The sequence below is a fragment of the Barbus barbus genome (genome assembly GCF_936440315.1).
Source record: "Barbus barbus genome assembly, chromosome: 18".
Taxonomy (NCBI): domain Eukaryota; kingdom Metazoa; phylum Chordata; class Actinopteri; order Cypriniformes; family Cyprinidae; genus Barbus; species Barbus barbus.
Window position 1 is genome coordinate 6,268,112 of NC_136746.1, and position 144,179 is coordinate 6,412,290.

At 39.7% G+C, this 144,179-nt stretch overlaps 1 protein-coding gene across 5 annotated transcripts; it reads right to left on the reverse strand.

The window, feature by feature from the left end:
• Positions 1-30,726: 30,726 nt before the first annotated feature.
• meis1b (Meis homeobox 1 b) lies at positions 30,727-100,185 on the reverse strand. Of its 5 annotated transcripts, none has more exons than XM_079439355.1 (13): positions 99,522-100,185; positions 97,972-98,192; positions 96,715-96,856; positions 96,456-96,506; positions 95,993-96,043; positions 94,922-95,068; positions 87,143-87,254; positions 70,755-70,900; positions 49,730-49,806; positions 37,067-37,125; positions 36,084-36,173; positions 35,470-35,563; positions 30,727-32,016 (listed from the first exon to the last, which is right to left on the reverse strand). In XM_079439355.1, exons 1-12 carry the CDS (start codon positions 99,531-99,533, stop codon positions 35,505-35,507), a joined length of 1,167 nt encoding a protein of 388 aa, XP_079295481.1. In that variant the 5' UTR covers positions 99,534-100,185; the 3' UTR covers positions 30,727-32,016; positions 35,470-35,504. The 5 variants fall into 5 exon arrangements, with proteins under 5 accessions (XP_079295481.1, XP_079295483.1, XP_079295482.1 ...); XM_079439356.1 differs by having other exon boundaries at positions 30,752-32,016; positions 36,084-36,169; positions 37,063-37,125; positions 99,522-100,166; XM_079439357.1 differs by lacking the exon at positions 37,067-37,125 and having other exon boundaries at positions 30,740-32,016; positions 99,522-100,166.
• Between the last annotated feature and the right edge of the window lie 43,994 nt (positions 100,186-144,179).

Consider the following 144,179-nt stretch of genomic DNA (forward strand, 5'->3'; position numbering starts at 1 on the left):
CTATAGATACGTCTGCTGTCAGGATGGATGCGTGAGGGTGGCGCGTGCCGTGGAAAGGAGTGTGTGGAGGCCTCGCTGAAGCGTCTCTGTCATTTCTGGAACGCGTCCCGAGGAGACAGATTCGTGGCGGGTAGCTGTGCGGTAATTGGAGATTTCTGGTGATTAAAATTCTTTTTTTTTGCATTCTCTCGCATCTGCATAGCCACAGGAGAGCCCCGGAGCTGTGCGTCTGTGGGTTTGGGACATGTCTGAGGAATGGGTCACTTACTCACCCCCTCCCGTCTTTTATCTTCCTCTCGAACGAGTGGAGCAAGACCAGACTTGCTGTTTCATCTGAGGGCGGATAGGGGTCAGAGGTCACTTGTAATGGCTTGTAATGGCAGAACTGTAAGAGAGCACCGGGTGCCGATCCACTTCACTACACTCCCTGTTCTTTATGCCCGCTGCCCTTCTCACACAAATGACCTGGGCTGGGCCTGCGCTCGCTAAAGGAGAGTGTGTTGGTTTGTGCCTCTGAGTGAAATATAGGAAGCTCAGATATGTCAGGTGATGATCAAAGCTTGATGTCTTCTTGTTTGTTTCCAGCTGTTCTCCACATTTGTGATGATACTTTAGAAATAGATTATAAAACTCGTCAAGCTTTTAAATATTTCTATAGTTTAATATTGGAATTAGTGATAGGCCAAAGAAGGTTTTAGGTACAGATATCTAGAGGGTGGGCTAGCCAGTGGTCAATGCAACAATATAATGCTGATATGGTAACACTTTAGATTAGGGTTCACTACTAACTAGATTTATCCCTCAATGAACTCTTAACTACTGCTACTGCTAGTTAAGGTAGTTGTAGTTGTGTTTTGTTATCATGCAGAATAAGGCATTAATATGTGCTTTATAACTACTAATATGCTAGTAATATTCATGCTAATAAGCAAGTAGTTAATAGTGACTAGTGTTCCCTAATCTAAATGTTACCACTGATACAGTACATGTGTTGTTATGACTGTTCAAAACTTTGGGGTCGATAATATTTTTGAACGTTTTTGAAAGAAATCTCTTAAATTCAGTGTTAACGGAGGCTGCATTTATTTGATAAAAAAAATACAGTAGAAACAGTTATATTCTAAAATATTATTACACTTTTAAGTAGCTGTTTTATTGTATTAGTATTAACTGTTTTAATAAATATTAAAATGTAATTTATTCCTGTGATGCATAGCATAGCATAGCAATTTTCAGCATCATTACTCCAGTCTTCAGTGTCACATTATCCTTCAAAAATCATTCTGATATGATGATTTCCTGGTTTTGGTAGTATAAGAAACTAATTCTTCTGCATACAAATTCAGAGTAAACCGCATGTGATATACAGTATATCACCAGTATAGACTTTGAAAAACTACTTAGAAAATTATTCAATTATTAAAAATTATTTAATTTAATTAACCACACTTTACACTGTGATTAATCATTGCTCAATCCACTAAAAATATTTGAAAAGAGAAGGTTAATAAATGATTATTATTTAAACAATAATTTATTTAAATTATTAATTTCAATTATTTAATTATTAAAATGTATTAATTAGCAGCTTAGGCAGAATCTGAAAATGACACTACAAAATAATCATAGAAGTGTGATTTAATGTGTCATCCCAACTGAAAATGTTAAATCTCATCAAATGTATTTGTAGAGAGCTTTTCACAATGGACTTTTTCATAGCAGCTTTAGAGAAAATCATGATGTTAATGATTAGAATGTCTTAATATCTTCCTGTCTTTATAGCAGATTAGAGATAAATGTCAGATAAATGCAAATCCAAGTTTGTTAGAGATTCTTGTCAGTGCATCATCCTATAGCCAGCATTTCTGTATTATTCTTGATTTTTTTTGAGGATGATGTTGGCATGTCTAATTTGGCAAGCTTCTGATGAATGCATTTATGCCAAAGTATTATAATGTTAGATTGGACTTCACCAACAAAAGATAAAGCATTTGAAATGACCATGCATGATTAAATGATTATTGCATTTTATTATTATTTGTATTTAGGATTGTTTTTACCTGCTATTCAACTAACATCTACTAAGCAACATGCTATTGTATAATTGCTGCAATTATATGGATGTCCTGACCAAATCAAACTATCCAAGCAACAATTAATGTCAGAAACAGCATAATAGCCTCTACTGCCCCAGCTCTATGTAACGCACCAGATTCCTTTCATCCTACTGAACACTTAAACACAACCCTGCATAAGTAGAGTATGTTTAGTGCTCTCAGCGTCACGTCTGTAAGAGTACACAATCATGCGTCCTGCTAACGATCTGCGCTTGGCTTTCATCACGACATCCATCATGGCTTCATACAGTCAGTAGCAGTGTGTGTGCGGATGTGTGGCTTGTCGTGGTGCAGCGCTGTGGTGAGTTGTGACCGTTGCTGCCTCTTTCCTCTGTGGCTCGGCGTCAGGAAGCAGCTCTTCATCACAAGGCTAAGGAGAAGAAGATGACTAGAACGCCAGCCGTGAGAAATGTGCTCAGCTCTTCTTCACAGAAACAAACGTAATGCTGTAGGTTGATATTAGAGGCCAAATTCAACATTTAAGCACAGGCTCATGTAACTGGAAATATATGCATCAGCCTTTTAAAAAAGTGCATTGATAATATCAGACGCTAATACTATGGACCTTTAATAATCACTAACATACATTCATATGTTACGCATTTTGAAATATTAGCTGTAGTGAAGTCATCAAAACACACATGGATGTATAATAATTCTTTAATAAGCAAAATGTTTAAGACGTCAAAACAATCTATTTATCTACTGAAATAAAATAAAATTAAATAAACTTGAATGAATGAATGACTGAATGAATGAGGGTATTTTTTTTAAACCTGGTTATATGGTAATCATTTGTTAACTTAGCTGTAAAATGCTGCTTACTCTAGACATTCTCTCAGCTAACTAGCTAACTAACTAATTAACTGACTGACTGATTGACTCACTAAATAAATAAATAAGCAAGTTTTGTAAAGAAATTACTTAGCAATGATTACACTTAATGAATTATTAATTAATATGTTTTATTTAATTATTAACTAATATAAATTATTATTTAAATACTATTATTTATAAAAAAAAAAAAAAAAAACACTCTGGACATTCTCTCAACCAACTACCTAACTGATCAGCTAACTAGCTAACTAACTAACTAACTAACTAACCTTTGTAATGAAATTACAATTGCCAACAAATTACAAAATTAAATTACAAAATATAAATTACAATTACAAATCAGTGATACATTTAATAGATTATTCATTAATAAATCAAATTATTAATTACAATGATAAATTGTTAATATTATTTATTAAAAAAAAAACATGGTAATATGGTAAACGTCTGTTAGTGTGACTTAGCTGTAAAATACTCTCGAAATGATCTGCGATGCTTTTAAACGGTAGCTTTTACATTGCATCTAGTCTTAATAACCAATTATATATAAATAAATTAACAAAAAAAATGATTTTTATCAATTTCATAAAAAACTAATGCATAGGAATGATATTTAATAGATTATTAATACCCCCAAAACATGGTAATATGGTAAATGTTTAGTTAGTGTAACCTAGCTGTAAAATATTTTTTATTGAATGAGAATAAAATGCATTGGGCCATTCAGCAGAGGACCGCTCTTCCCAGCATGTTAGGGATGGCAGTGGTGTGTTGATCCCAGGGGAGGCGGGTGTGTTTGGGGGAGTGAGCGCAGTGTTATGGGATTGAGTTCAGCTCTGGCGCAGGAGGTGTGCTGGAAAGAAAGCCGATCCACATGATGCTGTTTTATTTTCCTGCGCAGACAATGGCTGTGGCCCGGGATGCGCATACCTGCTGTCTCGCTGATGGGAGTAGACATGACCTCCGAATGTGACACCAGAGCCTGCTGGAAAAGGGAAATTTAAATCTGCAATTACACCAGTCAAATCCAGTCAAATATGCAATTTCGGTAAAGAACACCAAAACATAAAGATCCTTTTACTAATCTCCTGATGATGGATAAATGAGTCTAGTGACCAATCATGTGTATCAACTATGTCTATTATCATCCACTTAAGCATGTTAATTATGTATTAATACATAAAGTTGCACAAGTTAAACAAACCATTTATTCACATCATTTATTCATATAGTGCTTGCTAATCCAAGCATTACTATTTTGCATTATTATACTTTTATTGGTAACACTTTACAGTAAGGTCTCGTTTGTTAACATTAGTTTATGCATTATGTAAAATAAACTCAGAAATATATCCCCAAGTCTTTTATTAATACAGGTTACTGCTACAAATATAGTTATGTATTGGTTATTCATGTTAGTTTACAACACATTAACTAATGTTAACAGATACAACGTTTGATCCAAAAACATAATAGTAAATGTTGAAATTAAACACTGACTTAAAATGTATTATTCATTGTTAACTCATTTAGTTAAATAACGTTAACAAATAAAACCTTAATGTAAAAATGTAATGCTACCCTTTTATTGTTAGGGATCTGAACAAACAACTAACCCTAAAACCCTAAATATTAATTCACTACAGACATGAATTAAATATCCAATCATAAATAATGTCAGAAATGTGGTGATACATTTTTAAGTGATCAGACTCATGAGTTTCAGCTTGCGGATTATAAAACTGGTGACAAACTTTTTAACATGCAAAGCAATTGAAACATATGAAAAAATAAATATTAATTGCGATTCATTATGCAAATAGATGTACGGAAAAACACAAATATGCAAATATTATGCTGATTATTATAATTAATACAATTTTGAATGCTGGACATTCTAGCAGTCAGTGGGAGATTTTCAAACTGTATTTGTTTGTTTGTTTGGCTATTTATTTGATCAGTTTAAATGTAAAAAAAAAATAGATAGAAAACATGATTTTAAAGTTTGAATTCAAAGCAGGAGAATTCATAGCCTTTAAGGCACTAACGTAACACCAGTGTAGTTGTGCATGTGGTTAGAAGATAAAATAATAAACTTACAGTGTACAATACACTATGTATTTTAACTTGCACTTGCAAGTAACTTAGCAACCATCCAGGACACCCTAGCAACCACATAAAAGTGCACGCACACGCACACACACACACACACACAAAATGCAAACCTAAAAAACCTTAGCAACTGCATACCACATTTGTTATGGAAATGTAGACAAGTGTATTCATTTTATTCTGCCATCTTAAACCTGTAATACAACATATAATGTATAGTTATTTGATGTTCTATCAATTATATCAGTGTTGAAAATGTATGAGGAGCACTGTAACAACTCTCATTATAGGCAGTCGGCTAAAAAGGACAGCAGTCTCTCCATAAGGTGATTCAAACTTCAGTTCCAGGTTCAAGGTCTTCTAATGTGCTTGAATTAAAGCAATTACTTCTAGACAGTTCCTCTCTCTCTCTCTTCCGGCACTCATCGCTCAATACAAAGTGGTGACCTTGCTAACTGTGTGAATACAATGAATTCTAATGAGCACATTACAGACATCACAGCCTTAAAAATATGTGTGTTTAAAGATGCACCTCTTAATCTATAAATGACTGCTGTATCGAACTTTATGCCGTGGAGTCAATATTTACTTAAGCGTGTATTTTGGTAAACAGTAATTACTTTCCTCCATCATTTCAAGCATTAGTTTGGGCCGCTGATTGGTCTGAAACGGTATGTTGTGTGAAAACATTGAGGTAGAAATGTCATGACAGGAAGGCTGTAGGGGGCAGCAGGGGCTTTGTCTCATACACAACAACAACAGCAGCTCTCCGAGAGTGTTTCACATCAGGTCAGCCTTGGAGAAATCACAGATGCATCGTGGCAGTGAGTGAGATAAGGCAGCGATGTGCCAGGAGATTTTATTTTATTTTATTTTATTTTATTTTATTTTATTTTATTTTATTTTATTTTATTTTATTTTATTTTATTTTATTTTATTTTATTTTATTTATTTATTTATTTATTTATTTATTTATTTTTTTCAAGAAGCAAACACCCATATACAGATGAAGTACTCATGAAACAGAATATACATAGCCTATGATCTATTTATTTGTTTTATGTGTGCATTTATTTATTTGTTTGATGTTAATTGATTTTTATCATTTTAGTCACTCATTTGTTTATTTTTGTGACTATTAGTTTACTTTATAAAATTAATGTAGTAATAATAATAATAATATCAAATTTTAAAAAAGATATATATGCAATATATATATGTGCTTTCTAGTTTAAATTAATATTTTATTGATGCTTATTAATACTTAATTTATATTTAAAAAATTTTGTGTGCCAGAGTAACATTAAAGTGCCTTGAGATTTTGTGCATTGTGCAAGAGACAAAGAAAGCCCAGGCACCAGGTGGTTTTGTTGCACGGTGAATCCAAACAAATGGTAAATAAGAGAAGGAAAACAAAAGAAAATCAATTAACGTTACACACTGCCCAACACGTGCGTTCACAACTTAGAGGGGAAAAAATTAAAATGGAAAAACAAAACAATTGTGTTTCAAAGAACAAACAAATTAACCAGACAATAGTCAAGGAGAATCACATTTGTTTTGTGAGATTTGTATTTCTGTGATGATAAATTATTTTAAATAGAATATGAAATAATGGCTTGCAATCAAACTGGATCTGTCACAGCATGTCTTCGGTGCACAAGGATGCCAAATTCCCCTCTGAGCAGTAAAAATCATGACAAAAGGCGTTTCCATTTATTCACTTTTGTATATGTGCCCTTGAGAAAACACACATTAATTTAAGACACTGGGAGTTTTACAAATAAAATAAATATATTCCCTCCAAAAAAAGATAAAATCCTTCCTGGAAGCACCTCAGAAATTCATTACAGTTGGCAAAATGCTTGTTAACTCCTTATAGACTGATGGTAACACTTTAGTTTAGGGATAAATTCTTACTATTAACATGTTGCTTATTAACATTGCTAGCATATTGGCTGTGTATTAGTACTTATAAAGCACATATTATTGCCTTATTCTGCATGACCGTGTTTTAGATCCCTGAATGCACTTAAAAACTATCTTACTAACTATTAATAAGCAATTTATTTATTATTCATTATTACAAAATTTTGCCTTCAAAGACAGATTTGTCATATTACTTTTTGAAATCATGCAGCATGTCATTTATGAATGAAGAAACGTATGTCCTGCTAGGCTGCAGGAACAGATAAGTAACTTGTACTGTTAACACAGTTCGTGTCATGTTTGTGGGTTTGGGGCGGCTTGTGGTACAGTACATTAGATGTGTGTGTTCGTGTGTGTGTGTGTGTGTGCACACGCTGTAATGGCCATGTGTAAGAGACGGCAGGCACTGCACAGAGGGATTTATGGGTTCAGGTCTCTGCCTGTATATTTACAGTCTCACGACCTGAGCAGATCCACAGTTCAAGAGCAGGGCTCTAGTCCTCCGTATACACAAACAATCCAAAAGCAGCGTATAAACCTTTTTGCCTACAAATGCTATTCATATAAACAAGCCTCCATGCTAATTTTCCAAGCACTGGGTCTATTTGTCATCATTAGAAAGGTCTGAATAATAATATTGCTCAGTTATGTTCGTTCCAGTGATTTGATAAGATAATGCTTGCCATAATGGCTATAAAGTATATAGGCTTTCTAAAATGCCAATATACTAACAGCTGTAGTATATCTTTATTGTGTGTTCGAGGGCAATATTCTTGCAGCAGGATAGACCAAAGAAACATTGATCCACATGCACACAAATGGACATTAAATATAAATAGATTTGCATTTATTGAAGTAAACACAACTACTTGCAAAGCAAAAATGAAAATTATAAATAAAGTGTATTTTTTTTTTTAAAGAATTTTTAGTAACATTCAAAGTAATGGATAAATATATGCAAAAAGAAAAGGTAATATTGAATCATTATGCAAACTGATGTACGAAAGAATACCAATATGCAAATATTATTATAATATCATTGTGCTTAATACAAATTTGAATGCTGGACATTCAATCAGTCAGGTGGAGATGATCAAACTGTATTTATGTATTTATTTGTTTATTTGTTTGATAAATTGAAATAGATAGAAAACGTGAGTTTGAAAAAATTTACAAAATAATGTCTGATTGAAAAACAAGAGAATTAATCACATTTAAAGCACTATCATAATAACAGAAAATACATGATGTGGTTTAAAATTAAAATGATAAACTTAATGTATACTATAGGCTACACTAGATAAATTAGCATATGCATACCTTCCCATATTTCAGATATGCAACATACCTGTTGAAAATAGAAACTTTATTTATATATTATATGATAGTATAATTGTGATATTATACTATCATATAATATCACAATTATATATATATATATATATATATATATATATATAGATATATATATAATCACAATTATATTATCATATAATATGGAAATAAAGTTATATATTATATAAAAATAAATTATAGCCTGACAGTTTGGAACAAATCTCAAAAGTATATAAAAGCAATATAAAGGCAAAAAAATAAAATGCATCTCTGAAACCCTGAAGAGACGTGGTGACCACTGATACTGAGCAGGGATATAGAGTCTGTCTGACAGCCGCTCTCCATAATCCCCTAATACACACAAACTCTGAAAGCAGGCACACAGGGAGATCCAGCTTACATCTCTATTTCTTTCATACGTTTACTCAGACACACACATCCAGAGAGTGATGGATTGCCGCTATGCTAACAGCATTAGCTGTCGTGCTGAGGGCAGACGGGCGGCTGAGTTTTTCAGCGCGAGCTGCGTCTGGTGAAGCCTGCAGACTCGGACCCAACAGTTAAGATTAAATAACACAACAGATGCATGTTTATTTATCTAGCCCCCAGGCCTGCTCGACTGGTGAGTGAATCAACACCAGGGCCATTTCCATGTGAGCAAATGGCGCATGTCATGGGTGGAGCAAACATGAATATGGCTGAGAGGGTTTTTTAATCAAGAGACAATGCTTGTTTTTTTAACCCCCCCTCCCATTGTGCTGGAGCCTACTGCCTTTACATCTGAAAGTCTGAAAGTGACCATTTTTACTCTTAGCGTGTTGGGTTTAGTTTACCTCAGAAGCTAGCTAAATATCATAGAATTTCCTTTTGGGGGCATTCTTAATTTGCATAGTGATTCAGATATTAAATAAATAGTAAATAAGGTTACTTTATTACAGTGTAATTACAATGTAATTACTATATTGTTATATACACAACAAAAAAAATTGTTGAATCAACTTAAAATAATTTGTTTGAAATGTTTGAAATGTTAAGTTGTACTAAGTGACAGCTTAGATATTTGTGTTGTCTAAACTTAAAAATTTAAGGTAGCCGGGTAACAAATTATTTTAAATTGAAACCACTTTTTTTTTTTTTATATATAGTGTAGTTTGTCCCCAGAGGTGAGCTAAATATGACTAAATTTAATTAGAATATTGATTCAAAAATGGAACAATTGAATGAATGAAAAAATAAATAAATAAACAAGGTTTACAGTGTAATTACAATGTAGCTACAGTGTACTTACTATATGGTTAAGGTTGGGTTTGGTTTAGTTGCTTATAATTATGCTAAATGTATTGTTATTAGCCTACTATAATGAGTGCTTTAACGTATAGCTGTGCCATGTTAAAATAAAGCAAATTATATATATTTCAAATATATATAAAAAAACATATATTTGAAAATATATGTGTGGGTCAGATTTTTCCCACAATGGAGGACCAAATGTCCCCATAAGGATAGTAAAATCTGAAATCAACTTCAGACAACTGTCCCAATGAGAAAAGCAGCTTAATAAACACATTTAAAAAAAATATCTTAACAAAAATTGTAAAATGCAAAAAAGTTTAGAGGGTAGAACATATATTTAGCTCAGTGTAAAACAATAGAAGTCTGTGGTATGTCCTTATTTAGATAAGTAAATGTGTGTGTGTGTGTGTGTGTGTGTGTGTGTGTGTGTGTGTGCACCTGGTATTTATCACGTCCTGGGGACCAAATGTCCCCACAAGGATAGTAATACCAGTAAATCTGAATCTTGTGGGGACATTTTTTGGTCCCCATGAGGAAACAAGCTTATAAATCATACAGCATAAAGTTTTTTGAAAATCTAAAAATGCAGCATGTTTCCTGTGAGGGCTAAGTTTAGGTGTAGGGTTGGTGTAGGGCAATAGCACATACAGATTGTACAGTATAAAAACCATTACGCCTATGGGATGTCCCCATAAAACATGGAAACCCAACATGTGTGTGTGTGTGTGTGTGTGTGTGTGTGAAAGTCTCTTTCACGCCACTAATCATGCCGTCGTATTCATGGCTTTCCTTTTCTTCCCACCTCTCTTCATGCCAGTAGAGCTCCAACTGTGGCCACTCACTGCAGCTTTTCACTTTGCAGACAAAAAGAGGCGACACGGCGCGGCCACGAATAATGCGGTCAAAAAATTCACTGAGAGGAATTGCTGTGTTTTATGAGCCATTAAAATTTTATTCATCCCTCCACTGAAGCAGGTTTTGGCCAGGGGTCGTCATGCTTTAAATAAACTCAAGTCGCTCCAGCACTTCACCCCGTATCAGCATTTACCCATGCCTTCAGACTCAATGGATTGTTTATTAGTGGTGTTTACTAAGGCAAGCATCAATATTTCTCCTACTCAGGGTTATGGTTATGAACAAACCCTTAACGCTAAGAAATATACTTTGCTGTGTAATTTGTCCCAACCCATATGAATGATGCCTCAAATTATGTGTGCTGTTACTTTTCCAAGCAATCAGACTTAGAATATTTGACAGTTTTTGAAAAAGCAGAGCAACAGTAAAATCCAATTATTTGGCGGATTGAAGGACTGTGTGCTTTTTTTGGTCACAAACCTTCCAAAAAAGACACCCAAAAGCCAGTGCTGTCCAGTCAGATAGGTATCCCGTTCGGTGCTCGGCTTGCATGTTGTGCTGCTGACCCTCCCCTCAACTTTGACTCTTGACCCGCAGAGGTATCTATCATGACAGGCGGCTACTTAACACAAAACGGTGCCCGCTTCCAAGGGAGAGTAGAAAACAAGGCACAAACAGACACAGTGGATTCCTTTATACCAGCCCTCAGCTTTTGTTTTGGACTGACGAACGTGTTGCCTTTTCCCCCTCCCTTCTGCTTTCTTCCCCTCTCCTTTTTCTTTTCTTTTCATTCTTTCTTTTTTTTTTTTTTTCCTCCTGCGCCTAGCAGTGTTCTCGTTCCGCAGCAGGTAGTGGCTGGGAGCAGCAGGATTCTGGGAGATTGTAAGAAAACGCCTTAATGAGCTGAAGGCCTCCTCGGCTGGAAACAAATGTATGCAAATGAGATGCACAACCCAAAAAGGATGGTGGTCCAAGAAGAGAAGACGAACTGCAGCTGACTGAGAGAGGAGTGAGTCCCCCCTCCCTCCCCAAACCAGCACCAGGATGAGCTCTACTATCTCTCTCATCTGAGAACTGGTAACAAAAGCACATTTTCTCATCCTCCACTGTAGGCAAGGCTCTTACCGGCTTTTGTTCAATTACACCCTGTGGAATTGTGCTTATCTAGTTCAGTTAATCAGAAGTCAGGGTGAAGTTGGATCTTGATTCCTCTAGATATATTCAATCAGATGTAGTTGGAATAATTAGAAATGTCAGGAGTATTCTTGTGGATAGAAATGCTGGCAGAAATATGATTGTGTTTTGCTGTATGTAATCTGCAAAGCTTTGGCACATTAATTTTCTACATTTAATTCTGAGGCATGGTGAAATTGTTACATATCTTATTTTTATTAGCTGACAAAAATGTGATGTTACAGTTGTGGCTATTATAAATAATTAAAGATGTGTTTTTCTCCTTTTTGTATACTTGATTACTTATTTCCATATTTTTATCTTTACATTTATAATGAATGCAATAAATTGTATTAATGCAATGTGCGTGTTTTATTTGCTTACGTTTAAGAAAATTAAAGCAGTGTCGTTTAATAACAAACTTAATATTGATTTCCCCTTCCTTTCTAAATAAGAGCTTTAATTTCTCTTCTAATTGAATTTGTGGAGAGTCATCAACAGTTTTCTGAAGCGTGTCGTCTTCTCGTTTTGATTCTCTGCCTCTTTTAGTTTTCTGGGCAGTGAGCAGAATTAAACCTTTTAACTAATATAATATTTGCATTTCCATGCGTATTTTTTTCGTTAAACATAATTTTATTATTTCACTGATTTATTCAACTTTTTGGAATCAGGTGAACTATATCGTTTTCTTAATACAAATGTTCGTTTAATAAATTCAGGCTGAGGGCAGATTTAAACAAAAAAAATCGAATTATTTAACATTAATATCTCGAAAAGCGAGAGTATGCTTTACGTCTTGACATGTGACAATACAGGTGACAATCATGCCAAAGCCTATTACAGTATATATTGTAATATATTTAGGCTATATAAAATATGTTTTTATATGATTATTATATTTATTAAAGATTTGACCCATCTTTAAATAGAATAGAATAGAATAGAATAGAATAGAATAGAATAGAATAGAATAGAATAGAATAGAATAGAATGCTAAATTTACAGAGACAATATTTAGTAAAATGCATGGCGAAATACGGATGACCATATTTTGGATACAGCATTCCAGCCTGGAGAATTGTGTCATTTGAAAGTGTGTTTGTTTTCAACAAAGTCGATGGTCATCGCGACCGCTACCATTATTTCTCGTTAAGCATCTGTCTTCTTTGACTGCTGCTAAAAGACAGAAATCTAATGCGTCGAGTGAAGGATTCGTGAGCTGTTGTCCACAGAAGAGCTGCGCGCGCGACAGAAAAACAGAAATCATTAGAGCAGAATCTGATTCCCACGTGCCCGCGGGTATAGACACAGAACGAGAGGAAAAATGCAGCCCTTTAGTGAGAAAATGAGAGGCACCTGATGATGGCGAGTTTGACATGTGTTAATTGCTCAACAGCTCTCCTCATTAGGGATTTCGGAATTGTTGAAGTGCTGCAGGCGGAGAGCTGATGTCTGTCCGCGTCAAACGCGCTGCCAATACACGCTATTGTAGCAATCACAGTGTTTTACAGCACCGACTATTTTTCTAAATTGTTTTTTTTTTTTTTTTTTTTTTTTAAAGCTCAATATCACTAAACATCAGAACAGATACATGCTCTACCCTTAGGAACATTAACCATGCTTTTATTGAAGTAAAAGTGTGGCAACCATGTTTTTTTTTTTTTTGGTGTATTGATTACCGTTTGTATAACCACAGTTTTACTATAAATACCATGGTTAAACTATGGTTAGTGTAGCAAATCCATGGTTAATTTGTGGTTAGCATGGTTTAACTATTTGTAAAACCATGGTTAATTTATGTAAGGGTAATGGCTTAATATGGTAAATAATGCTAAAATACGTGATTATATTAATACTATCTATCTATCTATCTATCTATCTATCTATCTATCTATCTATCTATCTATCTATCTATCTATCTATCTATCTATCTATCTATCTATCTATCTATCTATCTATCTATCTATCTATCTATCTATCTATCTATTTTTATTGTGCAGTAATGTTGTACAGTACACCTTGTGCACTGGTTTAATGTGTAATTTTTCTAATGGCCGAATTCCTGTTTCTTGTTATCAAGTATGTTTCCAGTGCCTGGCTTTCATTTGGCCCGCAACAATGAAACGTGTCATGTATTGGGATCCATTCCTCTGGTAAATTACTTGTTACCTGCTGGCATTTATTTATGTGGCTGTGAATTATAAAGCTTTGTTATTGCTCTGCCTTGGGTGAATTGTTTATGACACCAGTAATCGGAGTAATTGTTATTGTTGAAATGACCTGTCAGCTGGCCCTTGCAGCAGAGCTTGTCCTACTGACAGATAGTGACAGCAGAGAGGACTCCTGGACCCGCACCTCTGATGAGTTCTCCGCTGATAATAAGGAGCACTGGGCCCCTGATAATTCGCCTGTCAATGCTGCCTGCACATCCCAGATCCTCAGCCAAATTGTTGTCATTCATTTTGACAAAGACAGCAAAAAGAGAGAGAGAGAGGCAGAGAGAGATTACGAAAATAAATTAATTTGTTCACACTTCCCCCATCTCTCCAACCTGACTCGTAAATTGCACTTGTCTGCTTGTCTCGAGCTGAACGTCTGCTTCACCTGCGAATGCTTTTTGGAGCATATCTGAGCATTCATGAGGCCTTGTCAGGCTGATTTAAAATCTCTGTCGGCGCAAACTTTCAAAAAATATTGGCCGCAGTGGCAGAAATAACACCAGGGCGGAGTGATTTTACCACAGTGCAGGCAGTAGGCTTTGACCAGAGTCAGATTTCCTTTCTACCCAGAAGCTCTTACTCTAGACATATGGCATTAGCAGGTCAGCCTGACTGTGCTGGCGGGCAGATCGACCTCAGAGAGGCTGAAAATCATAATCAGTGTCATCGCAGTCCGAGTGGTGCTTACAGGAGACCTATCAGTCTGTGTCATATCAGCCTTTCTCTGTGTTAAAACAAATCTGGATTGTTTAGGTGTTAAATTCAGTTTTCCGTTCAGTTTAAGGAGCATGTCACCGAGCTTAAGTGGGAACTGATAGTTTGACGTAGCCTAACATGTCTGCGTCTTGCATTTCTGTTTTTCCTGCAGCCAAAGCTCGCACTCATCAATAGTGGATAAAATCACAAGCCATGTGATCCATCACGTTTAATTAGGCCTCTGAGTTCCCAATAATAATCTCTACTGCTTCCTGAACCTATGAAAATCAAGGAAATGTTATTTATTTAATCATTTATGTTGTGTCACTTCATTTGCTTTGAGATTCCCTAGAACCTTGCATTTTTTTAACAATTGCTCTTAAAAGTCTCGTACAATCTGGTGCAATGCACTTATTGGGTACATACATGTTTTTACATTGTACTTATATTTTAAAAAATACCTATATGTAATTACACCTGTAATTAATTTCTGTAATTACATTTATAATTACACTGTTGACCTATCCCTTACACCTTAACCCACCCTTATACCACCAAACCTGTCCCTAACCTTACCCGTATCCCACCTCAATAGCAGCAATAGTGTTTTGCAATACAATATGAGCACAATAAATACATTGTACTTCTATTTTGTTGCAAATACATAGTAGTTAAGGCCACTTAATATAAAGTGTGATCCCCATTTTTTACAATATGGTTCACCTCAAAGAAAGGAATATTCCACAAAATCTGAAATGGAAGATTGTGATTAATATTATTCACAGCATGGCTGTGTGGAATTAGTTCTGCAGAGATGAAATGATGATTTGGCATGAATAAGGCTCAAATGGCAGGTGATGACAGAGGCTTGATTGCGGCGATTTCATTTATTTGGGAATTCTAGACAGAGTGATGTCGGTGCATGAAATAGCTTTCGTATCCCCTTTTTATTTTTATGATTATTGAACTAAGATTTTCATGAACTAAGAATGCCATTACAACACGCCCATACTCAAAATAATCGTAAACACGGCACAGATTGCTCTTTTTCACTGCGGATCAACACACACACAGTCCCCTCCTACAAATATGCTTTTTTAAGCTTTCATTTTTTATCCAAATGATACCATTAGCAATCCATTCATTTATCAAGGATGCAAAAATTAGGTTTTAAACAATGCCATTAATTATCGTTTCCAAATGCAGCACACACAGCAAAGTTGATTATGGTGATTTGAATATAACACAAGCCCACACAGATGGGGAGACTTTCGGAAAGAAAAGCCTATTTGAATAGGTTAGCAGACATTAATGGCAATAATGATTTATCCGTCCGGTCTGGCTTTTAATGATATTGTTATTCCACAGAGTTATGATGCACACATCCAGCAAATAAACTCTCCTATATTATATGATCTCTATAGTCTGCGTAATGATTTGTAAAATGGTCATAGTTTTTACACCATATACATATTTTTTAAGATAAATAAAAAAACTGAAATTCCTGATAGTATTCATATTCTTTAATTCAGTGAGGTACTAATTTCTTGAATTTCAAGCAAAAAAAAAAAAAAGATACAGTTGTTCATAAAATCGTTATTTGTCATTCGGGTATAAAGGTGCTGAATGATCATTTTCCATAAAGTCCATTCAGTGTGTTTATGAACTTTTTATTGATCCATATAAGAGGTATTCCTTCATTGGGAGAATCTGAGGAACATGTTGAGTGCTGGATTGCGGTCGTCCATGTCCACATCTGTTTTTTATTAATAACACTATTTTTACAGAGAAGCCTCTTCAAGAGAAAAGGCAGAGCTGCGTAGGTGAGTTTCATTGTCTGATGAGGCGTGGGGTCTCCACAGGGTCAGACACACCATGACACCTCCACCATCTACCCCACCTCCATCCCATCACACACACATGCACATTACCTCCCTCTACCGTCCCAGCAATACGCTATTGCATTGTGAGATATAAACACTGGCATGCTTTAATGCAGTGTTTATTCCTCTAATCCATCTCCACTGACGTTTTCTGTGGGAAGAACAGAGGCTGCTTAACCTCTGAGTTCGCTGATCGCTGTTTAATCAGTGTGATATGGAAGTGAAGGTTGTTTTGGTGAGAGTTGGCCAGATGCTGTCAATGAGTTTTTGCTTAGGGCAATATTTGGGTTATGATTTGGTGAGACTACTTAAATGGCCACTGCCACGGTTTGTGTTGCTTAATATATTTTCTTAGGTTTTCTTGAATAATAAAAACTTAAAAGGAACAGCATTCATTAAAAATTTTAATATTTTCTAACTATATAAGCATTTACTTTCATGGTTTATCAATGTAACATCAATTTAATCCTTGCTGAATAAAAGTTTTAATTTCTTGAAAAAGAAAAGAAAAATATGCACCCAAATGTTTGAATGGTAGTGTATTTTAAAGTCTATTAAAATAGAAAACCACTATTTTTAATTGCAGTAATATTTCACAATTGTATTGTTTTTTTCTGTATTTTGATCAAATAAATGCAGCCTTGATGAGAAGAAATTTCTTTAAAAAAATTAAAAATCTTACTTTTCCCAAACTTTTTATTTCTACCTAATTAAACCTATTTATAGTTGCTAATGTATTTAGGTTGATTCTGTGATATTGGATAATATTTCTGACTTGAATATATCTAGTTCATTTAGACTTTATCATCAGTGCAGGTCAAAATGGTGCATTAATAAGATTTGAAACTTGAGAATTGGTTCTTGTGGCCGTTAGATATGAATAAGATTTGATTGTCAGTAAATAATAAGCTAAATTGTGTCTGTTGACAAAGACAGAGGGTGAGTAAATGGTGACATTTTCATTTTTGGGTGAACTATTCTTTTAACCACCGTCATTAGTTTGATGGTGAGAGGCAGAATGAGGGCGAGGAAGACTGCTGGCATGCTTCGTGTGGGAGCAGGTGCCAGAAGAGAGGCTAATAAACACCAGCTACAAGCTGGATACTCACTCCAAATAATGTCTTTTGGCCATGGCTGGGCTATTGATGTAACAATCTTGTGTTTCAGTAATGACGCCCATGTTGGGCATCAGTTACGGATCTCTCTGCTGTTGGCATGGTCTTTCAGTCGTTCTGCGTCGATCTCACTTTGTTGTCGTTTTGGCTCTTGCCATTTCTTCCTCGTTCTCACCTTGCCGTCTTTCTCTCTTTCTGCTATCTCGCTGTCTCGCCTCTTTGCCCTGGATGCGATACAGGCCAGTTGGGACTTAATCAGAACCAGATGGACACGGTGTCGAAATTGTCCAAAAAGGTCTGAGAACGTGGGGAGCTGTCAGGCCTGTGGAGAGAGTGGAATTCTTCAGTAATAAAACGTGGATTTATCACCTCTCTACCACAGTCATAGCCCTTTCTGTTAAAAGCCGATAGAGAGAGGGAGGCCACTGTCCATTATTCTCACAAAACTCCTGTGCGGCTCCTCAGCAAGGCCCAAACTAGCAGCCTTCAGAGAAGGAGCATTAACCGAGAGCTTTCGCGTCCCCTACTGAGTCAAATGAACCTGCTAAAATAGCCGCTTTTCACAATAGGCTGTGTAATTGAAACCAGAATGTGGAGGATTTGATAAATTGCTTGACCCTGTAGGAATGTTAGAGCCGTAAATTTTTAGTGCATTTTGGCTATGTGTTTGGGTAAATGCATGTCTGTTCATGTGTCTTTCGGCGTGTGAGTGCGTCTGTGTTTTTATTATTTTTAATAATAATGGCTTTTCACTGTCGTTTTAGTGAGGGCAAGCACACACACACACACACACACACACACACACACACACACACACCGAAACCATTGTGGGCCTTAAAGCACCTTTCCATTCTAAGATCAAATGGTCCATAAATCTTCAGAACTATATGGAGTTCCTTCATGTACTTGCTGGTTTACATTAAAGATCGAAAAATCCTTAAACCATCCAATGCATTTTGCTGCATCAAAAGATTTAGGGGAACATTCATGCAAAATGAAAATTGCATTGTTCATATTAAAGGTATGAGATATAAAAGTAAAATAAATACAGTTTTCTTTATCATAAAACAATTATTAGGAATTTGAGGAATTCTAAGTGACAAAATAGAATGCTGAGGTAAAAGAAAATGGGCATTTGTGAACAAAAGGTAAGTTAAGAAGGTAAATGAAGAAAAATTAAAATGAATTAATGATCTTTTAAAAAATCAGATATATGCATGACAAGATATATATATGGTAACACTTTAGAATAGGGAACACTTATTCACTATTAACTATGACTTTTCCATCAATAAATCCCTAATTTGCTGCTTATTAATAGTTAGTAAAGTAGTTGTTAAATTTAGGTATTGGGTAGGATTAGGGATGTAGAATAAGACATTAATATGTGCTTAATTATTACTAATAAATGGCTAATATTCTAGTAATATGCATGCTAATAATCAACTAGTTTAGAAACCCTAAAATAAAGTGTTACCATATATATATATATGTGTGTGTGTGTGTGTGTGTGTGTGTGTGTGTGTGTGATTTTAAAAAGATCCTAAATTTATTCTTATTTTTCTTAATTTACCTTTATACTATATATAGGTCATGCTTCCTCCAAGCCGACCAATCCCGTTCAAGCACTGTGAGGTCAGCGCAGTGTAAACACAGCACACGGCACGATTTATGGCGTTTGCTGCGGCTACAACCAGAGGTCTGTATATTTTCACATCATAATTGCTTTTTGCAGCTTTTCAATCACTGAGAACTCTTTTTGTTTTGTCTCTCACTCTATTCTAAGGACTGAACCATACACAACGGCCCAGGGGTATTTTCACCTCATTCTTAATTCTTAATTTCACCTCACGTCTTAATTTATGCCATGTCTTTCTTTCAAGTCAAGTGAATTGTGCAGCCCTGTTAAAAGGAGCGTATCACACTTGAGAATTCGTACAGCGGGGTTTCTCACTTGTTGACAGTAGTTACCTGTGCCCTGGCAGACCCTTGGCCCTAGGATAAAATGGCTTCTATCATGGGCCAGACACATAAATATTTCCCTTTCTATTTTCCAAAATAGCTTTTAATTTAACAAGTTTTATGGCTCTAATATTAAGTGCATGTGTTTTACAAGACACCGTGTCCTCTCAGTCACCCCTAGGTTTTCGGTTGCCTTTTTACCTTATGGAGAAGAGAGAAAGGGGGGGGGGGGATGTTTGACTGGGCCTCTAGCAGACACTCCCCCCTACTCCCCTTGGCCTGGGCCTCTCCTTCTGAGGGACGGCCATGTAGAGAGTCTGCATGGGATTAGGGGACGGGCAACTCCCTCTGTCCGCACTAGTGTGTTCTGGCCCGCTGACCTCTCCCTTGGGGTTCCGAAAGTCCAAAAAACCTCTCAATCACTGAAGGTCCTGCACAATCGGGATTCCATGTGTAGAGAGCACTTTAGCAACAGAATGGGATCTCAAAATTGCAATAAATAAGATGTCTCTTGATTTTAGCTATGTTTTTAAAATAGTTCCTGGTTATGGATTTATTACTGGGGGCACAACATTTTGAATGAAGGGTGGTGGGGGATTTCCATGTGCTTGTTTGTGTGTGTGTGTGGAGAAAAAGGACCTGAATACTTTATCTATCCCCTCTAGGGACAAATTGATGTCAAGTTGTTCTCTCTGTCAGGATTAAGTGTCTGTTTGCTTTTTGCTCACGTGCAGTTCAATGACAAAAAAAGCTCTTTTGAGTAAAAGCATCTCAACCTCATTGCTGTTATATAAAAACGATGGAAACAACTACTTCACCCAGTTATGAACATAATGAAAGCCTGTCATCGTGTACTCATCCTCTCAGTGCTCCAGTCCTGTACAATTCCCTGTTTCTTCCTGGGAACACAAAAGGAGAAACTTTAAAGAGTTGTATTGTCGCTCTTTTCCATGAATGGTCAAAGGATGCAAAAGCACAGTGAAAAGTATTATAAAACGGTCAGGATGATTAATGCGCTGTAAGTCTTCTTGAGCCATGCAAAAGGATTATATGAATTAAATAAACTGTAATAAATTTAATAATTAGTGACGTCTATTAATAAATCCTATTGTTTGATCCAGGTTACAAAACCAGTCTGAATGATTTATTCATGAGTCAGTTTGAGTTGGTTCTCACAGTCTCACAACGCAAAGCAAAATGTTACAAACAGATAACAAAGACTACAACAAAGGACAATGGTTGTAAATAAATAAACACATAAATACAAAATAAAAATAATTAATAAATTATGCAGTTTACTATATAATTAATATCAGTTTATATATAACAATAAGCTGCAAATGCATTATGAGATGGGGTTAATTTTAAATTGATCAGCCTTACTCCATATACTTTGCTTACATTAAATATTATGATATTGATATTACATGATAATCATCTCTCTTGATATAGAAACCAGTGACCCTGCTCATGCTGTGACCTTGCAAGTAAACAGTGCTAAAAAGTGTTAGCAGCAACTATTTATTAGAAAGCTTCAGAACTGCATTTACTGCAAGGTTCAGCATATCTTGCACTTAGTAAGATATTCATTGCTTTTGTTAATGGTTTCTTTAGTTTTTGTGTTCAAATTAATCTCTCATTTCCTAATATATTAATACATTCCTTTGAATTTCTGCATTTAACAAAAATATTTTTTAATAATTGCAATATTCATATTTTATAAATATAGTGTCTGCTGATCATGCACCTAATTTAAGTGAGCTTGCAATGAGATTTTCACCATGCTTCAATTTCAATAAAGCATTTGATCATTAATATTGATTTTATTTTAAATCAAAAATAAGACTCTTGGCATAAGTGAGGAACGGATAGATGCATTCATGAGAACATAAAAACCTACAACCTCTATAAGATATGAATCTACATCAACAGTGGGCAAACGAAGAATAAACATGAGAGGTTTTCTTCACGGAAAACAAACACGCTCTCACACACACATCTCCAGCGTGCTTTCTTTTTTTTTTCCCAGCTCCTGAAATTCAGCATGTCATAAATCTACCCTTCTGAATACGCCTGGCATTTTTTAAGGTTGCTGTGTCCATAATACCATATAACATAAGCACACTGCAGTTGATTGGTAGACATAAACATTGACTGCGGCCCGGACACAGTTTAGCACCCTGCTACAATTCATCGGTAAACTGAACTGCTGCTGTAAGTGAAAAATCAAGGTCTGTTGTCCCAAGAGTGGACATGGACTACACCATCACAACAAGAGAAGGGGAGAGAGACAGCAAGGGAGACATTTCAATGCAAATGTTTATATTATTAGGTTCTTTTCTACATATTTTTGCCTAAGGTTACAATGCATCAGTCTAGTTACATTTCTTAAAATGTTTCTAAGCCTGTATTTTCCATAATGTGGATTGTGCAATGGAAAAGAAAACCTACACCACAAAGACTATGAGCACTGGCATGAAATGCTCATGATATCATAATGTGGTAAACTTAAACTGTAAAAAAAATATTGGTATCCTTTTACCATGTATAGGAAATTAGCACAACTCACAGGTGAAACTGATGAAGACGAATTATAACACAGTCAGGGAAGAGAAAGCCATTTTTAATACAACGTCAGAGCACCACATAAATCTAGAACAAAGATGTACCATTTTAAAATAAAATAAAACATGACTCAGGCTGATGGATGTTGTTTTTAATGTAAAATCCAGTCAAAAACACCTGGCGGCATTAGACCGGTTTGCCTGTCCTTCTAACCCCTAAGCCAACACCCTTCACTTCAAATAATGCTTTTATCCCAAATCTGCGGAGGTGCAACTCAGGTTACTCATTTAAAGTGCTTATTATTTATCTTCGTGTTGTGTTTTACCCATTGACATCCCATTTAGTGTCGCTGACCCTGCTTATACAAACTCTAATAAATTCAAAAATGTTATAGCGTGTAACACTAACATTCTTAGTTGCATCTCGGGCTAATCCATCACAAAGCCTAACAATAGCCTGTCTCGACTGTGGCACGGCGCACTAAAAGCTTTTATGCTAAATGTGTAGCTTTGTCCAAAGTAAAGTGTGAGGGGTGGGGGCAAAGGGTCCCTTATCAGATGGATTTGTTTCCTATACATCTAAGTGGACAGAGATTTATCTTGGAGATAAACAGGAACGGAGGTGGCACATCTTCGAATCAGCTCAAATATTTGGGCGTTCTGTTTCTAGCTCTCTCACACATCAGTGAATTTGTCTCTTACTCACACTTCAGCTAATCCTTCATTGGGCTTTCAACGTATTGCCACAGGTAGACATTAAATGACTGTGGAATCATGGGAAATAATACTACGACAGAGAATTACAGGGTGTTTATTCTTTTCAAATGCATAAATATGGCTTTTTTAGGAAAATCAATCAATATAGAAATATTAAATGAGTGAATTAGAAACATGTAACCTAAAGAGCCATTGAAATTGTTCTTCTGCCCAAAACTGGACAAGCAGAGCAGAACAACATATAGTGGCCATGTCATCCATTTTTCACGTTCTCCTCTGTTTTTCAGTTTAAAGGGCTAGAAGAGGCTTTTCCACTTCTTTCAATGTTTAGTTTAGGGTAAGTAGCCGATGGGCTTCCCGCTGTTAACTGAAAACTTGCACAGCAGAGTGGGTACATTCGCTCTAACTGAATCTCTTGTGCAGAGGCAGTCAGCCAGTCTGATAGAGTACATTGCTCTTTATAAACTGTCTATGGACCATAAACTACACAGCAGAAAGCATTGCTTTGGGTTGTGCGAGTTCAGGATTTAGACCTCTTACTGTAACCGGGTCACATTCTTCACATAAAACAGGTTATTTCAAGTACTCCAGAATATTCGTATTCATTGTTTTTTTTCCCCCAGCTGTTCCCAGTTGTGTGTGATGATTCCAGTATTTTGGCATCAAGACACCATGGCAGCTAAGTTAGTAATCCAGCCAAGCGCCCATCCTTGTGTTGCCTGAATGGGTGCGCCTTAAAATGCTTGTGTAAAATAAACAGTCCTACTGGTATAAACATGTGGCCTGTCACATGGTCTAACGCCAGATTCACAGTCAGACAAAATATGCGTCCTGTACCCATAAGCTTACAGTGAGAGACGACTGAAAAGAAAAGAAAACAATAAATGGATAAATATAAAGGTTTTCAAATGGCTGTATGAACCAGCCAGCAGGATAATCTATTCTGATGCTACTGCAATCTGTGTATAATGAGGTCTGTCAATCATGCTAAAAAGCTCTGCTATAAAGATAATAACAACTTGAAAAGGTTCTAACAAGATTGTTGCATGCTAATGATTTGAAGCTGCACAAAGAAATATAAACGTTCATATTTATGATTGTTTTATACGAGTCTCGTGTTGAAATTGGTCTATTTCACCCTTGAGGAATTTGCATTCTCTCTAAATAATAGTTTCCCCGCGCTTGCACGGTGTTTACAAGTTATAAAGTGTGAAAATGGCTCCCGTTGATTAAAAAAAAAAAAAACAGCTGCATACCAAAACTTATAATTAGATTTACTTAATGAACATTGCGAATGCATTTATGATACCATCCTGTGGATTTGCGCGTGCTTTTTCACTGCAACAATAACAAAGTAGCCTATTTGTGTCTGATTCACGCACTATACGACTTCAGGGTGGCAAAGTGAAAACACGCAACTCCGAAAAACTGACAAGGTGAGAGAGCTTCTTGCTGGCATTTGTAACCCGCCACGGATGTGTGGCTGATAATTATGCGCGCTGTACGGAACAGATACACTCTGGGTGTTACTTTGAAATCGCTACCGGATTTAATTCATCATTAGGAAATGGTTGTCTTAAAACGGAGCTTGATGTGTGAATAAACAACTGTTTCATTTACAGCATTACTAGAGAATCAGCCCAGAGCACAAAGACGCCATGTGCACAGAGGAAAAGCAGATCAATGCGTCAAGACGAGCTAAACGCCTGCTAGGACAAATGCATGTCATTTATATACACATACAATGTTTTTTTTTTTTTTTTTTTTTCTTTTTTTATTAATACATTTTTTTGTTGTCATGTGACAAGAAAAAAACAAAAAACAAAACAGGAATTAAATAAAACGTTAATAATAAATTTCATTATTGGTAAACATTTGAACAACTTCAGATTCATGTACATTCCCAAATCTGAATCTAATCATGATCTATTTATACTGTACACATTTTCTGATAATCACAGCTTAATTCTGTTTTTATGTTTGTGGTTTGTGATAAAAATGATTATTATTAATGAAAATGTTGCACATTATTATTATTTTCACACATTTTGATAATTAAATCCGCCGATATTTGAATACACCGATTAATTCTTTAGTTTTTACCATAATGCAGGGTAAAAGCTATTATAATAGGCTACTGTAATGCAGAACTGTATTATTGAATGGTTCTTTTTGATGATTTGATGTTTTTTTTGCCATTCTTGGCTCGTTGTCCATCAGATTCTTGCAGCAAAACTGGCACATCAAAAAGAAACGTTCTTATAGACCGAATTACAGCCTCCGAAAATAAATAAATGAGGAGGCCACTGGCCTTGGGTCAGAGGTTTATCACTCTTCTGCTATGCGAGTGGAATTTGTGACTCTCTGCCTTGTCTCAACTTGCAGCTCACATATTTACCTAAAGCAGTCGTGACCTTTTCACCTTCGGTTCCCAGTCATGTGACACACAGGGATTTTCTACTGTATCAAAAGTTTCTCTTTAGACTTAAGAAGTCTTTGGTTTTATACATAGCCTACTGATAATGGACTTAATAATAAGAATTTTGTTTTCGTTAGGTCTACATGATTTATTTTTCTACATGTATTGCTTTGCATAAAGCAATTGCATATTAACACTCTTTAAATAATTATTTCCAATTTTGCCATTGTGATTAATTTCCTCACGAAGGGCATCTGCATATTGCGATGAAACCCAAAATTATTACTAATCAAATAATATCAGATATAAAATAAAATAATTTTCAAACGCATTTATTATATAGAAAGTTGATGGAATGCATTGATTTAAAATAGAGTTTTTTTAAGTGTTTTTTTTTTTTTTCCGTAGGAGCCTGTGCTACTTTCAACACTATATAAGTTTCTGTTTTAGGCTAGCTGAATTATTAATGCATGCAATTAATCACCTTTAATTATCCTATGTGAAGTCTATGTCTATTTTTGTTCATTTATAATCGAAAAAAAAAACACAAAAAACACGTTGCTGTTTGTAAAATACTGTATTACTTCCATGATCGTGCAAAAGTTCTCATAACTTGCTAGTTTTGCTCTTTGAATGTGTGTTGCGTTAATCTTTCGCCCCTAACAGCAGATGCATCGTCCTTCACTGTCTCACCGGGATCAAAGCGACGAGAGAACATAAGTGGTTATTGTAAGCGAAACATAATACCTCATAACATAAAAGAGAGCGGAGAAATGATGCTGCTGAGTGCGTTTTGGCATTCATCGGGACTGTTGGGCAGGTGGGGGTCGGTGAGCTCTCATTAAAGCCTAACACAAAACGGCTTGGATCGGATCTCACCAGGTGAAGATGGGAGCCGGGCTGGCGCACCTTTCACTGACACCCGAGGCTACTTTACCGGCTCTTGTCCTTCGTAAAGCCGCCGCTGTGCTGACCTTGATAGTGATCGAGGGAGAAAGTGAGAGAGAGGTTCAGAGATACTACGCGGTTCTGTTGCACGATGTCCGAACTTCAACATATCAGCGGTCCTTCTACTTTGCCTATAAATACTTTTGCCATCTAAACAGTCAAATTAGTAGCATATACCGCATTTTATATTAATTAATTAATAATAATAATAATAATAATAATAGCCTAATATCTGTGTAAATAAACAATAAACACATAACGTAGCCTAATAACTCCTAGAGACACACACTGTTCCAGCAGAAGCATTATTGTATTTGCAGAAACAGACTAACACGCACGTCTTGTGGGATATCTGCATTCATATCTGACGACAGCAGCTCTTCTGTGCCATAACAGAGCTCAAGTTATGCATCAGTAAATAAATAAATAAATATATCGATCGTATATTTTCAGTGCTGTTGCCGCAATTCAAAACACTTAAAGCATAATGACAGTAGCTTAAAATGATTGAATGCATAGCCTATTTAATTTGTATTTATTAATTTTGACAAGGCATTTGGTGTTTACTGACTTTTTATTTAAAATTACAAATTGGATTTTCTGTTAAAATATTAGTTTATTTATTTATTTACTAATTCAATGCTTTGTTGTCTTTATAGAGATACGATAATTCATTCTAATTTATCTTAATGCGTTGCTGCATCAGTGGGAAAGCTCGTGGTGTCCGTCCTTCACGGAAAAGGGCGCATTTGTTTAATTCGTGGGCTTACCAACCTCCCTCTGAAAGCTGAAACACGATATTATTACTTAATTTGCGTGCTTCGTTTTGGACTCAACTTCTTAAAGCCACCAAGAGCATTTTGTTTAAAAAAAAAAAGTCACTTTGTGTTTCTAAATATTCTTCGGGTCTGTTCAAGCACAAACATTGAGTAAATATTATTGTCTTAAGGCCTCATAAACAGTCTATTCCAAACCTTATAACTTAATTTTATTTTGTGCTGTTTTGCAAGCGATATGTCTTTTAAACATGTTAGAATTTAGTCGAATTATGTGACTTAATTCTTCAATATTTTATGCTGTTTGCTTCCACGAGATTACACAAAAAACACGTTATTTCTCTTTACCTCACCACACTCATACACAAACATATAGCATGTATTATATATATGTGTGTGGGTTAGGCCTGTATATTATATTGTTTAATTGTGAAGTGCAAAGCTGTATAATAAGCGCTTTCTGAATTGAACGGACAATAAAGCAATCCTGCATCCTCTGACCCCCGAATGCAGCCCGCTTTCATTGATCACCCCCTTATGAGATAATGCAATTACAAACATCAATAAGGAGCTGCGAGGGGAATCATTACGTGGTGACAGTGATAGATGATAGTGCAGAAAATAGCGCGTTTCTCTCCAACAATCCTGGAGCCCAGGGGCTTTCAGGGGTGGGCGAAGTCACCAAGGAAACAGATGACATCCAAAATGGCCCTGCAGTTTTGGACGCTCCATCTCTTCACTCCAGACTTCTCTCTAGTAGTCCACCAGCTGCCACATAACATTATTCTATGTAGTAACACGCTTGCGACCTTAGTGAAACACAATTGCACTTTTATACAGTCATATTCGGCATCGGTTTCTCACAATTCCGTCTATTTATTGCTCTTTCAATTTGATATAAATCGACCTGGCTGTTTATATTCATTTATTTAGGCTATGTTTTATTTGTTTTTAGGTTGTCCTGGTGCGATTGCCGAAATGTGCATTCATGTCTTCTGAGTTATTCAAAACAAAGAAGAAAAAAAAAAAAAAAAAAGACAAAGCGAAAAAAAAAGTGAAATAGGCTATTTACTTTACATATAAGCTGTAAAAAATTAAATGAATGTGAAATATTGTAGTTGAAATAGTGCTTAGGTTATTAAACCACTTTAATTCTTGTGCAGTTCCACTGTAAAATAATGATTCCAGGCAGCTAACTTCAGCTGTTTATATTCTAGAGCACCTTCCACTCAAATCATATTGTCTACAGTGTCTGTTCTGACATATTTGTAAGTGTACAGTGGTTTTAATATTTTTGTTGTATACAATAAGTGCATTGTGGGAGTATGTAAATGTAATGAAACTGTGTTTTGTTTTTGCAGTATTAAAATAAAATATTAGCCTATTAAAGTAAAATAAAATAAATGACAAATCAATCACTGACACACACACACACACACTTCACGGAGTGGACATAACCCTCTAAAATATGACCAGTGGATGGAGAGTGGACCACTGCTACTGCCGCGGCGTGCTGCGAAGACACATGACCCTTTGTGAAAGTTTTCAACTTGAAGCAAAACGACTTGAATACAGAGTACAGATGACAGAAACATGCAACAGCACAGCCCATGCTGCTCTTTATGGGAGGCAGAAAGTCCTGTTTGGGCACCTCAGTGCTTATGGAACAAATTTCTTTCAGTCATTACTCACAGAGTTCAGTATGTGGTCAAAGCCAGATAAAAGCTTTCTGCTTTAACAACAGATGGAAAAGGCGTCGTCCTTATATGTCTTTTACTGCAGATAAATGAAGAAAATCAATAATCATGATCATTTGCAAAAGTCACGAAACGCTCATTAGGAAACTTACCTACTCAGGGAACTAACAGAAGAACTAACGATCTTTCTAAACTAATGTTGTGCATGTAGGCATGCTTCCTGATATCTTTATTAAATTACATAGATTTGATAAAAGGGTTAGCTGTGCATTGGCAGTAGCTATAAAAAAAAAATCAGGCAATGCTTTATTACACGTAGCCTATTATTGTTAAACATTACAAATAGTTAATTACAACAGCAACAAACAATGGGTTCTTCAAAAAAAAAAAAAAAATAGCCTAAATAAATACGATGTAGGTTATATAGCCTATTGTTCATTAACATTAGCAGCTGATAACATGAACACAGTACCTATAAAGCATGACAAAAAACATTTTATGCCATTGTTATTATTATTAGGCTACATACAATTATATATTTAAAAAATATGCATTTTAGTAGGCTACTTTACTATTTCAGTCCATAATAAATATCTGCTTAAATTTGAAGATATAAAATATACATGCCCCTTAAAGACAGTTTCCCAGATCCCCTAAAGATGGCAGTCAAACATGGGATTTATCTCCAGTGTCTCCAGAGCACCGAATGGCGAACAGTTGAGGAATTCAAATCTGAGCTGAAACGCGTTGCTTGAGAGCGAAACATTCAGAAGAGAAGGTAATAAAAATACAATGGCGATAGAAAACCGAGGGACGGGTTTGAGAATGGAAACGTATTGATTTATTATGGGAGTGTAGTTTAACCTGGCATCACCCATGATTTAGTAATAAACTGGGTAAGTTTTTCCAGCATTCCCACAAGAATATACCACGTTTCCCTGTCGTGGTCGTGTCGAATCCATCGTAAACATACATTTCGATTAGTTGTGTCTGATTTAGCCGGTAGCTTGGAAACAGTCGTCGTCTGGATAATGCCGTCTCTTGACGAAGCCATTGAGTGAGTGAAATAAGGCGTGAGGGGGAACTAATCTTCCCATTTAAGTGTTTGTGGCAATTTTATCTAAATGAATTTTAATGCTAAACGGAGGACAATTCTTCCTTTATCCGTCCCTCCACCTCATCTAGCCCCCCCCGTTTGAGCCTCCTTCGAACAGGCCGCACATTTGTTGCACATTAGCAAATGTACGGGAGAAAGTTGAATATGCAGCATTTAGACAAACATTTCAATCTGCTTGCTACATGTTTTTCTCTCTATATATGATATATGCTGTCCTTTTCTTATAGTTGGACTCACCTTGTGCATTTAGAGCCTCACTGTTTTCTTGTAGGCCTAACTCACATTGCGTTATTACAGGCTAATTAATTAGCAACAAACAATTTGTAATTACATGCAACTTATAAAATAATAACTTCCTGTTTATTTGTGTTATTCAGAAATTTAATTATTTAATTACTCTGTGGACACTGCTGAAAGGTGTGACCCAAGAATAGGTCTAGTTTATAAATGCCTCTAAAAATCTGTAAATGGCTTATAGACTCCTAACATTTGATTTAAACACTTACGTAAGATCTAGGTTTATATCTCAAGTTTGAACACCTCAGTTAATAATTTGGAGAATTAGATCGGGGGGTTAATTTTGGATTCATTACTAAGGGTGGCATGTAATGCATGTTTTCAAAATTGACAAGAAAAAAGCTGCAAATCAAAGTAAAGTGAACATTGGCTAATGCATAATAGAACCATTTAGATTTTTTGAAGATATTAAAGAAATGTTAGTTGTCTAATGTTGGATAATGATTTAAATATTAGGTTAATTAAAATGTGTTAATGAGAAACAGAGTACCACACTGTTATTTGGTATCTGAAAACATTGTGAAATTAAGTTACCCAAAATATTTAAAGGATTTGTAGTATTTTGTGAGTGACAGCCATACAAAACCTAAATGTTTGGGTCAGTAAACAGCCTCATATAATGAACCAGTCCTATGAAAACCAAACCAGGCCTGGAAACCACAAATATGAAAAATAGTTCCCCCTCTTTTTACACAAAATTTATTCATTTACAATGTATACATAAACTCTTCAAAATTCAAACAAGTGATAGCAACACGTTAAACCAATATCCCCAAAACAGGTTTGCCTAATCAAAACATATGAATCCCAAATCCCATTTATAACTTATATGTTGAACGTTTGATGGGTTGGCTTTACACACACACACTCACATACACACACACACACACACATACACACACACACACACACACACACACACACTCACTCACACATGCTTGTTCTTCACATTCTCTTCTCACACATCAGTATAGGTAAGTGAAAATAATTTGATTTGGGGGCAGTTCTATTATGATGTAAAAATGGAGAAATGCAAAATGGAGATGTGGCTCAGACAGGTGGAGAGCACTCAGTTTCTTCTTAAGGCCATGATGGGTCATGGGAAATCCGCCCTCCCACAGGACAAAAAAATGGCCTGGCAAACATGTATTCAATGAATTATTGATTTATTCACATATATTTTTGTCTCGTTTAAACGCAAAGTGATTTATGGGCCAAAAGTCTATGGAGATGGCACACACATAGTGTGGAAAGAAAAAAAGTTCACATCCTTTTTTAAAAAAATCTATTAGAAACAACATAATATGCAGAACAATACGATAGCATTTACAATACTTTTTTCCCAGTTCTTATGAAAGTCCAATGCAATTTTACAACAGTATACAGTATGTCCTCATCCCTCCCCTTTAGAGGCAGATATAGTAATAAATTCAATCTTTCTTTCTCTCTCGCTCTCTCTCTTTTTGTGTCTAAGCAAAGGGCACCTCCTTTTAAAGTGTCCCATAGTTTACAGAAATCGGGCTTTTTTTTCTTGGTCCGAATCTATAGCCAAGATGCAAGCTCCTCAGTCTCTGTAGCAAGTATGTAATCGGTGCTTGGCAAGCCCCAGAAAAACCAATCGCAGCTCCTCGTCTATCCGTAGCAGTCATTTAAAGAATCCGTTTTAGTAAATTACTGGGCATGGATGTCCATGAATTGTCCTCCCATGGTAGGGTCTCCTGGATTGAACATAGGGGGGCTAGAGGCTGACATGGGCATGGCAGGGTGAGGTGGTCCTCCGTGCATTAACATCGCTGGGTGGTGGGGGTGTCCAGGGATGTAGGAACGCATGGGAGGGCCGTGCCGCAACTGAGCAGGGTGGTGGGGCATCTGGGAGGCGCCGTAACCTGGTTGCCCCATAGCCATACCCGCCGGGCCACTGTGTGACAGGTAATCCCCTGGCATGCCTTGTAGTCCTAAGGAAGAAGAAGAAGAAGAAAAAAAGAAGATTAAAGCCATTATCGATTATGCATTTGGAATAGTCAGACATAACACTATGTATAGTATATTTTGGAAGGTCATTAAACCAATCGTTTCCTTTACAAGGAAGGTTTGACTACAATCACAGCACCAGAAAGCATATGAGTCATGTGGTTGTAAGGGAAGCCTTTGAGAGAGGACTGTCCTCTGTAATGAATGGGAAGAGAGTAGAAGAGGAATCCGTGTAGTGGGAGAGGGTGGCTCTCTAGGGACTAACTTACAGGCCTGAACATAGCACTTTACTGCTGCTTGCACCAGGGATCTGTACTCAGTGTCGTATCCATCAGGTCTGGAATCTGCCACAGTCATACCCGACTAGTCAACCGGAAGGTTGTCCTTCACTAAGGTTCACTGAGGTTGTCCTTCACCTCTAGGCTTAATTTGCTAATATTATATTAATCTCATAGAACAATGCTGTGATTAAAGCTCCCCACTGGATAACTGTGACTATGATGTGCTTATATTCTAAAAGGCATTAACTTTATTATTATGTTTTTTACATGATGATTTTTACAACAATAATTTGTCATCGATAAATCTTCTCTCTCTTAGCATTTTAAAAAATGCTAGTAAAGGTTGTACTTTTGAAATTATATAAATGAAAGTCTAACACTAAATGGCACATAGGTGGAAATGAACTGCTGTGTGTCCACGAGCCAAGTGTTTATGCCAGAGGAAACCTCAACAATGACAAATGAGGTAAAATAAGCCATGCTTTTATTCTACATTCTCCCCTCACTTATCTCACTTTAAACACAATGAGCAAAGGTCTGTGGCTCACTCTGAGAGCCCCTCAGAGAAACGCCACTATTGTGCTTAAATTAAAGACGAAAGGTGAAAATTTACAAAGGCCGTCACTTGAGAGGCCTCACCTGGGTGCATGCACGTGCCACGACCAGAAAGGCCACTAACCCTGTGACAGCGGCAATTCAAAGCAACAAATCAACCTCAAGTAAAAAAAACAAACAAACAAAAAAAAGCTCTTTTGTTATTGCCCCGGTTGTAGGACTTTAGGTTTCTGCTTCAGAATGGCATATATAATGGTTGGTGTTTTGCACTAGCACTGAAGCGGTAATCTGTATGCCCCTGCAATTATTTACCACTAAAGGACTGACCCGAGCTTTTGAGGGGTCATCAGCTGTATTTGATTTCAATCCTTGAACACGTTGTTTGGTGAGGAAGGAAAACATCCAGTCTATCAGAAAAGCAATGCTTGGATGTGAAAAGGGCAGACGTTGCAAATGTGTTTTTTCACTTAATAAGTAAATCAATACATTGAGTTCCTTGACTGTCTATTTTCTGAGGTGCCATGGGACCGAATCAACAGGGGATGTTTGACATGGACAATACAGAAGATAAATCCCTGAAGACCCTTTCCCCCCTTAAAAGTAAAAGTTCAGAGCAGAAAAATGGGTACCTTGACCCTGCAAAAGGTTAACAAACTTCTGCTTCATGAATGGGAGGAATGAAATTTCAGACAAAGGAGTCTCCAGCAGAGCTTCCAGCTCACCAAAGCATACCAGCTGCGTTCAAGTATGGACGGGGAGGGCGACATTTTTGTCCATATGCCCATAATTAATGCTCTCTGCGCTCACTATTGTCTTGAAATTAAAATGAAAAGATTTTGGCCACTCTTGGCTAATTTTGTTGAAGAAACACAAAGAACAGTACGAGGGGAAATGGTCATAAAACAGTCGTTCCCTCGCTTATCAAAGACTCACCCTCTTCTGCTTGAGTAGCTAGGCTTTATCCACGCTGACAGGTGTATTGTTTCGGAGAGCTATAAGCTCTATAATCGTCATGGGCAGAAAGCATAACGCTTTGCTAAGTAGGTTTAATTGGCTTTGGTTTTAAGTAATGTTGCAGTGTGACTGCTTGGAACACCTTAATTTCAGGTCTTGGGACTTCCCAGCAAATAACTGCTTAATCTCGCCTTGAGGAGAATTCCTCAACTAATGAAAATTGCTTATAAAATATAATGAAGCCTTGGTCTCTTAATCAAATAAGATAAAGTTTTTTGTAATAACCTATTAATTTAATTGGTCGCGAAGTATAAAACACATCACTTGCATTTAATTGACCTAGAAACTATAGTAACAATATTTAAATTAGACAAGCTAGGAAATTTCAGCGATGAAGCCATAAAGACCAGGCATTCTTTACCATGGCGACATATTTCTGTCACACTCTGCCTCCTTTTCTTTCCTCATTTCCCCCTCTTGCTCACTCTCTTTTCCCCCTCAACCCATCTCATCTAAGATTCCACACGCGGCCCAATTACAGAATTCGGCAAGCAAATTGAGGCTGTTTAAAGCAGGTTTCTCTCGTCTCTTCTGGGAACTACGGCAGCTGCTGTAAGCAGCCATTTGGACACCGGGAAACACTCTCAGTGTTTAGATACGCACACAAAGCGGGGATGTGACGTTTTAAAGCACAGAGCTTGTGTTATCAGCCCATGTCTCTCGGTTAAAGACAGTGAGGCAGAGAGTCTCTTTGACAACAGAGGTATTCTGTGCTTGGCTGCATTAATGATCGCTATTTTTGTATACTGAATAAGTCAAATCCATTTGTCACACCGCTTGTGATGGCATATTTAATTTGGATATAGTCAATTAGGCTGGACTAAGCTGTGTACCCTGCTGTGCACACCTTCATTTTGCACTCCTTCATCTCCCCTGCCTTTGCCATTAGTAATCCTATTAGGAAAGACAGACAAGAAAATAGTGGACCAAGTCAGGGTCGATAGAAGCAGCTCCACCTAAAACATTCCACGCAAGACTGACATAATTTCCAAATGTGTGGCTATGTATTTGGCTGCAGGGTGAGAGAGTGATTCTTTGTGCGTTGCCTCGCAGGTTGGTGTATAAATGTAACTCATGCATCAACTGTAGGGAGACAGATTTATGACACTTTGGGGACATGCACTTTTCTCTCCTTGCACTGCTGCAGACTGCTTACATTTTGCCAATCAGTCTGTTGCTATGGTAACACACCCCTCCCCTTCTCCGACCAAAACCCCAATCTCAATCCCCCCACCCTCCATTTGCCTCTTTCCCCACACAGCTATTCCTCCTCCTCCTGCTCTCTCTCTTTCGCCCACACTCATTTCCCCTTTTTATATATGACTCTGTGCACTGTTTAGTAGCATGGCAAAAAATATTCACAAAGGGCAGCACAGGTCGCACACATACACAAGCACACAAACTCTTGATCGGAGCTTGTCACCCACAAGTACAGGAAATATTAGTATTTGTAAGCAGGAGAAAGCAGCTTGTTGTCTGGAGGAAAATAGACATTTGGTTTCTCCCATTTCGTAAAAGCAACTCAAATTAATCGCTGAAAACATGTCAGAAATTGTGGATGCTTGGTGACCCTGCTTTTGTACTTACTTCCCCCATTGCTTTGCGATTGGTTAACTAGAAGGTTACATGTAGTGCCACTGTCCCTCCATGCCCATATTCATGCCCATCCCACTCATAGGCCCTAGAAGGAGAGAAAACAATCGAAGAAGAAGATGCCGAAAGATGAGAAAATAAACAGACCACAGCTCAGAGACAGGAGGTCAAGAAACAAAAGCACAATTCCCCATTTATTAAAAGAAAAGAGAAGAACACCATATGGAACAAATAAGACAATACAAGTAAACAAACAAGTAAATATTGCATTCAAAGGCTAAAGGTTGAAAGGAAGCCTGGCTTTGGATAAATCCTGCAGCTTAAAGTGGTGGGGTGGTAGGGGATGTGTGGTTAGCAACAGTGACCTGTTAGACAGGTTGGAAGAGGCTTAGATTCAGAGCGAAGAGCAAATTCTGGGAAGATGGGTATTAGAAAGCAAAGGTCTCAGAAAGGAAACATCAAGGGACAAAGGGGTGTCATGCATTAGACCACACCTGCGCAAACCAAGGGTATTTGAATCAGACTGAGAAGGATGTAGTGAGGAAAAGAAGGAGGGGGCTTGTGGGAAGGTGGGAGATGTCAGAGGAGAAGACACGCCAAGGTCTTACCAGGTGGTCTGATTCCCATGTGCTGCTGGCCGTCCATCACGAAGCCTCCCATGGGTTGACCATCTGGGTTGTAGGGAGCTCCTTGACTTACTGCAGGAGGGCATGGCGAGGGAATGTGGGGGAAATGAACAGTGGTCAATTAGTGCTTTTAATTAAGTTTAAGTCACAGGAGAACCATCATCTGTTAACACACATGCAGACTTAGGCATTTCACACAGTTTCTTTGGGTTTCATGAGAGATAAAACACTTGACAGAACATGCCCAATGAAGCTTAAGTACTGGGAACAAAGAGCCAAGCCTATATTCTGTAACACAGGAAACATTTTTACACAACCCAAAAAAATTAAGGAAAACCAAAGTTACCCCACCCCCCCAACACACACACAAGCTAATTGAGATGTACTTACTGCGAATTCACATTTTTCAAAGTGTGTGTGTATGTGTGTGTGTTGGGGGGGTTATTTGGTCAAAAACAACAGCTCAACCCCAATGAATGCCTTTGAACTTTACTGAGTCCCTAATGCAACCCTGCCCCCTGAACCCTATTACAGGTAATAAAATTTACAGCAGTCCACAACAAGCCATGCACCGGGGCACTGTTCACTAACAGGAAGAACTGAGCTTGGAGGCAAACATGGCCACTTTAAAATAAAATATAAAGTTTAAAAAAAGAAGATTAATACCCTCTGTACTTGACGAACAACTCTCCACTGTTCTCCAGTTTAATAAGTTTTATAGAGAAGATCCAGTTGTAGTTATTGTTTCAATACTTTAATCCATCGTACGTGTTTGCTCGCTTCTCTTCGTCACTGCCCAAGTCAGCATGATTAGTGCTTTGGGTTAATTGGATGGATTTTAGTGGTCAATCATTGTTGACATCCAGGCTGGGCTAAGTATTTACCGGCAGGTGGGCCTCCGGGTGCATGGCTTGCAGGGGGCTTTCGCCTGCGGGACTTGAATACAGAAACTATGGGGGACTTGCCTGCTCGGTTGGACTGGTCGATCATGGGCTGCACTATTCTTCTTCTTGCGTTAATGAACCTGTAAAAAACAAGATGCAACATATGACTGAAAAGTCACTGGAGTTTTTGCTATCTTTTTTCTGTAAACACAGTCACGTCCAAGCCTGCTGCTGTCCAGATCAGCCCAGATAGCTAATCGGAGGGGTAATTGAGGGATTTTTTCTCTAATCCTCTAGTACTCCAGTGGGAGTGTCGGAGAGTTGTTCCATAACACAGAAATGCTCGCAAAGCTTACAACTTGTACAAACTTGTGCAAGCTTAATATATATTGCCTACTAAGCGAAGTGCACAAAAGCACTTTGAAGAAAGTGGTGTTTTCCTCTATCTGTGCAGTTCTTTTTTCTTTTATTTTAAACCACTGAACCATTCAAACCCTGATACCAGATGTAACGCAGTTGATATGCACCACAGGAATTAATGTGTTTAGGAAATGTTTGCTAACAGAAAAGTGTTGCATTGTCAAAGAACACAAGTACAAGCCATGTTTTCTTTTTCCTTCTGTTTCCCTAGAGGGAGAATAATGAAACTGTGGGTTCAACGAGGATATTTCTTTCCCCCGCCAAAAAGAACAGACTGCTCTGCAATTCTGCGTATTGTGCATAACATTTGTGACAAAAACATATTTGACCCCTGTAGCTTCTGACCCCTAGCCTCTTTGCACCATACGTCGGAGTGCTCTGGCCTTGTTGTGCCTAAATCCCCTCTAGTGACCCTGTGACCCTGGTCACCTCCAGGAGACCATGCTCAGGGGTTCCAACCTGATTTATGTCCTCCTGCTGTTACCACAGTTGGACACTTCCATTTCATCCTTTGAGGGGGGAATTAGTAGACTTTTAAGGAAACAATATCCCCGCTACTCTTTTCAGGCTGAGAAAAGTAAGGGAGGAGAGCTTGGGGTGGAGGGAGAGAGCGAGAGAAAGGGAGAGATAAAGAGAAAGAGCAGAACTAACAGACAAAGAAATGTTCACATAGGCATCTGCTAAGCTTCTTCTTTATTAATTATAAAACGGATCGTTCCAACTCTAAATTTTGACTGTGTTTAAGCCATTGGAAAATGTAAACCACCTGCAGTTTGGATAATTAACTATATCACTCTAGATATAATTAATATCCACAATATAATTGTTATTAATAAACTGAACTATTTTTAAATAATTTTGTTTTATTTTTTTAAGTGAGCCATCCATCCATACCATGATTAATGGGATTTTTAGGCACTCTTCATGGTAATATTGCTGTAATAAATGATCTGTCATAGCATAAAACCTGAATAAAATATTTTTTGTTCCTTTAAATTTATTGTACCAGAGATCACGACTTTCTCATATCACCAATATCGCTCTACGACATCACCTTAAAGGCTTTAAAAAAAAAAAGATCAGGGGAGGAATGTACTGACATGGCAGGGCACCATCAAATGAGAGAATGTCTGGAGTTTTATCACCAGCAATGGGCTGGAGAGCAGGGGGAGTCTCAGACTAGGCATTCCTTTTACTGCCTTCATCTCAGGCTGGGGTCAAAGGGGGGGCACTGTTGTCTATCTGCTGACCTCTGCCGTTTGGATTTTCCTCCCTTGCTCACTCACTCTCCCTCTGCCTTTTTTCCGCTCTCTTTTTTGAATTGTGGAAATGGCTGTTCTTTCTTTCTTTTTTTTTTTAGAGGTATCTTAAGCTTCCTCTCTCGTTCTTTCTTATATCTAAGGCCAGATGCGCCAAAAGCTGGAACAAAGGACAAGTGCTACACAATACCAGGCAGGGGGATGGAGAGGTGGTGAGGGTGAGGGAGGGGGTTTAGGAGTGTGAGGAAAAAGAGAAAGAATGGTCATGCTCTGTTCTGTGAGCCAGGCGGACACCCTGGCGCTGACGGTTAAGAAGGCAATCAAAAGGAGCAGAGAGCCATACGGGCCAGGCTAAAGCTGGAGCCTCCATTAGGAGTAAAAGTTCACCTTTACGCGACCTCTCTGTGCTATAGAACTGCGTTTATGGCCTGTTCAGTTTCTACTTCCCATAGGCACACAATGAAGCCAACTATTCAGCCCAGCCTTGGACAATGGGGGGCTATTTTAAAGCAAAACGCCACTAGTGGCACCTCCAAAGTAGGGTAAAAAGAGGAGGGTTAAAAATACACAGCTTTACTAAAAGGATGAGAAAAAAAGACTGAAATGAGAGTGTTTATGAGCCAAATTAACCTAGACGGAGGCTTGGTTATTCTCATTCTGTTAATGCATGTGTGTGTTTTGTAACGGGTTGGAGCGATATTGCTCATTCCCGCCTTTACTGACAGTCGATCTGATCTCTGTCCGGTCTGCCAGGGCCTCTGCTAATATCCTACTCTCATTACAAACGCACAGGTGTAGCACGAATGGCACGTGAAATGGCCAATTAAAAGCAAGAAATTGTCTTTTTCATCAGCTTCCTTTGTTGCATGACCAATTAGGGAATAATTTAATAAGCGTTGCTGGAAAGATCCAGATTGAAGTTACAAAAGGTTATATTTCAGTATGTCTATCTAAATGCATATGAAGTACGTCATTTTTCTCAGAAATGCCCCCTTCGTTCGCTCGTTCTCTCTCTCTCAGATGTAAACTGTGTGAGGGGGCGCATGCATGACTACGGAGAACCAAATTCACTCATGAAATCGCATTTCAACACACTCAGCTACATTTACATGTATATTAAAAACCCACAAACAGGCATATCAGTAATACCGATGGAATAGAATGATCTGATGATTCGGATCTGCATCTGTGGCTCTCTACAGGAATCTCCAGTAAAAATATGCATTAAAAGAAAAGATATAAAAGATGTTATGGTGTTAAGATAATTATCAGTTAAAATAATCCATTTACTCATTGTGCTAACTCTGTGTTGGGAAGTAGCTGGCTAAAAATAGCTACAAACTACATTTTAGTAGTGTGACAGTGGCTCAAATGTTTTCAAAACATTGTAGTTTTCCAGTTACAAGATGATTTGTGACAATGCTACATCGCAGTATTGTGCATACACATCAAACTAAGTAATTTTCATACATTATGTAATATCCATTGATTTGTTCAATCTAAAATAATAGAAATAAATAAATAAATATTTGAGTCATTCGGTGACATTTTAGGTACTCTTTAATATTTAAAACTTATATTTAAATATGAAGCAAAATATTTCATGAAAGCTTATGTTCATTATTATGGAAACTGTTTAAATTAGTGTCCTTTCTGGTTTTTGGCTATGAATTTATAGGTTCAATTTAATGCTGTCACCCTACTGAGATGTTCATTCAGAAACACTCATTCAGTTTTTGTACCAGTTTTAAATTATAGAAATTAAATTATACTTAAAAATTTAATTCTAAAATTAGAATGCTTCCCTAATTAGCTACAATGTAGTTTATGTTTTGTTAGCTTGTAATATAATTAATTACTTTTTCAAAATTATAGCAATTTTAACAATTTAAAATAACGTGTAGCTTGTATCTTGGCTTCCCCCACACCGGTTAACTTGCAAACTAGCTAATCACGCAATAAGACCCCTCTGGTGAAACCAACTTTATTATCTGTATCTGCTCCGGAGATCCATTTACTTAAGTAATTAGTAATTCACATGTTGGCATGCCTCAAGGTAAATTTCATAAATACGAGCATCTCATTTCGACCTAAAAGTCATAAAAGTCCACCCTGGCTCCTCCTCTCTCCAAGTCAATCTGGGGTCAGTCGCTATGGCCTGCCTGTGCTTAAATAAACTAGTCCAGCTGTTTGCTGCACAAATTCCATTTACACTCTTGCCTCCCCCCAATCCACCCGCTCTCACTCACTCACACACACACACACACACACTTATACATACATTTACACACTTCTTTTAATCAGCGCACAGCGACCCAGGCCTGGAGGAGTGGCGTTAACCTGTTCCATTGCTGGAGACAGACAAGGGGGAATGGGGAGTATATAAAGGACCAACTTCCAACACCCGTTTGCATCTCTCACCTCAGACAATTCCATTCAGCCACATCACACCCCTCTTCCTCCCCTCGCACTGCATATTCCTGCCTTTCTCACCTCTCGTCATGTTCTTAATAACATCGGCCTCCCCCTCAGCCCCTCCGCTGCTTCTTAAACTGGCCTGCGTTGGTGGAATCCCATACGAAGAACCCACTCTACTGGTTCTAGGGAGGCAGGAATCATGAATGCGAACTAGTTGTTAGTACAGTGATGTCATTCTTCTTTAGACACTTACAGCTCATCTGATGTGTGGTGATAGAATATTGCCGAAACATAGGCATGTGTCTTGACATATTTGCAGATTTTGCTGTAGTTGCTTACACCAGTTAATCCCAAATTTGGTGGCTTCCAGGCTTCTTGCATGCAACTGTGAGATCTGCACAGTTATCTTCATGCCAAACACTAACTTGGAGGATTCAATCACACATTTAAATCTAGTCATCATCCCGAAAACTTTGCAGTATGTATGTGGCCAGAGATTCCCAGACTTTACCGGGATTACCTGGTCCACACTAGCAAGGCAAAACAGCTTGCCCAAAGAAAACAGAGGAGATGTAAAGGGGACTTTTGGGGAAGTCTCAAGTAGGGGCTTGCTGCATCAGCCCCCCCTCCAACAGAGGCTGGCCATTACTTCAGCAAACTCACCCCTGGTGCACCCCCACAAGCTCCTCTCACCAAACAAAGTCGAAACCTTTCCATTAACAGAGCTGTGAAGTCCCCTCTAAAGCCTCTTTTAAAGAGTGCGGCCACCGCCTGGGGGCTAAGGAACACACTTTATAAACACATAGCCGGTCTGTGAGAAAGAGAAGGGTGCAGCAGAGATTGCTACGAGTTGCTCAAAAGCTCAACGCAACCAGGAAGACATATGCAGACTTCAGACCAGAAAACCTCCAGCTTGAGGTGACCATTGCTCTGATCAACCTCTGTCGAAAAACAAAGCAGAGTGCAACTGCTGCGAGGTGCTGGACATGCTTCAGAGACGGTTCCCCACTCCTCTGGAGCCGGGGACTATGAGGTCATTCTTGGCATGAACATGGCCTGCCTGCTCTCCTCTGATTCCCCACCCAGCCCAGAGAGAGCAAGAGAAATAGAGCAATAATACATCAGAGAGGGAGGGCACCATCATATGCCCACTTCACAAACACAACATTGGAACACCCTCATTCCATGCTGTCATCTATCTCCGAGGGCTCTTCGTGCAGCCTGATGCCGGAGGCAAACGCTTGGGCCAGAGGGCTCTGCCTCTCTGTCTGGGCAAAAAAACAACCGCACAGTGTTGGGACGTCAACTGGCAGCCGTGTGTGTGGCAGAACATGGCACATTAGAGAGGAAATGACATCACAGCGGCAGGTTTAATGGGGCCTCCACCTAGCTGTCACTGTGGTGGTCTCTGCTGGGCGCTGTAGAGCTCATGATGGCACCGCCAGTTCTATTGACACACACACAAGACCTTACACATAAGCTCTGACTTACTAACCACAAACCAGGAACCAGGAATTTACCTGAGTAAAAAAAAAAACTATTTTTACTTTAACACCTGATGGTATGGTAATTTGAATAACCAGTAGAGACCATAAATTAAACTTAAGATTTGTGGTCTGACAAGTTTAGTCACTTTTCTGCTTCAGCTTCCCTTACAGAAACTGTGACGGCACCATGCTGATATCACATCGGGTATTCTGATATATACAGTACCATAGCACTGTTTGATTCATGCACCATTATATTTAATAGGTAAGTGTTGCCATGATGTAAAAAAAAAAAAAAAAACTGTCCAACCAATGATTTTTCCTTATTTTAGTCATTTCATTTGGTGAAATGAACAGTGCAGAAAATAATATGGCTAGGACAATATTTTTCATATTTATTCACTATACTTGCGTTATACATAGAGAATGCATATATGAAGTGTTACTCTCTCTAGCGTGTATATATTTTGTGGTTGTTGTTGGAGGGGTGAAGATCAGCGTGACCCTGCAATCACTATAATGCTAAAAGCTTATTAGCTAATCAGTGGTCTGCTCGCTAATCAGCGGTCCAATCTGTTCCTAGATTTATAAACATAACCAATATGCTCTAGTGCCGATCAACCCTCCGTCTGTCATGTTCACATTCCCCCACAAAAGAGAGGATAAAAAAGTAGAAAAAAAAGCAAAAATGTAGGCAGTGCCTGGAGCCTGTTGTGATGTAAGACAGAGGGAGAGAAAGAGGGGGGTGCACCCTTGTATGGTTCACAGACGCTGTACGAATGCATGCATACACACACGCACATATCCTACGACAACTTACTGCCAAAGAGCCATCCATGCACATATATCTCCACATATAGAGATGCATTTTCTCCGAAACAAAGAAACTATTTTAACTGCGCTGGTCTCGTTTACACACGCGCACACACATGCACATGTGGTCCAACACACATTACAAACGACTTCACATGACTAAACGCACACACATGCACAGTGCACACACACACACACACACACACACACACACAGAACCACTCCAACTTGTCTGCTGTTGACACAACACAGAGTTCAGGTCTGAGCAAGTGCTGAAATTCCAGTATGGCAGAATTGTTAGCAAACACTTGAGAACAGACTGAGCCCAACTGTGCAGAAAGGCAAACAATCCCTATATCCATCCAGCTTCATGGAGCTGAGCTCTCCACTATGTCTCCATCTCCGCCTGATGTAGCAGGGGATTTTGAGGGTGTAGGTAGGGCCGCATGCCTGTGTCTCACTGGTGTAAATATGTCTTTTGTTTGGCGGTTTGACCCCAGGGTGTGTTGGTATTTTGTTGAAAGGCCACGGATATTCATGCTAAAGCACCTTGACAGGAAGGCTGTGTGAAGGCTGCTTCGGGACATGGGCTATGGCTCATCTCACCCAGACCTGCTTGCATCCTTTGGGCCGCTGTTGCGTTCACACACACACACACACACACACACACACATATACATATGCATGCATGAACAGTGAGACTCACACATATGCACACATGTCCAGCTTAAGAAAATAATACACTTCATCCAGAATTACAGTTGGGCAAAAAAGTATTTAGTCAGCCACCAATTGTGCAAGTTCTCCCACTTAAAAAGATGAGAGAGCCCTGTAATTTTCAACATAGGTACACTTCAACTATGAGAGACCGAATGGGGGGGAAAGAATCCAGGAAATCACATTGTAGGATTTTTAATGAATTCATTGGTAAATTCCTCGGTAAAATAAGTATTTGGTCACCTACAAACAAGGAAGATTTCTGCAGACCTGTAACTTCTTCTTTAAGAGGCTCCTCTGTCCTCCACTCGTTACCTGTATTAATGGCACCTGTTTGAACTCGTTATCAGTATAAAAGACACCTGTCCACAACCTCAAACAGTCACACTCCAAATGCCACTATGGCCAAGACCAAAGACCTGTTGAAGGACACCAGAAACAAAATTGTAGACCTGCACCAGGCTGGGAAGACTGAATCTGCAATAGGCAAGCAGCTTGGTGTGAAGAAATCAACTGTGGGAGCAATTATTAGAAAATGGAAGACATACAAGACCACTGATAATCTCCCTCGATCTGGGCCTCCACGCAAGATCTCACCCCGTGGGGTCAAAATGATCACAAGAACGGTGAGCAAAAATCCCAGAACCACACGGGGGGACCTAGTGAATGACCTGCAGAGAGCTGGGACTAAAGTAACAAAGATCAGTAACACACTACGCCGCCAGGGACTCAAATCCTGCAGTGCCAGACGTGTCCCCCTGCTTAAGCCAGTACATGTCCAGGCCCATCTGAAGTTTGCTAGAGAGCATTTAGATGATCCAGAAGAGGATTGGAAGAATGTCATATGGTCAGATGAAACCAAAATAGAACTTTTTGGTAAAAACTCAACTCGTCGTGTTTGGAGGAGAACGAATGCTAAGTTGCATCCAAAGAACACCATACCTACTGTGAAGCATGGGGGTGGAAACATCATGCTTTGGGGCTGTTTTTCTGCAAAGGGACCAGGACGACTGATCCGTGTAAAGGAAAGAATGAATGGGGCCATGTATCGTGAGATTTTGAGTGAAAACCATTGAAGATGAAACGTGGCTGGGTCTTTCAGCATGACAATGATCCCAAACACACCGCCCGGGCAACGAAGGAGTGGCTTCGTAAGAAGCATTTTAAGGTCCTGAAGTGGCCTAGCCAGTCTCCAGATCTCAATCCCATCTTAGGAGGGAGTTGAAAGTCCGTGTTGCCCAGCGATAGCCCCAAAACATCACTGCTCTAGAGGAGATCTGCATGGAGGAATGGGCCAAAATACCAGCAACAGTGTGTGAAAACCTTGTGAAGACTTACAGAAAACGTTTGACCTCTGTCATTGCCAACAAAGGGTATATAACAAAGTATTGAGATGAACTGTATTGTTATTGCCCAAATACTTATTTTCCACTATAATTTGCAAATAAATTATTTAAAAATCAGACAATGTGATTTCCTGGATTCTTTCCCCCCATTCTGTCTCTCATAGTTGAAGTGTACCGATGATGAAAATTACAGGTCTCTCTCATCTTTTTAAGTGGGAGAACTTGCACAATTGGTGGCTGACTAAATACTTTTTTGCCCAACTGTATGAATCTAGCAAACGCATACAATCCAAAGGAAGATTTTACTGCCCCAGATTTTCTGTGATAGACTTGAGTTCCTTGCTATGTTTTACCTAAGTATCAATTTGTCTTGAAAATATACTGTAATTTTTGTTAAGAAGCAAGTCTCCATTTGCTTTCCATTTAAATATCATCGTGGTGTGGGATAAACAACTGATATACCACACAGATCTCATTTGTGATTTTGCTTTCGTATAGGTAAAACTGCCTATCCAAGATACCTACTTGGTCAGGGGTCACATTTTCCCCGAAGCTATAAGAATGTTTCCAAATACTACACACGAAGAGCACATAGAGCAATCATCCACAGCTTTTCTTGAACAAGTTTCAACTTCTCTTGACATGGGCGGGCTTGGCTGTCAGAGAAGTGAAGCATGCCAGTCATCCAGTTCTCTCTCTTTATTTTGCTCTCGCTCCTTTTTTTCTCTCAGGCGCAGAAACCTGATCCAGGGTGTGTGGACGCTGTTTCTCTAAAGTAGCCCCACCACACTTCACTCCATGCTTTTAAGACTTTCATAAAAGCCGCCTTATTGACAAAACAATCCATCCCTAAGGTTTAAACAGCATCTTTAAAGGGATTATTAAATTCCGTCAGGAAGGGAAGAACGGGCAACACGTGAAACCCGATGACCCGCCCATTGATTTTACATCACTGATCTTTATGGAGTGTTCTGAGAATGCTTTCTCTTATCGTCAAAGGCTAAAACTTTTCTTTCTCTCTGCATCTTTCTTTTTTCGTACTCTACCATCATTTAAATTAAAGTTTTGCATTTGTATGTCGAACAACTGACTGTGCCTTTACATCATTATGTGGTTAGACATAATCCCTATCAAAGCTCTGACATCTCCCTTCAAAAATAGATCCCACAGTCGATGCCTCCTCAATGCCACGCTCGCTCACCGCGTCTTAGGCTGTCTCTGTGTGCTCATGCGTGTCCACGGGGTGCGTATGCGTCTGTGCTCATGTGTGCGTAAGGGTGTCCATAAGGGTGTGACTAAGTGTACATCTATTGTGTATCGTCCAGATTTGAAGAATAGTTTTCAGACACTTTCAATGCATGTTGACTGTTTAGTCACCCACGTGGGTCAATTGTTAATACGTGGACCCAGATTTGCAGCAGTCCCTCACGTTATGTTAGCGCCAATAATTCATGAGTGATCCGCATCCCACGCGGCCTTTAGCATTTTTTATTTAATCTTCAGCCTGCGGATTCTCATCAATAATGGACACCTACATGTGTGTTAACAAGTCTATGGGAGCAGGGCTTAAGGAAATCGTCATTTTCGGTTGATCTCATGTTTAGCTCCATCTGTTAGCTGTTTGTTTGATGTCACATTGTGGTTTCCACATGTTCACACTTAAGTCCTGTAATCAACAAATGTTTTTGTTCAGAGATATGGCTAAATGATATGGACTTGCATGCTAAGCCAATGAAATCTATATGCTTGCATGCTAGAGTGGAATGCTAGAATTTATCTTGTAAATATTGCACGAATATTGTATGTTGGAAATAAGCTGTATTGGCCCGGTGCTTTGACTAGTCTGATAAATAGAATCACAGCTAGGGAAATTGCCTCTAAAAATCAGCAGGTCAGGAGGTAACATCGCCAGGGGTTGCCATGGAGACACCCAATTGTGAGCTTCCTACTAAGCACAACCATGGTCCTATTAAACGACAGATCCTACTCTCTAACCCCTAATGTGCCGAGCGTCTCTCTTTCTCCCTCTGTTTTCATACACACTTTCCATGTCATCTGCACCCTTACACACATATCCGAACACACATCCACACTAATGCACACAATCTAAGAGAAGGCTGCAAGATCCCAGCATGCAGGGTTTAGCGGCTAATACCGCTTAAATTGACCACCACTGGTGCATCACTTACACACTTGCACAAGTGCTCCTTCTCCCGCATCCACACAAACACAGGCAGCCTGACAATTCTTTCAACATAGACCAAACCTAGTCTCAGCCTCAGACATCACGCCCACAGAACGTTGGCTAAATGTCTGATGCATACAGCACACAAAAGTGGAAACACTTCAGGAGTTTCAAAGTCTTCATCGGACTGGTTGAATTATACAGGATTTCTGGGAGATGTGTGTGTCGCGTTCTTTAATGGCATAGAATCTTTCAAATATGTCCGAGAGTTTTACACACTGGTCTGTTATTGTGGCAACATTTCCATACCCCTAAATATGACGCGGCACAAAACGAAACGTGATTGGTTGCTCTACCTGTGAGTCATATGGCCTCTTGGGCGGGCCTTGGCTATTCAAAGCAGCCAAAGTTCCCAGACCTTCAGCTGTCAGTCTGAAGGTCTGGGTACGCGAGACTAGACCAAACCCTGCTACACAATGAGTCGGCCCAGAAGCCAGAGTGCTGGGGTAGGACAGGACAGTGTGTGAAGTAATTGCCTGTGTGTTCTCTACTAACTAATATGGCTGAAAGAATTGATCTCCCATGGGTTGTTGTGAGGTCACAGAAATTGATAACCCCAACCAGATTCCCTTGTGTCCGTCAGCCTGCGTCCCACTGATAGGCCACTTTTGTAAATTAATCCTCATTCTTAGTCACCTGTCGTCTCCAAGGTACCGAACCGAACAATGGTAGGGATTATGTTGTCAGAAATTACATTTTGTGTAATGAGTTTTAATACGTCTCCCATCTCTCTCACTCTCCTAACATCTGGTGTACATAGCAAGGGATTGCTTGTTAATAAGCTTGAGAAGCCTGATGGAATAACAATGTTATGTAATCAGGATACAAAGGTATATTGCATTACAGCTAAATGTGATATGTTTAGTAATGCATTTTGTAAAAACAATGATTTCTAGTGGAATTTTTAATGAATATTAAAAATATATAGTACTACCAACAAGTACTATAGTACAAACAACTTTCAGATGGGCATTCCATAGCACTATCCACAGCAGCTACATTAGACTGTGCCTATTCTAACAACCAGTTTCTACAGTAATTGCAACTACCATGTACAAATGACATGACGCTTAAGTGAAACAAAACTTTTTTTTTTATAGTTGCCAGCTCATTGCAATGACAACAGCCGGAAAAATGCTTTCAATGTATGCATGCGTGTTTTCTCGTTCTATAAAAATGGCCATGTATGTATGTGATCTAGTTTCTTTTGCTTTTCTCTTGTAACTTAAAGTAGTTTAATGGTTCGTACATGGCTGTTTGGATGATTAGTCTACCGATTGCCTTTGTGAAGTAATTAATAATTTGTGATTTCTAATTTGTATCAGAATGCGTTTTTAAAGCAACTCTCCCATCTCATGCTGGGAGCGCCAACATCAAGGCTGGTTTATTCAGCAAAATGGATTAGGGCATGTAATCAGATCCTTGGCAATATCAATCTCTGACACTTAGAGAACAAGAGCAGAGTGAGTTTGTGAACAGAGGCCTGGCAAGAGGAAATATGTGGCGAAGGTTGTTCTTTGTGTTCTTAGATAAAACGTTCCGTCCTGTGTTAGTTTTCACCTCCCCACTCCCTATCTCAGGCCCTTCATTAGACACGGCTAATAACAGTAAGTATGTGCTGATAGCCATCTCTGGTAACAAACGCACCCCTGCAAAGGTTCTGTCAAACTTTACGGAACTTTTAACGGTGGAAACGACTAAATCAATAGCTGTTTAGGCTGAGACATAGAGTCCCGTGTCACAGTGAGCATGGGACAGACAAGTTTTGAGAGTGGATTCAGAGAGGCGTGAGAGTAGTTGCTCTCACAGGGATTTATATTTGAATGAGCGAATAAAAAATAAAAAAGTTGGAAAAATCCTAGCGGCAATATCCCTTTGGGTGAATTGATTTGAAGGGAGATGAGGCGACAAGTAGGAGACAGATGGGAGGGGCGAGCAAAAGCGGGGGTGGGGGGTGGGTTTAATTAAAATCATTAAGAGCCGCTTGCCAGGGGCGAAGCTATTGATTGCATGTAAACACAAAAGTACAATTGACTTACCAGTTGTTCACTTGTAGTATAGTGAGCCCGGTGTCTTGTGCCAGTTGCTTTTTCTGTTCTTCCGAAGGGTAGGGGTGCTGATAAAAGACAGAGGAAAAAAAACAACAGGAAATAACATGAGAATTATTGTACATAAAATCAATTAATGAGTGGATTTGTTAGTGAGAGAAAGGTCTGAGGTACAGAAGGAAGGCATTGCTCACACATTTGTGCAGAAAAGTGGCAAAGCAGCTGTTAATTAGTGTGAAAAAGTGAGGTGTGTCTCTTTCTTAGAGTCATTAATGGAATATGAAATCGTGTAATTAATGGCAGCGAAAAAGGCAAGCCAATTATAAAGTTAAGTGAAGTGTGGGAACAGAAACAGTAATTAGAGTGCTGTGCCGTGCAACCCCACTGAAATTTATTCTAGGCATCTTGCTGCCATGAATGCATGATAGAGAATGGATATCTGAAGCCTTGTGTGGAATACAGACCACGAATCTGATATATAACTTTTCCTTTTTTAATTGTTGTAAGATTACCGTCAATCTAGATCAGTGATACTCAAATCTGGCTTGCGAGATCCACTTTCCTGCACAGTTTAGCTCCAACCCTGATCAAACTCACCTACCTGTGATTTTCTAATGATCCTGAAGACATTGATTAACATTCTCTGGTGTGTTTGATTAGGGTTAGAGCTAAACTCTGCAGGAAAGTGGATCTCGCGAGCCAGATTTGAGTATCCCTGGTCTAGATGATTAGCCAGTTAGCTAAAAGGTAACAACATGGGTGATACTAAAGTACAGTGAACATATTCGATACAGCTGAGTTCTTAAGAACTCTGATCCAGCTATTTAAATAAAGGTGAGGTGAGATTTGCTTGATTTATACTAGCATTAGTATGAAGTATTGAGCTTGCTAGCTCTGAGTCTAAGCAATGTGCTGTTCATGAAAAAGACAAGACAGAGCCTGCTTTGAGGCCCCTGCTGAGCATGTAAAATGGGAGGTACATTGTGCAAAGATGTTTACACCACATTTATACCTAGAGAGAGAGAAAAAAGAGAGAGAACCCTGTGTTTTGGTCTTAAAGCACAGCAATAACCCCTCTACCATTTCTGTGGTACAATATTTTCATATAATGCTTTGTTAACACAATAAGCAGACCTGGGCACCTCCAGTCTTTGTGGATGGCTCAGTGTGCTGTGTGTCTCACTGTGCTAACGGATTCAGACCTTCTAAGCCAATTACCAACCCTTGCACAAAGCCATTAACAAAGACTTTAACTTGGCGTTGGGCTGCAAATCAACCAAAGTGACAACAGATCGCTGTTTAACAGAGAGGTTAGCAAATCACTATGGCAAACGTCTTAGGTTACTTGTGTAACCCTAGTTCCTCGAGGGAACGAGACGCTGCGTCAACGACGCTTTGGGGAACGCCAATAGCGTAACCGGCTCTGAATACCAATCAAATCTGTCCAGAAATGGGAAGGGATGTCACGGGCGAGGTGACGTAATGACCAGCTGGTACAAAAGCACGTGCGGTGAAACCGGCATCAGCTTATAGAATGAAGCAAGCGCTGGCAGGGATGCCGGAAGTGTGGCTCCGTGACGCAGCGTCTCGTTCCCTCGAGGAACTAGGGTTACACAAGTAACCTAAGACGTTCCTCTTCAGGAACTCGAGCTGCGTCAACGACGCTTTGGGGAACGAGATACCAACGGCTCCAGACTTCCGCACCCCTGCCCTGTGTGTCCAAAAGAGGCGCACAGCTAGGGCAAGAGAACGGAAGAGACTGGAGTGGCTCACATGTCCAGGCCAAGGATCTGACTAAGGTCAGAGGCGTGGACCAACCCGCAGCGTTGCAGATGTCCTGAATAGGAACAACTGCGAGAAAGGCCTTGGAGGCCGCCACACTCCTAGTGGAATGAGCCCTGACTCCCATCGGCGAGGGGAGGTCAGAAGACTCATAAGCCATGTGAATGGCATCCACAATCCACCGACTGAGGGTCTGCTTGGAAGCAGGCAGACCCCTCTTAGAAGGACCGTAGCACACTAGCAACTGGTCCGTCCTTCTCCACATGGCAGCTCTGTGGACGTGCTCGCACCTGGTCAGGCTCCCGAAAGGGAGGAGGACTAAGCCTCAGTGCACCACGGAGGAAACATGTAACTAGGGGTTGTGCGCCCACTGTCAATCCAGCAAGAGGGGTGTGGTAAGCAGAAATTGCCGCCACATAGACCTTCAAGGTGGAGTGGGCTAACCCTGCGGAGAGTCGAGCCTGCAGGAACTCCAGCACTGTACCTACTGGGCAGTTAACTGGGTCGAGCTGGCGATCTCCGCACCATGAAGTGAAGAGTCTCCACTTCAGGGCATACAGTTTCCTCGTAGAGGGAGCTCTGGATTGGAGAATGGTCTCAACAACCTCGGTTGAGAGACCAGAGGCTATCAGCTGTGCCCCCTCAGGGGCCACACCCACAGCTTCTATAACTCCAGGCAGGGGTGCACAAGGGTGCCTCCTGCCTGTGAGAGGAGATCCCTCCTGACTGGAATCTCCCAGGGAGAGCCGTCAAGGAGGAAAATCAGGTCCGAGAACCATACTCGGCCCGGCCAGAACGGGGCTACCAATAGCTGCCGGTGTCCGTCCCGGCGCACTCTCTCCAGAACTCCGGGGAGCAGAGCAATCGGGGGAAAGGCATAAAGACGAAGCCTCGGCCACGTCTGTACCACAGCATCCAGCCCCTCGGAGCTGGATGACGTAGAGAGTACCAGAGGGGACATTGCGCTGCCCGAGTAGCGAAGAGGTCCACCTGGGCCTGGCCAAACACTCTCTAGATCTGCTTCCCCACCTCGGTGTGAAGCATTCCCGGATAACAGCCCCTGCCTCGACAGGGTGTCGGCTCCCCATGAGGTACTAACTCAGATGCTCAGAAGGGAGCGGCATGCTCAAGGTGACCCTCTAAGTTGAGGGGAGCAATGCTAGCTCTACCAAGGCAGATCTCTGGAGAGCGGAGCACTTAACTCTCTGCATGAGAGGGAGCTCAAGACACTCAGAAGGGAGCGGCATGCTCAAAGGTGACCCTCAAAGTTGAGGGGAGCAATGCCAGCTCGACCAACCAGGAGAGCTAGGCCTCATAGCCCACACAAGGATCTGGTGTGCCAGCCTGTACAGGGGGCGCGAACCGCAGACCTCCTTGGTGGTTGCTATAAGAGACCACCGATGTGTTGTCGCTTGCGAACTAACACATGGCAACCTCTTAGGTCTAGGAGAAGTACTGAAATACGGCCAGCATCTCGAGCCTGTTGATGTGCCAGGCGAGATGATGACCCCTCCACCGACCGTGGGCAGGGTGGCCACTCATGACCGCTCCCCAACCGGTGAGGGATGCGTCCGTCGCTAGCATACGCGGCGACAAGGAGCTTCCAACACCAGGCCCTGGGACAAGAACCAAGGTTGTCTCCACATGTCCAAGGCACGTAGGCACCGCCGCGTGACCTTGATCATGCGAAGCGGGTTTCCCCTCGGGGAGAACCCCTTGGTCTTGAGTCACCACTGTAGGGGTCTCATGTACAGCAGGCCAAAAGGTATCCCGTTGGACGCAGCTGCCACCAGACCCAGCAGTATCTAAACCGCTTGACAGTGAGTGACTGGCCTTCTTTCACCCTCCTGACTTTCGTGAGGATTGACTCGATCCGAGCAGGAGACATACGTGCCTGCACCGTGGTCAAATCCCCACCACCCCCAGATAAGTGGTTCTCTGTAATGGAGAACGCACACTTTCCTTGGGGTTCAGTCTTAACCCCAACACTTTTAAGTGAGCGAGAACAACACCTCAATGTTGAGCCGCCCTCCGCTCTGATAGAGCAAGAATCAACCAAAGGCCGATGTAATTGAGTATGCGGGCGCCCCGTAGCTAACGTGGCGCCCACACACTCGTAAAAGTGTGGGGTGAGAGTGCTAGGCCGAAGGGAAGTACCCGATATTGGTAAGCTTTTGCCCCCAAAAGCAAACCTCAGGAACTTCCTGTGAGTGGGAAGGACGGAGACATGGAAGTATGCGTCTTTTAGATCTACGTGTCAAACCAGTCCTCGGACTTGATCTGAGATACTTACCTGCTATCAGACCAGTCCTCGGACTTGATCTGAGTACTTACCTGAGCATCTTGAACTTCAGTCTTGCAGACTGAGCGGTTCAATTGATGCAGATCTAAAAAAGGGACGCAAACCTCCATCCTCCTTGGAACTATGAAGTACCGGCTGTAGTACCCGGACTCTCTTCGGAAGGAAGACCCACCTCGATGGTATCTTTCCTTAAGAGAGTATCTACCTCTTGTTCCATTACCAGAGCCTGCTCGGGGCCCACAACGTGGAATTCACCCCATTGAATTGAGGCGGACGAGAATCAAACCGGATTCTGTAGCCTCTCTCTACAGTGCGCAGGACCCATCGAGACACATTTGGCAGTAGTATCCACGCTGCAAAATAGTCTACTAAGGGAACCAGTCTCTCGAGACTGGCCTCTGGTGTAACCCGGAGCGGCTAGTTCGGTGCCCTGAAGCGGAACCCCGGCAGGGAACGGCCGAACTAGCTGCTCCAGAGACCCCCGAAGGGGTGGCGAGCATCTCAGCTCCGCTACGATACCGGGCGGAAGAGACTGAGATATGCGCTCGCTGGAGACCGCTGCGCCCTGAAGCACCATAGGTGGCAGGGTTGGCAGAACGATCTCCTGAGGGCGCTGGGGGGAGTGACGATCGCCGTGCGATCGTCGCTCTACCGCAGCGGGGGCTACCCTCATAAGCCCTGATCCCACTCACATCAGGGCTTCTTGGCCGAAGACGTCTTCGCCTGCTTGGCTGGGAGGTCTTTGACCGCGCACCCTTCTTACCGCCCCAATCCGCTCCTGCGGGGGCACGCTTGCCTATACGAGGAGCCAGCACGCGGCAGGGGCTGCTCTCGCCCAGCAGCCCCATGAGCTAGAGAGCGGCGAGGGAGAAACCGCTGGAACTCCGCCACCTGCCTCCTGAACCAAAAAAGGCCAGGCGGCAAAGTGGGGCGTCCAGAAGGAAGGCCCTGTCACGATTGCTTACCATAAATCCGACAGGGTCCACCAAAGATGCCTCTCCGCCGCCACCAGGGCTGCCATAGATCGCCTTGACGGTCTCCCTGGCGGCGCGGAGAGACAAATCAACGGTTTTGCGGAGCACACAGATGTGCTCCGCATTAATCCCCCGCCCTCATCCAACTCCTTGAGCAGGTCAGCCTGGCATGCCACCATGATGTGCAAACATAAGCCAGACCGACCTGCTGACGCGTACCCTTTGCCTTCAGAGACGACGCAGCGTCAGGGGACAGATAGCTCGCAAGCGTCTGTTCCACCCGCGGCATCGCTCTGTAACCGCGCTCACTCGTCCCCATGACACTACCGAAATAACAGAATGAGGGGACGAAGAGGCGGGCCGAAATATTTTCCCTACAACCTCGACACCTCAGTGTGGAGGTCGGGGAAAAAAAAGGGCAGGCTCAGATGTGGAGGTGAGTCTGAAACCGCAGAGAACGCAGTATAACCCTCTCTGCGGTTCGACAAAACACTCCACAGGCTCCTCATATGGGACGACAGAGTGGGTGCAACATGCTCGACGCCTCCCATGTCAACCTCCTCGGAGGAAGACGCGAGAAGCGCCGATGCTGCTGCCCGAGGGGAAGAAACCGCCACGCGTGCTTCCGGACTCGGGGAGCGGTCGCGGGATCCGGCAGGTGCGGATGGAGAAAGAGCTCGCTCGTCTCCGATCCCTCTGCCAGATCCCGTTGCGAACCCCACGAACGCCGTCTCCGCTCCGCCTTAGCGGAAGCGGGTCAGTGCCGCGGGGAACGCTAGTGAAAGAGCCCTCTCCGGAGAAAAGAGCCTTTCGGGAGCGAAGCACACGCAGAGGAAAACCCTCGCAGTGCGGACAATCAGCCCCCTCGAGGGCTGCCTCCGCATGCCTCGCTCCCAAGCAAAGCACACACAGACTGTGTGTATCCTCCGTACACAAACAGCGTTTTGCACGGAGGAACACACAGCCCGTATTGCGCCTCACTCCTCTCCCCACTTCGCTTTGACATGTTTTACAAACAGACAGACAACGGTAAATAGGACTCACCAGTCACAGAGCGCTTCGCTGAATGACAAAAAGCTGATGCCGGTTTCACCGCACGTGCTTTTGTACCAGCTGGTCATTACGTCACCTCGCCCGTGACATCCCTTCCCATTTCTGGACAGATTTGATTGGTATTCAGAGCCGGTTACGCTATTGGCGTTCCCCAAAGCGTCGTTGACGCAGCTCGAGTTCCTGAAGAGGAACTGAATGTTTTCTACTAGTCCTCAAACCATAGCGAGTCAACATCATTGACAGTGCAGCAAAGTAACTAGGAGCCAAGCATGTCACAGGGAAAGGGCACTCATGAATATAATTTACTTTTACTTATGTGATTTAACATAAAGCATTGCAAAGGAAGACATTGGCAACTGTGATTCGTATTCATCCTTACAGAGGTATAATAAGAACAAGGCTTCCAAATGAACAAACAGAAATGTAAAAATGGTTGGCGCCATGGGTTGTCTGCTCTTTTTTCGAGCAATAATAAATTGGAATGTCTTTCATGTTGCTGAATGCATGTTTATTTACTGGTACTGCCAGAGAAAGCGAGCTGTTTTCCTGTCGCTCTGTCATTTTCATGTGATCCAATTGTAGGTAATTGGAACAAACTGTGGATAATTTCATGCAGAAAGTTATAATTGTAGTGTCGCCTCCAGCCATTTCTAAATAGATTTTAAGATTTTTTTTCTTTTTTGCCTTATCATATGTCTCCAGTGTCCATCGTTGTAAACCACAAAGAAGAGGTTTGTGTGAAACCAGGGCCAGGACTGGAAATGTGAGAAAACAACATTCCAGCCTCTCTCACTGTCATCTGATCAGTGAAAATTGCTGATAGCAGGCCGTTGAGCATCAAAAATGTAATGGCAACTGTAATCATAAAATCAACGTATAAGTCCAACATCACATTTATGTCATCCCTGCCCTGTTCTGTACTTAACCAAATCATCAGAGAGAGAACAGCGGTCATGCTCAAATTTACAAATGAACTGTGGAAGTAAAACATGGCATTGAGCGTGGCATGATGGCTAGTCTGCCCTGTAGTAAAGTGAACATTTCTGGACAAAAGTATCAGAGGCCTCATGACTTTTAAGGGGAAAGCTGTGCCAAAGGCTGTGTGACAGCACAAACACTGACTGTTCTGCCGGATGAGATTCACACATCGTTGTGTTCTGCTCACTACCTCTCCTACACCAAAATATTTTAAGGACAGCAGGTTAAATTCCAGCTTGGTTCCACTCAGACAACATGATTTGGAAACAAGAAATTATCTTTTCGCCAGACCATCTGCATACAAGATTCTTTTGCAATCCGCTATTTTGAAACTGTCTCTTCTACAGCTGTGTAGAATTTGTCAGTCATTACATGGTCTAAACTTGTAAAGGTATGGGTAACTAAGAGAGTCATTCACACTAAAATTCAAATATTTAATATCTTTATGAGATATAGAATGAAGAATGCATTGTACTGGCTTCGCTTTTAAGAAAAGAAGTGGGAGGAGGACTGTCAACTAAGGCAACTTGTTAGACAACTTTACAAAATTAAATGTTACAACAATGCACAATGGGGTGGAGAAAACGAGCAGTCAAGTTTCAGCTCAACTTAAATGTAACCTAATCCTATCCTAACTTCTCCTTAAATCCTAGAAACCCCACACAAAGACCTGTTCTGTGATTGACAGGTGGCTCCGACCGTGAGCATTTAGCAGTACCCAAACAGGATTCCTGTACAAACGCCAACTGGGTCAAGCTCTTCCGCCCACAGCATCGTACATGCCTCACCTTTGTTGTCATAACGACCTCGAGGTAGCCACACCTGTGTTTGAGCAGAATGGGGTAGCAGCAACTGAAGCCCCATTTACACTTATTACTTGTCATATCCGGAAAACATCCAGATATGATTTACATTTACATTTATGCATTTAGCAGACGCTTTTATCCAAAGCGACTTACATTGCATTCAAGTTACAGTTTTTACATTTTATCAGCTCTTGATTTATTCACTTTTAATTAATAGTTGCTCACACAAAAGCCCTTCTGTTAACTTAAGCCCTGCCTTTTTTCGGTTTATATGTAAATTGTCCAGTATCTATTTGCAATCATGACAGGTGATAGATCAATTCTATGGCTAAAATAACTGGGTTATTATTTTTGTTGTTGTTTTGGACCTTTCTGTATGCCAAATGCATACATTTGTAGAATGTCTGACCTTTTTTTCACAATCTTTACAAATGTTCTTCCATTCTGTCTCTTTGAACAATGTTCTCACACATCTTTTCCATCCTTGTAATACTGATGTATTTCATAAAAGCATTCACAAACTCATGAAGTGGATATGTTCAGAAACCATTTTTTTTTTTACTTTGTGCGGTTCTCCAAACACCAAATTATCCCAATATGTCAAAACAGTATGATTTAGATTCTGGTTTAACTGAGAGAAACCAACAGATTTTATAATAGTCAAAGAGCGACTGAGTATTTTAATCCTCTTGGCAGCAGTACTGGGTGAGAATCGTTTTCTCAGGGTCTCGTGATTCTTTAGTGAGAAAGCAATAATACTGCCTAAAGAACAGATGGAAAATCTCAATGCATCCTCCCTGTTTCCTTTCGCCTATCTTAATGATACGTCTTGTCCAAATATACTACTCCTTTCATCAGAATTTCCAGCCTCTTCTGCACTGGTGGATACCAAGCCAACAATATCCTCCCCATTGCTCAGTTCTCCATCATGTATCTTATCTGTCTCTGTGTGTGTGTGTGTCTGTGTCTAGCAGTGCATCAACAATAGTCCCTCCCGGTCTTCCTCCGCGGCCCCCTCAGACAAGGAATGGCGGGGAAGAGCGTAGAGTCCGTGTCCTATCAGCGAGATAAGAGAGGTGAACAGGTCTCTCCCATTCTCTCGTGCTCTCTCTGAGCCCAAGATTGCTGCTCGAAACCGAAGTCAGACTTTCTCCCCTAACCCTTGGTTGACTCTGCTCTCCTTACCCACAATTCCGAGCGATGGCTGAGAATGCTGTTTTGAATACAGCCAAGATATGAGGAGTCAAGTTGTGTCAGGAGACCTTTCCGTGGGAGAGGGTAGAATTCCAGTATTTACTGCACTGTACCCTGAAAGCTGAGAGGTACAACCCAGTCTATGAGATCAGAAACATGAGAGGTGTGTACTCTTGGTCTTTATGTCTTTGTCGGGAGAGTTGTGTCTATGTAGAACAGGGAGGAGGAGGTCTGGATGTGCTCCAGCTGCACTCCTTATCGGGTCCTTAGACAGGATCCTCTGGTTCACTGTGAGGGGAGAACTATTTTGGAAGTTCCTTTCATCTCTGTGTTTTCTTCGTCATTTTGCTTCCCCCGCAAAAAAAGCCAGAATCCCAGCAGTATTTCTTTACCCGTCAACTCCCAGGGTTGGCTAGGGCCACATACTGAACACATCCTCCCCCCAATTGCTGTGGACACATCTTTTTGTGTTCCATTTAACCAGTTAATTACAATCAGCCAAAACCCCCTCTCCCCCACTCTGCTGCCTTCATTGCCCACATTACCGTTATTATCGTTATGTTCTATTTAAGGGAACATTTCTCTCTATCCTGTGTGATTTGGATTAAAGAAGCTTTCCAGACAAGATTAACTTAATAAAATAAGTGTGCGCTGAACATGGTGCTTATTCTTCACACAGAAAAATAGTGGGGAGGCATGGCACAAAAATGAGGCATGCCCCTTGAGTCCCAGGACACGGGAATTGATCCTAGTGACTCCATCTGACAATGCCTCCTCCTTGCTAAGCAACGTGCTGTCTAAATAGTAAATACGTTGCAGGGGCGACTCAGGTCAACAGGTCCTTTCAAGGTGAGTATGTACGGGGGTTCATTTTAGCTAGGTTTTCTACCGCTGCCTCACTTCCATATTCCTTGTGTCTAATCCCCATGCCTGAGGCTTGATCCAGGGGCCATTTTGGCCAAGGTGTCTACTGAGTATCATTTCAACATCCCATCTCAGAACCAACCACTGTACGTGTGGGCTGCGTCCACCACTCTTCCGTGGCTTGGCCCTTGAGAAAACAGGATTAGGTCTGAAGTTTAGTGCTCCACCTACTCAAGCTCTGCTAGCATTAACTGCACCAGAGCCACAGCTTCAGGCCTTCTGCAGATAGGGCCACCTACAACATTCAGCCAAAACCTCAGGGTGGGGGAGGAAGGATTACCCTTGATATTTGGCAAAGAGCATTATCGTCTCTCCAGAAAATTATGCACTAGTTGTCTTCATCAGTAAGACACACACAAGAGAAACAATCACCGCTTTGTTGGAAAGTTATTTATTATCAGAGAAAGGTGTTATTTCTCAAGAAAGCACAGTAAGTCTTGACTTCAGAGATATTTCTTGGCTGAGGAAGAGTTGAGACATTTCAAATTCCTTTTTGTGTACGTGTCATAAACATAAAGTTTTGTCCTCCATTAAGAAAAAACAAAACATGAGACAATGAGACAACAACAAAAGAGGGAGAAAGATCTTAGATTTGGAAAACAACTGGAGGCCAGGGCTTAAGATGCCCTGGCGGAGTTGGTGACTGGCTGGCTCACAGAAAGTGGGAGAGCTTCATTGGCTGCGCCACTAAGTTTGTAGCGAGCTAAGTCAACACAAAGCCGGCACATGAATTATTCACATGCAGCGTTTTTAGAAATCCTTGTACTACAACAAGCTAAAGCTGGGGAAATTTCACCCTTGGAAGCAATTTTTTTACCATTTAATCTCTACTTTTGATAAAAGAAGATATGTTTAATTTGGTTTCCACCATTTTAATTAGTCATCCTCTGTTAAAAAAACAAAAAAAATTTTGTTGGTTTTGGGAAGAGGGTGTAACACAAGTGCTTTTGGGTAGGGAATAGGCACTCTCGGTTTGGAGGCAGCTGAGGACAGAATGTAAGTCTAAAATTAAAGGATGGGTGTGGGCTGGAATAGCCCACAATGAGCTAAATCAACATTATCAAATTTGAGCTAAGGTCTTTGCATTCAAAAATGCAAAGTGCAACAGACAAAAGACAAAATAACACATATCTCGACACCCGGATTTGTAAGCCACTTCATTTGAAGACACTGGCTGGTATTTGAATAGCTTTACATAGAGTAGAGCAGAGCTATATTTTTCATGGGGTGGCCTATAGCTTGAAGCGCCACCAGACACTGCAAAGAGGTAAGCCAGGTTCAGGCACTGATCTAAAGTCAGTCGCAGTAGGGTAAGCAGCCTCTTATTTGGTCTCATTACAGATCCCAGTGGAAGGGTGGGGAGTCTGTGTTTAAGGGGGATTCGTGTTGTTCCACACCTGCTGTTCACAGTCACACGGTAATAAGGGGGCCAGCCTGCAAACACTGACTGGAGCTTGGTGGACTGCGGCTGATGAGCCCAGGCTAATTCAGGGGTGATTATGTAGTTTACTGGACCACTAAACCTCTTTAAGCTTGTAATTACAGCCTATTTGAGGGGGGAACATTCAAAAGCAATTCAGCTGCGCCATGCCGTGCCACGCCGACCGCAGCTGGAGGTGGGCTGCCGGCATTCGGCGGGGGAGTTTTATATCTGCTGGTATGGGGATTTTAGCACAGTCAGTCAGGTAGCATCACGGACAAAGAGGTACATGCCACCTCAGCCGGCCCTGTTCCAGAGAGCGCCTGCCAGCAGCTTTGCTTGACACACAAAATCAGAGCGGCTTGTGATCGTTTAAAGCTGATAAAAACCCAAATGATTGTTTTAGCTATTATCAAGAAGGCTGAGAGTGAAATGCAAAGCGGTGCTATTAATGCATGCTCCGGTACACAAGCTACTCCACCCTCCTGCCTCCCAGTAGCCAAAACTGTGTTTGTTGAAGGTGGGGGCCGAGTGGCAGGAGCAGGAACTCATGGTGCATTAAATGTTAAGAGAATCAGGTTACCATATTGCACCTTGACCAAGGAATCCTTTCCAATGCCTTTACTCTCAAGGAAATGATCCTTTAGCTAATTCCACTGAAATGCGATACTCAAAGGAAGCAATTTCTGAACCACAAAAAAAATTCTAATAACCTGTGCGATATTATTATGTTATTATCATAATTACCCTTTTGCCTGGGCCATTTTAATTAATGTTCAATGGAGGGCCTGAGGGGGAGGAGAAACCTTGTCATGGTTGGAAAAGAGTTAAAAGAAGGTAAAGGTATTTTACAATTGCTCCCTTATGTCATTTCACTGTCTCGATAAAATAAGGGCAGAGTGAAGAAAGGAAGAACACAGAAACATTTCTCCTCTCCTCTTCTTTTGGCATCTTGTTTTATCTCCTTCTCCTACCTCTTCTTTCTTCCATTCTCTCTGTATCTCTCTTTCGTTGAGCGGAAGACGGATCTTTCTCCATCGGTGCACAGCTTATACAAATCAATGACTTAATCTGTCGTAACAAACAAGTGATCAGCGCCTTGCCTCTGTCTGCTTCCTTTTCCACCACAGCTAAAACACTCTGCTGATAACAGAAAGAAGAATAAAAAGGCCCATGGACCAACACTCTCATCCTCTCTCTTAGTGACCTCACTTTCTATTAACGTATGAATCTAATCTGATGAAATGTGGTTCAAGACACATATTGCAGATTCCTCACACAGAAGGTAGTGATCCCTTGGCTGCACGCAGCAATCTCCATGGGGACGACATGGATCAGCAGGTGCTCTCAATGCAACTCTCATGCAGCCATGCATCCCTTATTGCGACAGGAAACACCATGCACTCAGCGCGGCAGGAAAAGGTCAAGATCCACTATCGGAGCTAAATGGAGAGAATCCTATTCAATAGTTGAATATATGCCAGGTCCTGGATAAAGTTAAGGCAAATAAGACAAATCTAAGAGGTTTTAAGTGTCTGAGACCATTTCCCCTTTGTTCATCGCCTTGGGAAATCAATGACAACAAAGACAACGGCACTTTAAAAGGGTCTTGGATTCAGTGCACAGGACATGCTAGCTCCATTAAACAATTTATGCATTTACGCATGATGGTATAAAATAATTGAATTTATCTCCTCTCCAAGCCAGCACACTTAATGATACACTATAGACTATAAAATGCTTGCACTCTTTTTTTTCGGTTTCGGACCACTCCGCTTGAAAAAATGGAATGGGGAAATGCAAAATAAAGCAGTATCAGTCTAGGTGTGCATGATACTGATGCAGAAATGAGCATGTGTGTTTTCATGTGTATGTACTTTTTTTCCAGACACATTGCCAGACAATTATTCTCTTGATGCCCTGTGACTTCTTCATGAAGGGGAAAAAAAAGACCCATCAAGAGGCTTGAGGGTAGTGCTTTTTCCTCCTGAAGAACTGTTTGTCTCCAGATGAAAAGCACAATGAGCTCAGAGTTGCACGCATGGCTGAGATTACAAGTAGGAGGAACCGAACTGATAAATTAGTTCAGCAAACGTGCAAACTGATTACCGCATCTTTGCTGCCATATAATCCATCAGGCATACACTGGCGAGCACATGCACACAAACAGATTGAGCCAAGAGTATCTGGGACAGACTACTGGAGTTCTGCTCTGTGGGGGAATGCTCTGCAGTGGCTGTAAGTAAAAGGTATTGAGCTGCTGACTGCAGGCGGAAAGATCCCTGAGCACTGACGATTACAGCATAGCTAGGGTAATTCATCAAAGCCTGGTCTGAATCAACACACGTAGCACCATCTAAAAACACCAATGGACCTTTACCAGACCATAGCTAAACCCTGGCCAACTGGACACCTCTGATTAAAATGGATTACAGAACAGATCATGCTGGACTGACACCCAAAGTTTCAAATTGGCAATGCTGTAGAACATAGACTTGCACAGACATCCAAACATTGTTGTCTGCACTGTCCTTATGTCACCTCGGGTTGTACCCTCTGCCCTTCCCAGCTTTGACAATTGTGGATCAAGCACCTACCATAATCCCTGATTAACATCCTCCTTAAATGCCCCATAAATCCATTCCAATGACAACTGAACTAACACTACTGTGGTCACCAATTCTGGGTGCTTAGTAGATATCTAAATGGAATGTACTAGACTTCAGGATATTTACATTTTATTTCCTCAGTTGGCTTCTGAATTTCTTTGACAGACAGACTGCTCAGGAGGTGGTGAATATTAGAGAACCTTGCACCACACCTGAACTTCAAGCTTCCTCTAGAATGGCTGAGGAGTTCATGCTGACAGTGTGTTTTAGTGGGATTTACACAGAAACCAAAACTGAGAACACGCTTTCTCATGTTAAGGCAATGGCTGGTATGCAGACAGGAGACCATGCAGGCCTAGCATGATCTCACACTAAACATACGCTAGCTGCTAACTCTTCACAGGTAGCTGATAATGAAATACAATACTGTTATAATATAGCAGGCCAGCGTATAACTTTCTCTAACTGACAACGTAATGAAACTGCCCAAGAGTGCATGTTCACAAGCTGCACAGATGGAATTCAGTGAGGCCCATCTGCGTGCTTGTGGAAAATGGAGTACATGAACACTATCTTCTCCGATGACGTGGCTGCAGCAGTGGCTGGCCCTCTGGGCATTATAAAATTGTCAGGAGCAGTGAGGAGGACTGATGGGAGAGTAAGACTGAAGGACAGCTCTCATCTGGACCAGTTATGGTCCAACAGTTCAGAGGTTACATGAAGTAAAACTTAACTGCCTTTCAGGGACGCTACAGAGGAAGGGAACCAACTCACCGCGTAGGGATGCAGAAAGAGCAAGTTGTGTCAATTAAACACGGCTCTTTGTCCAAAAGTGCAGCTGATGTTGGGGACACCATGGTGGGCTTGGGGAGAAAAAGGTCTACTGATGTGGTGTTCATCAATCATGGCACAGATGGCTTGTGAAAGGCCGTGTCAGCAGTGACAGAGCAGCGTCCATCCACCTCTCCTTGCACCATGTGGAGTTTACCAATTCGATCCATTCTGTCCATGACACACCAATGCCTTTTACGCTGTCACCCTGGAAGCCTTGCCAATGATGGATATACAGTCTGTTTCCACCCTCTCTCTCTTTCCCTCTCTGGAGGTGAGGGGTGGGGGTGCAGGGGGTTGTCTATCCACAAAGACCAGCCCCAAAGAGTTGCCTGCCCCACATCCCAGGGGCCTGTCAGTGGGGTAATTGATGATGTTTTCATTACAAGATGTGGGAGCAGGGGGGCGCATCCTGCCTCAATGGGCAGCCACAGCCCTAAGATTGACTCAGCTGCCTCTTCTTTGACAGCAACTTTTATAAAAAGCATCAAATCATTGCTTCCAAATGTCTCACACACATAAATAAACATGTATCCTCTCTCTCAAACAAAAACACCACGGAGACCAAAACAGCTACAACAGCTGATGTAGAGTCCCAGTTGGCTGCAGGAAACATAGTGTAATGGCAAAGACACAGTCAGAGGAACAAAGTAAAGAAGGAGGCAATTGTTTTTTCAAAGATCCACAAGCCTTGATCCACACTGTCTGAAGAATTCCTTGAAGCTATTTCAATTTTGTGGCGCCTCCACTACTCTCTGCTACTTAGATGAAATTAAGAAATAACCAGCGACCTTAGGCTGCTAAATTCAATTTGCAAATATTAATCTGCATGGACTTTCTGCTCTTGTTAAAAAAAAATGAATGAATGAATGAATGAATGTAAAAACAATACACACTCAGAGCTCCAATTTCTTAGGAGTGACTGGCTACAGTCATTTGATTTGTGTTGAGGTTTGGAATTGCGTAGTAAAGGTGAGAGAAAACTTGAGAGTAGGCTCCCTACCAGGCCGAAGGTGAAGTGCCACACTGGGGTTGCGGCAATAAACAACCACGGACTAATGGCATCTGAGGTCTGGTTGGCCTCTGACCTCTAATGGCTGGGGTGGCTTTTTTGGCAAGGCCATTCAGAGTGGGCTCTTGGCAAACTGTTACCATGCCTAACGTTTGTTTACAAGGACATCACTCTTCTTGACAAAGGAACCTCACTTGCAATAATGATAGCCGTGTATAAAGGTGATACAAAATGCAAGATGCTGTGATGTTATGTAGAAAGGCAATTTTGAGGGTGCTAATATTTTTTGGGTGGACTGTACAAATGCTTGGTACCTTTACAAAAATTGCTGCAGTACTGTCACGTTTTTGAAAACTACCATTATGGTAATTCCATGGTATTCTTTGGGTGACGTGTAAATATTATGGCATAACATCACTGTCCCATTGTAAAGATTTTTCTAAAATTGTTATGTTTGGCAATCCAATTTTTATTTTCTTGTAGTGGTGATAACATGATAACAAGCTAGCATGACAACCAAAGGTGGTCAGGGCAGCATATCTTCTGGTCCGAACCCTTGTGATAAGCTCTGTCAGGGCACCCGGTTGCTATGGCGATATGAGTGGCAGGGTCTTACTGTTTGAACGATGTCAATACATAGCAGCACTCCATTTCACAGACAACTTTTAGGATGGTATGTAATGCTAAGCACTATGAATAAGACTGCATTTTTATTCAGCTTTTTAAAAAATGTGTATCTGTCTTTTGGTAATTATAATATAATTACAAATGCTCATATTTTGCTATGCACTACACTTACACCACATATATTCTTCTGCCCTGCACAAGTTCCTAGATTTTGATTAATGTGGGAGATATGTGAGAGTAAATTAACTTGACGTAAAAAGTGAATTAAAATGGACATGAAGGAAAATTCTCTGCTTTGTGCCAAATGTATGACTCCCCGCCAGTGTTGTTTTAAAGTAAAACCGAGAAGTCCAGCCTCTTGAAAACCCCTCTGTGCTTTCCAAGCACTGCTTTTTGAGGAGGTCATATGTTGAACATCTGTAATTTTGCCCAGGAAATCATCAGCAGGCCAACTCAAACCCGACTCTCTCCCCCGACTCCAGCCTCCAACTATGGGGTAACAAATTCAGCCCAACTCCCCGAAGAGGACACAGCCCGTTCCCCCTTCCGCACAGGGCCCTCTGCACGATTCACTCCATCGAGTGCAGAAATGAGTTATTGCATTTTTCACACCTGGTTCTGCTCAAGATGCAGCACAGTTGAGGTTTGGCAAAATGTGCTCCCAGCGAGTAAGAGAAAAACAAGAATGTTGCCTCCACCAGAATTGTTACGTGTGTGAAGAGGGTGCTAAATTGGAGCCTAATGGCATTAAAAGCGATTATGCCTTCCAGTTTCATTTTGAACACGAGCAGCACGTAAAATGGGGGGTGGGGGGAAACGGGCGATTGCATATTGTGCTGCGGTTTGCTTTTTACGAGCTGTGATGGAGGCTCCCTCCCGTTCTCTGGTTCTGTGTACAAACAGAACGAAGCCCAGAGCCTGGCGTGCCAGCCTAATATTCGGCTGTTCCTCACTGTGGCTGCATAGCAACAATCTGAAGCCTGGCTTTCATCTAATTACTCTATCACATAATTTTGCAAATTGCCCTTTCACTGGGGAGCTGAGTGCAAAAACATAAGCACAGCGGGATTTGGGGCAATGGCTTCCATTTATTACTCATTTCTTGTTAAATTAAACAAGAAAATACTGTTTGTGAGACAGAGGGTGAAAATCAGGAGGGAACAAGGAATGGGAAGAAGGGGGGCAAAGAGTCCAATTTCACGGCCACAGGAACAGGAAAGCTGCTCAGTGCACCCAGCATTCCTCTCCAGGATGCCTGGCACAATCACACTATCTTTTTTCAGATAAAATAAAGAAAACAAACAACAGTTAAAGCAGGAAAAATAACAGAAGTTTAGGGCCTCTTGTTTTGTTTTTGTTGTTTTTTTTTTTTTTTACTTCACCACAAAGTTTATTGGAATGTGTTCACGCCGGCTTTACAGCATGCTAAAACACTTGTGAGTGGCAAGTAATTAGCTAGCATCTCTCTCTCTTTTTCTTCATACTATTCTCAGACCTGCAAACGCCCGCTTCCACTTGCCTTGCAAGCCGCCTAATAACCGGGGACTGAAAACAACTGATTAAAGAGCAGCTTCAGGGTGTAGTTACCCCATACCTCCTCTGTATCTCTCTGTTCCGTGTATTGTTTTCCTCTCCTCCTCTCTTCCACCGAATGGCTCGTCAGAATAATCTTGTACTGCCACCCACATCACACTTCCGTCTCGGCACAATGGCTTCACTGGTTGATTCATGTGACATGCAAAAGAGTGCATTCTTGCTGCGGCTGGGCCGTGAACTGCGAGACGCATATATTTCCTATATTTCTCTGAGACAGAAGGCTATCATCTGTGTGTGTTGTTTGTGCCGCTTGCTAATTGCCACTGTCTTTATCTCTAAGGGCCAGACCTGAAGACTGTTCCTTCACACATCAATTCAGAGGAAAAGGGACATCAGAGGTTCAGCAACTACCTCTTCCATCAGTCCCATGCTCTTACACTTTCTCCCACATCTTTGTGCCCCCACTCGAGACTTTCCGACGTCCTTTGACTAAAAGCCAGTTGGAGACGGAAGGCGAGACGACTGCATTGTCCGTAAGGTCAGTCATCCGTGCCTCACGTGCAGTGTGTTGTTTTGTTCCCCACACAAATGCTGAGCTGTCAGAGTGAAGCATTCGGACCAGGGAGTGAAATGAGTCTAATTTCCCGAGTTTGCTGTAAGGAGCGCTGTGCAAACCTATTTATGGCAGAGACTGAAAATGTTCCCATTTATGTTTCGATCTGACTCTCTGTCTCTGTTTTAAAGTCAACATCCTTTCTTTCTCTTTTGGTCTGTCTCTCAATATATCCCTTCTTTTTTCTCACACTTTCTTCTCAGACACTCTTTGAGCAGGAACTCTGATGCCATGTTATTGGTTTCTCTTTTTTAAATTTTTTTAAGCAACGTTTACACTGCCAATGGAATGCACAGCAATAATAGTCATGATACAGCAAAAATAGTTAAACTTTATTTGAATGAGCATGGATGCAATTCTGCGACTACTAATGGGATTTCAGAAACGGATCTGCAGCCTGATACAGTTTAATACTACAGTCAAGTAGGAACATCTACGAGCAATCACTGTCACTGTAAATACCCTTTTACTGCAAAAGAGTCCTGTGCACTTGCCGTCATGATACTAGGCTATTAGGGGTGTTTTCTTGTTCATTGCTATGTGGTTGTTTGCAAAGGTGTTCTAAGTGGTTGCTAGAGCACTGCTAAGTGCTTGCTAGGGTGAAAAAAAAATACTACATCTGAGTGCTTAAATGTAATAGCACATCTTTCCTTAACAAGCCACATGATTTAAGATTTAAGTTACGTCCGTAAGTTTAATACTTAAAGTATACTTAAGGTTTAAGCAATAGTAAGAGTACTATTCTAAGCCTTACCTAAACTCTAACCATACATTATATATATATATATATATATATATATATATATATATATATATATATATAGTTTTATAAATTATTGTTTTAATTTCAAGCTGTCATAAAAAGGGTTTTGTCAGATTTAGCAAACTTCCTTGTGACAACTTTGTCCCTAAAGTATAGTTAAACACAAACACTTGAGACCAAACAAGCCCTAAATGACACAATACTGTCCACCATATTGGTCAGCCAAGACAAACAGGAAACTAAACTTCCATCAGTCTATCCTCTTGTGGGTATTCCACACTGTTGTTTGTGTGTACGTGTGTGCGTGCCTGTGTGAACTGGCAAATGGCTTTCTTTTCACACACCTTTCTCCTGGGGTCACTAAAGGTGGTAGTTGGTAGGGGTTTGAGAGTGTGTATGTGTGTGTTGGGGGCGTGCTTGGGGCAGGTGAAGTTCTGGGGTGCTTTTCTGTGGCACAGATGTAGGAATGGAGGGGCCAAGGGGGAGCGAGCATGTGGGGGCTTTTGGCACTGATCAAATGGACTCCCTTTTGACTCCAGTTTGGTTAGAAACACATTTCCTTTCAACACCTAAAAATACACATTGCTGAGCCATAATAGCTCCTTCAGTCATAAAGCATAATGCAAATAATTGAAGGCTTAAGTAATAAGTTTATTGAAAATACACCTATGTGAACATTTCACTGTCTTTAATTAAGAGACATTATTATTATGAGTTGTGCAGAGTGTGCATGTGTGTATGTGAGAGAGAGAGGTTGGCAGATGTGCGTTGTGAGAAGGGTAGATATATGGAGATAAGTGGTGTCTTGACAGCACTCCGATTACTTTGTGGTAAATGAAATAGAGGAAGTGAAATCCATCAAAGCAAGAGGAAGAGACAACCACATCAATGGCCCATGCTGCTCTATCACTTCTCTATAGCAGGTGTGGACAGCCACAGTAAGAGAACCAACCACCAGTCCCCAAAACACATTCAACTAACCAGTTAACTCAGTTTTGAACATGTGACCTAGATGTCCAATAGCCCCAAAATTATGTAGATGCTTAAACCACTTGGTTTAAAATGTTACTACAACTACTTTAGTCTTCATTTTGAACATCATATACCCAAACCCCCCCCCCCCCACACACACACACACACACAGCCTAACAAACTTGGTTTTGATATTTTCTTATATAATTAAATGACATCCCTACATCTTGAAATGTCGCAAATATTTTTGGGACCACTGCATGTACCCTATCCCTATCTCCAGTCGTTAATACTGATAATTCCCTGACAAACACTGCACAGAGATTTCCTAAAATTCCCCACAAATAAAAGTAGAATGAATGGAAAATGACAGTTTTCTTTGGTATCTCTGCTATCTTTAGCTTGAGGCTGTTTTTTTTTTTTTTTTCTTGGCTTAAAACTTAGAGCGTGTGTGGTTAAGGCTAGGCAAGATAAAGTAAATTGTGTGTGTGAGCAAGCATGTGCATAGCATTAGCACTACTTTTGACCATTTCAGTGGCTTTGAAGTGCAAGCATGCAGTATTGGCTGTAGAAAGCTTAAAGAGAAGCAGAAAGAGGAAACGTCACTCTACTGAACTCACCGTCAAGTGCTGGAAGAGCCATGCCCTCATGATGTTGGTCGCCACTTTAGGGAAGATACCACGTTTTTTATTCCTCTTCTTCTCCTTGTCGGGGTCGTCATCATCTCCTGTGCTGGGTGATGCCACACTGTTGTCCAGCCCGTCACCTGTCAAAACACACACCACATACACACATGAGTCAAGCATGCCTTGCATTATTTTTTGTTTTATGTTTTCCAAAAACTAGGTAACAGGGTAAGTTGGCAACAACAGTGCTTCAGTATAGCTTTGAAGCGTCACGTCTGAATGCATTCATTTTTAATACTTTTATAAATACCCCCCCCCCCCTTCTCATCCCCCACACAATGCTCAGAGAGAGACAGTACAATGGACTTGTAAGGTCGCATTTCCCCCTGCCTTCCAACACAGTGAGTCACCAAAGAATTGAGAATGACAGAGAGATTTTGTCTTCATTATCCCAGGGAAATATTGATTGAAGCTCACCCCGGTGTCTTTTTACCTCAGGTGGGGGAGTTACACACTATGAAAAAGAGCAAGGAGGGGGGTGAATATGGCTGCCGCACAAAACGGCTGCTTTTCAAAGAGCTGCATTTTAATAACAATGCTGCATGGGTGCTTACAGCAACCTGTGGGTGCTCGATAAGGTTTTATAATGGGCAGTTCAACATACCAGAGCAGAGGAGATGGCTTACGTCGCCTTTTCAGCTTCATGTTGCCGGTTTGCTTGCGTACGCTGATTTTATTCCGATCCCCAATTATTGTACGCATTCTGCCTCAACGAGAGCCCAAACACGCCACCGAGAAGACTTCTGATAATTGTTATTATGAAGCCACGATTCAGATAATAAACCATAAAAGAAACACGAGCGAGGCAAACAACCGCACACTGCAAGGGTTTCAGGAATGGAGAGAGTAACTTATTGATTACGTATAAAGAACCTCCAAAAGCCCCAGTGCTATTCGTACAGAGAGATTATGGTGGGTTAACTCTTTCTCTCGCTGTAGCTTTCAGTCAGCGACATAAGGCACCTGTATCATTGATAATTAATGGAAATGTCTGCAGTAATCCGCTTGGAGATAAAAAAAAATTCCCAGCTCCATGCATCAATAGAATAATCAAGGGTCTAAAAGAGTCTTTGCTCCCCATTACCTCAGGCAAAAGAATTCCTGAAAGCATGCCTTGCGGGCACCTGAATTATATACGGCATTAGGAGAGTGAAGGCTTTCCCCAGAAAAGACAGAGACTTTTTAAGTGAAGACTTATGTAGATACAATGCTTTGCCTTTTACACAAGGGCACTTTCCCTCAGTCAGTCACTTACTGAGAAACTGGCCAGAGTCGAATCGCCCTACCCCAGCACACACAGACACAAGAAAAAAAAAAATTCTATAAGACGTCAAAGGCGAGTTTCGATTACATCATTAACTGATGCCAAAAACAGCCTGGCTTAGAGAGCAGTTTGTCTTCCGACTGTTTTTAGGCAAATAGAACTTCCCAGCTCCCATATGGGAAGGCAGTGGCACCGCTGGTTTGTAATCTAAGACACCATTTTCATTAGAAGCAAATGCTCCAAATCCGGTGTAAAGACTAGTTCGTGTTCAGCAAAGCCTAAAATAATAAACCCAGGGCTTGTCCCATGTGAGTTAGCAAAACAGAAGCAAACACTGGATATCAGGTCAGACGGAGGAAGAAGGGGGGGGGGGGGGGGGGGGTATGACAAAAGAGTAAAAGAGGGCAGGGGGCGTTTGAGTGATGTCTGAGGTAACTCTGTTGCGTTTGTGCTCTCTAGAGCTTTTGTCTTCCACCTCTTCTAGGCATTTTGAACTATTTAACCTCCCTTCTCCAATATATTTCCTTCAAAACTGACCTCTGATGGCCTGAACCTTCAAGGCAAACGAGGGGGAGAGAAACGAAAGCTGTCAATTTTATTGGGATTTCCAGTTTTAACGCAATTTGATACCGATTCAACTCAAGTCTGGGACTCATTTTGCCTCTTTTTTGCCATTTTTTGCCATTGCTCACCAAAATCCTGCCCTCCAAAATAATTTCAGCAAAGTCAAACATGCAAAATGATTTACAAGAAAAGAGCATTTCTGATTGGCTAAAAAGCTGTCTCTCCCCTGACTCGTTTCTTGCTGTTTACAGAGTCTAGGGCCTATCACGGGGATGTGGGTTTTCTCGGGACACCTATTTTAGTGTGTCAGGAAGTAGGATGTGCTTATCGCTGTCAATTTTATTGGTTTTTCCTTCTTCGATGCAGTCCACCTTATTCGTCTAGGGCTAATTTTGCATCTATTTTAGCACCGGAGTGTAGGCACAGGCATATGGCAGTGTCTATACGGCACTGTTGTGTCAAAATGTCAGCCCGTTGCTGAGCTTCTGCACTCCTCCCGTGCCAAATAAAGACAAGCGATGGCGGCGAGACTGAAAAGGTGGAAATAATCATAAAAATGATGCTAGTCCATAAACAAGCTCACAGCCTCATTAGTCCAGCAGCAGGCTCCACTGGCAGATTTATGCGCCTTTTCGCTGATGCCATGAGGAAATGCCACGGGCGAACTTTGGCCAACTGCTAATGGGTTATGACAGCGTCTTAGCAACTACTGCAGGGAGGGGGGACGCTCGGTCCGGTTCGCCACTGACAGAGAGGAAAATGTCATCTCATCTGGCCATGTGTGGTGGAGTCTATGCAGCAATTAGAGAGCAGGCCAGTGACTGGAGCAGGCCAGAGGCTGAGGAGGATGCCCTGCGGCTAACCAGGGAGAGAATTTTTTATGACCCCCTCGTACATGCGCGCACACACACATCCACGCGTGAGATCAGCCTGTGACGCTCTAGCTGCCTGGCTGCTGCTAAAATCAGGTTAGCTTCCCAACATGCCTTTGTCAGCCAGCTCTTCTGATTGGCTCATCTGTTCCATCTCGATACCTGTCTCTTGCTCTCTCGATCTCTCCAGCCATCTCTCTCTCTCTCTCTCTCTCTCTCTCTCCACCACTCTCTCTTACTTACTCAAGGCACTTTCTGACATTATCAGAAAGATGTGGGCTAATCTGTTATGATCTGATTACTCAAAAAGGACACTACCTGTTCCTCTCGCCTTGTGCATCCAAAACTCCAAAGTGTCAGACATTTTTCTGCTGCTTTACAAATGAGCAGAATGGCACTTCCAATCCATTGAGCACATTTCCGTGTCACTATGTCAAGAGTTTATTTACATGCTACGAAGAAGTTGATGTTTTTGAGATTGAGACCCACCACCTCTGCTGAAAAGACCAGCTTAGGCTGGTTGGGTACGTCTAGATGGGGGCTCCTATAGATCCAACAGAACTTGCTGGTAATAGTGAACTATGCAATGTATGTGCCAATAGTGGCACCAAACTGGATTACAAAAAGTTTGGGGGTGGGGCTACCTGCTTGTCCAATCAATGGAAAACAGTGGAATGTTATTTTTGCAATTAAACAAATCAATACAGAAATATCCTTAAAGTGCTATTGAACTGTAACAGATTTATCAACCATTCTCGTTACAAACTTGGGAGGATGCTTGGCATGCTGCATTTTCAAATGCACATTATTGGAGACTCAAACTCAAAACACTTGCAGAGATGGAGTTAGTGTGCTGTTCATAATTGTGCTAAACCACATCACATTCTCATGCATTTTTAGAAATTAAGTTTAAAAAAATGTTACTGGTGAGTAGCACACATATACTCACCAACGCTAATTTTTACTTGCATTTGGCGCTTGGCAAATGTTAATTTTAGGCCCTGGTTATAAGTCAGGCTGTCATAGCTCATGCAGTACAGCTTCTTGCCCAATTTTAAGAAGTGTTTTGACAAAATTTTATTGGCCATGGTCTGATGGATGGGCCAAGCTGTGGAAACAGATTGGCTTTTGCTTTACACCACATTTGGTCCATGGATGATTTCTAGAGCACCTCTGGCCTCTCCCTGTGGAGGGAGTCAGACGACCTGTGTTGCTCTCTCACACTCCCTTTGCATTAAAACACACCCTGTACTACGGCTTTCCTGGTCCTGCAAAACCTCAGCCTTAAGGGTCCGCCATCCGCCTTCTTTTCACTATGCACACATTCACACACGTTCACACACTCTTCATTCTAACACACACACACACAGAGTCGCATAAAAAGAGAGTGGGCGAATGGGAAGAGGGGAGGGTCAGTGAAGAAAAGATAAAGCCGGGTTCATTGTATTCAGGCCATTCACATGGTTAGAATGGACCAGGCAGCGGGGGTTCCCTTTGCATGGGTCACAAGCGCCTCCCACCTCAAAAATATTCTGAACATGCAGGAATTTCTGCGGTATGATTCCCAACAAGACACACTCAGATTAGCAGGGAGCTTGCCGTGCACGTTTGCCCCACCATACATTTTCTGTTCCTAAAATACATACAAACATTAGTGGCGGTCTGCTGACTGCAATCACTTGCTCCTCTTGCAAAATGGCCCAAGCTCTTCTAGTTTCTGACTTGGAAGGATAAATATAAAGGAAAGTCGAGGGTTTAATGAGATGCGACATGGTGGCAGATCTTTAGTTATGTCGAATCTGTTTGCCTCTTGATCGCATGTGTCTTGTGATATTTCCATGCACAGCTGTGCATATTTGTGTATTTATGCTGAACTTGCAAAGATAACTAGTTTTCCGATTTATAATTATGTAGAAAAAAATAGCTCTGTAAATACTAATCTGCGGAGAGCCATAATTACAATCCGTAATTAAACGGGATTCATTTTAAATAATGACAGTAAATAATGACAGTTTTAAATAACTGCAGGCATCTTAAATAATGACGGTGCTTTTTTTCCCCCACTGTTCTTACGCATATGATGACAATGACAGATCTGTAATTCATAATTTGTGGGGGAAAAAAAGCGTAATTACAAGTCTTTCAGCCGTACCTCGTGTGTCTCTGTCAACGCCTCGCAGCAGGGCTAACGGAGAGGGTAATAAGTGCATAATGTGGCTCATATTCAGTGTTATAATGCCTCTAATTAAACAGAGTCACCCGCGTGAATCCTAGCTGAGAGCTTCTCATGCATATTCCCAGGTCTCGGGGATCAGGCCGCTGACATACCCACAGGTGATGGTAAAAATGTCATTGCAAATGTTATGGCTCTCTTTCGTCCGTGTCTGTGTAGGGGTCACTTCCACTGAAGCCCCCGACACGTTGAAAAGCGTACTGAGGCCCAGGGGCACAAACACAGCATTAAACTGAGGTCTCTCTCACTCTCTCCCCTCCCCTCCTCCTCTTTTCATTCTTCCTCCGGTCCGTGTGTCGAGGGGGGAAAACGGTCAAATGAAAGTGTAGGGCCCTGAGTTTACCCTTTCATGTCAAGCACTTTTACTGTGTAACTATTGATTTTTCTCCTTTGTAATTTTTTTTTAATCTGAAGATATAAGGCGGGCAGAAAAGGCAGGCTGGTGAGGTTCAAACAGGAACACTTTAAGAGTCCTCTGATTCCACTGAGGCAACACACACACACTCACTCACTCACTCACTCACTCACAAAGAGTATACATACTCTATTCTCCCTCTCTCTCTCCCTCTCTCTCCTCGTGCTCTCTCTCTCTCTCAGACAGCTTTTGACACCTTCTCCAGGGCCAGCTTTGTTCGATATCCAGGCAGACCGGATGGCTGAGAGGAAAGTGTTTTTTAAAAAAGGAACATGGCTCGCAACAAAAGCTAAGAGCCTTCGCTGGCTCGCAACAACAGCACTACTGCAGCAATCTACCCGGAATTCAACTCATCTGAACGCTTTTAAACCTCTCATCATCTACTCTAGGTGAATCTGAAACAATACACACACAGCCAAATAAAGAGATGACACCCATCTTTTGACTCTGAAATATGAAATTCAATTGTGCATAGCAACTTTTCAATAAGGGTAACAGAGAGGGGCCTGGAGACAAACTGTTTTGTATTGTTCCTTTGTGTTTTTTTGGTATATTTTGGTAATGAGCGAAACGGAACCAGAGCCGTGTGGTTAACTGCGGCGGTCTTCATTATTGGCTTCTGGCAGATAATTTTCCACATGGCAGCTATCTAAATGACACAGGCTGAGATAAGTGCTCTAATGCACAGGGATTTTCCCCAACTACGGCGTATCGCCATCCATTGGGCTGTAGTACAGTAGATAATGTGAGGGTATTTTACTTCTAATAATAGCCAGCTTGGCTTCCCCTGCGTTTGTTAAATGTAGTTATGGCAGAATTACACACAATGAGCCCCGCTTATAAAGAAAAGGGCGGCACTGTTACTACTGAAAAGACGGAGGAAAAATTAAGTCATCCAAGTGAACTGTAACATCAAATGGCTTTTCTATATTTGATAGGCTGCTCTTCATTCAGATTGGCAGATGCATTATGTCTAAACATAGTTTAACGAAGACCCCAGTTTCACCCAATGAGTTTATAAAAGCTGGAGAAACCTAACAGTTAGCACTGCCATTCATCTCAATTGCATCTGAGCCAAAATAAATAAACACTGTAAAAAAAAAAATCTGTCAAATTTACAGTAAAAAACAGCTGTGGTTGCCAGAATTTTACTGTAAAAAATACGGATTTAACTTAAAATTTACATTTAAAAAACATATTTCATTAACTGGTATAATGTTAATATACCAATCTATTGAAGTACTGAAATCTGTTTAGTACCTTTGTAATACACTGAAAACCACCAAAAGGAGGTGGTGATGAGAAAGTCAAATGATGAACCAAAGCTCATCACAAGCGGCTTTTCCACAAGCTGAGTAGGAAAATACTAACAAATATAGAAGGTGCACAGTGTCATTCACATAAATACTAAATACCATCATGGTAACACACATGAAACTGAAATAATGCAATAAACATTCTTTTCACAACATTAGATGTAACATACAACCCTGAGAAACAAAACTAAGAAGGAGCAGTTATTTCAACAAAAATATATACAAGATCCCAGGCCATCAGGCTCCTAAACTCTAACTCTGTGTCATAACATCTCACGACTCCATGTAAATATCACTATATCAATAAGTTATGCATAATTTTTTCTACCTCGTATTGCTGCTATGTAAATACCCTGTACAACTTTTTGCACATTCCTTCTTATAGTACTATTTAAGTCAACAAACATACTGACCTGCACATTTATATTTATATTTTTTATCTTTTATTTTATCTTTTATTTTTTCTACTTTTCTTTTTTCTTAATATTTATGTACATTCTGTGTTTTTGTATTCTATATAATTGCACTGTCCTTGGAGCGGACCTGACTTACATTTCACTGCTGGTTATACTCTGTATAAGTGTGTATGTGACAAATAAAAATCTTGAATCTTGAATATACTGTATATGTTGTATAGATTTACATATTGTCTACATCAGTCAGAATACAAATCTTATGTTGATTGGCTCTCAGTAGAGAAATAGTGTAGTTACAGCATCTACAAGCACTGACAGCCAAAGTCTTGATGACCTTGGTTATGAGTAATGGTTAAGAATAAATACATTGGAAAAATAAAGACATAGGAAAAAAGTCATTTAAGGATGAACTGTAACATCAGGGGGCATTTCCGTCTTTCATATGCTGTCCTTCATTTAAAGCGGCAAATCCATTATGCCTACACATATTGCAATCTAAAGAAGGCCTCAATTTCACCCCTGTCAGACATGCTGAGGCCACAGGAAGTGGAGCAGAGGGAATGTGGGGGAATTGTAGTTCTATCAGCTTGGGGTGAGCTAGTGAGATAAGGCTCAGGGCTGGAAGTGACGGAAACAGAGCTGGGCTGAACGTTTGCTTCCTGACAGCAACAGAGCAGGGGCGGCTGGACGTGGGCGATACCATTACATCTCGGCTGTGCAGTCCTCTATTGAGACCACAAAACACAAACACACACACACTTGAACATATATTCACAAAGAGGAGGAACAATTCTTGGGACCTTTTTGGCATTTTTTGGTTATCAACCTGGGAATCTTTCTGGTTCCTGCCATTCTTTGACTCGTTTGGGCTCCTAGGGCATGGCTGGTGATCAGGTTACCTCTTGCAACAAAAAAAAAAAAAAAAAACACGTGCATGCTTGCTTGCACACACATGCATTCACTCTCTCTCAAGCACACATTAAGGCAAACACACCCTCTCTCCATACACACACACACCCTCTAAAAGCATACACACTTTTGTTTGTTTGTTATCTCTCTTTCACTCCTTAAATCTTAAAAAAAAACGCTTGAGGAGGTCTTTATCTTTTCCCCTAAATCCCTTCAGCAGGTATCCATGTCAAAAGACCAGGGCTGGGATCTGGGAGTGGATTGTTTAGTAAGGGTCAGTCCAGGGTCAAGCTTTCGGCCTGTTGTTAACACAGCCCTCCCCCTGGTGCTTTTTGCACCGGTCTCCATCTGCACACACCTTCGTCCACCGTCACTCCAAAACTCCAGCACCCCAGCAAATAATCCCTCTCTGTGAGAAGTCTCTGGTGACAAATACAAAGGTCAAATAGCTTTAGCACACAGTGCAAGGGAAGCCAAATTCCCCAAATATGGAGCTTTGGTGGTGTTTGCCCGCATGAAATTGGCTTTCTGGGGTTTCTCCAAACAGGCCTGGTAAATTCCTTCGTTCTTTGTTAGGCTTCATGCATTAATGGTCTTTGTGATGGAGTTCTGACGTGTCCAAATTTAATTATTTGGTCTCAAGTGGTGTACAAAAATTGCTATTCATCAGGGTAAATTTACATGCAATTGACACACCAAAGGCTCTGGAAAAGTCAATAAATTTGAAGAGGATGACATATGGAAGAATAAACTGACTGTCAGAGAAGAGTTTAGTCTATCAGTACAATTTGACCTGCTACCAAGCTTCTCCTCGTCATATCTCTTCTGAACAGCTCACGTATCTTTGTAACAGTCCCAGGACCACACACGCACAGTCCTAGTCGCTATCAGCAGGAAAATATTCCTCACGCAGTATTATCGGTAGGGCAGCATATGGCAAACTAGCAGCAGGCATCTCATCCTCATCCTCTTTAGAGGCTAAAATTAGCACAATACTGTTTGTGGCTTTAAGCTGGACTCGAACCCACTGTGATACCGCTAATAAAAAGACTGGCCTCCTGCTTAGAGAAAGAATGTACATCCCTACAGATCACGGGAGGATTATCCTGCTGGGATAATGTTTTTTCCTGCGATGCCTGCAAAAAGATTTATATTTTTAATCTAATTTTATTTGGAAACAATCTATAAGGCGCTCATCATGGTTGACTAGAATAGCTCCTACAGGTCAGTGGGGATATTGTAGAAGAGAATCGTCAACAAGAGACATCTTTTTGGCAGAGGATAACCTCAAAAAGAGATTGCTAATCTCTTTATCAAAGCCCTAAATAAACTAAGGCAAGTGCATGTGATACAGCCACACAAGAGCAACTGATTAATGAACAAAGAGTTAAAGCCTGTTTGTTTACTGTCACTCACTGTTCTTCAGACTCCCTTTCCAACATCCCCTCCATCCCTCCCTTCTTTTCCCTTCCTCTTCACCTCCCTCCTTGCCTTCCTGCCCTCTCTATCAGGCGAGCCAAGCGGCGATAGCATATCTCTTTGGGTTATATATCAGCTCTTTCCTGAAAAGTTGGATGTGTGTGTATCTGATAGTCGCCCGGTGGGTGCGCACTGCTCCTCCCAGGTCGTGCTGAGTAATGTTCACTCCGGTCTTCTACAGCAGACGTAATGCATTGTGACACGTCAGTGATGAGCTGTGCTGATTTCTGTCAAATTCACATGAACCTCTCCAGCACAGATCAGATGACGGGGCACGGCATGGGGATTTTTCAGATGGAGCAAAGGGGTTTCCCAGCTATTAGAGGCAGATCAGGAAAGGCAACATACTGTAAATTGTGAAACATAACATGACCTCTCTTAACAGTGACCCTGCATCTGACGAATCAACGATGAATGAAGTGGACATCTCAAGTATTTATGAGAAAAAAAGCTCTTCTTGCTAGCTATTTCAATAATTATCACCATTCTATCAATGGCAATCTAATAGTTCTATGGTTGCTATGATCTTACAGTAATGTTTCTAACCAGAGCATCTAATGAAGAGAGAAAAGAGATAAAAGAATTTCAAGCTTGAGAATGTGCAAGCAGATGAGCGATGATGACAGTGAGTGGCTGTAAAGGGAATATTTAGCAAACACCAAAAATCTGGTTTTGGCAAGAAAAAAAGGATTGGTTTAGAAGGACTTCCTGTACACATGGAGACAGATGCAAAGTGTCTACATCATTAACACACCACAATTATAGCATTTGATCTAAATTTAACATCTGCTTCCCACTTAAACTGAACATCACATAGCAAATGAGTCCAACCCGAAACTCCCTCTCCCTGGGGCTAAACATCCTTTAAGGTGAAGAGTGTAATTTCTGCACTACTAGTGTTACCATAGAGAACTGAAAAAATGATGACATGTTTCAAACACTTCCCATTGTTAGAACAAACAAGCAGTCCCGCCCCAACAAACTAGCTTGAGACAATTTTTGGGTTATTTAAATAATTGCAATTCTTTTAGGTGCCACTAGAGGCAAGTATATTGCCCACTTCAAAATGACAAGAAGAGATGCAATGCTGTCACATTAAACCAAACTCTCATATCAAAGAATAAAATAAGAGTGGATATAAGAAGATAAAAATGTCAACAGTGCTATAGCCAGCCATCTCCCACAGTTCACATGATCGTGGGTGGGGGGAGAGAAGAGAAGTACTTCAGCAGTAGTTAAATCCCAGAGCAAACAGAGGAGCAAACACAACAGTGACACTTTATCATACCAGCTTTATGAGTATTATCTGCCCAGAGACAAGGTGCTCAATCAGGCTATGAAAGCTAGTTAAAGGCAATGATTAGGAAAGCAGAAGAAACAGCTGATATATGGGCAAAGTAGGGGGGCAGGTTGTTTGCTTGCACTTTCTCACTTTTCACTCTCCTTTTCCCACATGACACAAGACATCAGCCTAATCCCAAAGGCAAACTGCCCCTTGGTGTGGGAACCGGCGGCGTTTCCCCTTTTTTCACCATGGGACCGCAGTGTGCGTACACAGAGTCTTATCAGGAGTGGGGCCATAAAACAATTGGCGCTGATCGTATTTGGAGAAACAAGTGGTAGCTTGTTGGTTGTGCCATCACTACTGAGATTCAGTGGGGTCATAAACACGCCAGTGGTTCAGATTCCCCTCGGTTCGCCAGGCTGGATCCTTTCCCTTAGGTAACCTAACAAAACGATCAAGTGGCTCTTGAGGACGCAGCTCCATTCGTGCCACTCACTGACACCGGCTGGCATCTCCTTGACTTTGTCGTAATGGCTAAATTTAGCCATTTGCAGGCACAATGTGAAATTCATGAGAGCATCATGCAAAGGGGATGTGTTGTGGGAAATAAAAACTGCTCTTTGATTTTGTACTTCCTGTCAAGCACATGCATTTCCAAACACTTACTGGAATTGGCACCTTGCTCTCTTTGCTGTGATCCCTTGCTTTCTTTATGCTTTCCCCTCTCTCTCTTTCTTCTCTGCTCCTTCTGTGGGTGTGTATGATGTGATGTGTGATGTGAATGAGAGAGAAAAACAGCAGGGGCTGCTCGGGCCGCCCGGTGCCGCTCTTAGATCCCTGCACTATAAAAACCGCACACCTTTTATCAGCCATTATGCCTCTGATTTAACCAGATTACTCCACCAACGTGCTGCCACTGATACACAGGGAGCACAGAGAACATTCAGCCTCCCCCTCCTGTGTGCAGCACTTTTGCATGCACAGAGTAGAATCTAGTGAGGCAGGAACAACCACTGACTGACTACACCTGAATGACAACATAGAGCTCCTATTGCTCTTTGAAGCACAAGACTCGCACACACCGTGCACGATTAAAGCAAAAAAACTAAATCAAAGAGCGAGGGCATCCAGACAGCAGCGAGCGAGCGGAGAGGTGTCCTCTTAACAGCTCAAAGTGACTGAGCTAAACAAAGCCAGGACCTTGTTGTAAAATCAAAAAAGAAAGTGATCAGCATTGTAGTGCACTCAGCAATTGAGGAGAGCACTGAAAATAGCGCATGAGAAATACAAAGGCATGCAGGCAGCACTCAGAGACAGAAAGAAAGCGAGAGAGAAAGAGAGAAAGGGGCTGGGCTCTTCCAGTCTGCTGGACAATCGTTGCAATTAACGGGTGACTTTGACAAACACGTGAGGCGGGGGCTCGGTGGGCAGATCCAGGCTCCGAGGTTCGTTGGCATCCTGTCAGAGGCCGTGACTGCTGGTCAGTCTCTGATGCCAGCCAATCGCAGATCAGAAATGGTGGCCGGGAGCCAATGAGCGCTCTCGCTCAGACTGACCTTCACACAGGCCGTTAGCAAACTGACCATTAAGTCAATGATGACAACAGCACTCACCACAATCAATCTAACAAAATAATGATCAGTTTGATGCATGAAGTTTAGCTGCAGCTGTTCTCGACACAAGTAAAAGCACCACACGAGTCCATGTAACATTACAGCAGAATAATTTTTCACACATTTCAGTGCGTTTTTGCTGTACATTGACCTGTTTACACCGCAGCCGAATGGTCGCATTCGTCAATAGTCATTCCTGTCGAGTTCGGTCAAAGTAAATGAACTTCTTAACTCGCTTTGAGTAACTCACTGGAGCTCTCACTGGCTCCCATAGTCTTACCGCAGTACAGTTTTGGAGTCCACGGCTCTGCATGTAAATTTATGCAGACAATAACAAGAGCCTCACAGGAACTATTTGACTTGGCACACACGGGGCCTTTCGCAAATGGGACCTGGTAATTGCTGATACATATCTGACTCCTGTAGTCATCACCTTGTTCCCAGACCTTTTGATGAGGCAGAGGAAACCCAAAGCCTTTCAAAACACTCAGCATGATCTCTGCGTATGTGAGAGCATGTCATTTTCCACACGCCCTGCCCCTTTTTGGTAGGGGCTCATATCGCCTGCGTTCCCGCTGCAGCCCAAGGCTGTCTCTTTTAATCTGGGTGGGCGCTAGCCTTGCCAAGAGTCCAGAGCGAGCAATACTCGGCAGTCCATAATAATGATTTGTTTTCTTTTTACCCACTGAGGGTGGACGCTCAGAAAAGATGGCTTCAAGATACAATTCAAGAAGATGTCCCCCGAGAGGGAGGCTGTTAAACAAAGGCGGGTGCATACGAGCACGCTACACTAATAAATGGGGTCTAATTAGAGATGGGCCGGGCTGAGTGTCTGCTGGACTCCGCTTAGAAAGTTTCTGTGAGCGCAGAGAGGGAGGAGCGGGCTTTATCCTCCCCCCTTAATGGGACACTCGCACTTTGAAGGGTACAGAATCATGAACAAGGAAAATGCTGTCCTCATTCATACTGAGATGCTATTTAGGTGCAGTATGGAAAACATGGTGCGGATGGCAACCACTAGAACCATCAGCTATGGTGCCAATCTCTACGTTGATGGGTTACAGATGTACTATGTTATGCATGTGGGTACAATGTTCCTATGCAGTTCGAAGGCGTATCCTTGTTTGTTATGCCGTTTCTGTATAGAAGCCATTCTAATTTCATTCACTTACGTTTTTTGGTTTCAAACATGCAGGAACAGCGCAGTAGCAACAAGAGCCTTTTTTACAGAAGTTGTACAGATATTTGTAACAGATAGCTTGTTAATGCTAATTACAAAGCATTTGCACATAGAAAGAAGCGCAATATGGGGGGGGGGGGGGGGTTGAGCGCAAGTGAGGGGACCAGTTGGGGACATATTGGCAGGAGTTTCTTGGCCAACAGCAGAATAATGGTCTTATTGGGATTATGAAGTCACTCCTTACAGAACATGCTAATACGGTTAGCAGCACTGCTTTACACAATCAGCAATTAACCCACATTAACATAATACTTCCACTAAAAATCCACTGGCATGAATAAGACTGAAGGGGCTGAAGTGCTTGGGTCATTTGTTCACGCTGAACACACTCAGCATACGTCCAGGTTCATAGCTCAGCCTCTTGCCGCTAGCGTACGACACAACAAACACTCATCCAAAACACTGGGGTGAGGGAACGTGAGGGGAGGAAGGAGGGGGTGAAAATTAAAAGCCTGGTGATAATTGGAAGTATGTGAAAAATGACGTGTCACTTTGGTCAATAAAGAGCAAAGGTCACCGCAAGCAGGAGCCCAAACTCGGCACAAAATGTGCTCATTAAGGCATCCAATCAGAGTGTGGTGAGCAACCCGGGCCATTAGTCAGTGGCCATCTGACCGACTAGGCCGGGCCAGACTCTTTCTTATTGCTCTCCTGCTCTGCGGAGGGAGAAAACCGGTGCTGGTATATAAATCGTTGCTCAGTCATCTGGAACATAATGTGGTCCTTTCTGCTCTCATCCTGCTTTGCCTGCTGGCTGTGCAGCCCTCAAACTGCTGCCTTGACATCCCTTTCAATAATAAATGAAGTTGCTTTTTGCCTACAGTTTGTTTGAAACCCTCCACCACCCTTCCATCTGGCACCTCCCACACTGGTTCTCATTGGCTAAACCACAGAACTAGCCAATCACAGTGTCAAACAGTAGATGACTCAGTTTACAGTTGAAGTGAAGTTGGCTTTCGTTAGCTTTCATTTCATTGAGAGAGAAATCCGACCAAGAAGATACCCAAGAGAGGTGTTTTTTTTTTTTTGTCTTTTTTGAGAATATTTAATTTCTCTTTGAAAGTTCTGGAATATAACAGAATGCATAAAGCTCCATCAGTGTAAAAGCTCTTTTGTTAGACTGTCATCACCAGCGGTTTCTTCAGACACCCTGTCCAGATAGGCCCAGAGGAAGGTTCATTAATGCAGTCTTATCACAACCAGCTGATGGACCTATGCCCAGTGGCGGCTCCAGGATTTTTTTGTTGGGGGTGCTAAGGGGGGGGGGGGGGGGGGGGGGGGGGGGGGGGGGGGGCTTAACTGTTGAGAGGAGGTGCTAAAAAAAAAAAATTAAATTGAGAGAGAGTAATGAACGCTATCAGTTTTTTATACAGCAGCTTCGAAAAAGGCATATTTTACTTTTTTACTGTTATTAAACTTCTCATATGCCACTGTTATTAGTAATATACTAATGCCAACTGCCAAATATGACACTTAGTAATATAATTTATGAACGAATATAGAATAGAGAGAAAGTTGGGATTTTTTCTCTCTTTTCAATTCAAATAAAAATACTTTTTTTTTGCGGGTGATTGCGGGTGATAACCCTCCCCGTGCTGATTTGCATGGCATCATGTGTTGATATAGCCAGAGATAAGCATAAAAAATTGGCAATATTAAGAGGATTTAGCATTTCCAATTAATGTGGGCCTGTTACATTCTTCTTATTATTAGGCCTCTTATTATTATTATTAGAGTACTTTTATTAATAAATTACATGAAAGTATTGCCCCGCAATAATTTCAAAGCGCATCACCGCATGATGCGCTGTGAGGATATTAAAATAGGCTAGCTTACTCATTGAAAATGTTTTTAAAAAGATTTTTTAAAACAGGTCTATTAATTTATACAATTAATTATAGGCCTATAATTATTATTATTAACACTGCAGTCATCAATAAAAATTCAGAGCTTTATTTCATGATTTTCAAAAACAACATGTTTAACGTTTCTTCTCATGTTTTTCACTATAAGAGAATAGCCATAAGAGAAATATTAAGGGAATAATTTAAGACAGTTATATACCGTTATCAGCATATGCTAGAGTAGATTCGTCTCTGGTTGTCTCAGAGAGAATATGCACCGTTAATGCAGCGTTTTAATAGCCGTCAGTTTTTTTTTTACTTTCACTTTCTCTATAGTGAATTGACGTTCACCGGCATAACTCATAATATCATAATATCAAATGTTTATAGGCCACATATTAGGCACTTTTTTTGACACTGAGAGTTAAAAAACAGGAAAATCATTTGGAAATCTTTGGGGGGGCTAAGCAAGTTTCTGATGGGGCTATAGCCCCGTCAAGCCCCGCCCTAGCGCTGCCACTGCTTACGCCACATGACCAGCCAGCAGCGGCCTAAACATCTGCTTTAACATGTTCGGCTTCAGATGGTAAGCTGGACACATCTGCATAGTCGGTGACATTTCCATAGAAGCATACTTACTACACTGCTCTCTGGAATGCTTGACTATGATTGGTTGATGCTTCAATCAAATATTAGCCCATATTTTCTACCTAACTGTGCTAGTTTCTGTCCTATCACTCTGTGGTCTCTTTAATAAACTAAAATCAATATTCCCTGCCCTTTTAGTTGTTTAATTGATAAGTAACTGTTAATGACAGGCTGACTGTACATTATCCCTTTCATATGCATCATAGGGTGTCTCAGATCCTTACCTTGTTCACTGCTGTTGTCACCGCTGTGCGATGTGTGTCCTCCGCTGGATGGTCCTGGTGTTCCTCCGGAGCGTGTAGAAGCTGTATCGTCATGGTCTCTGTTCCATGAAGTCTGTGCGGAAAGGGAGAGAGAGACAGAGCGGGAATAAGGCACACAATCAGGCATTAGATCACAGAGAAACACACACAGGCTACAGTCCCATGCTACAAAGACAGCTGGCTTTATCAGATGTTCCTCATTTCATTGTTTTTCATCCTATTTCCAGGCCCTACAACATCACACAACAATTCAGTCAGCACAGTTTACAGGAATTAACCAACCCCTGTCACTAAGCATTTTAATGACGCCACACAATTGCTGGCTTCCTTATAGACATTTTTTCATTTCACAGACCAGAATGCACAATTGCACTATTTTAAAGAACATCATAAAAAACATTGTATTACCAGTGACAGGATATCCATAGTCCAGAAACGAAATATAAAAACCAAGAAAGAAGAATTAGCAATAGCAGCTAAGATGTGCATGCCTGTCCATACACATGCACTAGCTAACTTGAGATCTCTGAGTACAACAAGAGCCAGTCAGTCACCACTCTTATATCCCAGAGCGAGGGAGGGTATAAGTGTGTGCGTGTGTGCCGGTTCGCTGGCCTAGCGAATCAAAATGAAATCAAATAAGAGCCATTCTCCTTCAAGTTGGGAAGAGGAGGACGAAAAAACAGAGAGAAATCCTATTGACAATTAAGCTTAGGTGTATAATAGAGAAACAGTGTCAGCTGTTGGGCGGATGGTATGTGGCAAATGGAGCAGACATGGGGATAAAGAGAAGTGGACGGAACAATGGCGAGCCGGGGCCTGCACACACTCAGCCCCATGCAGGGTCTACTTGTACTATAGAACAAAACAGATGTTGCCTCTTATCACTGGCTGCCTCCACAAAAGTAACATTAACTGTAGGAGGAAAATATGAGATGAAGGTTGCAGCAACTTTTCTGATGTAAAAAGACGCCTATCAGAGATGAGAACTCTCAAGAGCAGGCCCAGAAAATATTTTTTGTGTTTTTAAATGCAGGTTTTGCAATGAATATTCACAGTTCTCAGGATTTCAACATGAGCTAAACGTAGTTAAAATACTGTATTCTTACAGAAAATATAATCAAAATGTTACATAAGCAGATGAGTAGAACTTTGGGAATCAATTGCTTTCCATTTCTGTGGAAATCTATTTAGAGTTTTGCTCCACAGATTGTTTATTACTACACGTATGCACAAACATGATTGTGAAAAAAAAAAATCCATTATTATCCTATCCTTTTATTTATATGATACTCTTTGAATTAAAACCACTCAAAATTTTGATAGGTAAATAATACATAAGATAAAATAATTAAATAAAATTCTCAAACAATCCAAATTGAATTTTATAGACTTGCCACAAGTCTCCTAGAAACTTCAGGCATAATACTGCCAGCCACTCAGATATGTTTTTTTTTTTTTAATGTCCAGGGGGGAAAAATGGTGTATTCTGCAGCATACCAAAAGTATGCCATAAGAGGTAATCTAGAACACATGCCCAGGGAGCAAACGGTTAAAACTGAAATTACCAGTTTCTACAACCCTTTGTAAAAGAAAGAGAGAGAGAGAAGAAAAAAAAAATGGAGGGAACTTGTTTATTCAGAGCTTTGTGGAAAAGAATGGTACAGCACCCTGGAGACCGAGAACCCCAGAGCCTCCACACGTAAAAGGATGTTTTTTACGCACAACAAATCCCACTTGAAAATATAATTAGAATGAGAAAATAGCAAACTATTGCATTAACTGTAATTGAACAAAAGAGCAGTGGGGCTTGTGGGAGGCTGCCGCTCGGCCCCATGGGAATGGGGGAGGGTCTTGGCCGAGGGTGAGTGACATCTCCAGGGTGCACTCGAGTCTATTTATAACTGCCCCAACAATCTCGTCCACCACAGATCTAACAGCTAATTAATAAAAAAAATAATATGGCCAAAATGCAGAGCAGTCCACCAGCGAGCAGACACCCAGAGGAAACCGCACAGGCGCATAAGCGAAGGAGTAAATATGTGGGCCAAAATGAACAGCGGGTGGAGGCGGTGTGGATGCAGATGGTTACAGGAGAGATGAGTGCCGTGGCAGAGAGAATGCTGTCCTGCTGCACACAACAACACACTTGATATATTCACTGTCCCTCTAATGAGCTAGCTAGGATTTATTCAGCCGTGTTTTTTTTTTTTTTTTTTGGGAGGGGGGGCTTCATCCCCTCCCCCTCCACATGTTTTCTCTTCCCTTGCTCCTTTTCTGTCTCCCTCCTCATGTCCTTCTCTCTCTCAAGTGCAGGATGTAGATTAATTCAATGCTTAATTGTTTAGTAAATTCAATTTTCCACATTCTATTCTGCATAGCTTTAGCTAAAGTTCTTAAATCTGCAGTGCGTAGCCCAGGGAGCAGCGTTTGTCATCTGTGCCTTTCCCTTTTTTTTTTCATTACCATTTTCTTCCTCCACCACTTAATTCGCCATGAAAAGATTTTCCTTGCTGGAAATTCTGATTCTGCTATGATCGGTGAGGCATTCCAATTCATTGCATTTTCATTGTGTTGGGTCTTAGATGGAAGCTCTCTTTCTCTGCACATTATACACGCACTCATGCAAAGAATATTGGGCTTCCAATTCATTTATAATAATAAAGAAAAATGTTTCAGGTTACTGTAGACTTCACAGGGGAAAGAAAACTCATAAACAGTATATGTTTACAATTTCATGCCACAGTGACTGCTCTCTCACTCCCTTTTTTTTTTTTTTTTTTTTTAACACAGACCCACCAGTGTCACATTGTACTATTTTTGGTCCTGGCTTCATCTAGATAGCACAACAAAACGGACTGAGAGAGAGATACACACACACACACACACACACACACAGAGAGCGAGAGTTTTTATATGCCTCATCAAACAAGATTAGCAAGGACACTTGAACAAGCTCACTAAAATACTCAAGCTCTGCTGGGAAATACTTGCGAAGCACAAGATTCACACATGAACTTTGCCGAGTGGATTGCAACCAAAAACTAAATCTGTTCAGGACACTTGTTTATTTGTTTACTCTGGCTTGTTGATAAGGCGGAGATCCTCGATGTTGATAACAGACCACGTGGCTGTTGGTTCAACTCTGTGCAAAAACATTAAGGCTTCTTAAATGAATGGATGTGGTAATGGCATGCACAGAAACAAAAAAAGGGAGGGTGAATGCTAGAACGGTCCAATCCCCCAAACACCTCCTTTAACAAATCTTACAAGGCAAAATGGAGCAAAATTGGGGAGGGGGGAATAATTGCTTTAAAAAAAATCTGCTTGGATTTTGGTCTACAGAGAAAGTGAAATCTCTTAAAATGGCCTGTGGGTGAGATCTCGTTTAAAAAGCAGTAGAGTCACCCTTAACAGCACTGTAGGATAATCACACATCTCCTTTAATTACAATAGCTTTCACATCACGCGCTTAAAAACAATTCGTAGTGTCATCCTCAAGCTTAATTTCTTAAAAATGCAATGTTGAGCATTCTCTTAGACAATTTACGTTTAAAAAATATGAAATTGCAAAGAAGTGTAACTATGGAAAACTTATCATTTTGGGGGAAATTTACACACAAGCAACAGTATTTGTTTATAAATTGTATATATATATATATATATATATATATATATATATATATATACATATATGGCTATTTTTTTAAAACAAATTTAATGAACTAAACTCAGAGCACCTCTTTAAAAAGGGCAGTTAACTCGATGTGTAATGCCTGTTTTCAATTTAACTGATCGAAGTAACCACAATTTGATATTCCCGTGTCACTTCTTCATAGGGTAAAATAGCCACATGTTTGTTCTTTATATCACTTGTTGAATCGTTGACACCAGCCAACAGTTGTCAAGATAAAAAACGAGGGATCTCACCTTCTCATTACTTCAACAAAGACTATGATTATAGCACAGTAATAATTTCAACATTGCCCTACTAGTGTACCATCAAAAGAAGCAAATAATCTACACTTAAAAAGACAACACTTTGGGTTCACAACAAAAACAAAAGCACGTGAAATGAACTAACTTCAATTAAAAACAGAGTAAATAAAAACAGATTTTGCACACTCCGTTCGCATCAAAAAGTGCAAAAAGATGTTTTCTTGAGCACAAGTGATACATTCAACAGTGAGGTTATAACATCAACTAAAAGAATCTCTCATGACAGGGAAACAGTGGCATTATTTATGCAACCCTTTAAAACAGGCCCATATATTCTCATTCACTAAAAGCTGAGCATATTACAAAATATCAATCATGCAAAATTATATGTTGTGTCACAAATTATTAAGCACAAATACAATGTAACTTCTGGGTGGCCTCTATGCAATACATTAATAACATAGCTTACTCTGTAATAACACCCTTAGTTTTTAAATTGGCCCTGAACAAGACAGAAAGGAAACTGCAAACAGAGAAACTGTTCAGCATTTCAATTATTTCAACCCCTCTTCAGGCCGCATGGAATAATCTAAAGAGCCCTCAAGTCTTAAGCACTGCGGAGGTTTTCATGGCTTTGAGTTCATTAGCAAATGGCAGTGCCTCTCTGCAATTAAAGACAACTGTGCAAACGCTGCAGCCCATGGAAATGCATTCAGACTCTTTACTTTGCCTTCAGTGAGCGTCAGCACGGAGCAAATACGTCATAAACAAGTTACCATGAGCCAGCCAATCGGAAACAAATTAGCCTGATTTGCACTGAGGCACAAGAAGGCAATAAACATGCCGAAACAAAAGATAAAGTCATTACTCTGATGACAATTAATGTATTTGTTAGTAAATGTTGGATCAAAATGAATCATTCATGACTAATTTCACTTAACTATTTCTGTAACAGCACACTTTTTGATTTTCAAACTAGAATTGTAAGAAGTTAAAAAATATATATATCATGCGAGTGATTCTTTAACTAGGATAACTTTTTGGTCCCCTAGAATGAAAAGAAAAGAAAAGAAGAACTCAAATATTTAAGATAACTATTTTTCTTTTTTTTTTTTTTTGTCTTTTTAACTTCTTGATAATGAATGCATAAAAATGTTAAATCAGGGAAATTCTACTTTGTACTACTTCCTAAGAACGTAAATTAATTTAATAATTCTAGTTCATTTATAATCTCAATTAACTTACTGTTTTATAACAAAGAATGATTGTCAGTTCTCTTGTCATTACCATCACACAAATCATTTTAGAGTAATTTAATTATTTTGTTAGTAGTGGTAGTAGTAATATTTTAGTTTTAAGTTGAATGAGATGTGTTTTTACCGATGCAGTAAGTATTTTAATTCGGACATAATTTATCCAACTTTCTCCAACAAGTAAATAAAACACATTATAAGAATTATAGCCTGCATTATACAAAAATACACTTGAAGGTTGATCAAGCTTGTGATCTTATAAGTATTCCAGTTTGAAACATATTTTTAAAGAGTTTAACCATTATGTATATATTTACACACTTTACAGTAGCGCTCGTATTGTTTAATATTATACTATACTTAATACTAGATTCATATACTACTTGTAAAACTATGTTTGTTTTTTCCCCAGTAGTGTTGTAATTAATGTGACATGGTAGCTGTCACACAATCAAAAACTTCAACAAGATTCTCCAGAATGAAGACCGCAGTGAAGGGGTTAACTAGCTGCTAACTAGTCCCTCCGCTCATATGGCACCTGAGGCTCATATGGCCGCGCGTTTATCAGCGCAGTACGCGGAAAACAACGCGATCCAAACTGGCTGGGCCGCATTCAGCAGAGAGAGAGGCTCTGACTTTTTCACCCCTGAGCTCTGCCCCTCTTTCTCTTCACTCGATACTTGCAAAACAATGCTAAGCTGGAGTTGAGACATTATTGATAGGATGCTTCGCTGCACGGAGGACGAAAACACAGCACAGCGCTGGACCGCGGAGTTTAATAAATTCTATGTATATTTCTGATTTTCTTATGCTGCAGTATTCCTGCTGGAATAAATTGGTCTTTGAATAAATGAACCGTCTCTCTCCCTCTTGTTAACATTGTTGAGAATTTGCACAAAGGAGTTTTTTTTTTTCCAGTCCAATTCAGCTTTATGCCCGAGGGCATATATTAAAAATACATATGGAACGAGATAATGCATGAGCGACGCAAATTCGTTAGGGATGTCACCGCCTAGCAAGCTCAGAAATGTAACCACAAAAAAATGAGATGTAAAATACATATAGGACCTAAAGTCAAACCTTAACTTTGTAGCTGTTAACCAAAAACCGCCCATACGCATCTAGTTATCTTAAACTTATTATTATTATTTTTTTTACTTTTATTTGAGTGTTAACGCTCTCTTTACTGCTCGTCAGATTTTAAATGAGTACAATCCTAACCAGCGGCATTTTTTTAGGATTCATAATAAAACAAAAACAGATTCTACCTCGCATTAGCAAACTTCTGAAAAGTTGGTCAGGACATGTCTTCATCTTAAAGTCAATTAAAGTTCTGTATTCGTGGCCTCCAGCAAAGCATAATTTGCTCTTATCAAGTTATATACCTGCGTCTTCATATAAGCCTAATTTATTTTTACCGCTTAAATTCAACTCTGCTCAATAATTCATTTATTCAAAAATGTTGACACATGCTCTCTGATAGAGTTTTGTTAAAAGAGTTATAGACACAATTGACATTATGCTGTTTAATGCTTCCTTTGAATTAGATGCATTATCTGTACAGATCGCGCATTAACATAATCATTGATACAGCTGAGGTTGAAAAGACTAAAGCAGCCAAAGGTCGTTTTATTGGAGTCCCTGTTTGGTAATGAATGGGACAGGGTTTTCTCTCCCTCATATAAAAACTGGTGGCCGACGCAGTCATTGGAAAGCTACAACTGGTCAATGCTTTATTCGATCACTCAGCCATATGGAAGATGACGGATTTCAATTATTTAGCTTAATCGCTTCATTACTTTTTATGCTGGTGAATCTGCTAAACCCCTTAATAAATGACCGCTTTTTTAAAGAATTGTCTCTCCCAAATCTCATATCATTATATTTAAAATAGATTTATAAACAAGCGTGTCCAGATGAAAGCATTGAAGAAAAGTTGAATTGAAAGTGCGTTATTGCGAAAGTGCCGCTTATTAAAAAAGGCACAGAGGAACAAAATTCCACCCATTTTCCTATAAACACAAAATACTGTATGGCACAGTAGCCTGCTACTCAAACACGACCGCGCTGCTCATGCTGTTCAAATGGCTGAGAGTAGAACGCTGCGCGTATTGCGCGCACTCGTCTGAGGAAAAACACTGACAAGGCAACTAATGAAGCGTGAACAACAGCAGAAAACCAAAGCACCAAATCTCTAAATGTCTACTATAGATATCTCTCCCTTTGGTTCTTGATAGTAATAGATACCACAGATACCCAACCGTTTGGTTTGATTAAAAAAAGGCGTGCGAGAGAAAAGAAGAGGGAATGGACTAAATTAAAATCGACAAGAAACAGGTCAAGTTTATGGCAATGCTTTCACGAGCTAATCTCCTCGGGTCAGTTCCGGGATCAAACCGTAATGAAGCAATAATGGGCCACATTATTCCAAATTTTTCAATCCGATGGAATTTAAAAGCCTTAATCGTATGCAAATAACGGCGAGGCAGAGCAAGTGACCCAAAAGACGAGCTGAATGGCCAGAAAAGAAATGGACTCCTGCACGTACCTGATCAAGGGGCCCCGATGATCTTGTAATTTCTTCACTGTCTGATTTTGATCCTCCTTCTCTGTCGTCTATAACCAAGTCGATGGGCATCTTTCCCTTCAAACAGCTGATGTACCGATGACAGAAATTGTCACAAAGTTCATGTACCTATAGATACAAGGGAAGCAAGGAAGGAAGGGGGGGGGGGGATCACAAAAGGTCATCACATAGAACTGACAAGTGCATCCAGAACTTCTATTGACATGGAAAATCTCTCCCAATGGCCTTCTCTGATAGCTATCAGACGCATCCAGAATGTGAAATAACTTTACTCCCTCTCAAAATAGAGATATCGCCGAAAATTGACACTGACAAGACGACTCACGGGCTACACCGTATTCAACACCCGTGTTAAATTCATCTGCTCCCGGGGTTGTGGCCATTAGAGAGATGACCTGCTTGACTGACATTTAAGGTAAACTGTTTAATTTCGTCTAGTTATTTCATTACCACCTCTTTACAAGGGAATAATCTGGTGGATGACATTCAGTGGCGAGGGGAGAATTCTTCATTTATGGCTGAATGCTCAAACTATCGCTTCGTCGTGTTATCTCAACACACATATCCCTAGAGGCGCATGCAAATATCTGGAGATTTGGAGCCAATGGTTATTATGTGCATTCAATACTGTAAAACTATATGGTTTGGCGATAAATCACTTGATAGGCGACGTGGAAACAGGTATTGCTAAAATTCCTCCAAAGTGTATTGCTGATAACAGATAAGCGCGCAAAACGTGCAATTAACTTGGCCGACTGTATTGCGGAATAAGATAGTCGGTATCATAGAATAAATGAACAAAAAACGCTTACGACTACTTTAGGTGGCACAGCATGCAGAGAAACATTGAAATAACTGCTATGAAATATCTGTGGCCGTGGTAGCAGGTTGCATTGTAATTAAACTCGGAGGAAAATAGGCAGCATGATTGATTTTGACACTAATTACAACAGACCAGGAAAAAGACATTTATGCAGATGAGGCCCATAGGTTTGAAGAGAGGACCGGCCAATTGGGGTAAACTTTGATTACCTTTTCGAGCTCCAAAAGATGAAACCGTAAAACTTGAATGGCTTGTATCATCTGGGGAAAATTGACAATGAAGAAAAAAGTTCACTTTAAATGTGACCAAATAATCAGGCCAAAGTGATTTATGACATTTTGGATCATTTCTGATTTGAGAGATCACTTTCTAGACAATGCAATGCAATTAAGTCAAATTATACTTCATTTATGAATAAATTATCACTTTAATCCATGTTTTAATGAGAGGGACTTGTGTCCTCCGCCAACACAAAGCGTTAATGCTAAAAAAACAATTTGCATAAAAAATTGAACTCTTAGAAAATAAATAAAAAATATCTATAACGATTAACAATGCCATCAAGAAATCAGACAATTGTGTCTAAAGAACACTTTCTGGATATTTTATAAAAGTTATAAATTAAAATTCTTGGAGACACAAATACAAAATAATAATCATTTTTGCACTCACCAAATTATCCAGCTCGGGATTTGATGAAAACAGCGGCTTTTCTGCTCGAATCTGAGACGATATGCATGCAAATAATTAAAAATTGTGAGAGAAAACAAAAAGAAATCCTTCCAAAAATGATTAAATTAATTTAAAAGCATTAATTAGCCCGTGTTTTTTGTTTTTTTCTTCATTATTTAAAGTTACAGAGAATACATCAACGCAGCAACTACACAATTAAATATGCAAAAACTTTTTGCGCCATAAAACAGTTTCTGACCTGTTTTGCAAACACTGCTATATCCTCATTGAAAGACTCTGATGAACACACATCCCCTCCAGCCACACCGGGCTCTCGAGGTGTGCAAGTGGCTAATTCACATTTCTCAAAAATCAGTGCTAGAAGTGGGAACAGAGGGTGCCTGGAATAAAAAACACAGAGGTCAGTGCGGGGAAAGCTCTGGATTAGCACATGCCATTTTACAAGAGTTTACAACTCATTCTCGGTGTATAAGCATTAGAACAATCTAATTTGCATTTGAGAAATTTAGATTTAATTAACTAATTCTAATTGGTCACCAAGCAAAAGTACGTGCGTACCACTGCGCCACGATCATATATATATGAAGTGTTTACGCGTACGTTTATGTCTATTATTGTGTTGTCACTAACATTATAACGAGCTTGTTACTTGTGTTTAGTACTGTGTCAGAACACATGTAACTTGGAATCCTGAAAGTATTATCGAAGACAGCAGTCAATATAAACAGTGGGCTACGAGGTCACAGCATCTAAGAAATGCTCATGTTGAGTCTAGGCCAAGCATGCAATTTAACCATGGATTAGATCTTGTGTAAATGTTTAGGAACGTACCTAATTCATAATGCATGAGAGTAAGTTCTATAGCGTATAAATTGCTGTTTTGAACGGCAACAACATTTATATACAGCGCTGTGATGAGAACTCTTGTGCTCGAGCAGCTTTTGTATGCTAGGCGCATTTAGAGCAACTCCGCACGTCCAGATATGTTTGCACATTTTATGACCAGAACAGATAATCTATGTGGAAAATATCCTTTATGGTTTTGTGAGAGTGTTCATTGTAATTTTCACGGGAATCACTTTGCGCAGCTGTCCAAAAATGCATTTTATCCATTGAACTAATAACTAGGCCTGAAGTTTAAACAATTAAAAAGTTTTTGCATACCTCTCGATGCGTAGTCGTGTTTTTTTATATATATTCAGTATTTATCAACTTTAATTTTGAAGTGTAAAACTAAATATTAGTAATAGTACTAAATAATAATAATAAAAAAACTCTTATCTGCCACAAAAAAAGAAAGGCAAAACGAACAGTCAGACGGTGAACTAAAATAAAAGTGAGAGAGGATAACTTTTAGAATAAAAATAACTTTTAAAAGGATTAAACATTCATGGCGCCTTAAGTTCTCAATGTTTTACAGAAACTATTACAGGTCAAATAATATGTTACTGGCAAAGTTCATCATAAAGAATATGTCTTGGCTATCTACACGTACCCGTAAATGGAGTCTTTATCTCTTTTTAGAGCGTCGTTGACGGATGAGCCCATGCTGGGCGGCATGGCGTTGGCGTGGGCTGTGTGTGGGTACTGGTGGGAGTGGAGCTGGGGCCCGTGGTTCAGGTGAACAGCCTGCATGGATCTGGCGGCGTGCGGGTCCCCGTACATCGTGCCCGGGATTCCTACTCCGTCCATCCCATAGTGGGGTATATCTTCGTACTGCACACACACGAAGGGCAACATTCCCATGTTGTCACTTTTACCTCTTACACAATATATACATAGGGAAAATAATACACTAAAAGAAAATATAAATACAAAAATCTAAACTATATATAAAAAGGATAGCTTTTGAGAAATGAAAACACTTTGTTCTGGCATTACAAAGTAATTAAATATATCAAGTGTACATGCAGACTATCCCGTGGTTCTAACACTAAATGCAAAAAAGGTTGCAAAACTCGTATGCTTTTTAAAAAACAGACTAAAACAGACAGACTTAGAATACAGCGTCGGACACATCAACATGGAGTACTGAGCTACAGCTTCATTGAGATCTTCACAAAAATATCACGCGACTGAGCAGTGTTGTGTTGTGCCACTTTTTATGCGAATTTTCAATTTTATAAATGCAACTGAAGTAATAATGTCATTTGCATGTAATAACTGTGTATTATAGGTTATTATACCATACTGTTGTCAAACTAAATTCATTATTTACACTAGTTCGAATACGTAGCACTTTTAGGATTGGTCTAATTAAACACAAATTTACATTGACAGTTCAATAAAGCATTTTATTAGTTTATTTAAAATAATCTATCAGTGACATTGATCATTTATCAAAATTATTATAATTTCATGATACTGTAGGGAAAGTATGATGATGAGACCATAACACATTTGAAATCTAAATCTAAAGAGGTGTAAGCAAGACAGCAGGGTGCTGTTGTACTTCCACCATCAAAAGCAAAAGGTCGGAGAGTTGCGATGTGATTGTTTACATTTGATTACAAATGCAAAGAAAATGAGTTAAAGCGCACAACTATGTTTCACTGCAATGCTGTTTGAAAATAAGACTATTTTGTAAAGAATATATAAACAATATAGCTCAGGTGAATTTGTTGAACTCCCTAATAATATTCCTGCACCATGTCTCATCATACCATGTATTGTAATAACTTTTAGTTATGAGAGTTGAACTATTCCAGTAGTTTTAAAGTTTTTTATTATTTGTCCTCGTGAAGAAACTAAAGAAACTTCAACAAATGCAGTGCATATAGAAAACCTATGTTTTAAAAAAATTAGGAATTGCTCCCTGTCAAACATAATTAGAGAGTAGTCCGTTTAAAAATGGTTTCAGTGTCTCAGAACTCTATACAGAGACACATGCATGAATGTGAGCCATGTAAAGTTGAATGTTGCAACAAAACTGGTAGGCAAAAGAAGAGAAAGTTTGACTGCGAGTCTGACTGTCATCGGCCACGTTTCAGTATTTCCAACTGCATTCAACAATACGGAGTCGAAGAAACTTTTCGGGATACGTACCCTCTGCGCCATCGCCCTCCACACTCCCTCGGCTTCCTTTAATCAAAAATATATCCCCTATGAGGCCAGGGTGAATAGGAAATAAGCACGCAAATTCCAAACGTGGGATATGTTTTCCCCAAAAAATCCAACTGCCTCTTTCAAGCGAGCGATGAAGCCAGTCCTTCACCACAAGTTCAGCCAGACGCGTTCAGCGTATAGGTCCCCTTCGCTTGCTTTCCCGTGGACAGCGACAAGGATCGAGCAAAATCTTCTTTTCCAAAGCAGTATGAAAATAGCCACTCAAACAAAACTAGCGCATCTCATGGCTTTTTGCCACTCCGGCTGTCAATCAATCAAACGCGAGCTTGTCAAAGTGCTGAATGAATGATGATCCTCTGCGCGCTTCCACTGGTTAGCACCCCTAACGAGAATACTACTCAAATGCACAAAAATGAAGCTCTCTCTCGTTTCTTTGATCACTCTCGGCTCCTGAGTTGATTTTTTATGCAATAGCTTCTAAATGAGATCAAGAGGAGGTGGGCTGATAATTCTGGCTTAGTTTTTCTTAAAGGAGCCACGATCGATGCTGCGAGCTGCCTTTCCCCGTTTGTGTACAATGAGTGTGTGTTGAACGCGGCTCAGCAGCTGAATCTGGACCAGACTGCTGAAACCCGGAAGTAGTGGTGGCCATAACAGGTCGCGTCTTGCACAATGCAATGGGCCACATCAAGTTCCAGCCAAAGCAGGGGGATGAGATGTGTGGGACGCAGAAAAGCGCAGACTACTACTACCACGATTCAGCATGAACCGAGCTCTTACACGCAGAGACCGCGCTGTGCTTTAGGTTGCACTGCGTTCATTGTGCGTGCCAAGACAGGCAGTATATAAAGTCGTAAAGCATTGTTATACACCAACAATGCTTTAAATATAGCTACAAATGGAACGTGGGCTCTTTCACACCGGATCACTCTCAACACTGATCAGAGTATCCAAATGGGAGAGCGCTATTTACAATGGTCGAGAAACTTGGAAACCATGTTCAGTGTGCGTAATGAAGTTTTCCCGCACGCCTGTGTTTTACGCGGAAGCCTGTTGTGTACTAATAAAACGAAATATCGTTTTTACCATATGCCTGTGTACTTTACATTTCACACAAACATCATTATTCAGAAACAGCATATGCTGCGCTTCAGCAGTGCTGCGTGCGCTCTCAGCCAAAACACCCCCGCCATTTGTGAATGGGCTCATCCACTTACTGTATGATCTTAGGAGTTTGGTGCAGTGTCCAATGAAAGCATGCTACAGTGACTCAAGTCGTCTATTGGTTCAAAGAATGATCAATCATTAATTTATCGGTCGATATGCTTCCATAAATGAAGAGAGGGTGGAATGAAAATATTGTAATCTGGAGGGAAAATGTAGTCTTCGTATTCTGTTTTGTTCTAATGCTGCTCTCTCTCCCTTTCACACACACATACACACAGTCTCTTTCACACACTCAAACACACATAATAGCCTACTCACTGAGAAAAGATAATAATTATTTGCAATACATAAATGTGAATGTATATTTATTTATTTATTTTGTAGTTAAAAGGAGAATGTTTTTGAGATTGTATGCTATAAAGTTTTGTTGTTGTTGTTGTTTCCCCCCTCTTACAATAACTGTTTCGTGTCATCATATTCCTATTAATCGAGGATAGAACTTTTAACAGGCATTCCAGTAGTTTCAGTGTCAGTCTGTACAGTGCAAAATATTCAGATTTACAATTTGCACAAGTGGTTTGTGTTCTGGTAAATTTAAAATGCACCTGCCTAAATAAAGGAACCTCTCTGTTGATATAAATAATACACATTCCATAAAATGCTAAACTGAAATAGCTGAATAAGAGAGGCGCACACTGAAGAGGCGCACACTGACTGCCCTATCTGAAGTGCACCATTGTGGGCAATACAACTGTCCCGGTGACAAGGTGTATGAAGTTTGTCTGAGGAGCATCTGTCATCGATCAGAAGCGATTAATGTAAGGAACAGTGTCTTATCAGCTGCCGTGAGCATCACACAACCCTCGCTTCCCGCGGAAGAGCAGCGGTAGGATCCGCCGCGCACATTTACAGGCATGAACTTACTATCAAATCCCCAAAGCGCTCGGAAAACGAAGGGTGCGCGTTGCGCGGGCGAGGGATCTGCTGTGGACTTAAACTCAAATGAAAGGAGGATTCATGCAACAGATACAACAGATATATACCTATAACCCGACGCCGTACAACAGATAAACACGCTCGCGTTCAGTGGTAAGGTATGACAATACATTTTAGTTTATCTAAATTATTATTTTAATTTCAATTGAGTATGTAATGTATATTACAGTTAGTTATTAGTTAACCCAATTGTTTTATTGATGTTTGTAATCTCAACATTAGTTTTGTGTCTGTCTCAATTATGTGAGAAGCAAACGGGATGACATGAAAGCTGTACTTACCCAAACGCTTAACTGCTGTCACAGTACCAGAATAGCATTATAAAGTAATTAAGTTCCTTCAATTAGCATCTATAAAAGCACGCTATAGAGCACAATGAGGGCAAGGACTTTCACTGTTTAGGTTGCCTTTTAGTGAGGGTCAGCAGATTGCAGCACGCATCAGTGAGTTAATGCCATCATTTCGCATAATTTGGCCTTAGAAAGAGATGTGAATCTTTCGAGGTGAAATTAAATTGGGAGTTTAAAAACAAGCCCGACTCTTTACCAAGTAAATTGAACTGTGCGCCTGATGCATTATCAAATGAAAAAGATAAAGCATGTCTTTGCATCACTGGCAACATTTGTACAACTGCGCAATGGGGTTGAGTGTGCTTAAAAATATTTTATAGAACTCAACTCAATTTATTTTGTTCATTCAAATGTATGTATAATAAGGGAAATAGCTACTAAGTAAATATGTATTTAGTATGAAGTGGCATATAAAAAAATGCCTATTTTTAGAACAAGGGGCCTCTAAATAAATCGACAGCTCCATCTAACAGAAATTAATTTTGGTCCTAATCTTGAAACCAAGAACGTGTTGGAACGCAAGTCATTTGGGTGTTTATTACAGGAACGTTCCCATTCTGCCTCAATATTTGTTATTCATTTGAATCTTTCTCTGCCCAAGTCGCTATTGAAATCAACATGCCGCTGTGGTTCAGAAGTCAAACGGAGGTCATCCTTTATATCCCCCCGCAGCAATCTGCGACCAGGGGCCAGTCAGCAGTGAACCCTGCCATCTCCACTCCTGACAACTGCCTCAAAGTTACAAGACTATCGGGAATGGGTAAGACGCGCTGGGATAAAACAGCAGGCTACTAACTTTTTCTTGATCTTGCCACTGTCTGGTTATAATGCTCTTACGGCGTGTTTCAAGTGTTTGTTAATTGTAAAGTGTGTGAATATTCAAATAATCGTGTATTTATTTAGTTTAAGAGAGTCCTTACCCAAGCGCGCAACAGAGACGTTTTAGATAATTATAGTAGCTGATAATAAAAGGAAATGAGTATTTACTAATCGTGGGGAAAATGAAATTCATTGACTTGACAAGGTTGCACATAGCTATAAAACCATGACAAAACTGTAAAACTATACAAAAACACTTTGGATAGTTCATACGTGTTGTTATGCTATACGTAAATTAATCAGATACGTGCGGGAATTTTAGGTACGATTAGTCTGAAGGAAAAACACACTGGCTAAAATATTTTTTTTTTTACAGGTGTAGTTAAAATGATTAAATTTAGCCTTAACTTACATTTTATTAATTGGAAGCATTAAAAACAACGCGCTATTTTGTCTGAGCTTTTGTGTATTTTAATGTACATATTCATAGGTCTAATACAAATTTGAAATCATGTTTTTATTTTATTTGGCGTTGTGGTTTTATTTTATTTAACTTTGTTGATGTATTTATGCTTTCTTTTGTTTATGTTTAATCTTATAATTTTAACAAACTTTCTTAATTGAGATACGTACTGCAGGCCTATTGGATTTGCAATAATGTAAACTACCACACAAGATCCGAAAGGAAAACATATGTATCATATGCAAAGGCTTGCAGTGTCCTGTATGCTTGATCATGTGCGCCTTCTACTGGAAACATACAGAATTTTCTTTCTTTGTTTCTTAATGAGACGCAATGACTTTTCTGACACGCACAAAAACAGGCGAAATGCAGTCATTAATGTCGCGCCACTCTTAAATAATTGTTAAAACACTAATTCTTAGTTTAATAATGATGATAATCAATTATGACAATTTAAGAGGCTGTATAGGCTATGCATTAATTCATATTTAAAACTACTTGACAAAGTATTTGTTTGATGACGGATCATTGTGACAGATATGGTAACTTAAAATCTAGGCTTAATCATATTTACAAAATGTTTATTCTTCCATTATTAAAAAAAAAAACTGCACTGTTTATCAAAGTAGTATAAGATGACACTGATCTGCTTTTGGAGAATGTTTGTAAAGAAGAACGCTAATGACAAATCAACAGAAAATGTCTCACTTCACCTTTGTTCGCCTTATTAATAGGCTAAAGCTGAAATTAATTAAATCAATTGTCTTGACGTTTTCGGTTGCAAACGATGTTGTATTTTCCCGAGCACAAACAGTAACATTAAAGTTCTGAATCTAAATGAACATGCAGATAATTATAATGTCTCTCATCTATACGCACTGCTGCGTCAAAATTAAAAATTAGAACCCAAACAACAGAAGAGTCGATACACTTCACAAATTATACGACAGCGTTTACTTACTTTCCTTTAAGTTTTAAGTCTTATAAAAGGCTTCTTTTTATTTACTACGGATTATTATTGGATTTTACACTAAGAAAGATGCACAGCGAAGTTTCCAGTAACTATCAGTAGATTATTGTTAATCATAAAAAAGCACTTGTGAGATTGTTGTTGCATTATAAGAGCACTGTTAAAACAACGTTATCAATGCCACTCACTGTCAATGTCTTGAAAATGAGATTTCTATTAAAGCAACACACAAATACTTGCACTTGAATTTGTGTTTTTATTATTAACATCAAGCTTTGGAGTTTTCACATATATGATTTCTGAATTTGTCAGCTTGCCCTGTTGACACAGTTGGGATTGGAAAATACCATGTCTGAGTCTCTGAGAGCGTGGTGTGCTCTCTCCCACCCTTTCTCTTGGTCTATGAGCTATAAGTGCCAAAACATTTGTCACTTGAGTTATTATTTCAGGTGTGCTAATGGGCTCAGAGCCACGAGAGAGGAGGAGAAAGTAGGAGAGAGAGGCAGAAGGAGAGGAGGGGGTTTGATTAGTGTGATTTCATTTGACCGAAGCCTGGCCACAGGCTGGCAGAGCCCAGAGGTGAAAAGAGTAGGCCGCTGCCCTCAATGAGAGATAGCACGAGGGGGAGAAAGAGAACGGGAGCGAACGACGAAGGGTTTGTGACGCCTGAGCCAATCACAAAGTGCAGGGATGAGTCTCACACCTCCGGAGGAGGCTGTGAATTGATCAGCACCTTTGAGAGAAAGAGAGAAGAGGGGAAAAAAGTAGCGGGGGGGGGGGGGGGGGGGGGTGAAAGAGTGCTTTTGCGGAGGACGTGTGAAGACCCATATATCCGTGCAAGGACACAGGGAGGGCCAGGCCTGCGCTCAGAGTACCAGCACACTCTAATGAGCTCTGTCTGTACACGCCGAAAGGGTGTCTTAAAATTTAGTCCATCCTTGAGGGCCGGGCCAGAGCACTTCTTGTTCATCATCACATCCACCTCCTTACATTCAGCGCTTTTGCATACTGAAGACATAGGCCATGTTTTTGGATGCACTGTACTGTATACAGCCCCTCCAATGCCAACTAAGGTTATACATGAGCATGGACTGTAAAAATGAGTACGCCAGTTCTATTAAAGTTGAAAAATATAATCAACCTCAAGAGGTTACACCATCTCTGAAAACCTTTGAAATGGCTTGATGAACATAGTTTTCTCTAAACAATGTTGAATGGGCCTTTCCCCTGCCAACAGCCTTTCATTTATCATAGCCTTGAACCATACTATGCTGTTTGATATCTAGAGTGCATCTTATTGGAAAACATTTTGGATATGCACAATGGTGCAAGAAGAGTCATTGATGTTATTTGAATTATGGGTAATACTTTACAATAAGCTGTCATTTGTTAACATTAGTTAATGTATTAACTAACATGACAGTATTTATTCATCTGTGTTAACGTTAGTTAATAAAAATACAATCATTCATTGTTAGTTCGTGTTCGCTCACAGTGCATTAAGTAATGTTAACAAACACAAATTGTGATTTTAATAATGCATTAGTAAATGCTGAAAATAGCATTAACTAAGATTAGTAGTATTGTTCATTCTTAGTTCATGTTAACTAATGTTGTTAACTACTGTTAACCAATGAACCTTATTGTAAAGTGTAAAGCCAGAAAACTCAATATTTGATAGATGAACGAATGAATGAACATCTACTAGTACAATTTCACTTTAATAGTTAAGGTTGATTAATGAGTTGGCTGGTTAGAAGTGAAACGGAAGACCTCACCTGTGGATCAATATGAGATAAAAGGTAGCCTTCAAGTCAACCACGTACTCAATCAAGCAAACATCTCTGGAGTTGGTCATTAGCTCTCGAAGTACTCGAGTCCCCAGGCTAAACCTCATAGCTGTGCGGTGTAAAGGAGGTTGGTGAGCTTGTGTCTCAGGGGGCCACACTCTTGCCCTGAGGTAGGCCACAATCGCTGAGGCTTCTGACCCAAACACTCCACACTTTGATTGTAGACGCTCTCGATTAACAATAGACTGAATGGGGTCTGACGCTGTGGGTCTCGCCGAATCCCTAAAGGAAACTTAAACCAGAGAGTGAGAGAGGTGCTCCAAGGCGAAACGTGCTGCATTCAGGAAAACATTAGCTTGGCCATTGCTGGTCATGTGTGTGTGAGCTGATCTGTAATCACATTTACAGTTTATAAAATTTATGAAAATAAACATTAAAAATTTGTACTTTTGAAATACAAAAAGCACTATCATTTTAACAATGAAAGTAACTACAGAGAAGTAGTAGCTTTTTTAACATACAAGACAAATTACACAAACAGGGCTCACCAGCAAAGTTATTCTCACTCACAAGGTGAAGCTCTCATGCCACGAGAAAGCGTGAGTGCATTTGTGAACAAATGGTCTGGGAACAGGAGCGCTGAGCTGGGCCACAGGGAATGTGGTTTACACTGAGGTGCTGCTGGAGAGGGAAGTTTACACCACTGTCACATGCAGCACCCCGTTAAATGAGTTTACAGCTCACTTCAACAAAAAAACAACATCAGATAAGGTGATAACTACAGCACGGTAATGCCACAACACCCTTTAAACATATACAGGAAACTGACAGCTGAGAATTGATGTTATAACAAAACCTCAAAGAGTTACCGTTCAACAGTTAGGAGTCTGTGAGATTTTTAAAAGTTTTAAAAGTGTCTTATGCTCACAGAGGCTACAATTATTTGATGCAGTAATATTGTGAAATATTATTAGCATGTAAAATCATTTTCTAGTTTCATATTTTTACAAATTTGTAATATATTCCTGTGATCAAAGCTGAATTTTCAGCATCATTACCCCAGTCTTCTGTGTCACAAGATCCTTCCGAAAACTTTCTGATATGCTGATTTGCTGCTCAAGAAACATTTATTATTGTTATCAATGTCGAAAACGAATGTAATATTGTTGTAGAAACCATGATACATTTTTTAAGGATCTTTTAATAATAATAGAAATCTTTTGCAACATTATAAATGTATTTACTGTTACTTTTGATCAACTGAATGCATCCTTGCTGAATAAAAATAGTTATTTTCCTTTCCTTAGTGCAAACTTATCAAATGCTAAAAACATGCATTGCAACAGATTACGTACGCTATTGGTCAGAAGCGTAAACATACTTGATTTTATGTTTCTCATGATCTTAAAACAGATCTTTATCTGAATGCTTATGCTGTAATCTTACTTGTGCTTGTTTGCTTGCTTATTTATTGATTGATTCATTGATCGATTGATAGATTTATCCATCCATCCACAAATTTTAAAAATATTAAACTAGATAAAATGCTAATAATATTTCACTATATCACTGCATTTTTGATCAAATAATTGCATCCATTATTTTAAAAATTAAACTAACAATTAAAAACTGAACAATGAAAAACTAATGAAATGAATGAGATTAATTAGGAGATTAGGATCTCCTTCAATACTGTTAAATAAAGCATCCTGCCTCATAAAGTTGTTTTTATTTATTTATTTATTTGTTTTTTGAGTATTTTATCATTTCCATACTTCCACTTGTGTATTTCATAGACATTTCATTACAGATTTTACTATTACTCTAAAACATGCAAAATAGTAATAATAAACAATGAGTATGTGTGTCCCAGCTTTTGACTGGTGGTGTGTGTGATCTGACATGGTGGAAAGTAATCTGGAGCGAATGCTGGACCACTTTGGGGGGGAATGGAATACAAAACTCCAGTTCAGGTGCAGGCCACCGGTCCGTGTACGACCAAATTTAATTATTGATTTTCTGAAAAACTGGCATCAGTTACCTCAGCAGTTACCTAAGCCTGCCTCTTAAACAGAATAAAAGGAAGGTCAGGGCATGTGGAGGTCATTCTGCTTTACTGGGGAGCTGGCTCAGGTTGGTAGTAATCAGGGTGAACTTTAGCCATTATCAGTTACACACGTTTGATCTTTTTTTTCTGTTAAAATGTTTCTCAGCGGAACATGCAGAGATGACAGTTCTGGTTCTATTAAAACACTGCATCTCGATCAGTTGGACCAATAGCGTGAGTTTGGGGCGGGACTGTCTGTTTGTACAACCAATCAATTCCTGTTTAAAAACTATTATTTCGAATTATTTTGTGCAAGAATAACACACTTTGCCTTGACATGACTGAATTTGCCTTGGAGTCACAAAGTCATCAAAAAATTCTGAAATAATGTGTTTACTGTACATCTATTTTACAAGATGTAAACTCAGCAAAGACCTAAGATGTTCCTCCATCAACAGAACATACATCTTCCGTTGTTTCATTTCATCCAAACACCTGGCCGGGCGAATTACATTGCGCTGGCGACCTTGTGCCTTACTAATTGAACTGTAAACCCGTGTGCAGATCCATTCATTTTCCCTCATGGCTCCCAGCGGCTGATTTATCTCCAGTGATGGCGGTGTGCATCAGATAAAAGCAATCCAGTAAATCACAGGCCTCTCCCTCGCCGCTTTCATCACTTCATTAATTTAAGATATCATTACGGCCACTGGTGACATAACTCTGAACAATGGTACACGCTTAAGATATTAATCTGCACGCTGCAACAAAGAGCCTCTCTGTCTCTGGCTGATTTAGCCACTGCTTATTTTACGCTGCTGATTTACATTGGGTCGGTAAGCCAGGCTGATTTGGCTTCTGTCACTGAAAGATAACAAGCTGTCAGAGTTTTACACCCCTATAGTGATTGTGTGGCTTTACAAGAAGGTTGTTACGGGCATGAGCTAGCCGTGTTTGTCATCTGTGACTTTGTTGACATATAGATTATATTTTCTTTATTAAAAAACCTATGCTGGGGATTTTTTTGCGGTTAATAAAAATATCTATTCTAAAAAAATGTCAAATACAATGTTAGCCTGTGCGAATGGGACTTATTACGACAGGTTGTTATTTTTTCATGAACTGATGTACCTCACGGATATTTTATTGAAATGTGTCATTGAAGTACTTCATAGACTAAAACAACAGTTCTGTAAAAAAAAAAAAAAGGCTATCGTTAGCAATGGTTGATTTCATACAGTGTTATTTTAGTATCTTATAGTGTTTTTATTTTGAATTAGATTTAATTTTTATATTTTATTTTATACTTTCTCTTTTTTAAGTATGAAATTGTATTAATTAATCGTCTATTTGTTTTGTTTTTTACTTATTTTTATTTATTAATTTTCATTTATTTATTTTCAGCTATTTTAGTACGTCAAGTTTAACTAAATGAAAATGACAAATGCTGCCTTTGCAAATAAAAATATATTTGAAATATCTGAAATAAGATACTTTTTCAATTGTATTTTATTATTATTTATTTGATATTGTTTGTTCTATTCGTTTATTTTTATAGGGGTTTTATTGCTTTAGTTCAGTTAACAATAATAACCCTGATTTTATAATGAACTACAATAAAATATAACCTCCATTATGTTCACCATTGTTTCACACACCATAGTGATGGCAGTTAATGCGGTGTAGCCATAACCGGCCGACTGGCTGTGGTGAGAGCAGCCGTTGATCTTTACCATCAGAGACAGTATTCATAAACACACCCCAGCAATCTCTCAGAGCTCCAGTCTGTGACAACAAAAATACACATTTGAAGTCATTTTGAAATTTGGGGCTCCTACCAAAATAGCGGGGGGAGTTCAAAATCACAGGATGGAGAATAAACATTTTAGAGACTGACCCCTGACCCTTGGTGTAATGCCTGGTGTGGGTGGGGGCCCTGGAGACACAGTGAGGGCCGTTTGTGTCTCCATGGATAGTTCCCAGACCAGCATCCCTGCAACATGAGATCCCTTGATAAAGACTCGTACCTGCATTTACGGCACAGTAAAGCTACACTCTTGTTGTTCTGTCACTTTACAACACTATAATTACACTTGAACGACACATGGGTTTCATTTGTTCCTCCAGTGACGATAAAAGCAGAACGACAGACACTAGGCTTTATCGCTGAAGGTGGGTATACGCAAATCTCTACATGGAATTAATGTGCAATATACCATATTATAAAATTAAAAAATAATGCAAATAACATATTGAGAATTTCATGTTTACATACTGTAGAGGGTATAATGCAAAGCTGTGTTTCCAATAAATGTATGAATTCACTTTCACTGTTTGGCTCTCACAAACATATAGTAATCAAAAATGCTTCACTTATACCAGCCAATGGAATATCTGCTTGGGCTACTTCTTGATCTTTCATTTCCTGCTTCAGCTCCTGATAAGGAACACATAAACTAGCAAGCTACCTTAAGATGTTTACAAAGTTTTGTCTGAGCCTAATTAAGCCACATCTAGTCGAATAGGGTGGGCAACAGCCAAAAGCACTCCAGTTCACCAGAGCAGACCCAGCTCTCTCCACAACGGCCTGGCTAACAAGCCCCAGAAAGACACTATGTAAACACTTCCCTCCATTGCTCTCCAGAATCAAATGGTTTGAACTATTAGAGCAATACTCTCTTAACGGTTTCATACAGCAGACAACTATGCCTTAACAGTGTGTTTAGGAAAAGATGTCCTCAAACAGAGCCGGGGGAAACTCCACGCTGGCAGATGTCATGCTGCTGTAAAGCACACTACAAAACGAGGATGTAAGGACATATTTGAGTTTAAATGGAATAGGAAGAATAAACCAAATATTACACCGAAAAAAAGACAAACTGGTAGTAAAGTTACTGGTAGTAACTTTCACAAAAAACTGACAGTAACACATTGAATGAAATATAAAAAATGTATCTTATTTACAACGTCTAAAAATCATTTGTACAATGCAGTGAGGGAGTTGCCCATCTCAATGTCAATGTAGTTTCCACAAAATGAACCAGGCTATTTTTTTTAGTGAAAGAGAGCGGTGCTCTATTTTTCTGTAGAGAATAGAGGAGCAAAGGGGAAGATTCATTAACAACACTCCATTAAATGAGCCTGAAGAGCCGGGGTCTTAAAAGAGAGGAGAGGGGCACTTTTGGATGCTCTTGAGTAAAACCTAACCGTGTCTATTTGGCCTCTACAAAGGCCATTTTAGGGAAAGCTGGACTCTGATTCCACGACTTCAGATTAGGTGGAGTGATAGGATTAGTCCTTAATGACTCGGACTTTGAAGACAAAGAGAGCCTCAGCAAAGAGGCTTAGATATGGAAGAATTAACAGAGCTCCACCAGCGCCCTCCTCTCTCCCTCTCTCTCCCTCTCATCCTTTCTCTTCTCCTGACTCTCTGTTTGCTCTGCAGTGCAGGTAGAGGTCATAGAGGGCACAGGGTGACTGCACAAAGCAGTGGTCTGTTTCAAAGCAGCTGTGAGCGTGTCCACTAAATACTACACACTAAAGCTCCAGAAACATTTACAGATGGGCCTGCACTAATAAATGCAAGCAGCCGAACTCCACTGCATGTCTCAAATGTTGCACTGTGAACATGTCCTTTACATACAGTGGCCCCAAAGTCTTTGGACTTCATAAAAAAGATGTTTGTTTCTTGGTTTTAAATGGTTGTCAAATGTTGGTGGATCAGGCTGATAGTTAATGTGATTCTCTACGCCAGTGGTTATTTTGCTGAAACACCTGTGTGGATTTGAGGAGAACTTCATACATTCACGAAAAATCACAGAAAGCTCAGAAAAGTCATCTCTTGCATTTGTGTGTAGATGCCACTTGGTTTGATATTTTACTTATTTTTCTTAAATTGCCCCATAAAGAAGTTTGACATGATCCCAAGCCTAACAGTTGTAGATACTTTCTGTTTTACTCCAGATTGTGAAGTTTCAAATCATCAGAAATTAGCAGACCCACAAGGCAATTTGTACTTGCAAAAAAAAGTTTTTCAGATTTTCAGAGACCTGAGTTGTTATACAAAATATTTGGTCACACTTTACTTTAAGGTCTAATTCTCACTATTAATAAACTAGGACTTTTACCTCAATAAACTCCTAATTTGCTGCTTATTAATTAGTAAGGTAGTAAAAATGTTTAAAGAACCTTTAAAAAAGGGAGAAAAAAACAGAGAAGCAAAATTGCATACAATTGTACTTGATAAATTCTTGTTAAAATCTTGTCAGGTAAATTGGGATATTTAGATTTTTCTGTTAGGAAACAAGACAAAGATGGTCATTAAGAAAATTATTCTATGCAGCGTTTAGCACTTTCAGCTCATTTAACAAATTGTGTCAGGTTTCAATCTATTCCGCAGAATTGAGCAGATTTTTCACCTAAAACAGCAGATAATGCAAAGAGAGAGAGAGAGAGAGAGAAAAAACTCATTGTGATAGTGATTTTTCCCAAGGAAGATGTGAGCGTACCTTATGATAGTGTGCCTCATCATTTACCACTTTATTTCATTTCATCTGACTATAGCCAAGATTAGTTATTGATTACTGAGCTTTTAAATTATTCTAAAGCAAAAGCCAAATAGCGCAGTCATTATGGATCCACTATTGACATGGCCAGTATTTCATTCCATTTTCTTGGCCATGAAGCCATCAAGTAGAAATGATCAAATAATAAGATGGGGGATTGTTTTATGACTTCTGCACACTGTCATTAGCTTTTGCATTCAGGAAAGTAAATAATAAATGCAGTAAACATCCCCCATCTCAAACTTTTGCTTCGGCTGTGACATCGATATTTTACAATGTGTTTGCTTTTTTTTTTTTTTTTTTTCAGTGGTATTTTTGCAGAGGTCATCTCCACAACTCCAAACCAAAAACTGCATGGCGAGCTCTAACAACATTTAGAGCCAAAAAACGGCATGTGTACTTATCAGATTGGTTTTGCCTGCTTAATAGGGCAAAAGGCAGCAGGGCTGGGTCAACACTGGGGGTTTAGTACCCAAAGTGGCAGAGAGCCTCGGGTGAGTGTATCAAAGTGTAAAATGCTTAAACCAGCAGGGCAACACAATCCTTGCTGCTTAGCGTATAAATCACCATATAGTCTTATATACAGGGCTGCAGCTAAGCCCTTGTTATGAGTAAATACATCCGCTGGCAGTGATTGTATCAGAGTCCATGGGAGAATTAGACAGCGAAATAAAGTGGAAAGTGACTGTGTGTGTGTGTGTGTGTGTGAAACAAACCTCTTAGAACATGCAAGCAAAGATCTGGGGAACTAAAGCACTTCAATACAATGGTACTAAAGGATTTGTCTAAACAGATAGAAGTCTGTTCTTTTTTGTTAAAGAGCACAAAGTTAAGTTTCAAGTTATTTTCCTAACCCGGATAACAGGATTCTAGTATGTCCAAAGGAAACCGTTAATGGCTGGTATGCCCCAACACTGCTAACTTTGCCAGTCATCTTCTTAATTTACTTTTTAATTAAACGCACAGTTATCCAAACATGATATAAACCCTTTACCAAACACCATGCGGAACCACAAAGCTGCAGGTTTTCATCTCACACCGAGTTAGTTGTTGTTTTCAGTTGCATCTATCTCACATGTGAATGAGACTAGGGGAAAATAAGAAAAAAGGGGAAAAGTTTCATATTTCTTTAAACCTCAAAAGTGTTGGCAAACAGAAGAGAGGAAAAGTTGGCCTTAATTCCATCTCACGCTGAAGACTTTGCATTTTAACTTAGTGGGCTCAGTTGGCTGAGGTCCTCTCGCCCGTAAATTGGATATTAGAGGGCGATATAAAAGAGGCTATGTGTGCACTCCTAGCAGGGAATTATTGCATCCAATATCCCATCCGCCTGTGCAGATCCTCATCTAATAAAGGCACAACTATATTGGTCTTCAACTTTATGAAGCTCCATAGTAACACACATACAATGGGATTTGCCCGGGTCTCTCAAGCAGGGGTTTAGGACAATGCAGATATCCTTGCATTCCCCTGCTCTTTAAACCCCCCCCCCCCGCTCCAATTTAAATACAAGCATCCAAACAGTGCAGTGGCATTCTGTGGATCTGGCTCTATGAAGAGCTCAACTGTTTTAGAGCGGCGTCCTCAATCTTCATCTTTTGCATTGGAAGGGCTTGAGTGGCCCCCTCTGTCCCAGACCCTGACCCAGCCCCCACCCTCAGTAATCCTAAAAAGGGGCAACAGCATCAGAGAGTGTGAAATTAAATACATTACAGCATTAGGGATTAAAGTGTTTTATGGGCAGTTGCTCATCCACATCAGACTTTAGCTTTTTAAACCCTAACATTTGATCTGGGTTAGGAACCAATGGCTGAGAAAGGAGTTGGACTGTTTGTAGGAGCCACAAAAAGAGGGAGAGAGAGGGAGAGGGCGAGCGAGCTATAGAGAGTGTGTGAATCTGTGTAAAAGAGAAGCCATGTGCACTCCTGGGAAGAGAGTATTTACGGCTGATCCTGTTGCTGGTGGAAAAAAACGAACTGACAAAATCTCCTGCAGGAGGCCGGCCTCGGTTAAGCTGCGCTGCTTTTCATGAGTGTGTGTAACAGAGGGGTTTCCTTGCCACTTCTGAAGAGTAGACGGAAAAGTCGCTCTTCAAAGAAATGAGGTTTTAAATGCAAAAAAAGTATATATGATGATGCAAATAAATGCATTTAATAAATAAACATATAAACAAATCCCAAGTACACTGTATTTAGACATCATAGTTTCAGGTTTACCTAAAAGTTGACATTTTGTCATGTTGTTCCAAAACTGTATGACTCCCAGTTCTGCTCTTTTCCATTCAAGAGATGAAAATTAGCAATCACACCATAAAAGACTGTGCGACTACAACATCTGTGCTGTATTTCAAGTCTTCTGAAGCCGTTTATGTGAGGAACCCACTGAATTTTATTTCAAATCTCATTCATGCTTGTAAGTATTCAAACACAATGCATGAAGATACAATTACAATCAAAATAAAACTGAAATCGCGATGTGACTTAGTATGATTATCAAATTGCAAAGGCTGTGATTTAATTGAATAAATATATGTGAGTGAACAGTGTTCTTTCACACACAAGCAGCTCATTATCTGGTGTTTTTATAATCTCAGAGCACAAATGCTGTTCCACAGAACTCATCTATACATATGCTTTTGAGTCCATGTGTTTAAGTTGCATATAACATGCATTTGGGAAAGCAACATGAGCAAACCTTCTTCCCAAACTTGTAATGAGAAGCTCTTAGAAACCGGCAGTTACAAGGCTAGTAGTATCATAGTCATATTGATTTGTATAATCACAAACTCAAATTGTGCAGCCCTGGAGCTTAAAAACAAGAATAAATTCAAATTTTAAATTTTTTTTTTGTGTTTGTGTGAAATGTTTTTGTGAAAAATTGCCATTAGCTTTTTTTTTTTTTTTTTGTCATGCAGCCAAAGTTTGATATCAGTGATGCCAAAAGCCATTAATTTGCTCTAGTTATATAATAAACACTATACTACCAAGTTTGAAAACAAACAAAAAAGCAAGACAATACAAAACAAAAAATGCAATTATCGTCTATTTTTATTTTATTTTTTTAACCATCAATTTATCTTTTTAAAATCCAGTGTTGTGAAGGTTACACTTTAGAAATGTAACAGGTTACAGATTACAAGCTTCTCAATTTAAAAAAATGCAAGTGTAACTACTTCAAATACTTCATTAAAGTAACATAACTGATTACATTTGATTACTTTTTGATGAACTGTAATTTAATTACACTTTTTTTTCTAAGTAATTGTAACAGATTAGTTTTGTAATTAAATTACATAATGCTGTTACATGTAACTAGTAACTGTAAAAATCACTGTAAAAATCTAAATGCACTCCTTGTCTCAAGTGACACAAACAGCTATAACACATTTCCTCCCAAACTCAGTAGTCTCAATGGCCACTTCCTGTTTCCTTGGAGAATGACCCAAGATGGGAATAGCTATCAGTATCCAACAAACCTGTTCCTCTCTTAAACTACCCTAGTCAGATTACCAGCCATCATTAATCATTCCCAGAAAGAAGCACATTTGTCCTTATCTGACAACGTCATGAAACTTTGTTTGGCTCCATTCTCTCAAATCTTAGACAACAAAATTTCTACTCAGCAATTGTGTTTCTTGAACAAATTTTGAGCTGAAATGAATTGTTAGATGTTCTCTAATGTGCTGAATGGGGTTGAGGGGAAACCAGAGGAGAGAAATGGCAGCTGTCTTTGAAATCGCCGTTCGGCCTTCTAATGAAGCTCTTGGGACTCAACTCCAAACTTCATTAATTGGTTTGGACTCTCTTCAAAAGGTTCGAATCAAAGCCTCATATGAAGGGTCACATTGTTTACTTTGATCATCAATATCAATTTACACATCACATACAGAAGTATCCGTTTCCAGCTCAAGAAGAAATGCATGAGATCCAAGGTAATGTCCTTGTCAGACCTTCAGTGTAGACGACACACAGTTTTCTGTGCAGACTTCACTGTCAGTATTTGATATGAGATGGGAAAACGTTTTAAAATAGCTAAATGTCACATGCGAGATATCATGACCCTTGAGGGCTACATTAGAAGCATTTGATTCCACGGATTACAATGCTTATTCAGTGCACATGGAGGGAAAATATGAGATGGATATTTAATCTTTGCTCTATGGTCTCCTGCCGTTCGCTGCTGTCTCCGATGGTAGGATTTGATTTCACCTCCTCCAGAGCAGAGGGCGGTCTCTGTCACTGAAAGACCAGGAGCCAGGGCACACGGGGGCCACCCACTCAAGTAGAAAGGCACTGGGAAATTGTGTAGCGGGGAAGGCTTAGATACCTTTCCCTCAGGAGTAATACAGGCCCATGGAAAGGCCTTGGCTGAGATCTGCTTGGATCTGAGCCCAGGCTTGTGGTCCAGAGTAAAGGATGAATGATCCACCAAGAGTCCATGTCATGTGAACTTAAACCATTTCGCTTTCTCCGCTCTCTCTTGCCTGTTGTCTACCGATGACATACTGTTTTGGGAGTTGGTTTCTGCACAAGTATTTTAGACCGCAGAACATGCTCAGGGAATCTTCTAGATTCGGTACAAGTAAATCATTTGTAGCACAATGTTGATTAGGAAAAGCAAAATAAACAATGCTATAGTGAGGAGCTTAGAATGAAAGTGAATTGGGCAAATGTTTGGAGGATTTTAAAGCTGAAATGTGAAGTTTATTATTCAACCCAGGTTCACTGAAACATGTGCTTGTGGCGACATTTCTGCAACACCTTATTGCACTTTTCGCAGCAGTTTCAAAGTGAACTGTCCAGGGAGTGACACTAAAACATGCATTCAATATGTGACCGTGGCTACATTTTTATTACGTTGCTTCAGGTACGTATTGCGGCGGTTCAGAATTCAAATGTCTGGGGAGTGTCGCTAAAAGGTTAGTGCTCTATTATGTTGGAAATACACCAAACTCAACCCCCCCCCCCCCCCCCCCCCCAATCTACTCGAGAGTGTTAACAATAGCAAAAGTGATATAAAAACACATTCACTGATGCAACTGTGCTATTTTAACTTCCTTAAATGTGAGTTTGAGCTGTTTTGTCGAACCATAGTCTCACAAGAGTAACGCCATATCACGTGAGCTACCAGGTAGACCTATTCCATTAGAAAACCCACATATATGAAGCTGGATATGTGACACTAACACTCAGAAGTATCAGTTTTCAAATCTCGCAGCATGTTACAATCGTTTTGCAGTCATAACATAATATTGTGCAAGGAACTGTGTGAAAATTAAGCTATAGCCTGGGTAGCTATTATTTTAGAAAATTAAAGTGAAGTGACATACAGCCAAGTATGGTGACCCATACTCAGAATTCGTGCTCTGCATTTAACCCATCCAAAGTGCACACACACAGCAGTGAACACACACCCAAAGCAGATTTCATTTCATTTTAGGTTTTATTGTTTATGGCATTGTGTCATCATGGCAAACAGTGTTATAAATTGGATATAACGTCACACAGGAAAGATTAGCACACATTTTCACAATAAAATGTTTTGTTTGTTGCTACTATACTATTGAAATAGTGAGTATGTTCACATTTACAAGTGATCTAAATTCATATCCACTGAAAGTTTGTCACTGTAACCCAGATAAAAAAAAAAAAAAAAAACATTTAGAGGAATAATTTTTGTGGTAGTCAACATTATGCCACAGGTCAATTGTGCATAATGTGCACTGAACTTAGAATATTCCTTTAACTCATGTGTACCTGTAGCAGTGTGTTAAGTGCAATAACAACAGTCTAGAATACCTTGGTGTCAGGTGGGTGCACTGCCCCAGGGACTTATGGGGGAAAGTGCAAACAGGGTGAGTCCATGAGGATTAACTCGATTACTAGACCGAACAGGATTACGGCAAGCCAACTCCAACACGTTTTGCTGCTTTCACCTGACGGGAGCATAAACAGTATGCAGCTACATTGCCAAGCACAGCTACAGATTTAAACCCATAAGCAGGTTTCTACAGGTGACAAGTCAATTATTCTCCAATGTAAACATGATTGGGGAGCTGACATCTATCCACAACTGAACATGCCAGCAATGGCAACACAAACAGCCCAATACACACAAACCAAAGTAAGAAAGAACAGATAAATGACATATCAACAAACAAGGCCCGGGTCCTGGCACAGCCTGCTGGAGAAATCCAAATGAGACTGTATAAAGTGGGCCTCCATGGGCTCCATCCATGGCATTCCCCTTCACATTCCCATTCTTCCTGTTAGAATTGAAGGATTATGGGAAGGAAGTGCTTTGATTAAACACAATGGGCATCTATCCTCTGTTGATTTGAGGGATTCGGGAGGCAAATCCCTTACAAAACCCGATACAGAGACTGGAGGAGGAGGGGGTGCGAGAGGAGGAGGAGGATGAAGGGGTTTGAGGTGGGTTAAGATGCTCCTCTGAAACGCACTAGCTCCTCCAGCTCTCTCAAATAGAGGCTTCAGATCTTTATTTCTCCCACCCCGACCGCTTAAGCTCAGGTGCCAAGTGGGTGAGTTCTGCAATATCCCATAAAATCTTGTATTGCTTATCGCAGATTTGATCATTATCGAGTGGCCATGTGGATATGATTCCATGTACAAACCCGATGAGCGAGTTTATGAGCTGGTGATAGTTTCGACCTTGTGGTTTCGTGCGAGTACCAAATAATCAAATAACACGCCAACAGGGAATGCAGCGTAGCCTGATATCAAAAAGGTGTTGCTCATAAACAGGGTCTGTAAGACATAATGACAGTGTATACAAAGGACGGCACCATGCAAACAAAACCCTTGTCATTTGTTGTCGCTTGACTCAAATAAACACATCAAGAATTGAGAACAGAATGCATTTGTTTATTTCAGGCAATTTTCACATTATTAACTTCAAGGGTCAATAACGTGACACTCTTTTTTATCTCATTTATTAATTTACTCAGAAATACATAAAACATTTAATTTATACATACGGCAACATGATGAGCATGCATTTAATTTCTGATTTAAAATACTATTTTATACAATTAATATACAACTTTTTGAAAAATAAAACATTGTCAGGTACTTTTGCATAATCTTTTGTTAAATATATAATTTTTTATATTCAATAATTATTAAAATTTCTATTTATTATTTTTTTCTATTTATTTAATTATTTATTATTAAATATTTATTTTATAATTATTACAAAAGTTAGATTGAAAATAAATATTACTGAATTATTTTCATTGTGCAAAATAACAGTGAAAAATAGTAATGATATTTAAAATAATTAAATAAAAACAATTAATTAATTAAATAGAATAATAAACAATATATATCATTATTAAGATGTGTTCACTCACATGTTTTCCACAAAACTACATTGAACCAATATAAATTCAAGGACTACAATAAATTAAAGTAGATTTTCTCTTTTCTTTATTTTGGACACTTTCATATGTCATTGACCATATCTCAGTTGCTCTCTTTAAGATATAAGAAAAAAAAATGGGTTCAATCGTGCATCACCCCAATCCAGTCAAACCCTTTAAATTCCTCTCCTTTTTTCAGGATAAAGGTAAAAACAGGGTCCAACAAGTCCAATTATTTCATACTAGTTACCTCATGTCCTCATTAAAGACATTTTTTCGACCTTGGTTTTAGGTTACAATCTTTGCAAATAGTGACCTGGGTCTTGCCTTGTCAAGCCCCCTTATCCCAAATGAATCATGAGGTCTTGTAAACATTGCAGTGATCCAGTTTCTTGAGACAGTCGGGCTGTGAGGGGGAAAAAAGGTCTGGGGATTTGCAATGGATTTACACATATACAGTTTCAGCTAAGTTCCCCAAGGTCGGCCTGCGAGACCTTCACCCGTCAGTGCCTTAAACAAGGCGTTTACCACCCAGCCTCTTCCTGACCATACCACATACGGAGGGCCAGTAAGGAGGGGGTCCCACACATCAAACGCGTGTTCTCATTTAAATTCTTCTATGCGGGCTGTGGGATTTCATTTAATGAGCTGAGAAGCGCTGTTAGACAGCTGACTCCAGAGTTGTCTGACCTGGGCAGACGTCTCTCACCTCCGAAGAAGAACGTACAAGTGCAACATCCTCGTCCTTAAAAGATCTGAATTCATCGTACATCTAGAACGTCTCGAGAGAAGAGTCTCGTTTCATGACTCTGGCTCTGATTTGTGGCTTCGCTGCTAGCCGTAGACGCCGTATCTTACGGTAAGCACAGCAAAGCGGAGCAGACCTGATTCGAGCATGGAGGAGAGGAGGCAGGCCGGTTTCTGCTGGCAAGGTGAGCACAAAGAGGCTCTTCTGTTCCTGCGGACCCATCCCGGGCCCCTGCCAGGGCACTTTGGCAGCTTGGTGCTTCCCTGGGGCTGAGCACCGGAGCCTGCCCAGTCTTGCCCTACCACAGCAGCTGCCAGTGCTCGGCCTCACACACACACACACACACACATACAGACTCTCGGTGGAAGCTCCAGTGCTTTTCTCCCCACACATTCAGTCTCTAACCCCTCAAATCTGAAAACTCTGTTTCCTGAGTCTGACACCACTAAGCCTCCCTTTGGCGAGGGCTTTTTTTCCTTCGCCGTTTTCTCTTTTTTTCCCTCCTTTCCATGAACGTCATCTCTCTGCAGGAAATGATACCCCACATTCTTGACTGTTTGGCTCCAAACAGAACTGTGCAACAGAAGGAGAAGCAGAGTATGAGAAGAGACAGTGTCTGGAAGAATTGTCTCTTTTTCATTATCTCAGCGTGTCTCTCTGTATCTTCCACTCCATTCACTGTCTCTCTCTCTCACACACACACACACACACACACACACTGTATGGAATTCCACAGGACTGTGAGAACATAGTGTTTGTCAGCAGCCTGTTTTGCATATAGAGAGCTAAACTTTTAACAAAATAATTGCTAAATAATTTCATATATATAAATATACGCTACTGTTCAAAAGTTTTAGATTGGAACATTTTTAAAGACATCTCTTATGTTCACCAAACAGTAAAAGTTGTAAAACATTAGAAAATATATATTTTAAAATATATTCTATATCAATATATTTTAAAATGTAATTTATTCCTGTGATGCAAAGTTGAATTTCCAGCAGCTATTATTACAGTCACATGATCATTCAGTGATCACTTTTTTTCTGTTCTTTCATGAACAGAAAGTTCAAAAGAACAGAATTGATTGAAATACATCATTTTTACATTTACATTACAATAAATACATTTACTGTCACTTTTGATCTGTTAATGCATCATTGCTGAACAGTTGCTTACTTCATTCAAAAAATTATTATAATAATTAATGTTTGTTTTATTTTTTTAATTTATGAATTTTTTGCTGTAACATTTTCATCTGTCATTTTTATTAGATTACTTTAAAAACCAAATAAACTAACTGTAACTGATTGTACCTATTCTCCCATTGATTTCTTTCTTTCTTTCTTTCTTTCTTTCTTTCTTTCTTTCTCAATTGACTAGCAATGCCATAACATCAACCCAGAACACTGCCTAGCGACAACGTTGCAAACAGTCCTTATGCTACTGACTTAATTGTAAAAGCAAATATGTTTTCCCAAACACTGGGAAAAGGAGAAGTCTGTGAAACGATGGAGTCCATGTAGTGTTTTACTAGTCAATCTCAGAAGCTCTGGTGTTAATCTCCACCCTGCAGGGGTGAAAAACATTCACACCAGCTCCAACTAAACACTGTTAGTTAGCCGATGTGTGTTCCATATTAGTTGAGCCGTGAGTCACAACCAAACCGTAATGACAACCTCCAAAAAAATATACAAACAGAACCCTAAAGTGTGACATAATACCTTTTTGGCAATTTTTGTGGGGCATGAAGTATTCTTCATGCTTGAAGACTACAGTATTTTCACAAATGAGTATCTTTAACAGAACTACTCCCCTTTAGTGAACTTAAAAAGCGATCCGAATAGTTCTTTACATTCTCAGTATGACCTTAAAATTGGGCTGAGATTCTCATTTTTGTCCATTTCATTTGTTTACTTTCCATTCACATTGTTGGTTTGTGCATTTTGAGACCAATCAAAATTAAATGTATTAAATCAAATTAAATTAATTTTACTTTTGACTTGGTTCAGAGCATTCACATATGAGACAAAATTCTTGATAAGCTCGTCAAACCCCTAAATCGAATCACCACTCTTAGATGGGGCTTCTGGTCATTATGCTTTTACAGTATGAACACCTACTGAGTGAAAATAAACATACCATTAGCAGATACAACAACAGTTCTGGGTAACAAGAATCCCAGAATGCAGCAGGTATGAAGAGGGAGAGAGTTGGCAGCTGTAAGACTTAGATTTCAGGACATCTGTGTGTGTGGGTGCTTGTGTGCTCATTTGTGTGTATAAACACACTGAGTGAGGGTGAGTCTGCTCTAACAGTGTCAATAAAGGGACATCTCTATTGGGCTGCTCTGTTATGCACTTGCTAAACAGCTTTCTGGCAAAGCCAGCACAGATTCCTCAGTGATGACTCACGTACAGGAAGCTATGGCATGACATTAGGCTACAATTAAAATCAAAATTAGAATCAGATGATAAAGAAGGGAATTTGCATTTTACAGTGTGCTTACTGAAATGTGGCTGTATGAGAGAAATACAATGACTTGTGGCAGATGTGTCGGGGATATCTCCATTTATGACGATGAAACTGCAGTGAAACAGACATGATTGCTGTTACCGATATGAGAGACAACAGTGAATTTGACCACACTTTGATATGGCTTGAATGCAATTAAGGGAAGACACAAATCTAACAAGATATAACAAAAGTTATCTCAGTATTCTGATCCATTCTAAACCAGTTAGGCTTCTTATTAGAACAGATAAAAATAGAGATTTTAAAATAAAAATAATAATAATGATAATAATAATAATATTCTTATTATAACAACAAAAACATATATTATATATATTATATATTATAATTAACAGTATTTTGTAGCTATTCTACTAATAAGCTAATCAAGTTTGTTTTGTGCTAATCATGGGGTGAAAAAAAAAATAATAATATTTATTATTATTATTATGTATATAATTAGGTGTTTTCATTTTTATTTATTTGTTTATTCATTTATATAAATTTTTAATTAATTAACAAGTAAGAATAGGCAAGAAAAAAAAAGCCTGATTTTAATCCTTTGTTTTTGCCAGGGTTTTCTTAATGTTTCATAAATAGCGTTTTAGTGTTGCAATATTCCATCTGGTTGGCCAGGAAAAGAAAGTTTCAGAGGCGGCTCATTTCATCCTATCCCAAAGCTACTATCCTAGCTCCCTCTGGTGGCAATTACAAATTAGCGAGTGAAAATCTTTACCTTCCTGTTCCCCATTACAGCTCAGTGCACTTTGTGTTTATTCTGATGTCATAACTTCAATAATACAACTAATTCCTAGTCACATCAGACACATACATCTGGGAGACACAAAAGTTATGATAAGAACTACCGATAATATAGTGCAGGGCCAAAATGAAATCAAACAGTTTTTAGTAGTGTTTGATCTGATTGTATCTACACACAAAAGTTATTCATTGTGGCATCCTAAAAAAATCTCTTTGGTGTTTAGATTGAGCTGCTGCTCTCACAGCAGGTATAGGTCTGTCTGGAACAGGTCTCTTGCCCTGGAGGGCAGGTCACGGTGGTGCTCCACGCCTCCTGCATCATTCAGAGATTCTCTAGATCCAAATACCTTCTGACGAGCCCCACACAACACACACAGCTCCGTAAGATCACAGGAGGAAACACGTGTTCGGGTCAGCCTAAAGCCCCGAGGAAGACTCTGACAACCTTTTAACCCGTCTCCCTGTGAAATAAACAGACACACGAGGATGCTCTTCCAGTCTCCGCTGGCTGAGCCTGAACGCTGTGGATAATTCATGGCAATTCAAATAGTGTTATGAAAAGGACATTCGGGGGCTAAAGCTCCCCAAAAAAGCATAAAAACAGATGTATATACCGTAAGCGTAACGTATGCAGAGATGCTTATGCAGCGCTTAACAATTCATCAGGCTCAGGTGGCCTGATGTGTTCGGTGTCAATCACTTTGATTGGCAGGCATATGTCAGAATTGGAAAATGTCACATAGAGAAAGAGACTTTCCAGCCTAGCACCAAGGCATGGCCTATTTTAATATTTCATCTAGCCAGAGAGAGTCTTTCGCTCCATAGTTTAAATTCTAATCTTGTTATGGCAGAGGTGCATGTATTCTGCAGGCTGCAGCACCAAGCAGCTCTAATTCCCTCTGTTTCTCTCTCCAGCTAAACAAATTATTATAAATTCCATTATTTTTCCATTATGCATATATGTTTTGGTGGCAGAGCCACTCTGCAGAGCTCTCTCCATTAAGTGGTCTGGCTTTTCCTCATCAAAGGCCAATACTTCTGGCCCTAAACACAGCTGAGTCCTGTAGGATCCTCGAATAGGTCATCATTAGTATATCATTCGAATGCCGTTCATTCGCTAATGTGGAATTATATCTAATAATGGCAGCTCTGGTGGCTTTTTTCCCAAAGCTGCTCGTAACCAAGGCCGTTTCTATCATCCGAGCCTTCCACGAAAGATATTTCTTGGTTTTCATCTCTCCTAATAGATAATATTGCCGATATATAAGCCTGTGGAGATATTTCCAGAGCGTGAGAGACATATGGGGAAATATCTATTGGTCTGATCGATGCACCACACTTTAGCCTTGGACGGCAGGCCGCAGCGAGTTATTTTTGGCAGGAGGAGCTTCTGTTTTCATATGTTTAATAGGCAGCGTATTTAAATGTCATCATGATTTCATTTTTACTGCCTTGTCCGAACTTCCTCGTCCATAAATCCCGGGGTCAGTCCATAATGGAGATGAGTTCATAACTCTCTGCGCGTGTCGCTGTGTTTGCACTCGGTTTTGATCTTTTTTGATGCATCTTAGATGAAATGGTGATTTGAGCATGTATTTTTGTGTGCGTCTCCCTTCCTGTAACCCACACAGCTGACAACTTTAGAGCAAAAATACAGAGTTAAATACATGCCAAACGCATAAATCGCAAATTAACAGCTATCGTGTACAATTGCATTCGACAAAAAGAAAAAATCTACTAACTCACGTCAAATGAGCCAGCATAAATCTACATTGGAATTGCTTTTCTTCCTGAAGTGGTGTCATGAAATGCCTGGGAAAAAGCCAGTGGCTCATTCATCTGACTGGCCGTGCAACACAATCATGCTAAACAGCTAATCACTCACAGTCTTTTTTTTTTCCACAACAATGTCCTCTGTAAGTCGACAAGCAAATTACCAGCAAGTGAGTGAGGCGACACAATAAATCCATGTGTTTTTTTTTTGTGAGTGTGTGAAGCTCTTTGTGTGCGAGGGAAATGGGGTGTAAGACACACACAACACATAGCAATTATCTCACAGTGTCCCTGAAGCAGTGTAGCATTACCCTAGACTCCTGAGTTATGCTGTTTAGCTCACTGCTGTGTTCGCCTTTGTTTTAATAGACAAACACAAGTTTAATTCCTTCTGGGTCAGACAAGAGAACTCAATGAATGGGCTAGACCTTTAAACACACACAAAACGAGGGACTCGTTTAGCGTTAATTACTCTTTGTCATTTGCTGTCTATCCAGCAGCGGCACAGTAAAATGTCACCGCTGAAATTAGCCTCGGAGCCGGGCAATTTTCGCAGCTAAATTGCTGAATGAGTATCGCTCCGTAATAGGTAGCAATCTGCGGTAATATGATGAGATCATTTGGAAAAAGTCAGGGGGACTGATCAAAAGCAGGCATTATCCACACTGATGTGGTGACCCGGGAACATGTGGACACAGCTGTAGTGTCATGTGACACGGGGGGGAGCAGGTGCCAGTTGGCAAAGGCGCAAAGGCGGCGAGCAACCGAACAATTACTGTTATTCATAACAGAGCCGCTGCGCACTCAGGACCAGATTCGTAAAACAGTTTTGTGTCAGACGCACCCAAAGAGTAGAAATACTCTTAATCTGTCTGTCTGTCCGTGTCTGGTGTGAATACACACTGGAAGTGTAGCTCATTATGATTCATAAAAAGACAGAAAAAGGTTCTAATCAGGCCCACATGGAATCCAGACTCTGATTTCCACAGAATTAGGGCTTTTGTCATTCACAAAGCTAGTTTGTGACATATTTTGGCTAATTTGATCAGCGACTCTCAGGTCAGTTTATCACTTGTTTAACATGTTTAAATTCGTTTCACAGAATTCCGCAGAACATTCCGTCTGGTTAGAATTCAAGAAAGGGTGGGAAAGAATATTAGAAAGACTATCTGATATCTGCGGTTCTGTGCGTAACGCAAGCATAAGGTGTGTTCGCATAGGGCTTTCTTTGTCTCAGATGTGAAGTCGCTACAATTTCTTCTAACCCACTTTCTCTTCAAGTAATTGTTATTAAAAGAATAGAAATGGGGTCAGAACTGGAAGCAGTTCTTGCATCTCGCCCTGCGTGTAATTAACATTTCACAGCGCATATCTCATTACAGAAGACAAGGCCACTTTTACCGAAAAGAGTCTGATGCAGTTAGATTTCACCAGGCTATAATCTGACTTACTATCATTAAAGAATATTGTAAACCTTCAAGAGATTTAATTGGATGTCTATAGAGACATATTAGAAGAGTTAAAGTCTTTGTTTAGCATTCACTTGAACTGTCTGACTCTCTCTCTCTCTCTCTCTGTCTTCCTGTTTCACTCACAGATGAATGAAGGCCACAATTAGGACTATGCGGTATGGCAGTAGATATATTTAAATTTATTTGGATATATTGTGTTGTTAGGCATTATACAATGTGGAATTTATCCATGATGCAACAATGCAACTTTGTCACATATAGAATTCATATCATGAGTACTTAACATTTGTGACTGTGAACCGGTTACACTTATTTTGGTAACTCTTTACTTAAAGCATTTAAAAAATAGTTTTAATGCATTAAATTTACCTTGTATTGCACCTTATAAGGCAGAGTGTGATTAATAATTGTATTCACAGTTATATTACATTATAATACTTACAATGTTATATTACATTATAATACTTACAAAAAATGACACAATGTAGCTACTATTGCAGCACAAAATTGGAGGAGATGACAGAAGAAAATTAAACACTCTTCCCCGCATCTGAAAAAAAGCTTGACAATGTGGAAGTTTTCTGAATTCCAAAAAAGCTTAGCAGTGTTTGGTGAGTAATCACAGGCGAAATCCATTATTTCAATAGGAATCCACGTAATCGGTAATTTCACATAATTTCATGAAAGATTTCCCCACACAGATTTCGCATTGGTTCAGTTGGTCATGTGAATTTGCCGCATTAACAAACAGAAAACTGCTTGGTTTGACAATGACTTAAAAGTGAGCTTTGCTTCATACACACCTACGCTAATGCCAACTGACCATTTTTGCCCACAAATTTTCACCAAAATTTCAATAATGTTAACACACCTTTAGACAGTCTGTAGAAAGTGCCAATCAAGTGCAAAGCTTTTTTTTTATGGGTTTTTATGCTTTATTAGGATAGGACAGTAGAGAGACGACAGGAAAGCTTTGGGTGGAGAGAGGGATCAGCAAAAGACCTCGAGACAGGAATCGAACTCAGATCACCACGAGAACAGTTGTGCTGTATGTCAACACAGTAACCACGAGGCTATCGGTGCCAACAAAAGCAAGCAATTTTTATACAGTTATGGCTACAAACTATCTTTCCACCTCCCTACACTCAAACACTCACACAGCCCTGTTTACACTTGGTATTAAGATGCGTTTTGTTCGATCGGATCACAAGTGGACAATGGAGACACATGCCCATTTACACCTGGCGTTGTAATCTGTCTCTTCTGTCCACTTTCGACCACTTCTGACCAGATTATCCCCATGGTGCTGATTACATCAAGAGTAGGATAAATGGGCAGATCCTTCTGTTGGTGTCAGAACACGAGCAGGGGCTAAAGTTATTGCACATTAATTTTACGTCTGCTTGTATTTACTGCTATTGTTTCTTTTTCGTGTTATCAGAAAATAATACTTCTGATTCGGCCTGTCAAAGTTTAAATCCCGTCTGATAAGCGCACGTCCTACGTCTCGCAATGATTACACACGTAGGCCTATTAGGTCAGTAGGCGGAGAGTAGTGGCTGCTCGAACGCATTCGACCACATCCACGTACGTCTACACTACGAGCACAATCCAGTCGAATGCGTTTTCGACTACCTCTGAAAGTGCTCGAAAGTGGACAAGCTCAAAACGTTTTAGAACCCGTTTACACCAGTATTTAGCATTGTCCACTTGTGATCCGATAGACCAAAATGCATCTTAATACCAAGTGTAAACAGGGCCATTATCAGACATTTTTAACATCTATTTTTGAGTGTTTAAGAGTTATTTTGTTGATGATATTCATGTAGTGAGAATCTGATATTGGGAACATGTTCCAGTTCTTGAAAAAAAACAAAAAACATACATGAACATTATTGCATTCTTGTACGTGCATTTGTCTGGATGGAAACCTGTAATACATTTTTTTCTTAAAGTGAATAATTAAAAGAAAAGTAACCAAAATAGTCAGATTTTTTAATGACTGCTGTGTGCATCATGTGTGTATATCTACTATTTACATTGACTTTGAATGTGGCTCATCTAATCAGATTTTAGAGTCAGAATTATTACTGTAGATTTATAAAACGTCAAGATTTCTGTTTTCAATATAATGGCAAGCTTTTTTGCTGATGCTGAATTATAATTAATTTAGACATTAATGGTAAAAAATCGCCAATACCATGATATAAAATTTTGCTTATACCAGGCCCACCACTCATCACAACCATGCTGGTTTGCTTAACCAACAAGTGGTTGGGACCTGATGGGAACTTAAGGCACAACAGCTTGTTTTGAAGACATGTATGAGTGAAAGAGAAAGCGAATGGAACCAAACCGTGACGCTCATAAAGTGAGAGACACTCATATGCATCCAATTTTCTACGAACACATAACAATCTCTCACACGGCGTTAAACGAATCCAGGACTGATCCTTTGCCACAATAAAAGCAAGTGAAATGCTACACGGATGGCTCTAAGCGGCTCGTCGGACCGCGCTGGGATCATTTCCACGGCAGGCTGGCAAGGAGGGAAGTGTTGATGGTGGCAGACAGTGATAGAAGAGATGCAGAGATATGTGTCAGATTAGTAACGCCATTCAGGGGCTTGCGTGGCTTTATCTCAGGACAGTCTCACATACACCCACACACCCAATGCCCTGGGACGCTTGGGGTGAGAGTGCCGTGAATACCTTACATACACACACACACAGCTAACTGCAGCTGGAATCATGTGGGAGACATTACGATATTGAGCAGAGCAAAGGCACACCATCTACAGCGCCACAATTGTAAATGTACACGCCTGTGGTATGTTTTTATTTTCCTCCCAGTCGTTCACACCTCCAGTGCGGGAGCAGGTTTGTGAGGAACGTTGAGACCGCACTCAGTCTAAACGAAAGATTGTTGGCAAAACAGTGGGTTTTGCCTGTTTCTGTTTTGTTTAACTCTAGGCAACAAGAACAAAACCTTCAGGAGTCATGCCAGACTACCCACTAACTACATCAGAAAGAGTCTTGTATAAATTAAAGGGAATTTTACCAAGAAATAAGCTTCACTGTCTGGAAGATCTGAAAGGTGTCCTTTAGGGAGAAATTAGCGCGATGGCTCTCACACGTCGGAGCCCATCGTCTGTTTTATTTTGCTCCCTAACGAGCCGGAGTGGCCATACGTGATTGAGATTTTTCATTATTGCTGCACACAGATGGCCATTAGTTAGACGCTACCTCAGCCAGACACGGGCTGTCTTTGTCCTACTGAGAAATACTGCACATGCCGTCTACTGGGGCTCTCAAACATTCAGCCTGCGCAGCGACAGTCTCAAAACATGAGGCGCTGTTCAAAAAAATATGGATTGCATCCCAATTAACAAACTTTTCTGCTTAAAAAGCCCACTTGCTTTTTTTTTGGAGCCAGCAGGAGTAATGTCAGTCAAGTGTACAAAAACAGAAAGACAGTAAATCAGTGTTAGAGGAAACTACTGTAGCCAAAGCTACAAGCTAGTCAGCATTTAAAGTAGTTCAGCTACAGTAAATATACTGTACTCCTTTAAAAGCTACACTACAAGCTACCAACAAAAATACTTTTTTAATGTTTTTAAAAGAAGTGTCTTATACTAACCAAGGCTACATGTTTGATGAAAAATATATTAAAAAGAGTGATATTGTGAAATATCATTACACTTTAAAATAGGTGTATTTCATTGAATATATATTTAAATATAATTTATTTCTGTGATGAAAAGCTGAATTTAACATTACTCCAGTCTTTATTGTCACATGATCCTTCAGAAATCATTTTAATATGCTGATTTGGTGTTACATTTCTTATTACTATCAATGTTAAAACTTTTTTTGCCACTTAATATTTTAGTTTTTATAATAATTATACTTTTATTCAGAAAGATGCATCAAATTGATCAAAAATGATAAAGACATTTATAATATTACAAAATAGGTATGTCTCAATTAAATGTTCTTTTGAACTTTTTATTCATCAAAGCAGAAAAGCCAATATTAAAATAAGTAAATTATTTCTAATAATTGACCACCAAATCAGCATTTTAGTTGTTGAAGCCCTAAGACTTGCAAGAGCGGCTTCCAAGCCTTTTATCTTGCTGGATCTGTCCGCTGCTTTTGATACGGTCACCCATCAGATCCTCCTGTCAACCTTATTGGGAAAGGGCATCTTAGGAACCACACTCCAGTGGTTTGAGTCTTACCTCTCAAATAGGTCATTCAAGGTATCTTGGAGAGGCAAGGTCTCCAAGTCACAACATCTAGCTATTGGGGTACCTCAGGGCTCAGTTCTTGGACCACTTCTCTTTTCCGTCTACATGGTATCACTAGGTTCTGTCATTCAGAAACATGGCTTTTCATATCACTGCTATGCTGATGACACTCAACTCTACCTCTCATTCCATCCTGATGATCCGACGATAGCTGCTCGCATCTCAGCATGTCAAACAGACATTTCTTGCTGGATGAAGGACCATCACCTTAAACTCAACCTGGCTAAGACAGAACTGCATGTAGTTTCAACAAACCCATCACTTCATCGCAACTTCACCTTCCAGTTAGGCTCATCAACCATAACTCCTTCAAAAACAGCCAGAAACCTTGGAGTTGTAATTGATGATAAGCTGAATTTTTCAGACCACATTGCTAAAACTGCCTGTTCCTCCAGATTTGCTTCATACAACATTAAGAAGATTAGGCCCTTTCTTTCGGAACATGCAACACAACTCCTTGTTCAAGCTCTTGTTCTGTCCAGACTGGACTATTGCTATTCTCTCTTGGCAGGCCTTCCAGCCAGTTCCATCAAACCTCTACAATTAATCCAAAATGGCGCTGCAAGATTAATATTTACTAAGCCGCAAAGAATGTATGTCACACCTCAGTTCATCAATTTGCACTGGCTAGCAATAGCTGCTTGCATTAAATTCAAAACTACCACTGGCTCTGCACCACTTTACCTCAATTCACTACTTCAGACGTATGTGTCCTCTAGAAGCTTTTCATTCTGCAAGTGAACGACACATTATTGTACCATCCCAAAGAGGCACAAACTCACTTTCACTGACTTTTTAATTAACTGTTCCCTCCTGGTGGAATGACCTGCCCAACTCAATCCGAGCATCTGAGTTCTTAGCTATCTTCAAGAAACGGCTAAAAACACTTCCATCTTTATTTGACCCTTTAACTCTAGCACTCGCTATTCTAATTCTATCTTCCTTGTATTTATTAGTCTTCTTTGTATCTATCTGACCCTCTAACACTAGCTTTCTTTCTTTTTTCTTTACATATATATATATATATATATATATATATATATAAAACACTTGCTACGTGTACTGCGTTAGGCTAACCGAGACTTCTCATAGCTCTTACATATTGTTTCTCTTTTGTTGGTTTTAAGAGGTGCTGAAATCACGTTTGGTCTCGTACTGTATCGCGTATCTTGTCAGTGTGTGCACTTTCTTGGCCATTTTTAGTTGATAAACAGGAAAGTGGGTTCAAGCGCCAGCAGAAGGCAGTGTAATGAAATAGCCTTTAAGAGAAGCAGTCTATCAGCGGAAGTTTAAAATCAGCTCCTAAGTGTATTTACTTGTCTCAGTGTTTAGCGCATTTGCCGTTGCTAGGAAATGCTTATTTTTGTTTACTGTGTTGAGAGGTGCTGAAATCGCGTTTGGTCTCGTACTGTATCGCGTATCTTGTCAGTGTGTGCACTTGCTTGGCCATTTTTAGCTGATAAACAGGAAAGTGGGTCCAGCTGAATTGAAATGGTGATTTGTTGGATTGGTATAAAAAAGGTTATTATACCGTGGCAGCGTCACGGCAGTGGTCGTGTGAAGCCCTCTTAGTGTGAAGACCGAAGAGTGTAAAGACCATCAACTCTACCGTGTGACTCCACCGGGCAGGGACACCGGCAAGGGATAGAAGTATCGCTTTTTATTTTAGTTTATTCATTTATATATTTTTTATTGAAATGTTGTTATATGCATGTGTCAATTTTATTTAATTTCTTTATTTTCTTAAATATGTGGGTGTATAGTATTTATAGAGTTGTAACTTTTAGTTTTAGTTACTTTTTCTTATTTGTAAGTCGCGTTGGACAAAAGCGTCTGCTAAATGACAAAAGTAAAGTAAGTAAAAGTAATTGCTTCTATTGTCCTCATTTGTAAGTCGCTTTGGATAAAAGTGTCTGCTAAATAACTAAATGTAAATGTAATAATTATTCTTAATATTACTGTTTTACTGTATTTTTAATCAAATAATTGCAGCCTTGGTAAGCAAAAGAGACTTATTTCAAAATTATTCATTTCTTAATCATTTCAAACTTTTGACCAGAAGTGTAAATTTACACTTACTATAACTAAACAACTAGGATACACTTTGAATTACAGCAGAAAACAGTATGAACAGCAGAATTTACTAAAAAATATATAGCTATAAAGAGGACCTAAAATGCTGCACATTTGAATTGGTGAACTGTTCTTGAAATCAAACAGGTAAAAAAAAAGAATCAATGCTAGATATAAGATAGAGGACCTGTTAGAACTACAGCTCACTCAACAGTATAGTTAAGTGCGTAATACAATGTGACATGTACAACTTCTTAATTTGTTACTGGAAAAGCTATACTATTATTTTACTTCGACAATGGCTATTGCAAAATGCTTGCAGAGTAACGTCTGTGCAGTTCTGTGCGATGCTGCAAACTGTTGCATGATGATGCCATATAAATCCCTGGATTAAACAGTTTTTCCAATGGAGATTCTTGGAAATCAAGCCATTTATGAAAATACTGGGTTTAAACCAACATATTTTATTCGTATCACTGCCTTTCTTTTTATTCTCACACATTAGGAGCCCAAATCAAAAGCAGCAGTATGCGCGGCATAAGCTTAAACCCCAGAGGTCATCTTTAATGATGCCAGCAGTTTAGTGAGGCCAACCCCTTAATTCATACAGGCTTGTGAAGCATCAAAGCAATCCAGGGTTTGTACAACTGTCAGTAATGAGGATAATCATGTCATTTTGTTTTAAAAAACAATTTAGACTACAAATTTAGAGAGACTTCTTGATATTATCATCATGATTTTTGACATCCCGTGCAGATGCACATTTGACATTTTAACTTTTGTAAAGGTTTAACGCACACAGGACCTTCGAACGGATGGAATTCACATTTTGTGGAGAAAGCTCTCGCGGGCCCGAGCGATTACGGTCAGACACCAGGTCGAACATGCACAGACGCACAGCTTCGCTGGTCATATATTTACTGCGCTGGCTCTTTGATAATGTGTTTATGGGCACTGGCAGGCAGGTCAGTTCAGGCAGGGAAGTAGTGTGCTACTAACCCTCTCTCTCGCTCGTACGCACAAATTCAAAGCCTCAAAAATTCAAACTAACATTAAAATTGTTTTATGTGTAAAATCCAGTGAACTCCATTATTTTCCTGCACTATTTGCTTGAATAATTGAAGAAAGAGAGCTGAATTATGGATAAAGTGTACAGTCTGAAAAAAGGGTTCATGCGCAGCCTTGGGCAAAAGCCAGTCCTTAATGATGTCTGGAGTTGGTTGAGGAGAACTCGTTAGCTGGAGAGTAATTTTCCAAAGGATTAAAAAGCATCTTTTAAAGCAGCGGGCCTGGATGTGGAAAGTCAGGGAAATACCCCCTCCAAAAACCAAAGCTCTTCACATTTCAGACGGGAAGAAATTGTTACATTAATTTCTTTTTTGATCTTACTGTAAATTAATCATTTTGTTAATTATTAGTTTAACATAATTGTCTTTAGAATTGACGCCTTAATTGCTCTGTTAAATTGTTATTCAACAGTCTCAGTATATGTCAGTATTCCGACTGTTTTGTCAGTTTCTGTAATTGGTACATAATGATTGGAACTTATTGACTTGTCAGACTGAACATTGTTGATGAAGCGTGAGAGAGGAAATTAGCAGGCATTTATTCAATTACAGTGTCTTTTTATACGAATATCTTGTGGACTGTGTTTATTGGAGATTTCAGGGCTTTACTATGAAATAAAATAAAAAATAAAACGGGCATACATCTTTTATCTGAATGGCTTGAAAGCACATTCTGCACCAGGTAGAGGATATACAGTATAATATTATATTTTATAAAACAGAGAGGTCCCATCTGGATACTGAGCGAATACAGCATTCCAACTGTGTTAAATTATGCAATCACTATTGATAATAATTTAACTAATGAATGTGTACCATTTTTTTTATGTTTTTGAAGTAATTCTCTTATGCTCATCAACGCTGCCTTTATTTGATTATTTGATTTGCAAAAAAAAAAAAAAAAAAATTGTGAAATATTATTACAGATGTTGTTTTTTAAGTGAAATATAAGTGTTTTCTTTTTCATTAAATTTTAAAAAATGATTTATTTCGTAAAGCTATATTTTCAGCAGCTGAACTACAGTTGAACTGCAGTTTTTATTGTAACATGATCCTTCAGAAATCATTAATTTATTAGTTATTGTGAAGAAACATTTATTATTATTATCTATGTACAAAACAGCTGTACTGCTTGATATTTTTGTTGAAACCATGATACATTTTGTTTTAAGATTTTGATGAATAGATTATGGTTTGAAATATATATTTTTTGTAACATTATAAACATATTTAATGTCATGTATGATCAATTTAATTAGTCCTTGCTGAATAAAAGTGTTAATAGAATAGAATAGAATAGAATAGAATAGAATAGAATAGAATAGAATAGAATAGAATAGAAAAGACACCACACTTTCAGCACCTGTGGCTAACATTTGCATGTCAGGGATATAAATTGTAATGGAAATATGTAATTTAATCAGTTAGCTCAATAAAATAACATTTAATGAAAATATGTATCTTTAAAATTGACTTTATAATATATAATATAAAAAATGCCAAGGGAAATTAGTGCACTTTTGAAGCTGAAGTGTGTTATTTCTGCACCACTAGCCACAGATTTGTAATGAGGAAGTCTCATTGTTAAACTTTAAACTTTAAAGATTTACACAGCCAGTCTGTGGAGGTGACGTTTGCACACGGCAGCATATAAACAACCTTGCCGAGTCAGTGGGGAGTCTTCCTGCAGTTAGAAAGCCAGGAGAGAAAGCAATTACACACATTTGTCTAATTATCCAATCATAAAGTCATTATCGGTTTGGCACCTTATTAACATGTCTTGGCTAACACGCAGGCGCTCATTTGGCCTGCGCTGTGGACTAAAGTTAGATAGCTGAAAATAATCACCCCTGTCAGACTAGTCATTAGCCCTGAGCTGTTCACTAACTAGAGGCTCACTTGCAGCTATCTACCACACTTAAGTAAACTTTTCAAAAGCTACTATAGTGCATATAGCTTTCTATTTGATCAAGATGATGTAATAATCAAATGTTCTCCTAAACTATCCTCAAAACTCATTTTCTAAACTTTTAAGTGTTTTGAAGCAAACTATTTAGCTGAGTACTGTTTTTCACTAATCAATAAATAAAGTAAAAAAAAGTAAAATATATAACAGTTTAAAATGTTTTCTATTCCATTTATTTATTTGTAGCAATGTAAAATGTGTTGCCAGTTTTGGTCAATGAGTTGCATTCTTACTAAAGAAAAGTATGTTTTCTTTAAAAACAATACAATTTTGAATCCAGAACATGTATGTATACTAGCACCCTCAAACAGTTTAAATATTTGTAGTTAGCGTGTTTTTCGTTTGTAATGACACTAACTACTTAATCGAAAGTGTGGCCTGACTGTACTTTAATTTAAATTATTATGAGTACATTTTCAGAGTAACTTTCTTAACACTGGGAATGTATGGCATGTTTCCTATTAAGATTTAGGCTACATGTGATACATAAAAATGGGAAATGAAGGAAAAAGGAGAAAGAGAGTGTCATCTCAGCACATTTATAATTGATAAGTCCAGATCCCAGAGGATGTATGATGCAACAGAAGTTCCAGATTGTTCTCTCCATCCACTCTGGCAGTCAGAGGGCCGTGCTGAGATAGGAGAGAGCGGCCCGCACGCAGGAGCCACAGCGCACAGATGTTGTTGGTGCATCTGTGTTAGTGCGGGAAACTGGGCAAGTTTCACACATGCATATACACGCACCAGAAGGGTGGGCTGATGCAGAAGACAAAACTGCTGGACTGCTGCTTGTACGTAAAACAAATGGTCAGAATTACAAAAATTAGGTTGTTTAGGTGTGTACGTATATTGGAGTTGAGATACTTATTGATATCTGAATCTAACAAAAACACTTAAACAAAGAGCAAGGGGATGTGTGAGCTTTGTAAATGATGCACGCATTGCCATTGCCTGATTATAAGTTTTGCTTACAGTGTTTTAGGTGCTCTTATACTCGGTGCCTACCGAGTCTTCTTGATTGTTGTCAAAAAGCTGTTTGGTTGGTGTAAAAATGGTTTATAGATTAACTACAAAACTCATGCAATACTATGTCATGACCTCAAAACATTTTTGCATGCTTTTACATGTATGAGTAATACATTTTGGCATTTGCACACATAACCAGCTCCATATGTATGGCTTTTCAGGTGTAGTAAACTTGCTCAGTAACTCACCCGGTATAGCACTGCACTTGAGATGCAAAATGCTTGAGTACAGATTCTGTAAAACACGAGTCATGATAAAAGAGCTCAGAGACTTGCAGAAGCAAGCTAAAACAGCATAGTTGCTTCAGTTAATGTTTTTATTGCATATTTGTTTTTGTTAGCACAATAAGTTACGTTTATAGGGTTTAGTGTAGGTTGTACAATATGTTATTCTTAAACACAATAGAGTTTTAAACGTTTAGCACAACTCAATGGACATTTCATTTTTTAAATTGCCATGATACATACTACACATTACCAAATTCACGTTCATCTGTTTTGGATCAACTATAAACATGCTTTTAGTACAACTCAGTGGTCAATTTACTCTGAAATTGTCCCGAAATGTGCAAGAAGCAACGTAATATCATTTTACAGAAATGGTGCCACAGGCACCATTTTTAATGAGCCTGGATTGAATTTGGCTTAATTCATGAACATTAACCATTACTTATGCTGTTGACAACAAAATTTAAATTTTGTTTCATGATCCCAGGCAGACTAATTATTGGTTTGACTTCTGAGAATCAGAAGTCCTTGAAACCACAATGGCCGAAGACAGACAAGGGCTAAAATTAATGAAAAATCAACTCTACAATTAAGTTGTACATCTGCTGTTAGGTAAGTATTATTCACGCTGCTGCCTCATGATGCCATTGTATTGGCTGTGTGACATTTTCCCAAAAACATTTCTCTAAAGTGCCAGCTTTATAAAATCTCCATTATAAGTCTGACACAGATGAAGGTGACTGTGGATAATGGGGCTTTATCCTGCACAGCACAGTCAAGGTATAGATAGACAATCAGTTTGTCTCTATAAAGACGCACAGCTGTGTTTCTCCACAATCAAAGCACCTACATTCAACAGAGGCCAATAAAGGCCTCCTTTGTTTTAGCTGGCATGAATCGACTGAGCTCTGATTGTCGTTTTATCTTCGTAAGGTTTGTCTCATTTAGAAGAGCTTTTTGTTTTGTTTTCTCAGCCTCTGACTGATTTCCCTGCGAGGGACAATAGTGAGCTTTCTTTGTTTTAAACCAAGAGTTTCTGAAGGCCCAATGTCCAAATGCGACAAGTCAATACGGAAGGAATAAAAGACAGAGTTTTATGTCATTCCTTTGTTGAATGGAACGGAATTCTACCTCAAGAGCAGAAGCTTTGTAAAGATTTGCATGCATTTAATGCAACTTCTGGGGGACATAAAAAGTGCCATCCAGTGACTTCAATCACTTATTTGCTAATTTGATTATTCCTCTGCTGTCAGTTGTCAGTTAGTATCAACTCCAGACAGTACACCCACAAACCGCCTCACATATTATGTTCAAAAATTGCAGAACTTTCTCTGAAACTTAGATAGAAAGAAAAATTGAATGCAACTTTCAGCTGAAAAAAGCAGTGTTATCAACACTCAAGTTTCTGAAACAGACTGTTTGATGGATAATATCATAAGCTCCAGTCTGATTGGCTTGAGAATTTCCATAATCACAGTGCATGTGCACAGGTTTCCAAGTCATTCCCAGGTTATATACAAGGAAGAACTAGTTACGAAGGTATACGATTTTTGAGAATAATTTTGAGACACTTAAAATGATATATAAACATTTAATCTTGCACTATTTGACTATCAGTGTAAAGTCTGTTCCACTTTGCTGCTTATTCTGCTTATCAGAAAAAAACACTTAATTATGCAGACAGACAAAGACCATCATAAAACAGTTTTATTTAAAATAAATAAAATAAGTAAAATAACCATTTCGGGCCATGACGATGAGAATTTTGGGCCATGAGTATAGGAAATGTGGAAATGTATAATTAATTTAAATGTAAACATGGTAAATAATAGAAATTATGTATAATAGAAAATATAATAATATTAATAATATTATTGAAATTATTATATATAAAAAATGTAAATGTTAAAGTTCTGTAAAATGTCAAATTTATTTGAATAAATATCCACAGATACAAAAATAGTACATACAGATCAAGACAAAAAAACAAACAAAACAAAACCTGGATAAATTGACAAATAAATGTTGCGTATATTTCAAAGATTTAATATCAATAAACTGCCAGACTTTCTTCCTCAAAAAGCACTCATTGTAGCAGCCCAGGACCTTGTAAACACAACCTCATCACCAGGAAAATTGGTGCATGCTGAGTGCTGGAAGTTGTGTAAAGCCATCCAATCAGCTGATTTTCGGCTAGAGCTTGCCAATTTTGTGTGCAGTTACCATCAGAAAATCAGTGAACAGACCGTGGGTGTGCCATCTGAAGCTAAGACTGAGGACATATGAGACTAATTGTCGATAAATGTAAATGTGTCCTAATAGCACAGTTAAGCGAGTGTTCCGGCAGTAAGGATGTTCTCTGAGATGACGAAGAGAGCACACACTCCTCACACATCTCCACATTCACTCCCTCTTCTCGTCACTTTCAGGCCATAATGTGACATGACACCAGTGTGCTGTGTGGCCGGCTAGCCAAACCTGAGCGTTTAACTTCAATGAATCTCATTTGCTCCTGGCTGCTCACTTACGCTGACGGACGCTGACACCGTCAGCCTCCATCAGCCATCAGCAGACGAACATGTTCTCAAGCCTGACTGTTATCTCTCACACCTCTGTCCAGACTCGCATCGAGCCTCAGAGCAGCTCGTGGGCTCACTCGGGGTAGGGTTGCGTTAGCCGTTTGTGAGCATGGAGATGTGAAGATCACACAAGGTGCTTAGTAACTTCTGATATGTTTGGTGCATAATTTGGTTACACCAATTGTTTTTAATGCTAGAGACAGTAGCTAGTAAGCTGTTCGTCAAAATTACTATTATATACACTCCCAAAAAGACTATTACATACACTACAAGTAAAAAGTTTTGGGTCAGGAAGTTTTTTTTTTTCTTTGATCAAAAATAAGAGTAAATACATTTATAATGTTACCAAAAAAAAAAAACTTACAATTTCACATAAATGCTGTTCTTTTGACTTTCCATTCATCAAAGAATGGTTGATGAATTAAGTTTTAAGCAGCACAAACTATTTTTAATATTGATAATAATAAATGTTCCTTGAGCAGTTAATCAGCATATTATGATTTCTGAAGGATCATGTGTCAGTAAAGAATGTATGCAAAGTAATGATGCAGAATATTCAGCTTTGCATCACAGGAATAAATTACATTTTAATAGATTAAAATACAAGACATTTACTTTGAATTGTAATATTATTTCATAACATTATTGTTTTTTTTTTTTTTGCGGTATTTTAGGTAGCCTTGGTGAGCATAATAGACCTGTTCTACTGACCCCAAAATTTACAGTAAGAGTAAAGAAAACCATACTTGAGTAAAATTACAGGTACTGTACAGTGAAAATTACTCCACTACACGTTACAAGTCACCAATTCCAAAACAACTTGAGTAGAAGTCTTAGAGTATCTGATTTTAAAAGTATTTTAAATAATAAATATATAGGCTCAAAGATGCACCAGTCAAAGAGACGTGCCAGTGAAAATTTATTTTTAAATATACATATTATGTGGGTTATATAAAGTATGCAATGTTGTCAGATTTGCGTCATTGTTATAACCTGAAACCTTAAATCTCATTCACTGCCATGTTCTTCAAACTTGCCATGTCACAACTGCTCATCCGACACCTGGGAACCACCTGCCAAAACATCAACAGCTTAAATGAATCATCTAATGGCACTTTTTAAACAAACATTAGTGCAAATGTGATTTCAGAACTTCAGCAGAGAGGACGATTGTTTATGACTAACAGCTTAAATTTTGCTCTGTTCTGAAAAGACTAATTTAAATTACACTGATCAGCCACAACATTAAAACCACTGACAGGTGAAGTAAATAACATTGATGTGTGATGGGTGTGTCACGAAATGTATGTGTTTTATATTGTTCAGAAGTAGGTAGGTTTAGGGTAGTGGTGGCGTTAGGTGCTCCAATGAAAATATACATTTATATATATTTTTTTTTTTATAAATGCATGAAAACCATTAAATTAAGACAAACAACTGAAAACAATGGAAAAACCCTGCACATGGGAAAAAATGGGAAAAAAAAGCAATGGAAAAGGATTCTGATCAAGAGTCAATATGTGGGAGTCAGTATGTGTTGGTTGGAAGCAGGAAACATGGGCAAGTGACTGGGTCAGAGCATCTCCAAAACAGCAAGTGTTGTGGGAGGTTTCCAGTCTGCAGTGGTTAGTCCCTACCAAAAGTAGTGCAAAGAAGAACAACCAGTGAACAGATGTCAGGTTCACTGATGCACGTGGGGAGCAAAGGCTAGCCCCTCTGGTCTGATCATACAGAAGAGCTACTGTAGCTTAAATTGCTGAAAAATTATAGAAAGGTGTCAGAACACACAGCGCATCGCAGTTTGCTGCATATGGGGCCACACAGCCACAGACCAGTTAGAGTGCCCCTGTCCACCGCCAAAAGTGCCTAATGAGTATGTGAGTGTCAGAACTGGACCATGGAGCTGATGTCTGATGAATCATGTTTTCTCTTAGATGAGAAGGATGTGTGTTGCTTATCAGAGGACAATATGTGAAGTGAAGTGACATACTGCCTAGTATGGTGACCCATACTCGGAATTCGTGCTCTGCATTTAACCCATCCATCGTGCACACACACAGCAGTGAACACACACACACCGTGAACACACACCCGGAGCAGCGGGCAGCCATTTATGCTGCAGCGCCCGGGGAGCAGTTGGGGGTTCGGTGCCAAGGGCACCTCAGTCGTGGTATTGAGGGTGGAGAGAGCGCTGGACATTCACTCCCCCCACCTACAATCCCTGCCAGCCCAAGACTCGAACCTGCAACCTTTGGATTACGAATCCGACTCTCTAACCATTAGGCCACGACTTCCCCTTAGTGGATGCATATGGCAGAAGGATGCATTATGGGAAGAAGGCAGGCCGGCAGAGGTAGTGTTTTGATCTGCTGGGAAACCTTGGATCTTGGCATTCATTTGGATGTTACTTTGACACATACCACTTATCGAAAGATTGTTTCAGATCATGTACACCCCAATGTATGTTCCCTTTATTTAAGTCACCTTTATTTATATAGTGCTTTTAACAATACAAATTGTGTCAAAGCAATTTCCCTGTTCCTTGATTGCAGTGGCCTCTTTCAGCAGTATAATGCACCCACCACACTGCAAAAATTGTTCGGGAATGGTTTGAGGAGCATGACAAAGTGTTCAAGGTATTGCCTTGGCCTCCAAATTCCCCAGATATCATACTGAGCATCTATGGGATGTGCTGGACAAACACATTTGATCCATGAAGGCTCCACCTCACAGCTTGCAGGACTTAATGGATCTGTTGCTAATGTTTTGGTACCAGATACGACACATTCAGAGGTCTTGTGAAGACCATGCCTCAATGCATCAGAGTTGTTTTGGTAGCACGAGGGACACCTTCATGATTGTATATTAGACAGATGGTTTTAGTTAGTGTATTTGCCTTATTTGAGACTTTGGGCAACTGTTAACTACAATTGTTTCAAAAGTGACCTTTTTGTATACACTACGTATTCGTAAGGACTATATGTCAGCAGGTTTTCCCTTAAGCTTCAGTGAACTGAATCTAAATTTAGTAATTCTGCAAAGATTTCTCCTTTGCTTCTTATTAATTAAAACCAGTTGTATAACTTATCTATGAAAAGTTTTATGTGTAATACTATTATACTGTAAGATAACTGAAAAGCTCAGAACTCAGAAGAGTTTTTAGGTTTTATTGGTATACACATTTTGTTTGCTCTTTGGGTCACAATTGTTCATTCAGAAGAACTAAGTTCATTTATTAAATCACTCTTATTATGATTAACTAGACCCAGATTTTGACATGAGTGACATGCTTTCCATTTCCCTCTGATTTATTCAAAATGCATGACTCTCTCTTAGTAAAGGATATTTTGCATGTACTTTATCAACAGAATCTTTCTAGCTGCCAGACATCCTGGATATCAAAGCAGATTGCAGATACAGGAACTAAATTGCTATTTCATCAAATTAAGGTTTATTACGATAAAACGATGCTTTGATAAGACCAAATATCAGGAAGTGTGAGACAAGAGCAAAAAGGCAATCTTCCCTCCTCTTAAAAATACAAAAAAAACAACATATTGCAAAATGCCTGAA

What these genes read in the sequence shown, in the direction of transcription:
- meis1b (XM_079439353.1), bottom strand. An exon ending in TGACAACAGCAGTGAACAAG is followed by an intron (nt 70,901 to 87,142) that starts GTAAGGATCTGA and finishes GTGTTTTGACAG; the next exon opens with GTGACGGGCTGGACAACAGT. An exon ending in ATACTACAAGTGAACAACTG is followed by an intron (nt 37,126 to 49,729) that starts GTAAGTCAATTG and finishes TGTTTTTTACAG; the next exon opens with GTTCATTAACGCAAGAAGAA.